At 36.2% G+C, this 121,896-nt stretch overlaps 1 protein-coding gene across 3 annotated transcripts; it reads right to left on the bottom strand.

Annotated features, from left to right (window-relative positions):
• Positions 1-449: 449 nt before the first annotated feature.
• Positions 450-116,978, bottom strand: GLCCI1 (glucocorticoid induced 1). Of its 3 annotated transcripts, none has more exons than XM_047754186.1 (8): positions 116,377-116,978; positions 88,131-88,282; positions 64,049-64,135; positions 33,759-33,875; positions 26,520-26,672; positions 21,623-21,833; positions 4,507-4,627; positions 450-3,340 (listed from the first exon to the last, which is right to left on the bottom strand). In XM_047754186.1, exons 1-8 carry the CDS (start codon positions 116,837-116,839, stop codon positions 2,995-2,997), a joined length of 1,650 nt encoding a protein of 549 aa, XP_047610142.1. In that variant the 5' UTR covers positions 116,840-116,978; the 3' UTR covers positions 450-2,994. The 3 variants fall into 3 exon arrangements, with proteins under 3 accessions (XP_047610142.1, XP_047610143.1, XP_047610144.1); XM_047754187.1 differs by having other exon boundaries at positions 33,759-33,872; XM_047754188.1 differs by lacking the exon at positions 4,507-4,627 and having other exon boundaries at positions 3,102-3,340.
• Between the last annotated feature and the right edge of the window lie 4,918 nt (positions 116,979-121,896).

Raw genomic sequence — 121,896 nt, 5'->3', positions numbered from 1 at the left:
TTTGTGGATAACTAGGTAGGACAGCTTTTTTCTGTAAAGCTCTTCTTCCTCTTCTCATAAAACATAGAGTGAAGAGTTAAAAAATTTAACTGCAATCTCCTTTGTGATGGTTTCACTGACCCTATAAAACTTACCTCCATAAATAATTCTCAGGCATAAAATAATGACAGGGGAATAATCTTTTCTCTACTTAAGGTGCTCACAGCTGGGAGTGGTGAAAAGACTTGGCACTTTGGACATCTAGCTTCTTAGCTTGTGATGGAAAATGTAAATCAAATGGCAAGAGGAATCCAGGCCATGGAAATCAGATCCAGCAAGATTACGTACAGCCCCAGAGCTGCAGGTCAGGAACTCTGTGAGTACTGAACACTGCCTTTTTCCTGGGCTGAATTTATCCCTGTCAGGTAAGAGGCTAATAGCCCAGTCTTTCCAAAAACATATGTGAACTATTCATTTTACTAATAACTTTATTTAAATAAGACACAGGAACTTCTATACTGAAAAAATACAAAACAAAAGCCACACATTTCCTTGTGTAAAGCCATATTGTATGGTAACTCAAATACTGTTTAGCGCAGTGGCTAGAATTAAACAGTACAACTATATACAAAATTTCAACAATTTCTGACAAATTTCTACAGCTGGGTGTAGGATACATTTGAGCTCAACAACTTCTGGGAAATTTACATGGCAAAGCATAAGCTTTAACACATTTGGTTCAAAACTTTAATATATGCTAAGAACAAATGTACAACACAATATTTAGTTTTCTCATGAGAAAATGAAAAGCACATGTCACTATAAATATCGTACATCAGATTTCATCAAAAAAGCATATTCGGTCCATCATTCAGAAATTGATATTGATACTATTGCATCTTATTTGGACAAAAGCAGAGCATAAGATCAACATATTATGTAATGCTAAACCAGATATCAGAAGTTAATGGAGCTCACATTTATCTTACAGAACTAATAATTTTCTCCCTTTAACCATAATCTACAAAATATAGTATTTTCATCAAGGCCTGAGATTATTAGGGTTAAAGGTGTCTGCTGCTGAAGAGATTGTTTTAAAAGGTTCCCCTGTGAAAATTGCAAAAGTAAACTGAGTCCTTTTCCATGACAGTCTCCTATAATATAACACTGACTAATTTAAAGGAGCCCGAATGCACCTTCAGGAGAGAATATTACTGCAAACTTTGGTGGAAAGAAGATAACTGGGATCATGACAAAATAATACACAAAATACATACACACAGAAACATATACACAAATACACCATTTCTAAAAAAAGAAACAAAAAAACAATGGTGTTGCTTTATCATCTCTTCCTTCTTTGACCTCCTTAGAAAATAAAGAAAAACCCAGGAATGACTGAAAGGAACTGAAACGTTCCTGTAACTGTAGGCACCTTGTTCCCCTAATTCTTAAGAAAATTGTGCCATACACTTTAGGTGCAGATGAAAAAACTCTTTTTTACTGAACTGAAATCAATGGACTGAAAATACAGAAACTTCTCTTTGCTTTTGAATATTCTCTTTGTGCTGCAGAAAACAATGTCTGCAGTTGGGCTCTTCCACAACCAATCAGGAATACCTAGGGCTCTCTTCACACTTAGAGAAGTTAGGTTGAGTCTGTAGGTTCTAGGCTATTTACTTGGGCTTATGCTCTAATTTGTGCATCCAAAATATTTACAGAACTATGCATGGTATTACTATGAGAGGCTTAAATGAGAGAGCTTCATACTACTGTGTTTGTAAGTTACCAAATACCCTGCTGACTTATGTTGAATTCTGAGACCCATGTAATGCTCTATGTAAATGCAACTGATGCACCTAAACTGCTCAAGGAAAACAATAACCAAAAGTGTGTCATTTCTTAACCTGCAAATTAAAGAATTTCCAAAGGAGAAACTAAATGTTAACATGCCTTCAGATAGAACAGTAGCATTTCATGACCCTGATGGCCAACATAAACAAAAAACCTCAACCATCCCCTGCGAAACTGTACTTGTTCTGAAATCAGATCTAGATATTCCTGTCTCAGTTCCGCACACATAATGTGGAATGTTTTTGTACACTTTAGTACTGGACATTTTATTTGCAACACTGTAACAGTCACTAACTGAGCAACACCTGAACTTGCAAAAAAAAAAAAAAAAAAGCCACATGGATACATGTTGAAACAGTGAATGCAACAGTTGTTTTACTTGTAACCACATAACAAAAGTGATGTCAGACATCACCTATTTGCTGGTTCTCCTCATGTTCACCCATGTCCAGGATTTTCGTTCTCCTAGGGTTGAATGCACTTCTAAGAATGTGGAATGTAATGAGGAAAGAGAAATGCATAAAATAAGGAAAGGCAAGAGAGTGATGTTCCCTCTTTAGCTTTTTAGCTGTGAAATGGTTAATATCCCAATATGATATACATTCCAAGTTACCTGAGTTTAGACTTCAACTGAAGTACCTGAAGCTAGGCCATAGGGTGGGCACTGTGCAACTGTTGTGGCCATTTATTTATTTATTTATTTATTTTTTGCATTGTATGTATTACAGAAGTTAGAAACAAACACCTGGATCAATTGTAAACATAATCCTGAAGTACAGTATTTTTCCATAGGACAAAACACAGCAAGACATTTTCTATTTAGACAGGCAACTTTCTGATATAGAGCTTATTTATACTGAGGAATTTGGAACAAAACACAGGACACAGTACTAATCTGTCAAACATTCTATGAAATGCATAGTCTCCACTTAAAATGCTGAATGACATACACATTTTGCAAGCATTACTGCTTTCCACAAAAACTGCTGAATAGGAGTTCCATCCCTGCCAAGATCAGTGTTAAGAGATACTTTATGATGCTGAGAAGTATTTTGTTGTTGTCGGTGGTGTCAGAAAGTTTGTCACTCCATGCAGATAGATGTCTGAGATCTAGCTCTTAATCCATGGAACACAGGGTAGAGGCCAGCTCCCCCCCTTGCGTTAGATGATGACGTAGTTCTGAGTGGAGATGTGGTCCTCGCCCTGCAGTTCCTGCAGGAGCTGCTGCTGCTGGGAGGGCTGCTGGACAGAGGCCTCTGTGGAGCCCGCTGTGCTGGTGTCATCAGAAAGAGATGTGAAGGAAACCCGGGAAGAGAGCTGCTCAACGGTCAGGGTTGCCAGAGCTGAGCTCTGGCCAGAGTTAGGGGAGTTCTTGAGCATCAGGTCAGAGGCAGGTAGGAGAGGGCCTAGAAGTTTTACAGGACAGAAAGCTGATCCGGTTGGGATGAAATTAACCTTGTTTTTGTCAGGACATGAAAAGAGAGGGGCTGAGATAGGCTGACGAGACCTAAAACCATAAAACAAAATTAGGTTTACAATCACTAACAAGTCGACCACTTTCTGAATTAGTTGAGTTCTCTAAAACAGCTAAAATGTGAATGGCAGGGAATGAGTTAAGTGTATACGGAGTGGTAAACATCTTCCATAGCACAAGTCAGCTGGCAAACTACTGATGTACACAGCACTGGGGTAGTATTTGAAGCAAAAGGATTTTCAAAAGGACTGGGCTGATAAAATATCCCAGAGATCATTAGTTTGCTTTCATTCATTTAGGAATGTGGGGAAACCTCCTACATTATAGTTGAAAATCATGCAAGGTTAAAATGACCTTTTCTCTTAAGTATACTGGGAGAGGGACTACCCAATCACAGATTTGGTTTTAAGCATTTCTCTCCTTTTTCTGCATCTCTGTACATACTTCTACTAACACAGATCAGGGAAAAAGGTTCAGTGGTTTCTTAAAGAGCCAGTCAGCCCAACAAAGCATTGTCCACAAGCCCTTCCCATCCCCAGGAACTAAACCATTCACTCCTCTAAGACCGCTCTCTGTCCCCTTCTACGTTGCAAGAGTAAAGCAGCCTCCACTAGGCACCTGCACTAGGACAAAGGGATGAGTAAGTTCAAGGGCCACACACTCTTTTTGAGCTATTCCTCAAAAGTATTTATGGCATGAACCTCTTTTTCCTTGAATTTCTAATTTATATATATTAAAATTTCAAAAAGAAAAAAATCTGCACAGTCTAAATTCAATGGCTTCACATGGCTAGATGTGCCTACAGGGAAGGAGACGAGTTAGTGAGTTCCCTCTGGCTTGTGGGGTCACTGTCGTTAGGCTAGCCACACATGGGTACTCACTTTGCTAAATGTCTATTTTCTTAGCCATCTAAGTTAATAGAGCTTTTGAAAGGAAAATTCTTAATGATTAAATAATAGACCTTTTAGGGTAGTAAGGATGAATTTCCAAGTTTCCTTGTATTAGCTTATATATTTCCAGTGTACAGGCTCAAATTCTCCTACAATAAGATCTTTTGCCTATTTAATTCTCTTTTCATAATTTGCTTCTGAAACACATTATCAGCTGGATGGAGTAGTTGATTCATCTGTAATCAACTGGTCTCAGTAAAAAGCTTCACAGCTTTGCAGATCCCAGCTGACAGAAAAGACATTACTTACGCCATTTCCTCAAAGACCTTCACTCGCTCACATCCCTCTGGGGGCTCCCGTTTGAACATGTAGCTGTTGTTTGGTTTGGGAGATGAAGCATACTTGGGTAACGGTGAGCTACTCCCACTGTCTGTAAATTTAAAGCAGTTATATTAACTAGTGATTGAAAGCTCTTTTAAATTAAATCTGATTTCCAAACAAGCAGCCTTTTGCACAACTTATCCACTCTTGACCCTTTGCTTCCACCACAGAGCTTCCTTTATTGCAAAGCTATTTCTAACATCCTCAGGTAGTACATTTCTTATACAAGTTTCAATGCAACAGTAATCTGTCATACCACAGAACATAAAAAGCAAATATTTCAGTCCAGAAACCTGTATTTTGAGTAAAGTAGAGGTGTAATTCTGAAAACAAATGCATCATGTATTTCAGAAATGTAAGTAAATGGGGTATTATGCATATAGGCCATGCAGAAGAGTTGTAAGCTTATTAGAGAGGGTTCTCTATATTTTCTCACTGTCCAACCAGTTTAGAAATTTGAAAATTTTAATGCGTGGAATAATCCTCATTTAAAAAGTTCTTAGCAAGATATTACTTTGACTAAACACCATGAATAAAATGTATGCAGGGAAAAATGGGTTTTTAACACATAATATACTTTGCCTTGGCCCACAATGAAAACAATGATGCTCAGAATTTTACCTTTAAAATGTCTAAAGAAAATTTTTAGCACTCTTTGTATTTTTGCTGCTGGAAGCATGAGGGACCTAAAAGCTTCTCTACCTAACATGGTTTCTTCGTGCTTTTGACCAAAAAGAAATGGTCTATTCATGAAAAGCCATAAAACCTATATGCAACTTCTCCTTTTCCTACCTGGCAAAGGATTTTGGAAATTCAAATTCACCAAATTGTGTCATTATCTTTGTAAGATGCCAAGTTGTAAAGTTAGTAACATACCTGTATAAATACAATAGTCCTATTTAAACAAATTCTGACTTAATGCAAACCAATCCCCATTGCTAAAATACTAAAGCACAAGATCTACTGAGATGTATTATTTTCATATATATTTTGAAAGATGGCATTAGTACCGTAATTACAGTTGTCACAATTTTGATAAGTTGCTTTAGATTAGGATATAGTACACAGTCCAACATTCAGAATCTAGGTAACTGGAAGGTTTGTTTTTTTTTTTTAAATCATCATTAATGAAGTATAATATATGCTTAGAAAGTAGACCCTTGAGGCACACGTATAGTGTATTTAGTGAATGATTCAAAGAGCAACTAGGTAAGTCTTGGGAATACAGACGTGTGCCTACATTTGAATATGGCCATATCTCTGGTTGGGAAATCATCGCCTCCTAAATAACAAGGCCCCATTATTAGGAAACCTAGAAAAGCAGTTTCTCCATCACTACTCTTGCACATGTCCATATAGATTATGTAGAGTCTCTTGGAAGAAATTAAGTTGGGTTTCTTCAGACTTGAGGATTTTCCTAAATTTAACATTTATTCTGTATTCCTTAAAAAAATGGGAGGGAGAAGAGGGAATATGAATTTTTTCTCCTAGGTAGATGCAAAACATCATTAATCTGACTGGAGTTTGAGTTTGCTGCTCTTTGAGCTAGGCTAGACCAAAAAGACGGGTCCACAGTCAAAAACTAATGAGAATGAGTCTTTCAACTCATTATAATACCAAAAATGTAGGCTGACTTTGGGTTCCTATCCAAACAACAGAAAGCCACACAAGGGCACACATGGAAAGGTAGCCAGGGCATGTGGAGCCTTCTTGGGGACGATGGCTGGTTACAACATGGCCTCACTGCATGCAGGGTCCACGCCTTTAACAAGCCTTTTTCTGCTATCAGCAAGGGTATGATATCAGCACACATCCACCCTGTTACTATGTAAGGAAAGTCACTGTGGCCACAGTTACAGTCTTCTGTGTTCTATTTCTTGCTACATCATCATGATTTCTCTTGTAACATTGTTGATGGTTTCAAGGAACATTGGCAGAAAGGAAACTTAGATGGGAACTGGATAATCTGCAAAACTAACTGTCTTCCTATTAACAATCTACAGTGAATTAAATATTAGTTTTTCTTTTTATAATTTTTCTAATTTCAGAGGCTTATATTTTTACAGACCTTTTGTGGGGGTGGGTCAGGGAGGAGGGTGATTAATGTTTAAATAAACAGACACAATATATTGCTTTCCCAGAAGGACAGTATTCAGTGCTATTATGTTTCCTTGCCTTTTCCATAAAAATTGTTTTTTGTTGAGAATATATATATATAAATGTTTGGTGGTATAGAAAGACAAAGCTTGAAAGAAAAAAATTTGGAGCCATAAACACATTTGTTCAATCTGGGGTTTTTCCTCAGGTAAATATGCAAACTGATAGAGTTCAAAGAGGAACAGGGAATGGAGACAACTACCTGAGGTTTTAGCTGTCACCAGCTGTATAGTTGCATAAACTTTAAGACAACTGCCGAAGCTTCTATGTAATAACTAAAGGAATTGCCATTCCTCACTCTAAAATTCTGTGATTTTTTTAAAAAAGTTCTAACATAAAAAGAATGAACACTGTACCAAAATATTTTCTGCTTTACAAATGGTATGCTTTAAAATCAACTCATATTAACAACCTACTTTACTTGTTCCAGACTTGGTTATCTAACTTCTACATTTAGAACTCTGCAGAATTTAATGACCACAGTTCAGGAACAGAGCATTATAAAGTGGTGAGCATGTGCCTCCTCAGAAGATTGAGGATGAAGTCTCAAGGTAATCTTAATGCAATCTCTTTGTTCACAAGCATGACAGATTTTATCATTCTGTTATCCCACAGTAGGATAATAACCAGACATGTAATCGAGAGTAAACTGAACGTAACTTATGTTCTTTTAACTTCATAACCAGTGTGAATTATGAAAGTAAATGCAATGAATATGATTATTTATCTGTCTATGTTCATAATACTCTCATCTTATTTATTTCTTTATTTAGGGCTGCACTTGTGGCATACGGAAGTTCCCAGGCTAGGGGTTGAATCAGAGCTGCAGCTGATGGCCTATGCTACAACCACAGCAATGCCAGATCCAAGCCGCATCTGCGACCTAGACTACAGCTCATGGCAATGCCAGATCCTTAACCCACAGAGTAAGGCCAGGGATTGAACCCACACCCTCATGGATATTAGTTGGGTTCATTACTGCTGAACCACAATGGCAACTCCTCATCTATATTTTATAACAGAATCACCCAGATCTGAAAATTGAGTATGAAAACCTTTTGACTATTCTATTATAAAAGATTATACTTATGCATTTGTACCATATTTACCATTAAGATATAGGTAGCTTGTTAAATACTTTGAAACACATGATAATGAATTAAAGCTTGGAAAAGTTAGATATTATAAAAATCTAAAATTCCATATAGAAACTAGATTTCATTTTCTGTGCTTTTTATAGGTTGAGGTTTTTGAATTTCTCTTTATAAATGGCCTTCATTACTTCTGGTATGTTAAGTTGTATGGCCCACAAATCTAGTATAAAAAAAATGACATATATTAATTTGCTTCATGTATGTAGGAAAGTATGTAATATCCCTCTCTTTTTTTTTTTTTTTTTGCTTTTTAGGGCTGTACCCATGGCATATGGAGGTTCCCAGGCTAGGGGTACAATAGGAGCTGTAGCTGTTGACCTACAACACAGCCATAGCAACGCAGAATCCAAGCCACGTCTGTGACCTACACCTTAGCTCATGCTGGATCCTTAACCTACTGAGTGAGATTAGAGATCGAACCTGCGTCCTCATGGATACTAGTTGGGTTTATTAACCACTGAGCCATGACAGGAACTACAGAAAGTATGTAAAATCTTTGCCATAGCTCTTATTCTAGCCATAAGTCTTTATATGTGCATTATCTCCCACTATCAGATTACTTTATCAAATTAAGTGAAATTAATTCTAAAATAAGCAATATAATTACAGAGCAGTGGTTCTTAACCCTGGTTTCACATTAGACTCATCAGAAGATGTTTTAAAAACACTAAAAAAAGGTCAATATCCAAACCTTATCCCTAAAGAGATTCTGATTTAAGTAAGTCCCTTCCCAGGCATGTGGTTTTTTTTTTTTTTTTTTTTTGTAAAGCTCCCAAATGTTTCTGAAGTACAGCCAAGTTTGAGAAACAATCATGAAAAGGTTAAAACACTGGTTTGGAGTCAGGCCACCTGACTTCTACCTAGGTCTAACTGCATGGCCTTGGAAAAGTTTGATGCCTTTGATCTCTAAAATAGGAGTAACTATTGATATAACAGCTATGAAAGATGTGTGTACCTAAAACATACTAAGCTCTCAATATTATAATACTAGAACAAATGCATCATTCATAATTTATAAATTAACAAAAGTAAACCACTCAGAAATTAAATGCCCACATTCTCTCGGCAGAAGAAAATAAAATAAATGTCACTTTTAATAGATCTGCACACTCTAACTTTATTCAGGTATATAAAGGTAAGATTTTGTGTCTGGTGTGGAAGCAGAGGAACATTTGGAGTACCAGATTCCCCATTTATGGCTGTCTAGCAGGAACTCTACCAGTTCATGATGGCATCCTTTAGCATAAAGAGAACTATCATCCTGAAATTGCAAAACCAATGCCTAAAGTATATAGACTCTAAAGATTCTTCTACAAAGAAAATATTTTTATTATATGTGCACAAGAACCAGTAGAATATAATTCTTATTCTTTCAAAGCTATAATTACAGGCTGAGAAAGAGCATAGAGTTCAACCAACACTAAACTCAGTGATACACAAAGAGCATAATTAAAAGTTTGCCAGCTTAGATCATAATTATGGACTAAATAGGACCTAAACAGAATTACTAAGTTAGCATTAAAATTACTTCTTTTTGCAGAAGATGCAGAATATATACACAATGGAATACTACTCAGCCACAAAAAAGAATGAAATTTTGCCATTTTCAGCAACATGGATGGACTTGGAGTGTATTATGCTAAGTGAAATAAGTCAGACAAAGAAAGACAAATACTGTAAGGTATCACTTACATGTGAAATTTAAAAAATACAATAAACTACTGAATATAATAGAAAAGAAGCAGATTTACAGATATTGAGAAGAAAATAGTGGTTATCAGTGGGGAGAAGGAAGTGAGGAGGGGCAAAACAGACAGGAAAATAAGGGGTACAGTACACACTAAAAGTTATAAAATAAGCTACAAGGATATACTGTACAACATGGGGAATATAATCAATATTTTGTAATAACTGTAAATGGAATATAACCTTGAACAACTGAATCATTATATTATACATCCGTGTCACATATAATATTGTATAGCAACTATGCCTGAATTAAAATCACTTCTTTTAAAAATATAGCTGAAGGAATCAGGCTTCCTGACCTCAGACTATACTAGAAAGCTACACTCTAGTGTAGTATGGTACTGGCACAAAAATAGAAATATAGATCAAATGGAACAGGATAAAAGCCCAGAGATAAGCCAAAACACCTATGGGTCAATTAATCTTTGACAAAGGAGGCAAAAATATACCATGGGAAAAAGACAGTCTCTATAATAAGTAGTGCTGGGAAACCTGGACAGCTACATTAAAGAATGAAATTAGAACATTTTCAAACATCATACACAAAAATAAACTCTAAAATGTATGAAAGACCTAAATGTAAGGCTGGACATGACAAAACTGTTGGAGGAAAACACTGGCAGAACATTCTTTGACATAAATTGCAGAAGTGTCTTTTTGGATCCCACTCCAAGAGTAATGAAAATATAAACAAAAATAAACAAATGGGACCTAATTAAACTTAAAAGATTTTGCCCAGCAAAGGAAACCATAAGCAAAATGAAGTAACAACCCACAGAATGGGAGAAAATATTTTCAAATGAAGCAACCAACAAGGGATTAGTCTCCAAAATTCACAAACAACTCATGCAGCTCAATATCAAGAAAACAAACAACCCAATCAAAAAATGGCAACTGAGTGCTTAATCTCTAGAATATACAAGCAACTTATACAACTCAACAGCAAAAAAGCCAACAACCCAATGGAAAAATGGGCAAAAGACCTGAGTAGACATTTCTCCAAGAAAGATATACAGATGGCCAACAAGCACATGAAAAAATGCTCAACACCCCTGATTATTAGAGAAATGAAAACCAAAACTACCATGAAATACAACCTCACACTAGTCAGAACAGCCATTGTTAATAAGTCCACAAATAACAAATGCTGGAGGGGGTGTGGAGAAAGGGAACCCTCCTGCACTGTTGGTGGGAATGTAAGCTGGTACAACCACTATGGAGAACAGTATGGAGGTGACTTAGAAATCTATACACAGAACTACCATATTAAAAAAGACACATGCACCCACATGTTCACTGCAGCACTATTCACGATAGCCAAGATATGGAAACAACCTACATGTCCATCAACAGATGATTGGATTAGGAAGCTGGGGTATATATATACAAAATAGAATGTGTACATGTATGGGTAACTTGGTCACCATGCTGTATAGTAGAAAAAAATTGTATTGGGTAAATAATTAAAAAATAAAATTAAGTGAAATTAATAAAATGGGCAGAAGACCTAAACAGACACTTCTATGAAGAAGACATACAGATGGTCAAAAAACACATAAAAAGATGTTCAACACTGCTAACTATTAGAGAAATGCAAATCAAAACTACAATGAGGTATCACCTAACACCAGTCGAAATGGTCATCATCAAAAATTCTAAAATCAATAAATGCTAGAAAGTGTATGGAGAAAAGAGAACCCTCCTACACCGATGGTGGGAGTGTATTTATTTGTATTGGTACAACCACTGTGTAAAACAGTGAGGAGGTTCCTCAAAAAGCTAAAAATAGAACTACTATATGATCCATCAATCCCACTCCTGGGCATATATCCAGAAAAAACACAATTCCAAAAGATAGATGCACCCCAATATTCATTGCAGCACTATTTACAGTAGCCAAAGCATGGAAGCAACTTAAATGTCTACCAACAGAGGAACAGGTAAAAAAAATATAGGACATACATATGATGGAAAACTACTCAGCCATAAAAAAGAATGAAATGCCATTTGCAGCAATATGGATGTAACTACAGATTATCACACTGAGTGAAATGAATTAGAGAAAGACAAATATCATACGATATCACTTATACGTGGAATTTTTAAAAATGATACAAACGAACTTATTTACAAAATAGAAACAGACTCACAAACTTCAAAAACAAACTTATGGTTACCAAAGAGGAAGTGGGGGAGGTATGGATTGGGGCTTTGGGATTGGCAATTGCACACTTTTGTATATGGAATGGATGATTGATGGGGATCTGCTATATAGCACAAAGAAATCTGCTCAGTGTTCTGTGATAACCTATATGGGAATGAATATATGTCTATGTACAGATGAATCACTTTGCTGTACATCAGAAATTAATACAACACTGCAAATCAACATACATCAATAACATTTCTTAAAAAATACTTCTTTTGCTTCAGGAAATGAAATTATCAGATGTAGTATGATTTGATAGCCTAATGAAAACAGGAGAAACAACTGTACAGCATTTTTTTGACAACAAACTTTTGGAGCCAGTGGACATTACTAATTATACTGAAAAGCCTGTGTTTTTTGTGAACTCCAAGACCAAACTGTGAAAGATTAAGGAGAACAATTTGCTTTTATAAATAATATCTAGGCGTTCCCATCGTGGCACAGCAGAGATGAATCTGACTAGGAACCATGAGGTTTCTGGTTCAATCCCTGGCCTTGCTTAGTGAGTTAAGGATCTGGCGTTGCTGTGAGCTGTGGTGTAGGTGGCAAACGCGGCTCAGATCCAGCGTTGTTGTGGCTCTGGCACAGGCCGGCAGCAGCAGCTCCAATTAGACCCCTACATATGCCACAAGTGCGGCCCTAAAAATACACAAAATAAAAAAAACCAAACAAACAAAAAAAAACCCAAATCTAAGGTTCCTCTATAATTTCAAAGTCAACCTTTTATGAGAGGGTTATAGAATTTTAATAAAAGAAGACATCGGCTATAGCTAAGATCTCCCTTAGACCAGCATTCAAGGTAAGGAGGGAAAAACAGCATCATAACCTTTTTTTACTTTGTGGTTTTTTTTTTTTTACTCAATGAATTTATTACACTTATAGTTGTACAATGATCATGACTATGTTTTGTATAACTGAGACTTATATTCCACATGTTATACCCATTAATTAAATATTTGCCATATGTGGAAGGTATTTTATATTTCAATCACTTATTCTGTAAGTATTCACTGATTTGAAATTGATTTACAAATTAGGCAAATTATAGTTGCTCCTTTGTTTTTGTGTACTCACAATAAGTACAATGCTTTTTCTGCAAACATGATCCTGATATGCAGAACAACACTGCTTATTATTATCTCGAAATCTGAAAATTGGCGTCATTGACATGCTGACCACTCACTTGGATTCTTAGGGGAATGTGAACCACTCACTCTGGGTCTGACCCTCTGACATGGCAGTTTAAAATGAAAGCAAATCACTCTATTGAAGACAGTCTTCAAACCAATATATAGACTAACATCAGGCCTCTTATAAATTACAATGAGAAAAATAAACTGAAAATAAATTTTGGATTACCCAGAATATTTTATATCTTAAAATGTAATGTAATTAAGGATCTCAGCGAAATCATTCTGATGAAGTCTTTGTTTTTACATTCTTGAGCTTTTTAAATGAATCAATTTCTAGGGACATCAGTTTTAAAAAAACCTGAAGTACACTGTTTATATTAAACTGCTCCTAAAGTATTCTAATGGGGGGAAAATGAAAACTTCTATTAAAAGTGTCAGTATAATTTTAAATGCTCACTTAAATATTTACTGAGCATTTATCCATGTGCGAAAAAGAAGGTAAAGCAAAATGCTATGTATTAGGTAAAACTCAGTATCCCCACCCCCATTCTTGCTAAAGGGAAATAGCATTATAACATCTTCAGGCAGATAACCAAGTGAAATCCTTTAATTTTTTTTGGCTGCACCCACAGCATTTGGAATTTCTTGGGCCAGGGATCCAACCTGTGCCACAGCAGTGACCTAAGCTACTGCAGTGACAATGCCAGATTCTTAACTCTCCAAATGCAATCTTAAACTTAGATGACAGTCACCTTAAAGCCTGTTCCTTCACTGATATTCACTAGTAATTATTTCCTACATGTCCCCACCTAGTACTTTGTTAGAACTTTGCCTTTATCCTCATCTTACTCATCCTTTACCTTATACATCTCATTAGCCACCAAATACTGTTATCTATTTACTTAATTCCTTCTTCAGTTCATTTCTTTCAATTCCTTTGCTCTTGCCAACCTCCTCATCTTAGCCCTACGCCCGTGGTTTCCCAACTGAGGTACACTAAACAAACTGCTGACATGCAGGAAGAAAACAGGAAAACATTTATACCTACTTACTCTCTATCTCTAAAAATATGAAAGTAAGCTTTATTAGGACACATATCATTTGTGGATTGAATTATGTACTTATATAACTTAGAAATATACTGTATTACATGTACAGATTAAAAATTGCTGATAAAAGTGTGTAATAAACTAAGTTTGGAAACACAGGACCAGGATATCTTGTCTTGTCCTCCTGCTGTCTCTCCATTTCTGTTTATCCTTAAAGATAAAGCTGGTCGTCTCCTTTAAGTGACAAAAGATCTCTGCTTGGCTCATTTCTTTTAGCAAGGCTATAAGGTCCTTAAGAAATAGTGGCCTTTTTACCTACATCTCCACTCTCACTGCTTTCTACTCCCTACCATTTCTCCTATGCTCCAGCCACACAGGTTTTTTTTGCTGTTCTCCACACACCAGGCTCTTTCATAGCTGAATGCTTGTATAACAGCTATTCCTCCTGCAAAGGCAGCAAGAAGTAGTATGAAGTTCCTACAGAATATCTTTGTGGGCATCTGGATTCCACAGAATTTAGGAAAGATAACCTCATTTCTCTAAGCCTTAGAGAAATGAGCCTTATTCTTAAAATACTGACCATGCTCTTATTCATACACGATAGCAAAGGCAATGTCACCTGGACACATTTAATCAGTATAACAATCCTATGAGGCAGGTACCATCTTTTCTTTAATTTGCAGGTGAGGAAACTGAAGTATAAAGAGCTTGAGTAACTTGCCCAAGGACAAAATAGTAAGTGGCAGAGCAGCAATTCAAACCAACTGTACCAGAGTCAGAGTTCATTACCATCATGCTGTCTGCCTCACTAAGTTTTGATCTATCTCCACTCTAGTGTCCTCATTAGAGATGGGAGGAGGTGACTAGATGACCAAGTTCCTTCCAATCTAACATTCATGCTTCTACCTAGTGGAGTCTTGTAGTTTAGCCAACAACTTCATTGAGCCTGACCTCTTAGTCTCACCAGGAGACACAGTGGAAAGAGTGGCTTCTATGTATCCATATTTCTTCTTAAAGGAACATAAAAGATAACAGGGAGAAAAAAATTCAACATATCCCTCTTTCCTCTAGCCAAATTGATACCCTCTTTTCCCCCAGTCATGATCAGAGAAGAGATAGGTTTTAGCGAAGTTACCTCCTTTCCCCTAATGTTAACAGGAAGTATGAACTTCATGGCTTCTTCTCACCAGAGGCCTATCATAACAAAGTTAAATCTCAGAGTGGTTACTCTTTATTGTCTTTTTTTGGGGGGATGGCTATAGCAGGGAGGATCATCATATTTTCCCAAACACTTAAAAGGCTAACACATATAACTTAACACTTTAAAGAAAAAGACACAAACGTTTTCAACACAGCTATAAAAATGCATTCTTAAAAAAGTGGATATACCGTGAAGAAGGAATACTCAAAAAATCTCCACTAAGCACTCTTTATGCTAATGTGATAGATAGTGTTGTCTATTTGCTGAGGCTAAAGCAATGAGCAAAATAAAGTTACCTATTCTTGGTGGAGCCTACATTCTTGTAAATAGATAATAGGAGATTAAGTGAAATCGTATATGCAGGTATTCTGATAAATTTTGGTTTACTTTTGCTCTTAACTCTGGGATGTAACTGCTAGAACTGAGTTGCATACTAATTAATTTTGAATTAAGAATAGTAACTCATCCACAGAAAGCTAGCACAGCAACTTCCATTAGTGCAATTATAAACATTTTCCAAAACCAGGGGCGGGGGAGATGCACTTACTGGATTTTTCTTACATGCGTTAGATAACGGTTATACATGTAACTTTAGATATTATCTTGAAAACGCAAAACAGGAAGATGATCTTAGGGACATATTTCTGAAACAGTTCAGTTTTTAACCTATGGAATAACTTCTTTGTTGGAATAATATTTCTATACTCTTCATAATTTCACACCGAGAGGTTCTTCTAGGAAAATAAGCATTCTAGAATCATGTGGGGAGAATCTTTTGATCAAGAAACAGATTCAAGCTCAACAACAGTGATTTTTAAGGTGTGACAGCTAAAAGAAGTATATTCAACATACCTATTTTCACAATATAAACCACAAAACGAAAAGCACCACAAAATCTTGCCTGATTGGGCTATCTAGAAGATGGAGGGTTAAAGTATGATAAGGGAAAAGGTCAAAGAATGTCAAGAAATAGAGCCCTACAGATAAATGCAAATAGAGTTTAAAATATTACATAGAAAGGAGTAAGACCTCAGTCAAGAAGAGTCTCATTTACAAGTCTGCCTAGGGTCAGCCCTAGACCATGAAAAGATAATACTTTTTTTTTCCCTCTCCTCTGTCTATGGGCTGTTTAGTCCTAATGCTCAAATTTAGAAATATTTATGAGTTGAATCATAATATGGGTTAAAGAGGCTTATATGAATTGGGCCTTGGAAACTCTATCCACATAATATACATTGTTCCTGTGGGAAAATCCTAAACTTAAGTTCCAAGCTCCAAGTAACCAATTTACGTATTCTTGGAATAGAACTCTTTGTAGTTGGCCTGAGTAGAGTGGTTCAGTTGACTTCATGATTAGAATAACCAATGTTTCCACAATATCTTGCAAAATTACAGAATTTTATAACAACTGCCTATGTGAACTGTGCCAAAGCTCAACTATAAGTGGCAGACTGAAGTCCAGATTTTGTGGCTTGCCCAGCACCAGTTAGCTACCATCAAGGAATACTGATCAAGCTGCTAAGAGAACTAATGCTTGACACTGCCATTTATATTATACAAATGATGGTTTTTCTCCCTTGCATTTTGGGCATGGGAATGTAAAGGAATTTAGGCTATCCTGGGTATATTCTGAAGATTTCAAGATCAGATCCCCGAATTCTCCACATAGATCAAAATACAGGACTTGATTTGTTATTAGGTTAGTTAGCCTGGCAACTTCACACATGTAATCAGATGCCTTCAGTCTTTAGGTCACTGGAAAAATCCGACAACCGCCTCCCAGGCCCCATCAAAACCAAAAAATTAAACCTGAAAACGGTCTCTTAATGGTTGGACCTTTCTCAAAAGTCAGAGTATTTTTGTCTTGGCATTGCAGTCAAAATAGCCAAAGAAAAACCAAGATGTTAATCAACATAAATTATTTTATAGATCTCAAATTATACATGCTTCACGGAGAAAAACAGATGTTAGGAATAAGTAGAAACAATAATGCCAGGAAAAAGATAAGTATATAGCAGATGAATACTAGAAAAATAATCAGCTCACTGGCACACTCCCGTCAGAGCTTACATTCCTATGGGCCACCCCCTCCCCTCCTGTGCACACCAATCCAGGCATCTAAGGAGATCTGACCTGGCTGTTCTACAACAGAAACTACAGGATATGCAGGTACTCCAAATCAATCCTAGCTGACTACAAAACTATAGTATCAATTCTGTTTTCACAGTTAATAATGCCTAGAGAAAAATATACCAAAAAAGGCAAAGTCTTAAGAAAAGGTCTACCTTATCTCAGAAATGTATAGCTTTCTTTTTTTTTTTCCTTTAATGGAAATAAATATAGAGAAACCATTAAGCTTTATTGTGGAAAAAATGTCAATTAGAAGCTAGAATTAGTATCTTAGAAAATATTGGACTGTCCCTAGAGAAGTAATGAGTTAGAGATTATTCTATAGTTTGAATGACTTAAATACCTAAGTTTCAGAAATTATAAACCTGACAACTCCCTCTTCTTTGCACTTTTAGTATTCTGAACATACTGGCATAATAGTGTACTATTTTTTTATATTACTATTACTCCCTATTAGACTATAAATTCCTTAAAGACAGCTATCTATTCATCTCTATTTCTCCACTCTCCAGTAAAGTGCCTGCCATATAGCAGAGGCTCAACAGATATTTCTTAAATACACCAGAAGCATAAACTCAGCTGAAATACATAAGCCTCCACTCCCAATCCTAAAATATATGTATCTATGTATACATACACATACATATATAAAAGATACAGGTGCTATTTGAATTTTCTCTTGACAAAGATGATAGCTGATTTAAGAACTTTCAACTGCACAGTGTAATAGGTGACACATTTTTACAGGGAGCAGTAACATAAACCTGATCTTAGTCACAAAGTAATAACTCAGAGCTATATGTGGTGTGTGTATATATATATATATATATATATTAAGAAACCTATGTCATGTCTTAATTCTTAACCTGAGGTAGTTTTGTAGAAAACAGAAAAGTATCTTACATGATTCTGTGATCTCCTTAATTTCTAAAGAAATATTCATCAAAATCAGTATCGGTCACACCTCATGCCATTTATTGTTTACTCTGTAACAAGGATTGTGCTAAGCACTTTTATCTAATACCTGATTTAATCCCAATAATGGTAGGAGATATTAAAACAAGTATTATCACCTTGTTTTACAAAGAAAAAAAACATTTAACTGTTGGGAAAAAACTCTTGGCCTTAGAGATGACCTGGACCAATGTTCACATTTTACATTAAAAAAAAAAAAAAGAGGAAAAGAAGAAAGACAAGATATTTGTGTTATGCAGGCAGCTATCTGGTATAAAAGAATAAAAGGGCATAGAGAAAAATACACCAAAAAAGGGCAAAGTCTTAGGAAAATGTCTAACTTATCTCAGAAGCAGTCAGAATTCAGATTATAGATAACTGCACTTCTAAGTTCACTGAAGTATTATTCACAACAGCCAAAATATGGAGACAAGCTAAGTGTCCATGGATGGATGAATGGATAAAGAGACTATATATACACAGACAATGGGATATTATTCAGCCACAAAAAGAAGTAAATCCTGCCATTTGCAACAACATGGTTAGACCCTGAGAGCATTGTGCTGAGTGAAATAAGTCAGAGAAAAGTGTAAACTCATTTATAAATGCAATCTTAAAAACATGGAACTCATAGAAACAGAGTGTAAGATAGTGGCCTCTAGGCTCTGAGGGGTGGGGGAAATGCGGAAGTGCTGGTCAGAGGGTGCAGACTTCTAGTTATAAGATGAGTAAGTTCTGGGGATCTAAGGTGTGGCACAATGACTATAGTTAATATTGTGTTGTATACTTGACAGCTGCTATGAGAGGAGAGCTTTAACCTGCTTACCATCATAAGAAAATGGTAATTATATAAGGTGAAGGGTCACACAACAATAACCTTATTGTGATATTTCCCAACATGCATGTGGATCAAATCAGCACCTTGTACACCTTAAAGTTACACAATGTTATCTGTCAATTATATCTTAATAAAGCTATTAAAAAAAGAATTTAGATTTTTAGGTCATCAGTAGAAATTAGGCCAGAGAGGGAGGTTTTGGTTAAGTTGCAGAGGAAAAGTAAATAGTTTGTCTTTTTCCTGAAGGCACTGGGAGCTAACAAGTAATAATAATGATGATTATTTTACAAGAGCAGCTACCACTTATTGAATCCTTTAAAATTAAAGCAAGTTTCTTGTCTAAAACTTTACGAGACTCAAATCCATTCCTGTGTCCCAATGTCAGTGCAGCTCTTAACCTACTGATGTAATGTCTCCTGCAAAATACCTTGCAGAGTGTGACATGAATATAACTTCTCATAATAAAGCAGATTCTACCTCTTTGGGAAAAAGAACAGTAAAGAACATATCCTATCCTAACCTTAGGATCTAAGTGGTACCTCTTCTGAACTTGAGAAACCACATATTATCTGCCTCATCAAATAGTGTCTTAGAATCTCTGAAGGCAATCTTACCACCAGTTTACCATAACAGAACTTATCTATCATCTTCTCAATACACCTCCCTTTCAGTTCAGCATCTCTTAATCATCCATACAGTTAAACTTAGAAGAAAACAAAGCTCCAGAATTAACTGTCTAACCTTATCATCCCTATTTTCTTTACTTTTCATTTTGACCCAACTACAAGTGTGAATAAGTAGCAAAAGTGGTCTGCACTTATCCTTTCTATTGGTGCAACAAAAAATATGGGTTTTGGAATCAATCACACAAGATCTGTTTCATCATTTACCACCTGTGAAGCCTAAAACAAGTTACGATTATTTAGCATTTCCATTTACCTTCAGGACAAATACTTCTACTAGAAGCAAGGTGTTTTCTTTGAAATATTCATAGTAAAACTATGAGGAAGTGATTAATGGTGCTTGCTGTGGTAGGATGCCTCAGTGAAATGAAAATTTCCTAGTCTGATGGTCTCCGAAATGGAGATGTTCCACTTAAAGCAGAGATGCCTAACTAAGGCTCACTTTCAATACATCCTTAATGGTCCAGGAAGAGGGTTCACCAACCTTCGAATAAGGAAAGAGTGAAAGTAAAGGGGGGAATTGTTGAGAGCTACCCACAGAAATAAAAGCAGAGGACAAAGTCCAAAGTAGCTTTCATCTAACATCTAAGCAGAGAGTTAGGCTTAATGATGAATGAAAGAAGCCAGACCAAAAGAATGCACACTGCCTCATTCTGTTTCTATGGAATCCAAGAACAGAGAAAAACTAGACTATGATGCTGGAAGTCAGAACAGAGGTTACTTCAGGTGGAGGGGAAAGGATACCATCTGGGAAGAGAGCTGAGGGAGCCTTCTAGGATGCTGAACATGTTCCATATCTTGATCCAGGAAGTGGATTCATGAGTGCATACATGTGTAAAAATACAGGGGGGCTGAGCACTTATTATCTGGGCACTTTAAATGTGTTAATACATAAAAATAAAACAAATTAAGGGGAGTGGGGTCAAATCAGGAAAAGGATCATAAAATTCCTATAAGATTCTATAAACTTTTCCTTTTTTTTTTGGCCATGCCTATAGTATGTGGAAATTCCTGGGTCAGGGATTGAACCCATCCATATTTTTTAATTTTGTTGCCTATGATCTGTTCCTCTGCAATGAGAAGCTATAAGTGCATTACAAAGGAAGTTCAGTGTTTCTTTGAAAGTAGCTAGGAAGGTGAAGGCTGGTAGTCTTTGCTGCCCTCTGTGTCTGGTTAGAAACTGAAAGAAGAGAGCGGACAGTGGTAGCCAAGTGCCTGACACGAGAACAGAAGAAAACAGGCAGATACTTTGGGCCTGACAGGCAATAAGAACTCCCAAGTGTTCGGCCTTCTTATTGGTGTTAGTTAATAATTTACCTACATAGTATAATATAATCCCTGATGTGCTACAAGTACTTGTTAAACTCTATTCTTCCAACAGAGTTTTTAGAAATTTACTTTCTCCCCAATCAGTCTGATTACAAAATCTAACCTTAGGCACAAGAAATATAAACTCTACCGTAAGCATCCTTAACTCCAGACAATACCAAGAGAAAAAAACTGTGTTATGTGAAGCTGTACCCACTCCACTTTATCCACTTTATAGCTTTCATGAGCTCTTAGAACCATGCGCTGTGCTTCTCTGACACATTTATGGAAGATGTTTGTGAACGTCACGAAGAAGGGGTATGCGAAACCAATGAACAACAAAAAAAACCTAGATCAAGCAATCTTTTACAATCCCACCATTCAACAAAAGAAAAACGGTGATGTAATGGTCTAAGACAAAGAAAGAATCATGAGCAAGGCCCTATGACAAACCCTCTAGGTGGAGAGTTCCTTCTCACCTTTATCACGATCATAGAGTAAATCTTCTGTTGAGCAAGGGCTACCATCCTGGGATTCCGGGGGGCAGAAGGGGGAGACACAGGGTGAGTGACTGCTGCAGCTGCTGCTGCGCTCCTGCACAGATGGGGTCTGTGTGTCAATGCTGCGAGTGCTGCTGCTCCGGTAGTGAGCAGGGAGTGGGGCTCTCCGACCATCAGGGATATCCAAAGGCTGGAAGAGCAACAACCATTACACATGTCAGTGACAGTTCACACACTCCATCCATATAGAGAGCACGCGGCGTTTCTTTTGATTTCATATTCCACTAATATAGCCACCATAACTGATTCTTCAGAGAATAAAGATACTGATCTTATATCTTAATTTCTGCCACTTACCATTAGGTCAACACTTCCTTAATACTCAAGGACAAGGGCTTCTGTTACCACTGTATTCCTAATGTCTAGCACTATGTCTGGCACACAGTGGGCATTTAATAAACATCTGCTGAATGAATTAATCAAAATGCTCAAGAAATCACTTTGACTTACTAGTAAGAAAAGTGAAATCTCATACTCACAGTTATGGATTTCTGTTTGTTCATTCTTATTTGAATTTTTTACAAGCGAGGAACAGATTTTGAAACTTACCCAAAATTTCTAATAAAGAGCTTCATTCTATTAGTACTCAGTCGAGGATTTTTTTTTTTTTGTCTTTTTTCTTTTCTAGGGCTGCATCCATGGCATATGGAGGTTCCCAGGCTCGGGGTCCAATTGGAGCTGTAGCCACTGGTCTAGGCCAGAGCCACAGAAACGCCAGATCCAAGCTGCATCTGCAACCTACACCACAGCTCACGGCACCACCAGATCCTTAACCCACTGAGCTAGGCCAGGGATTGAACCTGCAACCTCATGGTTCCTAGTCAGATTCATTAACCACTGAGCCATGACAGGAACTCTCCCTCAGTGGAAGATATTAACATAACTGAGAACAATTCTACAATTTGATATCCAACTGAGTAGGACTACTATGAATTTTGCTTAGTTCTAATGCATTGTTCTGAGTGGCAAAAATAAGAAGGAGAAATGAAACTATAACCATAGAATCATATATTTTGGACCTGAGGAGATGGTAGTCCAATGTCTTTACCAATAAAGGACCTAGAGTTTAGAGCTCCTGGTGACCACAGTCAATTAAATGGCGTCAGAGCTTCTGCTGCAGTGAACTCTTTACCCTGCTTCTGCTATAAGGAGAGATCTTACTCATCTGCATGCTAATGAAATATGGTCAACAAATAAAACTGGATATTAATCATTTAAAATATTTGTTTTTATACAGACAAGACTGCAATGCTGGGAAAAAGAACCAATATATTCTTAGTTCATTTACAACTTATTTTCACTATTTACTGCTCTTACTCCGAGCTTTGTCATTTCAGAGTTTTTAGAAACACAGTCAGAGGGAAAATGAAGTAAGATAAAATTAGGCAAGATTCTAAATGTATCAATTTTTTCTATAATAAACAAGGTAAGTGAAGGCCAAAACCTAAACTAAAAATTTCATTTATCTACACAAAAGCTGGTAAATCAAAACTATATAATCTTCACAACCTGACAATGACTACACTACTGTGAAGGAATATGCGGTTATGGAACATAAGTTAATCATGTCAACATATCCAAGAAGTAAAACTTTTGCAGTTCCCGTTGTGGCTCAGCAGAAATGAACCCAACTAGCATCCATGAGGATTCAGGTTCAATCCCTGGCCTCGCTCAGTGGATTAAGGATCCGGCATTGCCTTGAGCTATGGTGTAGGCCGGCAGCCTCAGCTCTGATTCAACCACTAGCCTGAGAACTTCCATATGCCATAGGTGCAGCCCTAAAAAGCCAAAAAGAAAAAAAGACCAAAAAAAAATGGGTAAAACTTCCAATTCAGGAAAGAAATATTCCCAAAGGAATTTTAATTTACTTGGTCAAATGCTAAGAAAATTATTTTATTATTAAATTTTTTACTTAGCTAAATTTAGATTTTAATAACTCTGCACTAAATCTTAGAATGAACAATTCTAAGAATGAACAAAATTATATGACAGGTTTTCAGAATAACCCATAAAGAAAGTTCATTTCAGAAAATATATGAAGGTTTCATGACAGAAGTCTTTCTTAAAACTTAGTTAATTAAGTCAAATAAAATGTTAATTTAATAGAAGTATCAACTGTGGTAATCAGTAAAAGAATAATTTGTAACTAAAGGAGTTTAAAGAATTTGAGTTATCTTTTATTCATGTCCTATTTGATATAAACACAGTCTTTCCGTATTCTCATTTCCAAATCTATAACTGGATAATATATATCAATTTCCTTAACCAACTTCCATTTTTTTGGGAGGGGGTTCAGAAGAACCAGAATAAAAATAAATAAATTTTGGAAGTTTACATATTTATACAAAATAACAATGGGAAATATAAGCGCTTAGAACATCGATATACTTATGAAGCTACTGGCAGGTTCATTGATGGTAACATTTTGATTTAAAAAAACTCTGAGGGACATTTAATCATAAATCTAAAAATTTCTAAAAAAATTACTACTTTAGTTGTGTGTGTGTGTGTGTGGGGGGGGGTTACTCCAGAGTAATTCTGAAATGGATACTATGAAATTAGAATATGACTTGTTTAAAAGCAGAACTATGCTAGTAAGTTTCACCTTCTAGTACAGTTGTGCCTGTCAGTTCTTAAAGAATCAGCAAATATGTGACTGATTATCTCATCCTCAACTGTCAGACCAATTTTACTTCCTTACATTACTGTTTTTAAATGCTACTTAATGTATCAAGGAAACATTTTAATGGTATAAACAGCTAAGCTAAGAGAAAGTACAATTTCCAAAGGATTCTTTTTTGGCCTAATGAATATAGGATCAAATTTTTTTTTTTTTTTGGTCTTTTTGTCTTTTTTAGGGCTGCATCCATGGCATATGGAGGTTTCCAAGCTAGGGGTCTAATTGGAGCTAAAGCCGCTGGCCTATGCCACAGCCACAGCAACGCCAGATCCGAGCCGCATCTGTGACCCTACATCACAGCTCACAGCAACGCTGGATTCTTAACCCACCAAGCAAGGCCAGGAATTGAACCCGCAGCCTCATGGTTCCTAGTCAGATTTGTTTCTGCTGCACAATGATGAGAACTCCATTATATGAAAATTTAACTCTGGAGAGACTAACGTGGCACAAGCTCTTAGGATGGTAATTTTAGCAATATTCAACAAAATATTAAATGTGCAAATGCTCTGACCCAACAATTTCACTGCCAGGAAACAGTTTGCAAGAGTACACTGTTTCCTAAAGCTCTGCTTGTGATGACAACTGAAAACAATCTAAATGCCCATAATTAGCAGACTTCATGGTCCATTCATACAGTGATTCAATATATATTAGCATACATACACACACATATTTAGAAGGATATACAATAAACTATGATTAATGCTCATATCTGCTAAGCAATATTGAGAGTTGGAAAAAGGATTAATTTTATAAACATAAAACTGAACTGTGTGAATTTTGAGATTAACACACAGTACATCAGTTTTAAAACTGACATGTTATTTGAAGGACTTAGACATACATTTGACATAAATTAAGTCATATTTTATTTCCAAAAAACCATCAGAGAGATAATTAAGCCAAAGGCTAACTGGTGGTTTCTTTTGCTGAGTAATACTTTAAAATGTATTAAATACAGGTTTACTTGCAGGAGTGTCCAAATCTCTTCTCTGGGACAGAGGTAATTTATAAAGTATTTTTGATAAATTCAAGTGAATTAAAGATCTAAATATATGAGAAAGCTAAAACTATAAAATCTGCAGACAAAAACACAAGAATAAATCATTATGAATTCAGATTAGGCAATTGATTCTTAGATATGACCCAAAGGAAAATGAAAAGTAAAAAGACCACCCACAGAACAGGAGATATTTTCAAATCATAAGTCTAATAAGGGACTTTTATCGAGCAAGTAAGAAAAAAGCCTTAAACAGTAAAAAGACGACCTGATTTTGAAATAGACAAAGGATCTATATTTTGAAATAGGCAAAGGATCTAAATAGAAAATTTTCCAAGGAAGGATATACAGATAGTCGACACCACTTCATACCTACTAGAATGGCTATAATCAAAAGAGAGATAATTACAAGTGCTGGTGAAGATGAAGGACTTGGAGGCTTCATATACTGTTGGTGGGGATATAAGACGGTAGAGTGCAGACACTCTGGAAAATTGTCCAGCAGTTTTTCAAAAGGTTAAACAGAGTTACCATACTAGCAATTCCACTTCTAGGTATGTATCCAAAAGAAATGAAAACATCATGTTCATATAACAACTTGTATATAAATTTCACAGCACCATTACTCATAATAGCAAAAAGCAGAAACAATACAAATGTCCACCAATTAATGATTAGATAATAAAATCCATGTGATTATTATTTGGCAATAAAAAGAAATGAAGTACTAATATGTGTCATGCCATAGGTGAAACTTAAAAACATGCTAAGTGAAAGAAGTCTATAACAAAGGCCACATATTGCATGACTGCATTTATATAAAATGTCTGGAACTATCCAATCCATAGAAAGAGAAAGTGGATTAGTGGCTGATGCACTGGAAAAAAATAAGAGACGACTGCTAAAGGGTAGAGTTTCCTTTTAGGGTGATGAAAAAGCTGTAAAGTTGATTGTGGTAATGGTTACACAACTCTGTGAATATGTTAAAAACCACTGACTTGTACACTTTAAGTAGGTAAATCATATGTTCAGTATGTGAATCTTATCTAATAAAGTTTTAACCAAAAACAAAAGACTCTTGAGATAGTTAACAATATTAAAGAAAAAAGGGATTCAAACATCCCATGTGATCTTACCTTGGACACTTCCTCCTTTCCATTATTTTCTTTAATGAATACCTTTTCTAATTCAGGACTTATTCCTTCTACATTGCAGGGCACACGGGAAATAGATGATTTTGGCACTGAGACATTTGACAGTGGCATAGGGACTGATCTTGATCCAGTAGCCTACGAAACAGAAGATAAGGTGGTGTCAAAAGAAAACAAGAACTAAAGAGTTTGGTAAATCTTAAAAAAAGAAACTCAATGAGCAGAGTTATTTTGACATTTAAAATTCAATATAAATTCAGAACACACAGAACAATTTAGGTTTCAAAGTAAGGAAGGTAAAAGGTAAAGAGTCAAAATAATCCTTTATGTAAACGTAAAGGCATAACTGTATAACATATATACTTTAACAAATTTCTTTTAAAATTTTTATTAAAGTATAGTTGTTTTACAATGTTCCTTCAATGTTCCTTCTTCTGTACAGCAAAGGGACCCAGCCACCCATACACGCCCATTTTTTTTCAGGTTCCTAATTACTCAAGAGACTAGATTCAGTTCCCTGTGCTGTACAACAGGACCCCATCACCAATTCATTCTAAATGAAAGAGTCTGCATTTACCAACCCCAAACTTCCCATCCATCTCTTTCTCTCTCTCCTCCCCCCTGGCAACACAAATCTGCCAAGTCCATGATCTGTTTCTGTTTTATAGATAGGTCATTTGTGCCATATTTTAGACTCCACATATAAGTGATATCATATGATATTTGTCTTTCTGTTTCTGACTTCACTTAGTATGAGAGTCTCTCGTTCCATCCATGTTGCAAATGGCATTATTTTGTTCTTTTTTATGGATGAGTAGTATTCCATTGTGTATATATACCACATCTTAATCCCATTCATCTATCAATGGATATTTAGGTTGTTTCCATGTCTTAGTTATTGTGAATAGTGCTGCAGAGAACATACAGGCACATGTGTCTTTTTAAAGGAAATTTTTGTCTGGATATATGCCCAGGAGTGGGATTGCTGGGTCATATGGCAATTGTATATTTAGTTTTCTGAGGTACCTCCATCCTATTCTCCATAGTGGCTGTGCCAATTTACATTCCCACCAACAATGTAAGAAGGTTCCCTTTTCTCCACACCCTCCTCCAGCATTTATTTGTTGACTTGTTAATCATGGCCATTCTGACTGGTTTGAGGCGGTACCTCATTGTAGTTTTGAGTTGCATTTCTCTAATAATTAGAGCTTTTGAGCATTGTTTCATATGCCTGCTGGCCATCTGCATGTCTTTGGAGAAATATCTATTTAGGTTTTCTGCCCATTTTTCTATTGGGTTGTTGAGTTGTATGAGTTATTTTGCATAGTAAACCTTTGTCTGTTGAATCATTTGCAAAGCTTTCCTCCCATTCTGTGGGTTGTCTTTTTGTTTGTTTTAATGGTTTCCTTTGCTGTGCAGAAGTTTTTGAGTTTACTTAGGTCCTACTGGTTTATTTTTTTCTTTATTGTCTTTATTCTAAGAGGTGGATCAAAAAAGATGATGCTATGATTTATGCAAAGAGCGTTTTTCCTATGTTTTCCTCTAGGAGTTTTACAGTATCTGGCTTTACATTTAGGCCTTTAATCGGTTTTGAGTTTATTTTTGTGTATGGTGTTAGACATTTTCTTACATGTGGCTGTCCAGTTTTCCCAGCACCATTTACTGAAGAGACTATCTTTCTTTCACTGTATGTTCTTGCTTCCTTTGTCACAGATTAGTTGACCATAGGTGTTCGAGTTTATTTCTGGGCTTTCTATCCTGTTCCATTGATCTATATTTCTGTTTTTGTGCCAGCACTACACTGTTTTATTGACTGTAGCTTTGTAGTATAGTCTGAAGCCAGGGAGCCTGATTCCTCCAGTTCCATTTTTTTGTTTTCCAATATTGCTTTGGCTGTTTGAGGTCCTTTGTATTTCCACACATATTTAAAAATATTTCGTTTTAATTCTGTAAAGAGTGTCATCGGTAATTTGACAGGAATTGCACTGAATCTGTAGATTGCCTTAGGTAGCATTATCATTTTGACTATATTGATTCTTCTGATCCAAGAGGATGGTGTATTTTTCCATCTGTGTCATTTCTGATTTCTTTCTGCAGTATCTTATAGTTTTCAGAGTATAGGTCTTTTGTCTCTTTAGGTAGGTTTATTCCTAGATATTTTACTATTTTTGATGCAATGGTAAATGGTATGGTTTCCTTAATTTCTCTTTCTGCTCTTTAGTTGTTAGTATATAGAAATGCAATTGACTTCTGTGTATTGATTTTGTATCCTAAAACTTTACCAAACTCACTGATGAGCTCTAACAGCTTAGTTAATGTATATATATATATATATATATACTTTTTCAGTAGAATGGCAGACAGAATCCTCTGCTCTATTTACATTTTTTCCCTTTTCAGTTTCTATTGAAAAAGTATAGTTGAAATCATGTAAGCTGAGTGTATAATGTGATTCTTCAGCTCTGCTGTGTATGTGTGTTTAAAAGATTTGTTCCCTCCACTGTGGACAATTATCTTCTAATATTTTTCATTTCCATTTTATCCACCATTTAAGAAAGCTCTTTCATTTATTAATATGGCAACAATATTGTGTTAAGGTCAGTAACACTCACTTAACAGCTTTAACGTTGTTTTCAAAAGTCTTTTGGAGGAGTTGTCAAAAATTAACCACCTCTCATAGCTGTCCTGTGGGAGATACTACAAAGTATTAGACAAAATTTTTGATGCTTAAGGAACTTAAACAGCAGAAAGGAAATAAGAAAAAGATGAACAAGGTAAAAATAAAAACAGTATGTGATATGATCTCTACTCTGAATGATTAAAGTTGATATGTATTATTCATAATGAAGCAGACAGCTAATCACGGATTAAATATTTCCCACACTCAGTGCTATGCTCCTGCTGTCTGTGAACTGCTGCCTGCCCACTAATGTCCTTAGTCTCATATGAACTTTTTTTCATATTAAAGTTTTAGCTCTTTGTCATACATTTGCTATTTACTTTAGTATGAAATATCTTTCTTTTAGTACTTTTCTGGCTTTTCATATTTAAATATTTAACCCATTATGTTTTATTTTTGCATACATTATGAAGCAGTATTTTTTCCCATATAGTAATCAAACTGCCCCAGCATTTCTTTTTTTTTTAATTATTTATTATTATTTTTTCCCACTGTACAGCAAGGGGGTCAGGTTATCCCAGCATTTCTTATGGATTCTATATTTGATTTCCTTGAATTGTCAGCTGATAATCGCTATATAGAGCTCCACTTTAACTGCTATAGTTTTATAGTACATTTTGGTATCTTGTAGGGAAAGCCTTTTCAAATTTTCTTTTTTATTAATAGGCATTACTTTTCCATATGACCTTTGAAAATAACTTTTCAAGTAATAAAACAATTTTAAGTTTCTACTGGTACTCAATTTGTTCATTAATTTTGGGCAAACTACTCTTTGAAAAATATTGAATCTTCCTATGCATGAATGATTTCCCATTTATGTCTATTTTATATTCATAGCCACAATACAGTGTTATAATTTGCATATTTCTTTTAAGTGTAATTCTAGGCATTTTATATACTAACATGTTATTGCTAAATGTGATATAATAAGAAAAATATACCTGGTTTCTTTTTTTTTTTTTTGGTCTTTTTGTCTTATTGGGGCCACACCCACAGCATGTGAAGGTTCCCAGGCTAGGGGTCTAATTGGAGCTACAGCCGCCGGCCTACACACAGCCACAGCAACGCGGGATCTGAGCTGCCTCTGCAACCTACACCACAGCTCACAGCCACGCCAGATTCTTAACCCACTGAGCGAGGCCAGGGATCGAACCCACAACCTCATGGTTCCTAGTCGGATTCATTTCTGCTGCACACCACGACGGAAACTCCTATGTTTGGTTTCTGCCCCTGGCTCCTGACAAAAAGTTCCCCAAATTCTTTTAATTTCCTCAGGGATAGGAGTGCTAGGAGCATCTTTTGTTCCAGCATTTGGTTTTTGATATAGATCCTGACACAGCTACTAAATCCCTTAAATTTTTCTGGGTGACAGGATGAAGAGTCTTTTTTTCTAACAAGATGACTCTTGATAGGTTCCTGGATAGGTTCAGAATGGGGGCTGGTCACTGGGAAGAAGCCATGATTAGAAGCTTGGAACTTCCAGTCCCACTCACTCGCATCCTCTGGTGAGGGGAGAGGGACTGGTGATTGAGTCAATAATTGATCATGCCTAGGTGATAAGGCCTGCAAAAAATCCCAGGTTGGTGAACACATATCCATATCCACGTGCCAGGAGGGTGGCACACCCCCAACTTCATCTGGGTAGAAGCTCTTACACTTGAGATACTTCAAGACCTTGCCCTGTGTAGCTCCTTCATCTTGCTGTTCATCTGTATGTGTCCTTTATTATAGCCTTTGTAATAAACATGTAAATGTGGTTCCCTGAGATCTTTGAGCTGTTACAGTAAATTACTGAACCTGGAGAAGGGGTTGTGGGAATCTCTTCTTTATAGCCAGGAGATCAGAAGTACACATGACAAGCTGGAACTTTAAACTGGCATCTGAAGTTTTGTGGGGTTGAGTCTTTAATCTGTGGGATTTGTGCTAACTCTGGGTACTTAGTACTATAACTGAAATGTAGGACGCTTGCTTGGTATCTGGAAAGTAAGAAAACTGGTTGGTTGGGGGAAAAATTCTCACCTATTTGGGGTCAGAAATGTTGTTAGAAGAAAGAGTAGTTTACCTTTACTAGTATAGGAGAAAACCAGATTTTTATGTTTATAGTTTATCTAATTATTTCATTAAGTTCTTAGTTTTTTTATTGTGAAAAATTATAATCATAAGCATAATTAAACAGAATACATAATGAACACTCAGGTGCACATCATCTAGCTCCAAAAATTATCAGCATTTTCTAATCTTGTTTCATCTTGATTAAATGATGTTCATCTAAACATCCACTTGATTTTGTTCTTAAAGTATTTTAAAGCACATTCTAGACTTCATAGTTCATCTACAAATATTTCATATACATAGCAAAAGATAATTATTTTTAAACATAACTGCAATGCCAAAAATTTCAATATAAATTGTGAACAACTGTGTAAGTCTTTTTTGTTAAATCAGCAGGCCAGTAGACATACTATAATTCATTGGGCTTTTACAGAAAAAGGTGCTTGAAATAAATGGAGTATGAATAATATATTAATTCCACAAGATTAAGAAGACAAAAGAAGGCATATGCAAATTTTCTCTTGAAATGTCTGAGGCTTGCTTGTGCTATAACTGCATATTTGTTTTACAGTCTGATGAGGAATATAATTGTATACAATAAAATCCTCCAGTTTTAAGTATGTAGTTCACTGAGCTTTGTAAATATATATATAGTCACCAAGTTATCAGTGTAATCACATTTTATTTTTGTATGTTTATTTTTTTGACCACATCCACGGCATGCAGCAGTTCTAGGGCTAGGGAGAGAACCTCCACCACAGCAGTAACAAGAGCCACAGCAGTGACAATGCTGGATCCTTAATCCACAGCCACCACGGAACTCCTGTACAATCACATTTTAGAAACTTTAATCATTCAAAAAATTTCTCTAGGGCTTCTCTATAGTCAATTCCCACCTCTAATATTTTCTGCCTGTATATAGCCTTGTGCTTTGACTTCTTTCATTTGGCATGATATTTCTGAGAGTCAACCAGGCTCTTATAAGTATCAGTAGTTCCTTCCTTTTTACTGCTGAATAATTACACTGTATGGATGTATGAAATGTTGTTTATCCATTCACCAGTTCATTCATTATTCATTGGTTTCCATTTGTTTACTCTTATAAATATTGTTGTCGTGAACACTGATATACAGGTCTCTGTGTGGGCATGTTATTATTTCTCGTGGACAGATACCAAAGAGTGGAATTCCCAGGCTATATGGTCAGTCTATGTTTAAGCTTTTTAGGAAAAAGCCAAACTGGAGTTCCTGCCGTGGCCCAGCGGGTTAAGGATCCAATGCTGTCTCTGCAGTGGCTCAAGTCACTTCTGAGGCACAGGTTTGATCTCTGGCCTAGCACAAATGGGTTAAAGATCTGGTGTTGCTACAGCTGTGGCATAGATTGCAGCTGTGGCTCGCATTCGATCCCTGGCCTGGGAACTTCCATATGCTGTGGTTGCAGCCAAAAAAAACCCAAAACAAACAAACAAAAACCTGCCAAACTATTTTCCAAAGTAGCAACAGCATATCATGTCCCTAGCAGTAATGTGTGGCTGTTCTAGTTACTTCAGTTCTTCATCAACACTTGGTCTTGTTGGTACCTCCATTTTAGCTACCCTAGTGTTAGTTTTAATAGTTGAATTCATTCACTTTGATTTTCCAAATATACAATATCATATGCAAAAAGTGATAACAATTACTCATTTTTTTCTTTCTGCTCTGTGTAAAGCCTCTAAACTAATAGCAAATAATATCAATAATTACAGACATCTATGCTTTAGTTTTTTAACAGAAATACTTCTGGTATTGTGTTGTTAGGATCTCACTACATTTGTAGTTAGTCACATTAGGAAGTATCCTGTATTTAAATAAGTTTTCATCACATATGGATACTGAGTTCTTACGAAGTGTTAGTCAGCACCTACTTTCTGATGCAGTGAACTAAACTAACACATTTCCTAATACTGAACCATCCTTACATTTGTGAAACTAGCTCTAATTAGATTCTTTGCATACACTACTTGGGTTTCTTCTGCTATACTACTATATTTGACTTACTAAAATATACAGTTACAGTAACATTTGGCATTCAATGGCATTTCCCAAATTTTGTTCCACAGAATATGTTAGTACATGTTAATGATGGGGAAAAAAAAACCCTCTAATTCTCAATTTCTTCATAAATAAAATAGGGGTAAAATATATAAAGATATATAGAGATAGATAGATTAAGGTACTATTAGGAAGATTAAATAAGACAATGTCCATAGTTGCTTAGTAAGTGAATGAGCTCGGATTTCAGCCCAGGCCAGTATCAGTCATTCTTGAGACCACTACACTCTGTTATATGTTATTAAAAGATTACACATAGGGCTAAAACAAAAACTTTCATAACAAACAAAAACTACAATTTAATAGAGCTAAGGAATAACATCAATTTTTTAAGCATAAAATGATAGATTCTCTTTACAATGAACCCTTTCAAAGGAATATTGGCAAGAAGTTCAGCCTACCTGAGTGTGATTGATTGCTATATGGTTGCCATGGAGAGGTGACTGACGATCTTTCTCCTTACTGTGCCGGCTACTCTGTTTACTACGTTGTAGCTGCTGCCTCAGTTTGGCAATCTGCTTTGGGGACAGGGGAGGAGAAGTGAGAAGAGGACAAAAGTGAATACCAATCTTTATTTCTTTAATTTGGGATATTAGAGATAAATTTTTATCAAAGACTTCAAGAACAGAAAATATTTCACTACAATGACTTATTCTCCAAGTTGCAATAATTAAAACTATTGAAAATAAGAATAAATCAATGAAAATTCTTCACTTATACAATTTAAATCGTGTTGTTGGTACATATATAGACCAAATACCCAAAATACCCCAGATTATTTCATATTTTACCTCTTTTTACATCTTTCTCTTTAAATACTTTTGGTAAGGTGTTTTAAGTGCTTACTGTTTGGAGTCAAACCCAATCTCTTAAGGGACCACATTAGTTTCTAAGTTCCTCTCATACAAACAAAATTGGTCTGGAGTTCCCATTGTTGCGCAGCTGAAACAAATCCAACTAGGAACCATAAGGTTGCGGGTTCGATCCTTGGCCTCGCTCAGTGGGTTAAGGAACTGGTGTTGCCATGAGCTGTGGTGTAGGTCACAGATGCAGCTCGGATCCTGAGTTGCTGTGGCTGTGGCGTAGGCCTGCAGCTGGTAGCTCCAATCCGACCCCTAGCCTGTGAACATCTGTATGCTGAGGGTGTGGCCCTAAAAAGCACAACAAACAAACAAACAAAAACAAACCCCAAAACCCCCCAAAATCAGTCTGGTGCATCAACAGCTAAACACTTTAAAATTGTAAATCCCATGGTGTAAACCCCATGGCATTTAGCATTGGTAACTTGGTATTCATTTAATACCATACTGTATATTATAATTATACAATGTCTATTTTCCAGCTTTATTGAGATACAAGTGACATGTAACATCGTGTAAGTTTTAGGTGTACAACATGTTGATTTGATATTTTACATATTGCAAAGTGACATCACCAGTAGCATTAATTAATACCTCCATCCCATTACATAATTACCATTTCTTTTTTTTTGATGAGAACATTTGAGATTTACTCTTAGCAACTTTCAAGTATGTAATACAGTATTATTAACTATAATCAAAATGTTGTGCATTAGATCCTGGGAATGTATTGATCTTATAACAAAATGTATACCCTTGATGACTCCCCATTTCCACTACCCTTCAGGCACTAGCAACTACCACTCTACTGTTTCTATGAGTTTGGCTTTTCTTAGATCCCACAAACAAGTGATATCCTACAGTGTTTGTCTTTCACTGACTTATTTCACCTAGTACAATGTCCTCAGGGTTCGCACACATTGTTGTGAATGGTGAGATCTCCTTTTCCTCATAGCTGAATAATATTCCATTGTATATACACACCCATACACACCCACACACCCACCATCTTTATCCATTTATTCATTGACAGACACTTGGCTATAGTCATACAACTTTTAAAAACAAATATAACTTATGCACATGTTCTCCTAAATGAAATGGTAACATTCTCAGGCTTAAAAGAAAAGTCATTTTTTTAAATACGGCTTGGAATTCATTAAACAACTAATATATTTTAGTTGGCATATGATAATCTGCTTAAAGTGTGGTGGACCAAGAGTAAAATATTTCTGAGCATTTTTAAAGGGAATCATTACCAATTTAGGGGAAGTTACTTAGTATTGTTTTCCTTGTAAAAAAGGTGGCATCAATCAAATTGATGATGTTTTCTGTCACCTACTAGGCAAAGTGAAAATACAAAATAAAGTCTGTAAAATATATTGATTTCCTCAAAGAGATATTTTCAAAATGCTTACCTTGAACAACCATGGCACTAAAAAGCAAAATAGACAGTTGCTATTTATATAAATAAAGTCTATAAATGCTCAAGAGAAAAAGTATATAGGATGCTTGGGAAAACTTATTTTTACCTCTGGCAAACAGAAGAGATGCAGCATGGAAGAAAACAAAGCATCTAAAAGAATAATCTACATATCCTTTTTAAAAAGTAAGACCCTTAGATCCCTCTAGTTTTTTAAAATGCTTTGGAGCTTATGGATGTCTCATACAATGTCCTCGAAAAGATACACAAGTAGAATTATATATGTTAATATTTATGCTGCTTGGTCTCTGTTGAAATGATTGTTTTCTTCTAGAGAACATTTATTTTCATGAGAAAAAGAATCAAAATTAATAGGTAATCATTATAAATCAAGAGAATTATACTCTATGATAAAAATAGAATTTCAAATTGTACAGGTTATTTAATTAGGAGTATAAAATTAAATGTTTTCTGAATATTAATGATGTTTTAGTGATGTTTCAAAACTGACAAGGAGTTCCCTGGTGGCCTAGCAGCTAAGGATTTAGCATTGTCACTTCTGTAGCCTGGGTTGGAGCCGTGGCTGGGAGACTTCTGCATGCCGTGGCAAGAAAGAAGGAAAGAAAGAAAGAAAGAAAAAGAAAGAGAGAAAAAGAAAGAATGAATGAACGAACGAACGAACGAACGAACGAACGAACTGGCAAGAGCTTGTAGAGAAGAGCCCATAATGCCTAGACATTAATCAAGGCAATTATTACTTTTTCATTTTAAAAATGATCTTCAAAAATAAACAAAAATAATCTGAAAATCAATACTAATCACTCTCTTTTTAAAGGTCTGGGAGATCTTAAACCAGAAAAATTTTTGTTCTAAACAGCTTTAAAAATTTCCTGAAAACAAAAAGCATACCTAATGGTACATACCTTACTTTGCTTGAAACACCAGCTTAAACTATGCAACCTTAAAGTTTCCTAACAGTACTATTCATCTTTGGATTATAACATGGTTATAGTTTTGTTTATAATTCAGTAGAGATTAGAAGAAAAGGGAATAAATATATATACCAAAAATATATACTCTCTTTATATACTCAAAACATTACAAATCTTTCTGAAGAACCATATAAAATGAAAGAAAGATGTAATAAACCGTTCTTTGCTTCAGAATGCAGGAGGTTCCTGTGTTATTTATACCACACTCAGAAAAGGGACAGATCAATATAACAATTGCAAATATTCTCACCTTCCATAGCTTTTACTTAGAATTTCTCCTCTAAACCTATGGTCATCTGAAGCCTAATCCCAGTACCAGCAGAGAGTAGACACAAAGGTATCTCTAGGAGGAAGGGGCAAAGAGAATTGTAATTTCCACCCTACATATATACATACATACACACACACACTACGCCACTCATAAATAGTTCCAAGCCTCTGTTTAAGACAGCCTCCCTAACCAATCTCATGTTTCAAAGCCTCATACAAAGCTCCTGGGTCCTCACTTCAGTGGGCCTACCCAACCTAGTTACTATGATGAAATCTCACACAACCTTCCTTTATAAAGGGAACACTAAGACTTCTTAAACTAAACTATAGATGAAATCTTACTTGTGTTTCTAAATATTCATTAGCTATGCTGTGGCCTTAAGGAAAAAAATTAAGAATGAACCTTGACGGTATTACACTAAGTGAAATAAGTCAGACAAAGAAGCCAAATACTGTTATGCTCTCATTCTTGCATGGAATCTGAAAAAAGAAAACAACAACAACAACTCATAGAAACAGACCAGACTGCTAGTTGCCAGGGATCTGGCAGGGGACAGAAAAGGGTGAGGGTGGTCAAATGGGTACAAGCTTTCAGTTACAGGATGAGTAAGTTCTGGGGATGTAACATAACAGCATGCGGACTACAGTTAATAACACTCTACCGCATATTTGAAAGTTGCTAAGAGAATATATCTTCCAAGTTCTCAATCCACACAAACACAAATTATAAAAACGTGAGATGATGCATGTGTTAACTAACATTGTGATAATCACCTTGTAATATATGCATATATCAAAACATTATGTTTTACATACCTTAAACTTACATAAAGTTATTTGTCAATTATATCTCAGTAAAACTTAAAGAAAAAAATTAAGAGGGAAGGAGAGAGTAACCTTCTTTAAATATGAAAGTGGTCCTAAACATATCAGCTCCAAAGCTTAAAAAATTTAGAGAATAAGTAACCTGGGGCCACAAAGAAGAAATACTTGTAGAGAGAGGAACTGGCATAAATACAAAGAAATGACTAAAATGCCTGTGGAATTAGATGAAGAAAAATCAGGGACTGGCCCCACCTAAAATCTAAGAACTAGGAACAACATTTTAATTTGGAAACCAGTATTATTTGCTATTTTTGTCCTGTTAGTTTCCCCCACTCTTTAGTTAACATTTAAAAACAAAACTAAACTCTTATCCTCAAAACACTGGTTGAGTACTTTTGCCTCAGCTACTAAAAGGAAGGGAAATAATTCTCAGAATGACCTCTGTTCCAAAGTTGGTGGAATAGATAAGAAATCTTAGACTAAGTAGGAAGGGAAGCAAAATCCTGGGACTGTTGGAAGAGAAGAAAAAAACAGAAAAGTACTTGATTAAAACCAGGAAAATGGCACTTTGCTCCTCACATTTCTATGAATTCTCTTTCATTTTTCAGTAAAAAACACATGCGATAGATACTATTATTGGAGTTCCCGTCGTGGCGCAGTGGTTAATGAATCCAACTAGGAACCATGAGGTTGCGGGTTCGGTCCCTGCCCTTGCTCAGTGGGTTGAGGATCCGGCGTTGCTGTGAGCTGTGGTGTAGGTTGCAGACGCGGCTTGGATCCCGTGTTGCTGTGGCTCTGATGTAGGCTGGTGGCTACAGCTCCAATTAGACCCCTAGCCTGGGGACCTCCATATGCCGCGGAAGCGGCCCAAAGAAATAGCAAAAAGACAAAAAAAAAAAAAAGATACTATTATTATCCCCATTTTATAGATGAGGAAACTGAGGGGGTAGAAAGGTTAGTTTTTGAACAGGGCCCAAGAGTGATTGAAGTGGTGAAACAAGTGAATTTAGGAAGTGGAATTCCAGAGTTTACATTCTTAATCACTATTCCACTTAAAGAATCAAGTTAAAAACTCACAGGGAGGAGTTCCCGTCGTGGCGCAGTGGTTAACGAATCCGACTAGGAACCATGAGGTTGCGGGTTCGGTCCCTGCCCTTGCTCAGTGGGTTGGCGATCCGGCGTTGCTGTGAGCTGTGGTGTAGGTTGCAGACTCGGCTTGGATCCCGCGTTGCTGTGGTTCTGGTGTGGGCCGGTGGCTACAGCTCTGATTGGACCCCTAGCCTGGGAATCTCCATATGCCGCGGGAGTGGCCCAAGACCAAGAAATAGCAAAAAGACCAAAAAAAAAAAAAAAAAAACTCACAGGGAAAAAAATCTTAGAAGTGAAAACAGACATACAAACAGGAATGAAAATTTTGACAAGAGCTAAACTCTTAAGGAAAAAAAAAATCCAAAACAATTACTAAAGATATTAGCCCAACAAATTTTTCTGAAAATAGTTTGAGAAGTTTATCAATCTCAAGCTGTTACTCCCTTTTATATGAAAAAAAGAGAATATGTAACATATTTTTGTGCTTGTGAAGATTAATGTCTCAAGAAAAGATCTGCAGTCTAAAAAACAAATTTTACATATTATATCCCTTGACAGTGTTCAAAGGAATTTAAAATGCAACAGTACCTACTCTGACACTAAAAATAAAAATTTTAAACTTTTTGCTGAATAAAAATATGAACCATCTGTACTGTTTTCCTGTTTTTCTTTAACATTCCAATAGGCAAACCCTAATGAAATAACTGCTATTCATTCAGCCCACGATATCCAAATGCATGTAGGCATATGTACACACAAAAGATGTGTAAGCACATACATATGCATAGGGAGCTCTCATCTGCACTCATATAATCTTTATATGTCCATGGACACAAATGCTGGCCCACGTGCAATCTCCCAAAAACCCTGCCCAGGAACAGAGACAGAAATACATCCACATATAGATTTATTCTCACAGATAGAGCTAGTTTTGGGTCAATTTTTATACATATGAAAGTTTTCAATATAGAAGTGTATCTACCAATAAGGCATAATTTTCAACAAAGGCATGTTGATAACAATACCAGACTAACATTTAAAAAACAATTCACAGGAGTTCCCATTGTGGCTCAGTGGTAGCGAACATGACTAGTAACCATGAGGATGTGGGTTCGACCCCTGGCCTTGCTCACTGGGTTAAGGATCTGGCATTGCTATGAGCTATGGTATAAGTCGCAGACGTGGCTTGGGTCCCACATTGTTGTGGCTGTGGTATAGGCCGGCAACTTCAGCTCTGATTCGATCCATAGCCTGGGAGCTTCCATGTGCCATATGTGCAGCCCTAAAAAAAAGAAAAGTTCACAAACCCCTAGATTCTATGGCTATACCTATTTTACAGATGAGAAAACACTTTCAAAAATAGAGTACCTTTCCTGTCATAAGAGCTAAAAATGGCAAACCCAGTTTTTTAGATTTTAGTTTGTAACCTCTTCCTATTACCTACCACTGCTCCTGAAAGTAATACTAAGATAATGTTCATAATTAACTACCAGTCACTATGTATTGGCTCATAACCTCAACCACTACGCAAAGTAACTTCCTTTCTTAATGTTAGAGATATTGCAAGATGTGAAACTGCAATAAAGATGAACAAAAATTTGATGAAGCAATTAACTGACTACACATTAACTTACTATTTCTTTTTCGTAAGCAATTAATGACCCAAATCTTATTTGCTGGTTACATTTACTTCATGTGTTAAATACATAAAACATTATTAATACAAGTGCTAACCTCTGTGTATGTAACTATCCAGGACCCCAATCCTACCCTGAACTCACCATAAGAAAACTGCTTTCATGAATTTGCTGTAAGTCATATTTATCTATTTTTTTTAAGAATTTTACTAAATATTTATGAAGTCATATATATCTATTCTTTTAAATGTTTAAAAATGGATCCTATTTGATCCAATTTTAAACAAAAATAAAAATATCTTTACCATTCAATTTCTATATTAAAAAACTTACTGCAGTATAGTTGATTTATAATGTTATATTAGCCTTAGGTATATAGCAAAGTAAGTCATATATATAAAGATATCCAATCCTTTTTCCCATATAGGTTATTACAAACTATTGAGTAAGTTGTCCCGAGCTATACAGTAGGTTCGTGTTAATCATCTATTTTATACAGTAGTGTGTATATGTCATTCCCACCCTCCCAAATCTTCTTTCTCCAATGGTTTCACCTATGGTAACTATAAGATTGATTTTGAAATCTGAGTTTGTTTCTGTTTGACAAATAAGTTCTTTTGTATCACTTTTATTAGATTCCACATATAAGTAATATTGTATTTGTCTCTCTCTGTCTGACTTACTTCACTCAACATGATAACTCTAGGTTCATCCATGAAGCGGCAAATGGCATTATTTCATTCTTTTTTATGGCTGAATTGTATATATGTACCTCATCTTCTTTATCCATTCCTCTGTTGATGGACATTTAGGTTGCTCCCATACCTTGGCTATTGTAAATAGTGCATCAATGAACACTGGGCTGTATGTATTTTCTCTGGATAGATGCCAGGGATTAGGATTGCTAGATTATATGGTAGTAAAAACTATTTTTAGTTTTTAAAGGAACATCCATACTGTCCTTCATGGTGGTTGTACCAATTTACATTCACACAAGCAGTGCAGGAGGGTTCCCTTTTCTTCTCACTCTTTCCAACATTTATTGTTTATAGACTTTTTTGATGGTGGCCATTCTGACTGGTGTGAGGTGATACTTCAATGTAGTTTTGACTTGCCTTTCTGTAATAATTAGTGATGTTGAACATCCTTTCTTTCTTTTTTTTTTTTTTTTTGCCATCTTGTCTTTGGAGAAATGTCTATTTAGATCTTCTGTCCATTTTCTTTTCTTCCACCTGCAGCATATGGAAGTTTCTAGGCCAGAAGTCAAATCAGAGCTACAGATGCCATCTACTCTACAGCCACAGCAACACCAGATCCCAGCCACATCTGCAAGCTACTCCGCAACTTCGGGCAATGCTGGATCCTTAACCCACAGAGCTAAGTCAGGGACTGAACCTATATCCTCACGGACACTATGTTCGGTTTTTAACCGCTGAGCCGCAATGGGAACTCCTTCTGTCCATTTTTTTTTATTGGGTTGTTTTTTTGCTATAAAGCTCCATGAGATTTTAGTATATTTTGGAGATAAATTCCTTGTCAACTATTCCATTTGCAAAGGTTTTCCTCCCATTCTGTGGGTTGTCTTTTTGTTGTTTTTGTGTTATGTTGTTGTTGTTGTCATTGTTTATGATTTCCTTTGCTATGCAAAAAGCTTTTAAGTTTAACTAGGTCCCATTAGTTTATTTTTGTTTTTATTTTCATTACTCTAGGAGGTAGACCAAACAAGATATTGCTGCAGTTGCTGAGAGTGGTCTGCTTGTTTTCCTCTGCAATTTTATAGTATCCGGCCTTATGTCTAGGTCCTTAATCCAATTTGAGTTTATTTATGTGTATGATATTAGAGAATGTTCTAATTTCATTCTTTTCCATGTGGCTGTCCAGTTTTCCCAGCAACACTTATTGAAGAGACTGTCTTTTCTCCATTTTATGTTCTTACTTCCTTTGACATAGGTTAGTTGACCATAGGTGCTTGGGTTTATTTCTGGGCTTTCTGTCCTGTTCCACTGATTTATATTTCTGTTTTTGTGTCAGTACCACACTGTTTTGATGACTCCTTTCATTTCTTTTTCTTCTCCAATTACTATGGCTAGGACTTCGAATAACAGTGTTAAGAGTGGACATCCTTGTCTTGTTCCTAATCTTAGCAGAAACACTTTTGGCTTTTCACCAATGAGAATGATGCTAGCTGTGGATTTGTCATATATGGCTTTTATTATGTTGAGGTAGGTTTCCTCTATATCCACTTTCTAGAGTTTTTTTTTTTGTTGTTGTTGTTGTTTTGTCTTTTTAGGGCCACACCTGCGGCATATGGAAGTTCCCAGGCTAGGTGTCAAATTGGAGCTGCAGCTGCTGGCCTACATCACAGCCACAGAAACACAGGATCTGAGCTGCATCTGCACCACACTCACAGTAATGCCAGATCCCTGACCCACTGAGTGAGGCCAGGGATCATACCCAGAACCTCATGGATAGTAGTTGGAGTCGTTTCCACTGCACCACAATGGGAACTCCATTCTGGAGAGTCTTTTTTATCATTAATGGGTGTTCAATTTACAATACAATTTAATATGGACTCAGAGAATTTATTGGATGAATATTTGTATTTTTAAAAGGTTTTATCACATAATTAAATAAAAACCCTTCAGACTGTTATCTTTTAAGTCCAGAGAAAATATTATTGCAATTATTTTCCCCTAGTACAATATGATAAAACAATTTTTAATAGCAAAAGTTAATAGAACATTAGGGCAGAAGGTATAATAGAGGTAAAACTAAAAGTATACTTTTATTTGTTTACTTAAAAAAGGAAGACCACAACAATATCTATTAATCATTATTTAATCAGAAGCAAGAAACATCCCTAATCATTTCACTTAAAGAAAAACTATCCCAGTAATGAGAGGACGGCTTACTGGTAAGATAAAGAAGCAACCCATGATTTCTCCTTATAGCTACTGAAGGACTTAAGAATGGTAAACTCACCTTTTCCAACTTATCTTTATCAAAATTAGAAACAGAAAAAAAAAAGAAATACTAAGAAAAATCAAAACAACAATACAATAATATTTATATTCTTTCTGGGAACGCACCCTCTGAGATAAAGAGTAAGTTTACTTTCTATAAAAACAATGGATTCTGGGAGTTCCCGTCGTGGTGCAGTGGTTAACGAATCAGACTAGGAACCATGAGGTTGCGGGTTCAGTCCCTGCCCTTGCTCAGTGGGTTAACGATCCGGCGTTGCCGTGAGCTGTGGTGTAGGTTGCAGACACGGCTCGGATCCTGTGTTGCTGTGGCTCTGGCGTAGGCCAGTGGCTACAGCTCCGATTCAACCCCTAGCCTGGGAACCTCCATATGCTGCGGGAGCAAAAAGACAAACAAAACAAAACAAACAAACAAACAAAAACCATTGGATTCTCCAAGCTCTGTACTTCTCTCCTGTAATGTGATCTACTCTATGTACAGGCTTCCATTTAGGCCCTCCCCATCACCCCCATGGGACTTGGGGTTCAGGAGAGAACTAATGAAAACTCAACAGTCTTGATATTTGATGTGCTGTGAATAATACAGTCCACTGTCTCTAAACTATGAGCCTCATGGATTCTGCCAGAAAGTAGTAAACTGCTAACTTATTAGGCTATAAGCAGGGAAAAAAAAAATCAAATCTGAGACATGAGGTGTACTTCTTCTTTTCCTCAAATGAAGAGAGAGGGGTTTTAATGGAATAACTTGGAAAGACTGATTGTTCCTCCCAGGTAAGAAAACATGATGGACTGGAATCTGGCTTCCATTCCAGATACTGATAATGTTGAGCTAAGATAATAGAGATTTATTGCATTAGAATCAGCCTAAACTCCTAGATATTAACCAGATTTTAAAAATGTGTGAGTTTCCCAGTAACCATTTGGGAAATTTGAAAGTGAGAGTCACAGCTGAGGACTGTCTTAGGCCCTACCTAAGAGGGCCACATGAAAGGGTAAACAGAGCTCAGCAGCTGAGAAACTGAGTATTTCAAGAATTCTGGAGTAAGATAGAACTGTAGGTAAGAGATGTATAGCAACAAAGGGTGTCCAAAGAACCCATGATATTACTCAATAGAAGACGGCCAGTTTTAAAACCTGTCAAGCCCAGGTAATGGAAAGGCATCTTAAAACTGCACCAGTTGAGTAGGAATATTTCTATTCCGCTAACTTTTTCCTCTCTACTCCAAGCTCCAACTCCAGAGGGGTCAGAAATCATAGCTATGGAGTTAGGAAAGAGGTAAGCAAGAAAAAGAAAAGGAGCCTTCATCCATGAAGAGGAACAGCTGTAATCATGAAAGAAGTTGGAGGTTTTAGCTGTTATAAGAGATCAGAAAGCCTGCTCACTTAAAGGAATCACAGAAGTGTAAGAGCTTCTAGTTCTGTGCCATAGGCAGGAGACAAACTTCTCTCACCGAATAAGGATAGTGGGAGTTGACAGAAAGTGTTAAGTATTACTTAAATCCTTATTTGCTTAGCAGATTTCTTAAACTGTAGTTGTTTTATAAATTGATTTTTTTAATTTATTTGTTACTTCCCCCAATACAAATTTTTTTCTACTGTACAGAATGGTGACCCACTTACATATACATGTACACATTCTATTTTCTCACATTATCATGCTCCATCATAAGTGACTAGACATAGTTCTCAGTGCTGCACAGCAGAATCTCATTGCTAATCCATTCCAAAGGCAATAGTCTGCATCTATTAATCCCAAACTCCCAATCCACCCCACTCCCTCCCCCTCGGCAACCACAAGTCTATTCTCCAAGCCCATGATTTTCTCTTCTGTGGAAAGGTACATTTGTGCTGTATATTAGATTCCAGATGTAAGTATAAATAGATTTTAGATTATGTTATATAAACAAGGAACCATAGATATAACCAACGGAAAAGTACACTGGTTGGTACAGTTTATAAAATATAAGTAAAGGTTGGGTTAAACCTTCAGTAAACCTAATTCAAAGGAGGAAAAATTATCTTTTCATAAAAGAAAATGATGTCTCACTTGGATTCATTTCCTTAACATGGAAATATAACCTCATTGTATATTGTTATCAATTATCATTTCTGATAAATGTGCTGATAATGATTCCCACTTTTTGGTAGGTAATGTGCTTTTTTTCTCATTCCAAGAGTGAGTGAGTGAGTGAATGAGTGTGTGTATGTGTGTGTGTATGCATGCGTGCTTGATCTACAATTCACTACAGTTAAAGGTGGAAATTTTTTCTTTGTCCTGCTTATCTTCCATGAAATTATTGGGCTTTTTCAGTTTGAAGACACATCACTCTCCAAATCCAGCACATTTTCAACCTTTAAGAAATATCTCTTCTGAGATGTCTACCATTCTTATTTTCTGGAACTCCTTACTTAGTCTATTTTCCATTTTTCTTAACATCTGTTTCCTGTTTTCAACCTCTTTTTTAAAAAATTATTTAATTTTTTATTGAAGTACAGTTGATTTACAGTGTTGTGTTAGTTTCAGGTGTACAGCAAAGTGATTCAGTTATACACATATATATTATTTTTCATGTTCTTTTTCAATACGGTTCATTACAGGACACTGAATATACTTCCTTGGCTATATAGTAGGACCTTGTTGTTTATCTATTTTATATATAGTAGTTTGCATATGCTAATCCCAAACTCCTAACTTATTCTCTCCTCCACCCCTTCCCCCTTTAATAACCATAAGTTTGTTTTCTATGTCTGTGAGTCTATTTCTGTGTTGTAAATAAGTTCATATGTATATATTTTAGATTCCACTTACAAGTGATTTTGTATGGTATTTGCCTTTCTCTGGCTTACTTCACTTAGTATAATCTCTAGGTCCATCCATGTTGCTGTAAATGGAATTATTTCCTTCTTTTTAATGACTGAGTAGTATTCCATTGTATATATACACACCACATCTTCTTTATCCATTCATCTTCTGATGGACATTTAGGTTGCTTTCATGTCTTAACTATTATAAACATTGCATGTGCACTGTACCTTTTTGAATTAGAGGGTTTTCCCCCCTCTGGATATATGCCCAGGAGTGGGATTGCTGGAGCATATGGCAACTCTATTTTTAGTTTTTTGAGGAACCTCCATTCTGTTTTCTATATGGCTGTACCAATTTACATTCCCACCAACAGTGAAGGAGGGTTCCCTGTTCTCCATACCCTCACCAGTGTTTGTTATTTGTAGATAGATTTTTTTAATGATGGTCATTCTGACCATCATCTTCTATCTTTTTATTCTATATTCTAGATGATTTGCTCATTCAGACTTTTCAGTTCTCACCAAGACTTTTGATTCACTCACTAATTCTGTCTTCTTCTGTGTCAATTTAATCAACCAAAGACTTTTAAAATATTTTTAATCTTACCTTTATTATTTACAATACTTGCAAAGGGTCCTGTACCATTTTGCCTGTTCTTATTTACTACAGTTCTCACTGCAAGTTATGATTTTGTTTGAAATTCTTAAACATTCCTAAGTTTTTTTGGAATTGTGTTCTTATACCTATTTTCTTAGATGTGATCCTATTTAATAAATATATCTGCTGCCTCTTATGTCAATAGATTTCCTTACATACCCTAAAATACTTCCTTGCAAGTTCTCTGTACGTGGGAGTTTTATCCTTTGTTAGCTCTTTACTGCCATATTGTTTCAAGATTGCTCAGAATAGTGCTCTGGAATTACACAGCTTCGGAGCAAGCCTTGAATTAGGAAGATTGGGGCTTTTGTCCCACGTGAGTTGAGCTCTACTCCAGATGCCAAATCCACACACAACATGTGGTTACTATTTCTGTTTTTGCATAGATGCCTCTCTGGGCCACACGAATACCAACAGTGTCAGGTGGAGTTATTTCAGGTCTAGTTTTACTGCCTAAAAACATGGTCCTAGTTCCCTGCTTTATGCAAACAGCCCAGTTCCAATCTCCTACCATTTGCAAGACACATCTGTCTCTCCTAAAATGTGTAGGAAGCTACAATCTCTTAAATTTGGCTTACCTCACAGACCCTGGCCAACATGATCCAGGATTCTGTGAGCCAGAGAGCATGAACATCCACATCACTAAGGATTTCCCTTTGATACCCAGTCTGTAGAGGATTCCCCTGTCTTAAATATTGCTAAAATATACTTACATATTTCTTTGAAAAATTTTCACATTGCAGTCTTATAAGTTGGGAGCAAAGTGGAAGCAGACTATACAGGTGCTCTCACTGACATTTAAATCAGAAATCCAGATGCATATTATCTGAGAGGGAGAGCATGTATATGACTCAGGAATAATGGATATGACACAGCTGAATTTAATCCCATGACATGGACACAGGTCAAAAGCCTTCTTTTTAAACTCTGAATTTTGTAGTATATAACTTTAAAAAACATTATTATTTCAACAATAGTTTTGGCTTTCATAATTTCCTCAAATTCCAATTCAGTCATCTATTATAGCTATTCTTATTTTCACAAAAGTACTCAACTTTATGAAAAGTCTTTATTCATGTACTCATCGTTTTTCCAGCTTCAGTTATATATAATATTTAATATCTACCATGAACATATCATGGAAAATCTAGTAATCTTTTATGTCTACTCCTTTTTTTCATCTTTACTGAAATATAATTTACATTCCCTTAACTTCATTCATTGTAAAGGTACAGTTCAATAAGTTGTAACCACTTTGTAGAATTGTACAAAATAATCTCAATTCACTTTTAGGACTTTTTCATTATGCCCCAAATTTGCTTCAAATCTCCTTGTAGCCTATCACCACTCCTCTCACCCCACTCCTAGCTACATGCAACCACTAACAGACTTTTATTTCCCTCTACAGATTTGCCTTTTCTAGTATTTCAATATCAAAGAAACCATAATATGTAGTCTTTTTTCACCTTTCTTCCACTTAGAATAAATTGGGAAGCTACCATCTGCAGGCCAAATCTAGCACACCACATGTTTTTGTAAATAAAATTTATTGAAACATAACCATGTCCATTCCCACTAAGACTATGACCACTTTCATACAACAATGGAGTTGATTAGTTCCAACAGAGGCCATGTGACACACAAACCATAAAACATTTATTCTCTGGCTTTTTACAGAAAAAAATTTGCTGACCCTGACTTAGGAAAATGTTTTTGAAGTTCATTCATACTGTGTTATCAGTATTCAGCAGTGTTCCTTTTTATTGCTGAATAGTATGCTATTGCATGAATAGTATTCTATTGCATGAATACACCTCATTTTGTTTATCCATTTACCAAACAATGGGTATGTCGATATTACGATATTTTAAGTTTTTATTATGAATAAATCTGCTATAAATTTTTGTATAAATGTTTCAATGCACACATGTGTTTTCATTTTCTTATACAGAGCCCTAGGAATAGAACTGCTAATAACTTATATGCTAAATTTCTGATTTTTAAATAATTGTCAAACTGTTTTACAAATTGACCATATCATTTTATATTCCCAACAATGTTTGAGGGTACAAGATTCTCTTCATTCATGCCAACACTCAGCATTATCTGTCATTTAAATTACAGTCACTATACTAGATATGTAGCTGTGTCCTTTGATGCAAATTTGCACTTCCCTAATGTCTAATGACATCAAACATCTTTACATGTAGTCATCTGCCAACCATACATTTTTTTAAATTACTTAATGAATTTTATTACATTTATAGGTGTACAACAACCACCACAACCAAGTTTTTACAGCATTTCCATCCCAAACCCTCAGTGCATCCACCTACCCCTCAACTTGTCTCATTTGGAAACCATAAGTTTTTCAAAGTTCGTGAGTCAGTATCTGTTCTGCAAAGAAGTTCATTGTGTCCTTTTTTTAGATTCCACATGTAAGTGATAGCATTTGATGTTGGTGTCTTATTGTCTGACTTCACTTAGCATGTGTGATAGGGTGATAGGGTTCCTTTTGCTCCACACCCTCTCCAGGACTTATTGTTTGTAGACTTTTGGATGATGGCCATTCTGGCTGGTGTAAGGTGGTACCTCAGAGTGGTTTTGACTTGCATTTCTCTAATGATGAGTGATGCTGAACATCTTTTCATGTGTTTTTTGGCCATCTGTATGTCGTCTTTGGAGAACTGTCTGTTTAGATCTTCTGCCCATTTTTTGATGGGGTTGTTTATAAATTTTGGAGATCAATCCCTTGTCAGTTGATTGACTTCCAAATATTTTCTCCCATTCTGTGGGTTGTCTTTTCATTTTGTTTAGAGTTTCCTTTGCTGAGCAGAAACTTTGAAGTTTAATTAAGCCCCATTTGTTTATTTTTGTTTTTATTGTCAATACTCTAAGAGGTGGATCTGAGAAGATGTTGCTATCGTTTATGTCAGAGAGTGTTTGGCCCATGTTTTCCTCTAAGAGTTTTATAGTGCCTGGTCTTATATTTAGGTCTTTAATCCATTTTGAGTTTATTTTGTGTATGGTGTTAGGGTGTGTTCTAATTTCATTCTTTTCCATGTGGCTGTCCAGTTTTCCCAGCACCACTTACTGAACAAGCTGTCCTTTCTCCATTGTATATTCTTGCCTCCTTTGTCATAGATGAGTTGGCTGTAGGTGCATGGGTTTAATTCTGGGCTTTCTATCCTGTTCCATTGATCTATATTTCTGTCTTTGTGCCAGTACCATGTGGTTTTGATGACCGTTGCTTTGTAGTATAGTCTGAAGTCAGGGAGCCTGATTCCTCCAGCTCCATTTTTCTTTTTCAGGATATCTTTGGCTATTCTAGGTCTTTTGTGCTTCTAACCAAACTTTAAAGTATTTTGTTCGAGTTCTGTAAAAAATGTCCTTGGTAATTTGACAGGGATTGCATTGAATCTATAGATTGCCTTGGGTAGTATAGTCATTTTGATAATATTAATAACTCTTCCAATCCATGAGCATGGTATATCTTTCCATCTATTTGTGTCATCTTTGATTTCTTTCATCAGTGTCTTATAGTTTTCAGAGTACAGGTCTTTTGTCTCTTTAGGTAGGTTTACTCCTAGGTATTTTATTCTTTTGGATGCAATGGTAAACGGGATTACTTCCCTAATTTCTTTTTCTGCTCTTTCATTGTTAGTGTATAGAAATGCCGTTGATTTCTGTGTGTTAGTTTTGTATCCTGCGACTTTGCCAAATTCATTGATGAGCCATCCATACATTCTTGATGAAATAGTTCTATCAAAGTGTCCTACTCTTTTTTAGGTGGGTTGTCATCTTCTCATTGATTTTTAAGAGTTCTTCATATATTCTGGTAGTACTGGCTAATATATATCAGATATAATTGGCTAATATTTCTTCAATTCTGTGGCTTGTCTTTTCATTCTTTTAGTGCTGTAGTGTAAATGTTCATTTAAATGAAGTTCATTTTTTCTTCTTTTATGGCCTTACCCCTGGTTTTGTATCTAAGAAGGCCTTCCCTAAATCCAAGATCTAGAACTCCTATAATTTTAGAGCTTATATGTAGGACTGTGATCCATTTTGAATTTTTTTCTATGGTGAACATCAAAGGACCTTTTTCCCCCTTCCATGTGGATAGATAATTATTCCAGCACCACTTGTTGGATACACTGTCCTTTTCTTTTCTTTTCTTTTTGGGCCACACTAATGGTTTATGGAAGCTCCCAGGCTAGGGGTCAAATTGGAGCTGCAGCTGCCTGCCTATACCACAGCCAGAGCCAACACCAGATATGAGCCACGTCTGCAACCTACACCACAGCTCATGTCAATGCTAGATCCTTAACCCACCGAGTGGGGCCAGGGATTGAACCCACATCCTCATGGATACTAGTCGGATTCCTTACTGCTGAGCCATAATGGGAATTCCACATTGTCTTTTTCAACTGAATTGTGTTGGCAACTTTGTAAAAAATCAACTGACAATAAAATATAAGGGTTTATTCTTGAATTCATAATTTTGATCCATTTATCTATATATTTTCTTTGTGATAATATTTGACCAACTTTATTAACTTAGATTTTTAAGTATTGAAATGGTATTAAGTTCTCCAAAGTTGTCCTTGTTCTCAAAATTATTTTTGGTCATTCTAGGTCCTCTGCATTTCAACATAAATTTTAGGATTAGTCTGTCAATTTCTAACAAAAACAAAAATCCTGAGAAAAACAAGAATTACACTGAAACAACTTGGGGAGAGTTATCATCTTAATAATAATAGTGAGCCATCCAATCCGTGAACAAAATAAGTCTTTTCATTTATTTAAATCTTCTTTAATTTTTTCCAGCAATGTTTTATTGTTTTCACTGTACAAATCTTGAATGGCTTTTGTTAGATTTATTCCTAAATATTTTCATATATTTGATGCAACTGTAATAAACTGTTTTCTTATTTTAGGGTCTGTTCATATCTAATATCTAGACAAACACTTGATTTCTGTATGTTGATCTTTTTTCCTGCAAACTTGCTGAACTTGTATTAGTTCTAATAACCTAATATTTATAAGTTCCCTAGGAATTTCTACATATAGGATCATGTCTCTAGTTTTGCTACTTCCTTTACAATCTGGATATCTTTTATTCATTTTTCTTACCTGACTGCCCTGACTAGGACCTCCTCTGAAATACTGAATAGAAGTGTTGACAAAGTGACAGTGGATATCACTGCTTTATTCCTGATCATAGGAGGAAATCGTTCTGGCTTTTATAATTGAATATGATGTTATCTGTAGATTCTTCACAAATGCTCTTTATCAGGCAGAGAGAATCCTCTGCTATTCCTGGTTTGTTTAGAAATTTTTATTATGAATGGGTCTAGAGTCTGGCAAATGCTTTCTCTTACTCTACTAATTATGTGGTTTGTTCTTCATTTTATTAATATAGTGTATTACCATTAATTAAATTTTGGATCTTAAAAAACTTTGCATTTTTGGAACAAATCCCACTTGTTCTTGGTGTATAATCCTATTTATAAGTTGCTGGATTTGGTTTGCTAGTATTTTGTTAAGGATTTTTGCATCTATGTTCAAGAGATGCTGATACGAAATGTTATTTTCTTAAGACGTCTGCCTCCCCTTGAAATCAGATAACTATGGACTAATATAATGAAGTGGGAAGTGCTGCCTTCTCTTCTATTTTCTGAAAGAGTTTGTGAAAGATAAATATTGTTTCTTCTCTAAATATTTGACAGAATTCACCAACTCCAATCCTGGGAATCTCTTCATAGGAAAATTAATTCCTCATTCACTTTCTTTACTTGTTTAAAGTCTACTCATATTTTCTATTTGTTCTTAAATCAGTTTTAGTAATTTGTTTCTTTCTAGTAATTTGTGTTTTTCTAGGATTTTATTATCCATTTCACCTTATTTTCTAAATTTTTATAACATATATTTGATCAGAATATTCTTTTATAACAAGTTTAAGTTCTATAAGGTTGGTAGTAATGTCATCCCTTTCATCACTGATTTTGGTAATCTGTGTCCTTGGAGGGGGTGGGTCAGTCTACCAAAAGTTTGTCAACTTTATCTTTTCATAAGTTGGTTCCTTGAAAAGATAAAGTTGTGTTGAGTTTTCCATTGATTAGCTCCACTGACTTTTCTCTAGTATTTCTCTATTTCATTGGTTTCTGCCAGACACATCATTTCCTTCCTCTGCCCATTTTTGGTTTGATTTGCTCTTCTCTGTCTAGTTTCTTAAGATGGAAACTTAGATGTTGATTTGAGATTTTTTTTTTTTTTTTTGGTCTTTTTGCCATTTTCTTGGGCCACTCTTGCAGCATATGGAGGTTCCCAGGCTAGGGGTCTAATCAGAGCTGTAGCCACCGGCCTACGCCAGAGCCACAGCAATGCCAGATCCAAGTCGCATCTGCAACCTACACCACAGCTCACAGCAACGCCAGATCTTTAACCCACTGAGTGAGGCCAGGGATCGAACCCACAACCTCATGGTTCCTAGTCGGATTTGTTAACCACTGCACCATGACAGGAACTCCAATTTGAGATTCTTATATACACACTAAAGATAAATTTTCCTTGAAGCACTGCTTTAACTATAAACATAAATTCTAAGTTGTCTTTTTGTTTTCATTCATTTAAATATTAAAATTTCCCTTGTTTCATCAGGTAAGTGTTCCTTAATGGACAAATATTTGGGTTTTTAAAATACTTCTTTCTGTTATATGATTTCAATCTTTCATAACCTATCAAGACTTGTTTTACAGCCTAGAAATGGTCTAACCCAGAAAATGTTTCACACGTTTTTGAAAATAATGTGTATTCTGTAGTCAATGGGTGGAGTTTTCTATGCATGTCAGATCAGGTTGACTGATGGTACTGTTAAATTCTTCTACCCCCTTGATTTTTGAATAACTAATTAGTTGTTCTACCAAGTATTGAGAATAGGGTACTGAAATCTCCAATTAGAGAAACTGAATTTCTCCTTCCACAGTTTTGCTTCATGCATTTTGAGAATATTGTTAGATGTGTATACAATTTTAGACTGTGATAACTTTCTGCTGTATTGATCTTTTAATCATTATGAAAATTCTCTGTCTTCATTAATACTTCTTAAAAGTCTCTCTTCTCTGATAGGTTTTTTATTGTCATTGTTTTCATTGTGTATCTTCTCTAATCTCTTCAATTTCAACCTATTTGTATCTTTGAAGCAAAGATGCGTTTCTTATCCATAGCATGTAGCTGAGTGTTGCTTTTTTATGCACCTTGAGAATCTCTTATCTTTTGAGTAGAACATTCAGTCCATTCACACTTAATGTAATTATTACTTTTGTTTGTTGGGAATTTTTTTAATGATTTTTCTTTTTTCCATTATAGTTAATTTACAGTGTTCTGTCAATTTTCTACTGTACAGAAAAGTGACCCAGCCACACATACATATACACATTATTTTTCTCACATTATCCTCCATCATGCTCCATCATAAGTGACTAGATATAGTTCCCAGTGCTATACAGCTGGATCTCATTGCTTATCCATTCCAAAGGCAATAGTTTGCATCTATTAACCCCAGATTCCCAGTCCACCCCACTTCCTCTCCCTCTCCCTCCCCCTTGACAACCAGGAGTCTGTTCTCCAAGTTCATGAATTTCTTTTCTGTGGAAAGGTCCATTTGTGCTGGATACTGGATTCCATATATAAGTGATATCATATGGTATTTGTCTTTCTCTTTCTGACTTACTTCACTTAGTATGAGTCTCTAATTCCATCCATGTTGCTGCAAATAGCATTATTTTGTTCTTTTTTATGGCTGAGTAGTATTCCATTGTGTGTATGTACCACACCTTCTTCTTCTTTTTAATGATTTTTAATTTTTTCCATTATAGCTGGTTTACAGCACTGTACCACGTCTTCTTAATCCATTCATCTGTTGATGGACATTTAGGTTGTTTCCATGTCTTGGCTATTGCAAATGTGCTGCAATGAACATTTGGGTTCATGTGTCTTTTTTAAGGAAAGTTTCATCTGGATATACACCCAAGAGTAGGTTTGCTGGGTCATATGGTAGTTCTATACTTAGTTTTCTGAGTTACCTCCATACTGTTTTCCATAGTGGTTGTACCGATTTACATTCCCACCAACAGTGCAGGAGGGTTCCCTTTCTCCACACCCTCTCCAGCATTTGCTATTTAAGGACTTATTAATGATGGCCGTTTTGACAGGTGTGAGGTGGTACCTCAGTAGTTGTTATTTGCATTTCTCTAATAATCAGCGATGTTGAGCATTTTTTTTTCATGTGCTTGTTAGCCATCTGTATATCCTCTTTGGAGAAATGTCTATTTAGGTCTTTTGCCCATTTTTCAACTGGGTTATTGGTTTTTTTGCTGTTGAGTTGTATAGGTTGTTTGTATATTTTAGAGATTAAACCCTTGTCAGTTGCATCATTTGGAACTATTTTCTCCCATTCTGTAGGTTGTCTTTTTTTTTTTTTTATGGTTTCCTTTGCTGTCTGTGCCAAAGCATATCAGTTTGATTAGGTCCCATTGGTTTATTTTTGCTTTTATTTCTGTTGCCTTGGAAGACTTACCTAAGAAAACATTTGTAAGGATGATGTCAGAGAATGTTTTGCCTATGTTCTCTTCTAGGAGTTTGATGGTGTCATGTCTTATGTTTAAGTCTTTAAGCCATTTTGAGTTTATTTTTGTGCATGGTATGAGGGTGTGTTCCAGTTTCACTGATTTACAAGCATGTTGGGAATTTTTAAATCACAGATTCAATTTCACTACTTGCAGTTGATCTGTTCATATTTTCTATTTCTTCCTGGTGCAGTCTTGGGAGACTGTACCTTTCTAACAGTCCATTTCTTCTAGGTTGTCCCATTTTATTGGCATATAGTTGCTTATAGTAATCTCTCATGATCCTTTGTATTTCTGTGGTATCTATTGTAATTTGTAATATTTCATTTCTGATTTTATTGATTTGGTCCTCTCTCTTTTTTTTCTTTTATATCAATTTTGTTTATCTTTTCAAAGAACCAGCTTTAAGTTTCATTGATCTTTTTTTAAAAAATGTTTTCTTCATTTCTATTTCATTTATTTCTGCTCTGATCTTTGATTTCTTTCCTTCTACTAGTTTTGGGTTTTGTTTTTTCTTTCTCTAGTTGCACTTTAGGCATAAGATTAGGATGATTGAGATTTTTCTTGTTTCCTGAGGTAAGCAGAATCATTATATACTTCATTTTTAGAACTACTTTTGTTTTTGTTTTCATTTGTCTCTAGGTATTCTTTGATTTCCTCCTTGATTTCTTCAGTGATCCACTGGTTGTTCAGCAGCATATTGTTTAGCCTCCTCATGTTTGAATTTTTTTCAGGTTTTTTTCCCCTTGTAGTTAGCTGATTCTAATCTCATCACCTTGTGTTCACAAAAGATGCTTGATGTAATTTCAATTTTCTTAAATGTACTGAGGTTTGCTTTGTGGATCAGTATGTGATCTGTCCTAGAGAATGTTCCATGTGTATTTGAAAACAATGTGTATTTTGCTTTTGGATGGAATGCTTTATAAATATCACTTAATTCCATCCAGTATAATGTGTCATTTAAGGACTGTGTTTCCCTATTGATTTTCTGCCTGGATGATCTTTTGTTAGTTGATGTTAAAGTCCTCCACTATTATTGTGGTACTGTCAATTTCTCCTTTTATGTTCATTAACATTTATTTGCCTTATATATTGAGGTGTTCCTATGTTGGGTTCATATATATTTACAATTGTTACATCTTCTTGGATTGATCCCTTGATCATTATATAGTGTCCTTCCTTGTGTCTTATAACACTTTTTAAAGTCTATTTTATTTTGTTTGATATAAGTATTGTTACTCTTGCTTTCTTTTGATTTCCATTTGCATGGAATACCTTCTACCATCTGCCCACTTTTAGTCTGTATGTGTCTCTACATCTGAAGTGGGTGTCTTATAGACAGAATATATACAGGTTTTGTTTTTATCTTTATTCATTCAGAACTTAGCTTTTGCTTGTCTGGAAAATCTTTTGATTTCTCTGTCTAATATGAATAAGAACCTTGCTGGGTAGAGTATTCTTACTTACAGATTTTTCCCTTTCATCACTTTAAATATATCATGGCACTACTTTTTGGCCTGTCTGTAGAGTTTTTCTGCTGAAAAATAAGCTGCTGGTTTTCTAGGAATTCCCTTATATATTATTTGTTGCTTTCCCTTTTTTGCCTTTAATATTTTTGTCTTTAATTTTTGCCAGCTTGATTCCTGCTTGTCTTGGTATGTTCCTCCATGGGTTAATCCTGTATGGGACTCTGTACTTCCTGGACTTGGGTGACTGCTTCCTTTCCCATGTTAGGAACGTTTTAACCTATTATCTCTCCAAGTATTTTCTCAGGCCTTTTCTCACTCTCTTCTCCTTCTGGGACCCCTATAGTGTGAATGCTGGTGTTTGATGTTGCCCCAGAGGTCTCTTAAAATGTTGTTTATTTTCATTCTTTTTTTAAAATTCTGTTCTGTAGCAGTGAATTCCACCACTCCAGCTCACTGATCCATTCTTCTGCCTCATTTATGCTGCTATTGATTCCTTCTAGTGTATTTATCACTTCATTTATTGTATTCTTCAATACAATATGTTTTGTTGTTCTTTACATTTTCTAATTCTTTGTTAAAAACTTCTTGTAACTTCTCACTGTATGCATCCATTCTATTTCTGAGTTCTTGGATCATCTTTACCATTATACTCAGAACTCTTTTTTGGGTAGACTGCCTATCTCCACCTCACTTAGTTGTCCTTTTGGTGTTTACTTTTTTCCTTTGTCTAGAATATGCTCCTTTGCTGTCTCATTTGTTTATGTTTCTATCTTTTATTCCCCCCTGCTTTTTAGGGCCACACCTATGGCATATGGAGGTTCCCAGGCTAAAGGTCCAATCAGAACTATAGGTGCTGGCCCACACCACAGCCAGAGTGATGCCAGATCTGAGTCATGTTTGCGACCTACACCACAGCTCATAGCCATTCCAGATCCTCAACCCACTGAGCAAGGCCAGGGATCAAAACTGCACCCTAATGGTTCCTAGTTGGATTCGTTTCTGCTGAGCCATGAAGAGAATGCCTGTATTTTTATGTATATAATATTTTTTGTTTGTTTGTTTTTGTCTTTTTGTCTTTTCTAGGGCTGCTCCCGTGGCATATGGAGGTTCCCAGGCTAGAGGTCTAATCGGAGCTATAGCCACCAGCCTACACCAGGGCCATAGCAATGCCAGATCTGAGCCACGTCTGTGACCTACACCACAGCTCAGGGCAATGCTGGATATTTAACCCACTGAGAAAGGCCAGGGATTGAACCCACAACCTCATGGTTCCTAGTCGTTTTTGTTAACCACTGCACCACAGTGGGAACTCCCTGTATATAGTATGTTAATGACACTTCTTGACCCTGCAAAAGTGGCCCTCTACAGGGGATGAACTATGTGTCCCCCCAGTACACTCTCCTCTCCTCACCCAAAGGCTAGTGACCAGCTTGTTCCAAGGTAGGTTCTGACCTATGCTTGTAGACTCAGTTCCACAGGATGTAGGATCATATTTTTCTTGCTTCTGGTGTCTGCCCCCTGGTGGGTGATACTGGTCTAGAGGCTTGTGCAGGCTTGGAGAGGGGCCAGTGCCTGCTCACTTATGGGTGGAGCTGGGTCTTGATCCTCTTGTGGGCCAAGCCATGTCAAGGGGTATGTTGAGAAGTGGCTGTGGGCTCAGGAAATCTTTAGGCAGCCTGTCTTGCTGATGGGTGGGGTTGTTTTCCCATCCCATTGGTTATTTTTCCTAAAGCATCCCAGCACTAGAGCCTATAGGGCCTGTAGAATGGGGCCAGGTCTTGTTGCTAACTACCCAAGCAAGACGTCTGCCTCCAGCAAGAGTTCAAGTATATGAGCACTCCCTGATGTAACCATCACCAGCTTTTATGACCCCAGAGAAATATACAACCACCCCTGCCTCCCTAGGAGACCTTCCAAGACCAGCAGGTAGGTCTGGCCCACGCTCCTAAGAAGTAACTGTTTTTGCACACACAAGATCTTGTATACACCTTCTAAGAGTGGAGTCCCCATTTCCCAGTCCTGTGGAACTTCTGTAATTAAGACTTTGTTGGCCTTCAAAGCCACATGCTCTGGGGCTCCTCTTTCTGATGCCAAACACCTAGGCTATGGAGGCTGAAGTGGGATCAGAGCTCTCTCTCCTGTGGGAGAATTTCTGCAATATATTTCTTCTCCAGTTTACAGGTCGCCAACCCAGTTTATAGCATGGGATTTTATTATATCACAAGTGCACCCCTTGGAGTTCCCGTCGTGGCTCAGTGTTTAACAAATCCAACTAGAAACCATGAGGTTGTGGGTTTGATCCCTGGCCTTGCTCAGTGGGTTAAACATCCGGTGTTGCTGAGAGCTGGGTGGTGTAGGTTGCAGACACAGCTTGGATCTGGTGTTGCTGTGGCTCTGGCATAGGCCGGCGGCTACAGCTCCAATTAGATCCCTAGCCTGGGAACCTCCAAATGCCGTGGGTGTGGCCCTAGAAAAGGCAAAAAGACAAAAAAAAAAAGTGCACCCTTTATACTATCTTGTTGTGGTTTCTTCCTTATATCTTTGGATGTGGAACATCTCTTTTTGGTAGGTTCCTGTCTTTTTTTTTTGTCAATTGTTGTCGTGATTTTGGTGTGCTTGTGAGAGGAGGTTAAGCTCAAGGTCCTTCTACTCTACCTTCTTTTCTCTCATTTCCTTTACTACTTTCTTTTGTGATAATTTTTTTTAGTATACCATTTTAATCCCTTTCTTATATTTTTTCTATTTTTTAGAGTTTTTAGCAACTGCTCTAGATATTATAACCTGAATTTTAAATCTTCACAATCTACTTCAATATTTAATTCCAGTAAAACAGAAACAATCCTCCAAAATACCTTTTCCCTTGCCCTCTTTTGTTATTATCATATATATTTCATGTATATGTTATAAACCCAACATAACAGTGTTATCAATACTGTTTTATCTAATCCTGTGTTTTAAACATGTAGAAAAATGTATCTAAGACTGTTTTAAATTTACCTACATATCTGCCATACCCAAAACTCTTCAGTTCTTCCTATTGATTTGAATTAAACTGGAGTCTGGCTGGCTGGCTGGCTTTCTTTCTTTCTTTATTTTTGCTTTTAGGGCTGCACTTGTGGCATATGGAGGTTCCCAGACTAGGGTTTGAATGGGAATTTCACCTGCCAGCCTACACCACAGCTACTGCAATGCAGGATCCAAGCCGTAACCGCAACCTACTCCACAGGTCACGGCAACACTGTATCCTTAAACTATTGACTGAGGCCAGGGATTGAACCTGCACCCTCATGGATACTACCAGGTTTGTAACCTGCTGAGCCACAACAGGAACTGAATTAAACTGGAGTATTTCTTATAAGACAGTCTAGCAACAGGATATCCTCTCAATCTTTGTTTACCTAGGAATATTTTATCTCACCTTTATTTTAAAAGACTAGTTTTTCTGAATATAGAATACTTGCTTGGTATTTTTTCTTTTAACACTTTAAATATGTCATGTTTTGTGGTTTCTATTATTTCTAATGAAGAAGCAACCATTAAAGGTATGATTGGTCCCATGTGTCTAATGAGTCATTTTCTCCATCCAGCTTTAAAACTTCCTATTTTTCTTTGGCTTTCAACAGTTTAACTATGATGTGTCTCTATGTGCAGGTCTCTGTGTTTTCCTACTTGGGGCTTGTTGAGGTTAAATTCATAGCTTTTTTTTTTTTTTTTTTTTAATCAGATCTAGAAAGTTTTCTGCCATTATTTCTTCAAATATTTTTTTTTTTTGCCTTTTCTAGGGCCGCTCCCGTGGCATATGGAGGTTCCCAGGCTAGGGGTTGAATCGAGCTGTAGCCACTAGCCTACGCCAGAGCCACAGCAACGCGGGATCCGAGCCGTGTCTGCAACCTATACCACAGCTCACGGAAACGCCGGATCGCCAACCCACTGAGCAAGGGCAGGGACCAAACCCGCAACCTCATGGTTCCTAGTCGGATTCGTTAACCACTGCGCCGCAAAGGGAACTCCTCTTCAAATATTTTTTTAACTCCTTTCTCTTTCCCTCTCTTCTCCTTGGTGCTCCATTATGTATATATGTATGAACATAATGTCTCCTCACAAGCCTCTGAGGCTCTTTTGCCTATTCTTCTTTTTCTCTCTGCTCTTTCAGAGTATATATAAATTTCATGACCTATATTCAAATTCACCAATTTTTTGCCATCTCAAATCTTCTATTAAGCTCATCTAGTGAATTTTTAACTTTAGTTACTTCCCTTTTTAAGTTTAGAGTTTTTGTCTATATTTTTTTATAATAATTATATCTCTGTGGTAATTCTTTATTCACTGAGTCATTGTTGTCCTACTTCCCTTTAATGCTTTAAATATGGTTTCCTTTAGTTCTTTGAATATACTTATAATAGCTGCTTTGATGTTTTAGCTTACTAAATCCAACATATGGAGACACTTAGATTCAGTTTCTATTGACCAGTTTTTTCCTTAAATACGGGTCATCCTTTCCTGTTTCTTTGCATATATCTAAAATTTTTATTAGATGTTGGACATTTTAAGATAATATATTAGAGCAACTGCAGACTGTGATTTTCTCTAAGGGTGGTTGATGGACTAAAAGTCTGTTAGTGTGGCCACTGATATCTCTACTCCATTTTTTCCCTCTCAGTTTTCTTTCCAATTTGGCTTTTTTAAGATTTTATTAAGCTGGTTTCCAGCATCACTTTAGCACTCAGCCAAAAACTATTCAGAGATTTTATTCAAACATCTCAATCTAGTAAAGCTCCCAGTCCCAAAATGTGTGTGTGTGGAATGAGGATTTGTATGTGGAATTTGTTCATGGAATGAGGAATGCATGCAAAGTTCAAGCCTTTTACAAGTTGGCCACAGATTTTATTACCACTAGGCCTGGTTGAATCTCCTTTCCAGATATTCTTAGGTTCCACTGACCAGTGATATGTGGGTTAATTGGGCCCATTTGATTTTCTGCTGTGCCTGTTTATAGCCTCCAGTCAACCTAGAATACGTGGTAAACTTATCAAGCCCCCAAGATTGTCTTACGTCTTAGAAATCTCTATAAAAATCCCACCACTCCATGAATCTGTTGCTTGCCACACATTAGACTAAAACTTCATATTAGTAGAGCCACTGGCACTCCCTATTACTTTGAAACTAAGACCACTATTTTAATCTATAATACTCCCTTATCAAGTGTTCTCTATTCAGTTTTCAAGATCGGTCCCATCCTGTCTGAAATGCTACAACAGAGTTGAGGATGAGGAACAGGAAAAGAGAGGTAGACTAGATAAGAAACCGCAAACTTGTGTTATTTTTAATCCTAAATTCAGTATTTTTCATGAATAAAGCTTCTCCATTTGTTTGGTTGATTCTATAATGCTGTACTAGTTTGACAGTTTTGCTTAGCTTTATGACTGCTTTGTGGGGAGGGCAATTAAATCTCTTAGTCATGTCAGCCATTCCCTTTTTTTTTTTTTTTTTTGCTTTTAAAGGACCCACCCATGGCATATGGAAGTTCCCAGGTTAGGAGCTGAATCAGAGCTGCAGCTGCCAGCCTACACCACAGCCACAATACCACCACCAGATCCAAAGCGCATCTGTGACCTTCACTGTAGCTTGTGGCAATGCCAGTCCTTAACCCACTGAACGAGGCCAGGAATTGAACCCACATCCTCATGGTCACCAGCTGGTTCTTAGCCCAGTGAGCCACAAAAGGAACTCCAGCCACTCCTTTTTTTAAATAGTGTATATCATGTGTTCCTGTAGTCCAAAGTTCAACTGCACCAAATCTTGGCTATAACTTTGAGACTGTATTTACCTCTGAGATAAGAGTGCAGATTTACTCTGTTATTATTCAATATACCATGCATAGGTATGTACCTATTTTAGATGAGCTATATTAGACAGAGATTCTTTTCTTTTTTGTTCCTGCTGGGAAAAACTGATTTTGTGCCTATTTCTTTGTGTGTATGGTAGATAGGAATTGATGATTCCTCTACATTAGTAATACAAAGAAAGCTACTGAAAAAGTAATAGAGTTGTAGGCAAATTCCCTGCTAATAGCCTATTATATCTATTCAGTCCAGATACCATAATATATGAGAGATACCAATAACCACTAGTATGTGAAATTGATACTAAGAGGGAAGGAAACTATGGCAATATGAAATGTATTTGAGAGAAATTTCGGTGTTTACCCTGGAGGAACATGATATATTGCAAGCCTTTCAAGTATTTAAAGTAGACTTAATAATGATACAGAGGGCAGCGTTAAAACTTAGGGATATAATTTTGAGTTAAATATGCAAAATAAACTATTTAACAGCTTAGGTTGAAACAAATGAACTTGTTTGGTTCTCTTGCGAAATGATGGACTTTTCTCATTGAGAATGACTATAATAGACTAGGTGACCATTTTTCTAAGGAATGTTTATATAGGAGATGGACTAGATGACCTTTCAACTCTTAAGTTTCTATAATTTTATAAAAACAAATAAAGGAGAATTTAGATGGGTAAAAGATAACACTATTGGAAAAATCCAAAATATACACAAAAGTATCAGAATTTGGGTTATTTATAATAAATAACAAGATGGGTTATAAAAACTATTTCTGAAAGACATGGATTCCACTGTACTACTGAGTCACAGAGGCAGAAATACACTGGATATTATAAAAAATTACTAGAAGCAGAAAACACTATCCTACCATTGTAAAAGCTGTGATCTACTGTTGTAGTTGCTGTAACTCAAAAATAAGAAAGCTGAAGAGAGAAGAAAAAATAACTCGAACAAGACAAAATTACAAAAAGTCAGACATCATTCTAGAAAGGCAAAATCGAGTGGGTACATAACAAGTATTTATAAAGAACATGAAGGACAAATAATGTACACTCAGAATTGTTCACCAAAACATGGAAGGCAATCCTTAATACTCTAAAAGAGGCAAGTTTATCACAAATACACAAGTAGCATTATATTCAGGAAACTGTTAAGACAATTTAACAGGACCAAGCAGGTTACAGACTGAAAACAGGAGTAACTTACCTCTTTTAGTTGATCAGCACTCCCCCATGATGCAGAACGCTGATGTGACCGCTTTTCTGCTCCTTCCTCTGCCCAACAGCTAGGTGTCTTTAAAGAAAATAAGTAAATGAAATGAAAAATAAGGACTTTTCCCTCTACTCCTTAATTTCACACAACTCAAATGGATTTCAAAATCCTAGCACATACCAATAAAGGGCTATACGAAATATTAAAATCCCTTAAACACTAAGACTTTCATGACCCTGTGAAATGTATATTCTTCTAGATCAGATATGATCAATCTAAGATGTCTGAGTAATGTTACTCAAAACATTTAGTTTTTCACATCAACACTAATAACTAAAAGTTGGCAAATTTAAAGAGAACTGTGAAATATGCATATTTCTGCTTTTAAAGAGAATAGCCAAACTAAATTATGAAATAGTAGTTTTACTGAATAAAACATCCACCAGATTAACAGAACAAGCTCAGACGCAGTGGGATTACAGATGACCTACACGTCAAATATCTAACTAGACAGAGGGCTGAATGTACTCCTCTTACTATACTCAGTAAAGAGTGTTAGCAATACTACTGTTTTTTGAAAAACATCAAACATCTTTTCATAAAAATATAGTTAATATAAAAAATATTAAGCTAAACTGACTACAATTTAAAGCAATGCATCTTTTGAAAAACTCAAGTGAGCTATATGTCAGAAAATAGAATTGTTTCTACTTAAAACCTCATTTTCAATGATTTAACACATAATAGACACTACATTCGAACATACCACAAAACACTAAATGTCAAAGAGTAAGATCATTTAGTAGCTGTATTAAAAAAAAATCATCCTTATATGAGAAGACTCTTGGTATAAAACTTTGAGGAAAGTTAAAACCACTAAAGACAAAGGATAATAATTATCGTATATAAATATACATGGCTCTAAAAAATATTTTTTATTACATACTTAAAAATTCATCATTACATTTGTTGAGGCTGCACCTGACTAAATAATACACATGTTCTTATGATACACCATTCATAATGCTTGTGGACAACTTTTAAAATAATCATCACCTCTTAAAAGTAATGATGCTCCAAAATAAAACCAGTAACAGTTGAATGCTAGCTGAAGAGAGACACAAATAAACTGCTTTAACAGTTCAAATACTAAAGTGAAGCTATATGGTCATAATATTGAGAGTAAAATATTTTATTCAATTGGCAGCTGCCAAGATAAGAGGTATCAATAAATTAAATAAACTGCTTGCAAAGAACTATTTATTTATTAAAACTTCTTAATTTCAGTCCTAATTTTTTCCAAAGAAAAACTACTCTGAAAATAACCCCCCAAGTAGTCATATCTTTAACAATCAATTCACTCCAGAATTATTAAATTATGATAGTTTTAGTCCAGCTTTTATTTTGAGAATTTATACGCTTCAACACTTTTACCTTTCTACTAAGCAAAGGCAATACTCTTATCAAAAATCAAATGATTAAGGATACACAGGGTTTAAAACTCAAACACGCATTCACAGAAAATGAGTCAAATTTCTGGCGTGTTCCATAATTATTTACAATAACATTAATAACACTAATTATTTACATTTTGCATAGCTCTAACTTTTTCAAAATACATTTGCATAAACTGTGTCTCCAACTTAGAGATAAATCAGTAGCCACAAAAATTTTGTAAATGAGAGTTGCTGTCGCGACTCAGCAGTTAACCTGACTAGTATCCATGAGGACGCAGGTTCGATCCCTGGCCCTGCTTAGTGGGTTAAGGATCTGGCACTGCCATGGGCTGTGGTATAGGTTGCAGACATAGCTCAGATCCTGTGTTGCTGTGGCTGTGGCACAGGGTGGCAGCTACAGCTCTGATTTGACTCCTAGCCTGGGAATCTCCATGTGCCATGGGCGTGGCCCTTAAAAATAACTGTAAATTACTTAATACTGCCATGCACACCAACGGCAAAGAAAACTAAATCTTTTATTTCGCAGAGTACCTCCTTTCTTTTCTTAAAAGTGAATGTGAAATCTATTTGATTATTTCAGAGTGTAGCACTGGTTATACAAAAGAAATACATTAAAATTAATTATAAAACTATCACCATGGCAATCAGAGAATTAAAAGAAATACAAATTAGAAAAGAAGAACTCAAACTATCACTGTTTGCATTTGACATGATACTACACGTAGAAAATGCTAAAGATGCTACAAGAAAACTGTTGGAGCTCATCAATGAATCTGGTAAAGTTACAAGATACAAAATTAATGCACAAAAATCCATTTCACTTCTATATACTAACAATGAAATATCAAAAAGAGAAATCAGGAAAACGATTCCATTTACCATTATGTCAAAAAGAATAAAATACCTAGGAATGAACCTACCTGAAGAGACAAAAGACCTGTACACTGAAAACTATAAGATGCTGATGAAAGAAATCAAAGATGATACAAACAGATGGAAAGATATACCATGCTCTTGGAATGGAATCATCAAAATTGTCAAAACAATTACACTTCCCAAGGCAATCTACAAATTAACTGCAATCCCTATCAAATTACCAATGGTATTTTTCACAGAACTAGAACAAAAAATTTTAAACTTGTATGAAAGCACAAAAGACGCCAAATAGCCAAAGCAATCCTGAGAAAGAAAAATAGAGCTGGAGAAATCAGGTTCTCTGGTGTCAGACTATACTACAAAGCTGCAGTTGTCAAAACAATATGGTACTTGCACAAAAACAGAAATATAGGTCAAAAGAATAGGACAGAAAGCCCAGAAATAAACCCAAGCAGCTATGGTCAACTAATCTACAACAAAGGAGGCAAGAATATATAATGGAGAAAAAAAATATCTCTTCAACAAGTGGTGCTGGGAAAACTGGACAGCTACATGTAAAAGAATGAAATCAGAACACTCTCTAACACCATACACAAAAATAAACTCAAGATGGATTCAAAGACCCAAATTTAAGACCAATTTCTATAAAACTCTTAAAGGAAAACATAGGCTGAACATTGTCTGACATAAACCACAGCAGCGTCTTCTCAGATCCACCTCCTAGAGAAATGAAAATAGAAAGGAAAATAAACTAATGGGACCTAATTAAACTTAAAAGCTTCTGCACAGCAAAGGAAACCATAAACAAAATTAAAAGAATACCCAACCCACAAAATGGGACAAAATATTTGCAAGTGAAACAATTGACAAGGATTAGTCTCCAAAATATATAAACAACTCTGACAGCTCAATATCAAAAAACATGTTAACAACCCAATCAAAAAATGGGCAGAAGATCTAAATAGGCATTTCTCCAAAGAGAGAATATATCCAAATAGACATACAAATGGCCAAAAAACACAAGGAAAGTTGCTCAACATTGCTAATTATTAGATAAATGCAAATCACAACTACCCTGAGATACCACCTTCCACCAGCCTGAATGACCACCATCTAAGAGTCTACAAACAACAAATTTTGGAGCTGGTACGGAGAAAAAGGAACTCTCTTACACTGTTGGTGGGAATGTAAATTGGTACAACCACTATGGAAAATAGCACGGAGATTCCTCAAAAATCTAAAAATAGAACTACTATATAATACAGCAATCTCAACTCCTGGGCATCTATCTGGAAAAAAACATAATTTGAAAAGATCCACATACCCCAAAATTCATTGTAACACTTTAAAATATCCAAGATATGGAAGCAAACTAAATGTCTGCCACAAAGGAACAGATAAAGAAGATGTGGTACATATACACACATGAATATTACTCAATGATCAAAAAAATGAAATAATGCCATCTGCAGCAACATAGATGGAGATAGAGATTATCATAATAAGTCAGACAGAGAAAGACAAATATCATGTCTCACTTATATATATGTGGAATCTAAGAAAAGATAGACATGAACTTATTTGCAGAATAAAAACAGACTCATAGGCTTTGGAAACAAACCTATGGTTACCAAAGGGGATAGATGGTGGGGCAGGGATAGACTGGGGTTCAGGATTGGCATATGCACACTGTTGTATATGGAAAGACTGGCCAACAGTGACCTGCTGTATAGCACAGGGAACTTTACCCAATATTCTGTGATAATCTATAAGGAAAAGAATCTGAAAAAGAATGGATATGTGTACATGCATAATTGAATCACTTTGTTGTACTGCAGAAATTATCATCGACTATATTCCAATAAAACTTTAAAAAATGAAAAAAAAAACTACAAAAGAATATTTAGGTTCTTGAAATCCATCCAGTAAAATATGTAGATTTTTGGTTGTTTCTTTGCTTTTTTTTAAGGCCGCACTTGCGGCATATGGAAGTTCTCAGGCTAGGGGTTGAATTGGAGCTGTAGCTGCCAGCCTACATCACAGCCACAGCCATTCAGGATCCAAGCCATATCTGCAACCTATACCACAGCTCATTGCAGTACCAGATCCTTAACTCCCTGAGCAAAGCCAGGGTTCGAACCCACATCCTCATGGATACTAGTCAGGTACGTAATCCACTGAGCCACAATAAGTAATCCTAAAATATGTAGTTTTTTAAAAGTACAAACACACCAGAAGAATCCTCAATCATGCAGCTATAGAATTACAGGCATATAAATTGTTATTCATCATAATTTCAATTTTTTTCAAAAAATACTCCACAGAGAATAATTTCATTTTAATTGCATCAATTTAAAATAAAATAGGATGGAATTCCCGTCATGGCTCAGTGGTTAATGAATCTGACTAGGAACCATGAGGTTGCGGGTTCGATCCCTGGCCTTGCTCAGTGGGATAAGGATTCTGCATGGCTGCTAGCTGTGGTGTAGGTTGCAGATGCGGCTCGGATCCTGCATTGCTGTGGCTGTGATATAGGCCAGCAGTGTAGCTCCAATTTGACCCTTAGTCTAGGAACCTCCATATGCCGCAGAAGCGGCCCTAGAAAGGGCAAAAAGACAAAAATAATAATAATAATAATAATATAAAATAGGATGGAAAATGCCCTACTCTACAAATATATTCTATAGACTGCACTGTCTAAAACAAAAGCTACTAGCCACATGTAATAATTTAAATTAATGAAAAAACAAAACAAAAGTTCCTTAGTCTCATTAGCATCCTTCAAATACTCAATAACCACATGTGGCTAGTGGCTACTGGCTGCCATACAGAAGAGCACAGATAAAGCAGATTGCTACCACTGCAGCAAGTCCTATTGAGAACAATGTTTCATACATTTAATTACTGACTTTCAACAAGTTATTTTAGTCAAAGCAAAACCAAACATGGCTACTTGGTCTTTAAGTCTATTTAAAGCTCATGCTTGTTAAGTCACAGAGGATGAATTAAATTTGTATCCAATTTGTTAAATCTGAGTATTTGAGAAATATTTTAGCATTTAAATTAGGAAAACAACAACACAAAGTAGCAAAAGTTCACCCCTTTCATATCAGCAAGTGACTCCTTCCAACTGACCTGTTACTGCAACCATTAATCTGGAGTAGAATTTTACGAACTGTGCTACTTATAACATTATGGCTCCTGGATGTTAGTAAAGAATATATGACAAAAGGGGTCCATGGTCAAATAAATTTGGGAAACATTACATATTATATTCCTTTACTCAAGGTACAACACTATTAACACTTCAAAATTCAAACACACACACTTTTTTAAAAACCTGCTTTATTTTCATGTCTCCAGAAGACTTATTTCGTAAGTACACTTATTAACATTTTCCAAAGACAGCTTAGAAATAAATATAATCATCAGTAATTGGTATTATATTGCTCTTTAGCCATCATAACTTAGGGGAGGCTTCCTCTCTAGCTGCCTCCACCTAAACTACCAGGGAAGAGAAAATGAACCTTTCATACACTTGAGCAATGCAGAACCAAAGCCAGTCTCTAAGACTTGACAAAAAGGTGGTTGGCTAAGCAAACTCAACAAAAAACTTCTGTACATGGAAAGGACACCTATAGGTGGAAAAGGCCATTTTTATTTTCACCTCTCAGAACCATCTAAAGCCTAGCCCATGAAGCTTTCTCTCCATCCCCCAGGTCCATTCTCCTATCTCTGATTTCCTGTGCAACAACCACCTTCTCTGAGTGAAGTACACAGAAAATAGCCTACTGCACAGGATTGCACATTTAAGACTTTTAAAAGAGCAGTTGGTTTTACATTCACAACAAAGCTGGAAGGATGTTACATAGATTTACCATAAACCCCTCACCACCACACATGGAGAGCCATCCAAATGTACCAAAGAGGTATACTTGTTACAATTGATGAACTTGATACATCATTATCACCCAGAGTTCATAGTGTATATTAGAGTTTACTTTTGATGTTGTGCATTCAAGGGGTATGGACAAATGGAAAACGACATATATCCATCATCATATACTATTCAGAAAATTTTCACTGCCCTAAAAATCTCCTGTACTCTGCCTATTCATTCCTTCCCATCTCCAAACCCTTAAAAACCACTGATCTTTTTTGCTCTTTCCATAGTTTTGCTTTTTCTAGAATGTCAGGTAGTTGGGATTGTATAGTAGACTGCCTTTTCATTGTCACTTGTTTCATTTAGTAATATATATTTAAGGTTCCTCCATGTCTTTTCATGGCTTGACAGCTCATTTCTTTTTAATGCTGAATAATACTGGTGTCTGGATGTACCACACTTTATTCATTGATTCACCTACTGAGGGACATCTTGGTTGCTTCCAAATTCAGTAATTATGAATAAAGCTGCTATAAACATCTGTGTACAGGTTTTTGTGTGAACATAAATTTACAACTCTTTTGAGTAAGTGCCAAGGAACATGATTGCTGGATTGTAAGGTAAGAGTATATTTACTTTTTATAAGAAACTGCCAAGGAGTTCCAGTCATGGCTCAGCGGGTTAATGAATCTGACTAGCACCCATGAAGATGCAGCTTCGATCCTCGGCCTTGCTCAGTGGGTTAAGGATCTGGCATTGCCATGAGCTGTGGTGTAGGTTGCAGATGCGGCTTTGATCTGACATTGCTGTGCTGTGGCGTAGCCTGGAAGCTACAGCTCTGATTCAACCCCTAGCCTTGGAATCTCCATATGCCATAGGTGTGGCCCTAAAATGCAAAAAAGAAAAGAAGAGAAAGAAGGAAGGAAGGAAAGAAGGAAAAAAAGAAGGAAGGAAAGTAAGAAAGAAAAGAAAGAAAGAAACTGCCAAAGTGGCTGTACCATATCCTATTCCCACAGCAATGTATATCAGTTTCCACTGCTTTGCATTCTGGTCAGTATGTGGTGTTGTCAGTGTACTGGATTTTGGCCATTCTAATAGATGTGTATAGTGGTATCTTGTTTTTATTGGCATTTCCTTGATGACACATAATGTGGAATATCTTTTCATATGCTTGTTCGCATTGTGTGTTATCCTCTTTTGTGAGGTGTCTACTAAGGCCTATGTTTAATAACCAAGTTGTTTATTTTCTTACTGTTGAGTTTTAAGAGTTATTTGTACATTTTGGATAAGAGTCCTTTATCAGATGTGAATAATGGGAACTTTTGTTATTTACATCTTTATTTATAAACTAGAAAGGGCAAATATGCTTCTCTACTTTATTAATTTCAAAGAGGTCAAATGCCAGAGCCTAAAGTCACATCCAAAAAAAAAACTACAAAAACAAAAAAAACACAAAAACAAAAAAAAACCCTAATCACTTCACTAAATTATTTTAATCTTATTTGATACGTACTTAAATCCTATGTAAAACTTTTATTTTTTATTTTATTATTATTATTTTGTCTTTTTGCCATTTCTGGGCCGCTCTCAAGGCACATGGAGGTTCCCAGGCTAGGGGTCAAATCGGAGCTATAGCAACCGGCCTATGCCAGAACCACAGTAATGTGGGATTCGAGCCGCATCTGCAACCTACACCACAGCTCACGGCGGATCCTTAATCCACTGAGCAAGGCCAGGGATCGAACCAGCAGGATTCATTAACTACTGAGCCACGACGGGAACTCCAACTATTTTAAATTTATTTTTGTACTGTTCGCCTTCAGTCTTGAAGTTTATTATTGTTTATAATATGTAAATATGATTATTGACTACTCATTATTTTATTGTGCTTAAATAGATGATCATTTATAGTAAGGTACTGATGAACTTGGCAAGAAATGAAATGGAATTACTTGAAAATCAATGATATTTAAATTAATAATTATGATTATAGACTAATATTAAGTTACAGAAAAGTTTTAAAATAGCTAATGACAAACCCTTATTTAGAAAATATCCTTTAGAGATCTGGCTTTCTTTTCATGAATAAAATTTTTTAAACTTTTTAAAAACTTTAAACTTAAAATATCATTTTGAAAAGATTATCCTGATGACACATGAAGGAGCACAAAAAGACTGATTCTAACATTATGCATTGCTTTTCTGGTAACAGTATGTAAGTATACATAGTTTTATAACCAGATATAAACACAAATAGCCTCTTCACTAGTTAGCAAGGAGTGTAGAAAAGGCAAAGTTCAGCTCAAAAAAGCTTTAGGAATTCAGTGATAGCAGTTAACACACTCAAGTTTTCTCATCATGCTCCAGCTATATACCAAGTTATGTGCTCATTCTGTTAGGTCACTTTCAAATTGTAGTTCCTGGATGGATAACACCAGCCTCATCTGGGAACACGTTAGAAATGCAAACTGTCAGGCTCAATGGCAAAATTACTAAATCTGAAATTCTTTATTTTTTAAATTTTTACGGCTGTAGATGTGGCATAAGGAAGTTTCAGGCTAGGGGTTGAATCAGAGCTACACCTGAGGCCTATGCCACAGCCATAGCCACAGAAACACCAGATCTGAGCCGCAACTGTGAGCTATGCCATAACTTACGGCAACACCAGATTTTTAACCCACTGAGCAAGGCCAGGGATCAAACCTGAACCTCCCTAAGAGACTATTTTGGGTCCTTAACCCACTAAGCCACAATGGGAACTCCTAAATCTGAAATTCTTTGATAAGGCCCAGTAATCAGTGTTTTAAGAAGCTGCCCATATATGCATTATTTTTTCTTACAGGCTAATATCCATTAACAAGCATAATATTAATTTGCACATATCTTTAGAAATAAACATTAAGTTAGTGTGAATATTATTTGGAGCCATGTAGAAAGTTATATTGTTAGGGATAAATTTTTCTTTACCAAGGGACATTAAACAGTAGTCTCCAGCAAGGACTAATATGCCTGATTATTTAAGTAAAATGTATATAATCCATAGCTATTTAGGCTTCAAAAGTGTTTAACACACAACTGAATGAAATTCTATGAAGTAATGGTTTATAATTTTCTAGATTACCAACTAGGAAAATTAGAAGAGTTAAGAAGCTATTTTTCCGTTTCCAGATCTCAAGGTGAGGGGGTGGGGGGATGATGGTGGTAAACTGCTTGATCACATTTTTTTTAATTATAATCAATTGTTATTTCCCCAATACATTTTTTTCCCTGCTGTACAGCATGGTGACCCAGTTACACATACACGTATACATTCTTTTTTCTCACATTATCATGCTCCATCATAAGTGACCAGACATAATTCCCAGTGATACACAGCAGGATCTCATTGCTAATCCAGTCCAAAGGCAATAGTTTGCATCTATTAATCCCACACTCCCAGTTCATACCACTCCCTCCCCCTCCCCTTTGCAACCACAATTCTATTCTCCAAGTCCATGATTTTCTTTTCTGTGGAAAGGTTCATCTGTGCCATAAATTAGATTCTAGTTATAAGTGATATCATACGGTATTTGTCTTTCTCTTTCTGACTTACGTCACTCAGTATGAGAGTCTCTAGTTCCATCCATGCAGCTGAAAATGGCATTATGCTGTTCTTTTCAATGGCCGAGTAGTATTCCATTGTGTATATATACCACATCTTCACAATCTAATCATCTGTCGATGGACATTTGGGTTTTTTCCATGTCTTGGCTATTGTGAATAGTGCTGCAATGAACATGCGGGTGGCATGTATCTTTTTCAAGGAAAGTCTCATCCAGATATATGCCCAAGAGTGGGATTGCTGGGTCATATGGGAGTTCTACGCATTGTTTTCTAAGTTACCTCCATACTGTTCTCCATAGTGGTTGTACCAGCGTACATCCCCACCAGCAGTGCAGGAGGGTTCCCCTTTCTCCACACCCCCTCCAGCATTTGTTATTTGTAGACTTATTAATGATGGCCATTCTGACTGGTGTGAGGTAGTACCTCATAAGTAGTCTTGATTTGCATTTCTCAAATAATCAGGGATGTTGAGCATTTTTTGATGTGCCTCTATATCTTCCTCAGAGAAGTCTATTCAGGTCTTTTGCCTGTTTTTCAGTTGGGCTGTTGAGTTGTGTAAGCTGTTTGTATATTTTAGAGATTAAGCCCTTGTCAGTTGCATCAATGGAAACTATTTTCTCCCATTCTGTAAGTTGTCTTTTTGTTTTCTTTTTGGTTTCCTTTACTGTGCAAAAGCTTGTCAGTTTGACTAGGTCTCACTAGTTTATTTTTGCTTTTATTTCTGTTGCCTTAGAAGACTGATCTAAGAAAACATTTGTAAGGTTGATGTCAGAGAATGTTTTGCCTATGTTCTCTTCCAGGAGTTTGATGGTGTCTTGTCTTACATTTAAGTCTTTCAGCCATTTTGAATTCATTTTTTTGCATGGTGTGAGGGTGTGTTCTAGTTTTTTTTTTTTTTAACTAGGAAATACCACAGATATTAACTACTGCATCTGTGATAGACATGATAAAATTATTTGCCTTACTCTGTAAGAAATATTAATTTAAGTAAAAGCAATAATAAATTTGCCCCAACCCTTAAGACTATTCATAGTAATTCTAGTTCTAAGAATTAACCTGAGATGTGCACCAAGAGAAGCATTGGAAATAAATTAAAAGTTTATCAATAGAGGAAAGAAATGTTGTGGCACATTCTTATAATACAAAAAACCACCTACACAGACTACAATTCCACTTTTGTAAGCAAACACATACAAAGATAGACTTTAAAGAGATATTGCAAAATATCTCTTTAAAGTGAGAATTCTAGATAATTCTAAGTAAATCCTTTTTTTTCCCAGGTGAATCCAAAAAAATATTGTTTTAAAAAATACTTAAAATGGAGAGCCAATCATGGCTCAACAGAAACAAATCTGACTAGTATCCATGAGGACGCAGGTTCAATCCCTAGCCTCGCTCAGTGAGTGAAGGATCTGGTTTTGCTCTGAGCTATGGTGTAGATCACAGACACAGCTTGGATCTGGCATTGCTGTGGCTGTGGCTCAGGCCAGCAGCTATAGCTCCGATTTGCCCCCTAGCCTGGGAAACTCTATGTGCCATGGGTGAGGCCCTAAAAAGCCACAAAAAAAAGAAAGAGAGCTTAAAATCTTGTTGAGGAACACTTAATGACATGAGAAAATGTTATGATTTATTAAAAAGGTTACAAAACACTACCTGCAGTATCATCTGAACTCTTATTTTTAAAACAGTTTTTAATTTTAAAATTTTTATTATTTTAAAATGTAAATGATCAAACTATAAGGGGATATCTATATCTATAACATATATGTTATATATTGTAATATCTAGGTAGCTGATTTATATGTTTATATATACTATATATGTAATATGTGTGTCTATATAATACATATTTATATTATATATTTTCTATTTATATATTTTCTAAATATTTATGCATTTATATATTACATATCTATTTACATATTATATATTACTATACTTATATATATTTTATAAACATGTGTGTGTGTATATGTATATATATAAATCAGTTGTCTGGATATCAGTGTTCTAAGCAACTTATTTTGTGATTTTTGGTATTTTCCAAATCTTCTGCAATGACTACTAGTTTGAAATTAGAAGCAGTACTCTTTCAAAAATATACAATGTAGCCATTAGAGAATTGGTAAGTGTGGATGTATATCTACTCTGAGAAAAGCCCAATAGAGAATTATAGAAATCCCAACTTTAGATGCAAATCTCAAATCTACCTTGGAAGACAGGTTATATGTAAATTAGGATCTCAGTGTGTATCATATAAAATATTTCTCACCTGAAATGGTTTCCTTTGACTAGGATATTGGAGTTCTCTCACAACTACAAGTGTCTATATGTAGATAATCTACTGCTAGCTATGGGAATGGAGTTGGGAGACTTGAGGAAAATTGAAATATTTAATTATTTAAACTAATGGAAAACTGAAGGTAACAAATATAAGACACCCAGAAATATTAGTGGAAAGTTATTGATGAGAATGCTGACAGGAAATTATAATTCAGTTTGGATATGTCTTTCATGTTGCTTTTTAATTATATGGAAGAAACAACATATCTATAAAAATATTTTCCTGACAAAGTTAAACATAGAGTTGTGGTATGATCCAACAATTCCTAGAGAGATGAAAACACAAAAACTTGTATGCAAATGTTCAGAGTAGTTCATCAACTCATGAATATATAAATAAATTGTAGTATATCCATACCATGGAATATTATTTGGCAATACAAAGGAATGAAGTACTGATACCTGCTAACACATGGATAAAACTTAAAAATACTACAGTAAGTGAAAAAAGCCAGAAACCAAAGGTTTTTGGAAATATTCAGAATATGCTAATATATAGAGGCAGAAAGTGCCTATGGCTGATGGAAAGAAGAGTGGGAAAATAGTGAGAGACTGCTAGTGGGAAAAGTGGTTTCTTTTGCAGTGATAATGTGTTCTAAAATTGATTATGGCAATAGCTGTAAAACTGAGTATATTAAAAATTGTACTCTCTAAATAGATGAGCTGTATGGTGTAAAAATTACATCTCAATAGTTATTAAAAATATTTATATCAAAGACAAGATGGCTTCACAGACGAATTCTATCAAACATTTAGAGAAGAGCTAACACCTATCCTTCTGAAACTATTTCAAAAAATTGCAGAGGAAGGGATACTCCCAAACTCATTCTAGGAGGCCACCATCACCCTGATACCAAAACCAGACAAAGATACCACAAAAAAAGAAAACTATAGGCCAATTTCACTAATGAACATCGATGCAAAAATCCTCAACAAAATACTAGCAAACCGCATCCAACAATGCATTAAAAGGATTGTACATCATGATCAAGTGGGATTCATCCCAGGGACACAAGGGTTCTTCAATATCCACAAATCCATCAGTGTGATACACCACATTAACAAACTGAAGAATAAAAACCACATGATCCTCTCATTAGATGCAGAAAAAGCCTTTGACAAAATCCAACACCCATTTCTGATAAAAACTTCAGAAAGTGGGCAGAGCGGGAACCTACCTCCACATAATAAAGGCCATATATGACAAACCCACAGCAAACATCATTCTCAATGGTGAAAAGCTGAAGGAATTCCTGCTGAGATCAGGAACAAGACAAGGATGTCCACTCTCGCCACTACACTTCAACATAGTTCTGGAAGTTCTAGCCACAGCAATCAGAGAAGTAAAAGAAATAAAAGGAATCCAAATGGGAAAGGTAGAAGTAAAACTATACGTATTTGCAGATGACATGATACTATACCTAGAGAACCCTAAAGACTCTACCAGAAAACTGCTAGAGCTCATCCACGAATTTGGCAAAGTCGCAGGATACAAAACTAACACACAGAAATCAACGGCATTTCTATACACTAACAATGAAAGAGCAGAAAAAGAAATTAGGGAAGTAATCCCGTTTACCATTGCATCCAAAAGAATAAAATACCTAGGAGTAAACCTACCTAAAGAGACAAAAGACCTGTACTCTGAAAACTATAAGACACTGATGAAAGAAATCAAAGATGACACAAATAGATGGAAAGATATACCATGCTCATGGATTGGAAGAGTTATTAATATTATCAAAATGACTATACTACCCAAGGCAATCTATAGATTCAATGCAATCCCTGTCAAATTACCAAGGACATTTTTTACAGAACTCGAACAAAATACTTTAAAGTTTGGTTAGAAGCACAAAAGACCTAGAATAGCCAAAGATATCCTGAAAAAGAAAAATGGAGCTGGAGGAATCAGGCTCCCTGACTTCAGACTATACTACAAAGCAACGGTCATCAAAACCACATGGTACTGGCACAAAGACAGAAATATAGATCAATGGAACAGGATAGAAAGCCCAGAATTAAACCCATGCACCTACAGCCAACTCATCTATGACAAAGGAGGCAAGAATATACAATGGGAAAACTGGACAGCCACATGGAAAAGAATGAAATTAGAACACACCCTAACACCATACATAAAAACAAACTCAAAATGGATTAAAGACCTAGATATAAGACCAGGCACTATAAAACTCTTAGAGGAAAACATGGGCCAAACACTCTCTGACATAAACGATAGCAACATCTTCTCAGATCCACCTCTTAGAGTATTGACAATAAAAACAAAAATAAACAAATGGGGCTTAATTAAACTTCAAAGTTTCTGCTCAGCAAAGGAAACTCTAAACAAAATGAAAAGACAACCCACAGAATGGGAGAAAATATTTGGAAGTCAATCAACTGACAAGGGATTGATCTCCAAAATTTATAAACAACCCCATCAAAAAATGGGCAGAAGATCTAAACAGACAGTTCTCCAAAGACGACATACAGATGGCCAAAAAACACATGAAAAGATGTTCAGCATCACTCATCATTAGAGAAATGCAAGTCAAAACCACTCTGAGGTACCACCTTACACCAGCCAGAATGGCCATCATCCAAAAGTCTACAAACAATAAGTCCTGGAGAGGGTGTGGAGCAAAAGGAACCCTATCACACTGTTGGTGGGATTGTAAATTGGTGCAACCACTGTGGAAAGCAGTATGGAGATTCCTCAGAAAACTAAAAATAGAATTACCATTTGATCCAGCAATCCCATTCCTGGGCATCTATCCAGAGAAAACCATGACTCGCAAAGACACGTACCCCAGTGTTCATTGTAGAACTCTTTTCAATAGCCAAGACCTGGAAACAATCTAAATGTCCATCGACAAGGAGTGGATCAAGAAGAAGTGGTACATATACACAATGGAATACTACTCAGCCATTAAAAGGAAACAAATACTGGCATTCTTAGCAACATGGATGGACCTAGAGATTATCATGCTAAGTGAAGTCAGCCATACAATGAGACACCAACATCAAATGCTTTCATGACATGTGGAATCTGAAAAAAGGACAGACTGAACTTCTTTGCAGAATAGATGCTGACTCACAGACATTGAAAAACTTATGGTCTCCAGAGGAGACAGTTTGGGAGGTGGGGGGATGTGCTTGGGCTGTGGGATGGAAATCCTGTGAAATCAGATTGTTATGATCATTATACAACTACAGATGTGCTAAACTCATTTGAGTAATAAAAAAAAAGTGAAGAAAAAATAAATAAAAGAAAAGTGGTTCTTTTGCAGTGATAATGTGTTCTAAAATTGATTATGGCAATGGCTGTAAAACTGAGTATATCAAAAACTGTACCCTCTAAATAGATGAGCTGTATGGTATAAAAATTACATCTCAGTAGTTACTAAAAATATTTATATCAAAGAGTCAATTAAAAATCAATCTCATTTTTCAATTAAAACGGCATGCGTTGTTGAACCTGAAAGTTTCAGACATTGTATTTTCTCAAAAATAACTCATATTTTCTGTCATGTTTTTCTTAAGTTCCAAATGACAGAGGCACTAGTCAAGTAACTAGAAAAGGTTAGGAGGCACTGCACATTGATAATCTATCTGGTCAGGTTTCTCAAGTCATTGTGAGAACATTTAACAAAGGAACTAAAGATGTAACATAAAATAAGCTGTATATGAGAAGTACTATTCTCTGGCTTCTTACAGGAACAGTTATTAAACAGAGCCTTAACAAAAAACCAGTGTCTGCTTTAACCAAAAGGAGATGGTCATATGAGGAATTAAAAGTATAAACAATAGTTCAATTCATTATTTCATATTAACACTTCATAGCATATATTCTGACAAGTTCTTTCACTATTACTGGGGATAACTTTCAGGTTTTAGAGGGCATTAAAATATATTCATTCTTTAGTGTTACAGTTTTTAAAATTACAATGAGCTTTGGTTGCTGGGTTTAAAAATATTTATTCCATATGTAAAAAAATAAGAGCAATTTTAATATTTCAGTAATATTTCCAAACACTTTAAATAATACATTTAACAACTGCACTGGATTATAGCCATCTCTGTACCATCTAAGAGATAATTTAGCTTTATTGTTCCTTAATAGCTTTTAATGTTTTTTAAATCTCTCATACTTGACAGAAAATCAGCAACATAGGTGCTGATATCTGCTAAAAATATCCCTACATCATTCTAAGTCATAAAAACTAATAGTGCTCAACTGATGATGACATGAGTATCATCAATGGGACACCTGAGTAATGAGAAAGAGAGTACGAGTTTCCACAGCAATATGTCTATTCTCCAATACTTGGATCTATAAATCTGAAGTACCATTTCTTATTTTTAAGACTGCATTGTGGAAAACAATAGCTATTTTTGACTGAATGAATCCTGACCTGCCAGAAAATGTCTGAGTTTCAGAGCCAGGTCATGCCCTAGAGTTAGTTGCATCATTTCTATGCCATTTCCTACTAATCCAGACTTAATGTTTGTAATTGCATAATCAATTACTGATACTAGTAATACTGTCCACCAAGTATTATTATATTTGAACCTGCTGACAGTAAAATACTTATAGCTTCTGCAGCTAACATTTATTAACATCTACTATGTCCTATTTACTGTGCTAGAAGCTTAACAGGGATTATATTATATAACCCTCATTGTAAAGGTACTAGTGTTATCCTCCAAAAGCTTTAAGAATTTCAACAGCACAAAAAACTGTTTCACTTGATTTATACTTAATGTTTCCTTACCAATATGATATATCCTATTCCAATAACTCATTTATTCAAAAATTTAAACAAAGTAATTAATAACTTGCTTTCTCATACAATACCCTTAACTATGATCTAATTTGTAAATTCTTAAAGCTTAATGTCTCTAATAAATGTCTTTCTAAGTAAATGTTAACTGTCTATTATTGTCACATGATTTGATAGAAAATTCACGAGTTTTTAAGAAATAAAAGAATAAAAACCATTGTACCAGACAACAAAGGTCAAGACGACAGAGTAAAGGGGGTGTTGCAGATAAATGCAACCTTTTTCACAATTTTACTCAGAGCTAGGTTAGGGGTAAAACTGCAAGGAGGAGATAAAGGAAAACAGGTTAATTTTGTTACCTATTAAATATTTCTGGTAATGGGGCAAAACTGTGTGAATGAGCAACAGGAGTATGGAGAAGGCTCTCTGCTATACCTTCTACTTTTGATTTAAACACATTACCTATTAAAAATTAATAAGTAGAATTTTGAGTATGTGATAATTTTAGAAATCATATTTGAAACTATCAAATAAAACAGTAAATATTTTAGCTATGGATTTAAATTTTTCATCAGTACCGTTGAGTATACTCCTTTGGCAACCAAAAAAAAAAAAAATTACTCCCTAAACTAGGAACATGACTATTATTACCATGCGGACAGTTAAACTCTAGGATTATACAATCCTCTTTTAGTCAGCTAAATGGCTAAAAGCAAGAGTAAAGGCGATCCTGCATAAGAAAGAATCTTTATAAATTTATTCAAGAGCCAGTTGGGAGCCAGCTCCATAATTTAGGTCCCTGGAATATAATCTAAGAGGCCCAAGTGGCCAAACCTTTAGACTTGCCTCCATTTCAAGAAAAGCTTCCCACAACCACCCAAAATTGTTCCAGCAACTACTACTTCTTAAACTTCTACACCAAGCTCTTCAACAAGGGCACAGGAAAACCAAACAAGTATATCAAGTATGACTTCTGGTCAAGAAATGAGTTTCTGGAGTGGTAAAACTGAAAGTTCTCTTTTATATGTATTACTACTTGAGGTATATAATCATCCACTCCCTTGATTAAAGTCCTCCCCAATCAAACTCCTTTTACAAAGGGGGCAAAAGGATAGATGGTTTTTGTTTTTTGTTTTTTAGGGCTAAACTGATAGCATATGGAAGTTCCCGGGCTGAACTGGAGCTGCAGCTGCAGGTCTACACCACAGTCATGGCAATGCCAGATCCGAGCCATGTCTGTGACCTACACCACAGCTCAAGGCAACGCTGGATCCTTAACCTACTGCAGGAGTCCAGGAATTGAACCTCATCTTCATGGATACTAGTCGGGGTTCATTACTGCTGAGCCACGATGGGACCTCCTAGGATAAGAGTATTTTAAATGTAATTTCAAGATCAAACAATTTATATATTTATATATTTCAGTTGAGAGTTGTTGACTTTATTCAATGTTGGCTAAAGTCAAATGCTAAGTGCTTATTCCAGATCTGTTTCTTAAAAAAATCAAGAGCCATGGAATAAATTTAGACTTACTAAAGAACTATAATCCAAAAACATACTAGTCAGCTTCATAGGGAAAATTCTTTCCGACCAAGTAACAGATAATAGAGATAATATTTACACCATGCCAGAGCACAGAGGAAGGAAATCTTGCAAAATCTTTTTATGAAGCAAGTATAACACAGAAATCTAAGGATTACATTATAAGAAAAAAAATCAGACCTCATTTCTGAATATTGAAACAAATATAATAAATATTAAACTCTCCAATAGCCACCGTATGTTTATCAAAAGAATTCCATAAACTACTAATATTCTCCTGGAAATATAATCATGACCAATTATTAAATAATCTATTAAAGAAATTCACCAGGAGTTCCCATCGTGGCGCAGTGGTTAACGAATCCGACTAGGAACCATGAGGTTGCGGGTTCGGTCCCTGCCCTTGCTCAGTGGGTTAACGATCCGGCGTTGCCGTGAGCTGTGGTGTAGGTTGCAGACGCGGCTCGGATCCCGCGTTGCTGTGGCTCTGGTGTAGGCCAGTAGCTACAGCTCCGATTCGACCCCTAGCCTGGGAACCTCCATATGCCGCGGGAGCGGCCCAAAGAAATAGCAAAAAGACAAAAAAAAAAAAAGAAATTCACCAAATTATAGGTTATGAGTCAAAATAACACTCATTTCAAAGATGAAATAGCATTTCACACATAATCACTCGATTTAAAAAAAAGAAAAGCAATTAGTAAAATATGCATGTGTGCTTGACGTTATCTTTGTCAAGAGTGAATGCGCTAGCTTTTTTTAATTGAGGTATAACTGATATACATTATATTAGTTTTGAGTGTACAACATAATTCATTTATTATCGACTGATCTTACTTTTATTCATTTCAAAGTTCCAAATATTTCCAAATAGCAGTACACTTCACCCCCAAACATTTTACTAGATATCAGTATTTAAGTTCTATATCTTTAAAGCTTAGTTATATATTAAAATGCATGACTGTTTACTTGTACAGACTCTAATAAACACATCACCATGTAACCAAAATTTCTATCAAGATATGCAACAATTCCATTATTCCATAAAGTTCCCTCACATTGGGCCTTGATTTGAACACAATATTTGTCTCCAGAGTCCATAGTCTTTTTCACAACACTATGTTACTTCTTTTTAAAAGGCCCAAAGTATAAAATATATTAGAAAATAAAAATTTTATTTCTAACAACCCTCAGCAATTAAGGTAGCTAAAAAATGGAAATATGAAAGGTAGAAAATATCAGAGATTCCTACCAGGAAAGCCAGATAGCCTAGGCACTAAATTCCAACTAAATAAATAAAAATATCTACGTCCTTCCTTCAAGAGTTAAAGAATTAATCAAAAAGAGACAAATGTCACAATAAAAACCACCTCATATATTCATTTCTTGCACCTTCAAGTAAACTAATAATGCTTGGGGGCAAGACCATTTCTTATCCTTGTGAGGCAAGCATTAGGTTAGGTGCTATATACTTTAGTGATTACTACAAGAATAAGTGAGGAACTGGAGAAAACACAAAGCTTTGGAATCAGCCAAATTTGGACCTAAATATCTTCATATGTATCAGCTATATAACCATATACAAGTTACTGACCTTCTCTAAGCCTCAGTTTATCTTATGAGGCCTATATTGTGCTTTCCTTTCACTATCAGCTTTCTCAATAGGTAATCTACCTGCAGACCCAGGCAAGAGAAGATCCTTCCCTGGACCTCAAGCTTTTGGGGGAATTACTCTGGCCCTCTTCCCACCACACCTCTCCCCACAGGGTGAGAAGACTTTGAGGTCAAAAGGACACACACACCATGAGCCCATACCTCTGCCATCAACTTTTTGCTCTTGGCAATCTAAACTCCTTGCTCAGAGAGCAGCAGATCTGGCTTTCAAAGTCTGCAAGGACCTATTCCTGGGGTCTCATGTCCTGAGGAATTATGGACAGAGTATGAATGTGAGAACTGGGGGTTTGAAACATATGTGTAAATGGTTTGAGTGCTAAGAAGAGATACAGGTTTAAGCTCAGAAAGCAAGGTGGGCTGATTCTGGCATGTAACTTTGAAGAATCCAGGAATTTTTTATTCAAATCTGAACTCAAGGTCTATGTGAAAGTTTATTTATCAAAGTGAAAGGATAAAATATATTTTATGCTACAGTATGTTAATTTAACTTACATGTATATGATATGTAGGTCTACATTTATATTTGCTCTAGACCCTGCAAATGTTACAAATAGGTCTATCTATATCTACCACTAATAACCTTACATGTATATTGCCATTCACTTTCAAATATTATCATATTTAGTCATACATTATCATAAGTTATGTTTCATTAACCCCATTGCACACATTAAGAAACATGGTTAAGAAATCTGCCCAGAGCGCTTTTCTTCTATCTCACCATCACTCTCTTAACTCCCACATATCTGAGCTTCTTCCTGTAACACAGTATCAATACTATACTCTCCAAAACAATGTGCCCCTAATCCCTAAATCCAATCCTTATTTTCCATGACCCTTCTTTAGCACCCGATACTGTTAACACATTTTTCTTTCTTTTTTCTTTTTTTGTCTTTTTGCCATTTCTAGGGCCACTCCCACGGCATATGGAGGTTCCCAGGCTAGAGGTCTAATCGGAGCTGTAGCCACGGGCCTACGCCAGAGCCACAGCAATGCGAGATCCGAGCTGCATCTGCGACTTACACCACAGCTCACGGCAATGCCGGATCCTTAACCCACTGAGCAAGGGCAGGGACCGAACCCGCAACCTCATGGTTCCTAGTTGGATTCGTTAACCACTGCACCACAACGGGAACTCCACATTTTTCTTTCTTAAGAACGACTTTCCCTTTGGTTTCCAAGGTTAGAGTTTTCATTTCTTCTCTTAGTTTTTGTTCTTTCTCTGATTCTTCTTCTTTCTCAGAGTTTTTGGGAAGAATGAATAAGACAATGTTTTCAGATAGTGTCAGCATAAAACATATTCAGGGAGTTCCCATCGTGGCTCGGTGGTTAATGAACGCGACTAGCATCCATGGGGTCATAGGTTTAATCTCTGGCCTCGCTTAGTGGGTTAGGGATCTGGCATTGCTGTGAGTTGTGGTGTAGGTTGCAGATGTGGCTCAGATTCCACGTTGCTGTGGCTGTGGAACAGGGTGGCAGCTACAGCTCCCACTGGACCCCTAGCCTGGGAACCTCCGTATGCTGCGGGTGTGGTCCTAAAAAGACAAAAAAAAAATATATATATATATACATATATATATTCAATAAAAGATATGGTTTCTTTTTAATCTAAAAGGAATAGCTATCATTTTAAAGTACGGTACCAATTACTCTACTAAATGATACATAACGCACACATGCACACACACTCTTCCATTTATCCTGAAAGCACCATAAAACTGATTTTCAGATTGACTGACAAATTAACCTGTATTAAAAACCTGGCTCCAACACTCTCTAGCTTTATGAGCCTGAGTAAGTCACTTAACTTCCCTGAGCTTCTGCTTCCCCATCTGTGTAATCTTACAATGTTCTTACAAGAATTAAATGAAACACAAGACATAAAAACACAAAGTAAATGGTATATGGTCAATAAATGTTAACTCCTTTCTCTTCTTATTTCTACCAGTTGAATACCTTAGTTTTTTGTCTTTCCCTTGTGTGGGTTTCTAAAAACTACATCCTTGATCTTTTGCCCTTCCTTCTTTATACTCTATACCTGCACTTTATCATACTTGTGAGCTCAACTCCTCCATAAAGGTAGTTTTGAATTGTCTGTGACCATGTCTAAGTGTTTAGGCCCATATAACTAAGTTTTGCTGGTTCTTTCTACTCAAGAATCCCAGTGCCTGGAGTTCCCGTCGTGGCGCAGTGGTTAACGAATCCAACTAGGAACCATGAGGTTGCGGGTTCGGTCCCTGCCCTTGCTCAGTGGGTTAACGATCCGGCGTTGCCGTGAGCTGTGGTGTAGGTTGCAGACGCGGCTCGGATCCCGCGTTGCTGTGGCTCTGGTGTAGGCCGGTGGCTACAGCTCCGATTAGACCCCTAGCCTGGGAACCTCCATATGCCGCGGAAGCGGCCCAAGAAATAACAAATAGACAAAAAAAAAAAAAAAAAAAGAATCCTAGTGCCTACCATATCAAACTGCTCCTTTCCCTCATAAAATAAAGACTGGGGGTAGGGTGACATAAAATATCACAAAGACAAAAATTGATAGGATGGATGATAAAGAATCTAATTTCATGGTTTCAAGCTGGCCTTAGAAAATTACAAAATTGGAGAAGATTCTCAGAGATCATTTCGAAAATTTGTCCCCTTTTTTCTCTTCCCTCATTATTCAGACATGAAATTCTAATCCTTCTATTTTCCTAACCTACAAAGTCCCAAATGTTCCTATTCCTTTGAATTCCCTCACATTTAAATGCCCATTCATCTAACATTCAATTATACTTTATCTTCTATTAGCAATTTTCTTAAATTTACATCTCCCTATGCTGTAAGTTGTTTAAGTCCATTAACCATCTCTTACACTTTTCATCTTCTTTATAATGCTGCCTGACTACTATTTTAAAGATGCAGTCAACAACTCAGACATCATAAATTAAGATGTTTTCAGATTTTTTTCTGATGTGGAAGGAAAAGCTTTTCAATCAAAAGCTTGGTGAACCTTCCACAAACAGGGAAAATGTGACAAATAAGTAAATTTTCTATTTCTATCCCAAGGATTTTAGTTTTGGCTGTAAACAGAAAAAAAAATCTTTTAACAACTTTCCTTAGCCATGTGTTAATACTTTATAAACTATTTCCAAAAACTGCAAATTTTTCTTCAAAAATTACTTAAACCAGCATTAGCTTGGAGATATTGCAAGTTCAGTTCCAGACCACCACAATAAAGCATATATTGAAATAAAATGAGTTGCACAAAATGTTTGGTTTCCCAGTGCATATAAAATTTATGCATATACTATTATTATAGTTTTTAAGTGTTTAATAGCATTATATTTTAAAAATGTGCATACCTTAAAAATATTTTATTGCTAAAAAATACTAACCATCATCTGAGCCTTCAGTAAGTCCTAATCTTTTTACAATAAAACAAAAAGCACTGATGACAGATTACCATAACAAATACGACAACAATGAATAAGTTTGAAATGCTGAAAGAACTGCCAAAATGTGAGAGAGATGAAGTGGGCAAATGCTGTTGGTAAAAAAGTGCTGATATACATGCTTGATGCAAGACTGCCAAAAATCCTCAATTTGTAAAGAAACCCAGTATCTGAGAAGTGCAATAAAACAAGATATGGCTGCATTTTCTAATACACTTACTAGCTACTAATTTCTGTAGGAAAGTAATTGTTAAAACTCTAAGTCTCAAAAATCACAGACTGATGTGCTGTTTGCTAAATATTAAATAATTTTAAAACCCAGATGATAAAAATAATTAGTCTAAAGTTTATACAAAGAAATAGCTGCTTCTTTGGTTGAATATATCATATTTAAAAATTGGGAGAATTTGATTACATTTTCTTTACTATGACTGAAATAGAAAAACTACAAGGGTAATAAAACTGATTTTGATTTGCTTATTTTACCTGAGTAGCTTTATCTTTCATGCATGAAGGGTAATGAACATGAGGATCCCGTGGCCACTGTCCTGTGAGATAGGGTCCTGTTATTGTATCCAAAGAAGAGGTTCGTCTTATTGTACTAGAAGTTCGAACTTGCTGAGATTTTGGCCTGTCCACTATAAAAAGTGAAAAAAAATTAGATTAGTCACTAATGAATAAAGTAAAATTTAAAACTATTTAAACACCACAGTTTGTTGAATATCACCCTATCAATTTTCCCTACAATATATATTTACCCTTAATAACCCTCTTGTATGACCTAAGGAAATTTATAGACTCTCTCCAAAAAAAAAATACATTCACATATTAAATTTTGCATACAAATCCAGGGCTGTCATTCCTATGCAGCCCATCCACTTTAGAGACCTATTCTAAAATCTGTCATCTCCACTGCCATTACTGTAATTAAGATTTCATGTCTCCACTGGACTGCCAATTTCCTAACCGCTATCTCTGCATCCATCTTTACTAAATCTTAGTGCCACTTCCCTCCGCTGCTAAAAAGAATTTCCATGATTATTCATTGTCTTTAACTTAAAACCATTATTTTTTCACAATTCAGCTCCCATATACTTCAACACTCAATGTCTTACTACTCTTCCATAAGCCCATGCTAACTACTAAATGCCATCCAAACTCATTGCAGTTTCCCAAATGTAAAACACTTACTTCTCTGCCTCTATACCTTTTATTATTTCCTGCATCTAAAATGTTCTTCTTCCTTGTTCACTTGACAAGCTCTTATTGACCAGCTCAGATATCACACTACCTCTGTGAAACCTTCCACAAAGTCTTTTCTCCATCTCTGTCCTTGAAGATATACACACTCTCTTCTGATTGTATGGAACACTAAATTTGTCTTTCTTCCCCACCGGAGCAAAAGTTTGGTCCCTACAGACTGAAAAAGAGTTGATGCTCAATACCTATTTTAATGAATTTATCTACAACTCTACAAAAATAATATGTATAAAGAATCTTATATTTTAATTCAGTTTCCTCATTTATGGATGAAGAATTTGAAGCCCAGTGGGATAAAATTAAATTGTCCAATGGAAGAACTGCTAACAGGTGACAGAGATTAAAAGGAACCATGATCTCTAGACATTCTACATGGTTCAATCATTCTACTATAATAATCTACTTTTCCTCTCCATACAGGTACCATAGGTATCTCTGTTGAAAATTAAAATGATCATACTGAAAAGAAACTATAAAGGACTTTTCATTATGCATCTTAAAACAATTTACTAAAATTCAGTGGATTAAAAGCTTCAAGGACCAGCCTTATTCAGAGGTGTATCTCACATCGAACAAAATACTTTGCGCGTTACAAAGGGTCAAGAACACTTGTTACCGAATGCTGTCCTTTAACCATCCTTCTGAAACCAGAATACTTAATTACTTTTTTTTTTGTCTTTTTGTTGTTGTTGTTGCTATTTCTTGGGCCGCTCCCGCGGCATATGGAGGTTCCCAGGCTAGGGGTTGAATCGGAGCTATAGCCGCCGGCCCACGCCAGAGCCACAGCAACGCGGGATCCGAGCCGCGTCTGCAACCTACACCACAGCTCACGGCAACGCCGGATCGTTAACCCACTGAGCAAGGGCAGGGACCGAACCGCAACCTCATAGTTCCTAGTCGGATTCGTTAACCACTGCGCCACGACGGGAACTCCCCGAAATTACTTTTTTAAATCAGAAAACAAAAGAAAATGCAGCATACTATGAAGTACCATATTACTTATATAGTTATACAGTTACATAAATTAACTAAACTTAGTTCCTCAGGGGACTGGTTCTAGGATCTTATATATCAAAATCCAAGAATGTCCAAGTGCCTTATGGTTGGCCCTCCACCTCCGGGATTTCCACATTCAAGGATACAGAGGGCTGGAAGGCCGACTGCATCTTACAACTAGCAGTTGTGATTTCTTCTTTGACCTAAGAATATTAGCAAAGATCTGAAAATTACCAAATCTTCTCCCTATCTTTATTACTTAGCTCTAGCTTTATTTTGCCATATAGGCAGAGATTCTAGGATAATCTATTTCTACTCTTTTTCTTTGGCTGCGCCCACAGCACAAAGAAGTTCCTGGGCTATAGATAAAACCCGTGCCAAGGCAGTGACATCACCAGATCCTTAAAGCACTAGGCTACCAGAGAGCTCCTATTTCTACTCTTTCAAATACCTGAATTTTTGTGACCAAAAACATGGTTGATTTTTATAAGTATTTAATGAGTCACAGAGAAGATATGTTTTCTGTTTTCAGACTACATAGTTCTTTGCCTTGTGCATTAACTGAAAATTTTAAAAATATGATAATGAAATTATTATTGAGATAAAACAGTTCTCTTTACTTCCTGCAATTTTTACCTTTTATATTTAGTTCTGTATAATTTGGCTACATATTGATCCATGACATTATAATGGTGAAGCATATAAGCCATAATGATAATCTGTTCCATTTATTACTTTATACTTTTAAACTCTGTCGAATTGAACATTATGACCCCTTTATGCTTTAGATGTATGTAATCTACTTATACTTAATAAAACTTCTTTAAAATTGGTTAATATGGATCATTTTTGTTTTATGATAAGTATATGAAGATTCTATAAACAACCCCTTAATCCAAAGAATATGATATTCTAATCTACACTTGCTAACTTTTACTATAATTTTAATCAGTGGCTTTTTGCTTATCACATTCAAAAGATCCCAACTTCTCCCCTTAGCGTTTACTGTCTATGATTAGCTCTCTGTCCGAAAGTGGTCTACAAGTTATTTTAACTGAGTCCTCCTACTAGTAAATATTTAAGTATGCAGCAACATGTGCATACTTACAGGTGAGGTATTCACTTACAGGTGAGGTCTGTATTATATTAGTATTATATATAAGCATAAACCAGACAAAGCAGAAATGTGTATGTATGGTATAAAAATAAAAATGTATACATGTGAAAAAAAATGGATGTTTTCTTCCTGTACCTCAATGGGTGGCCTCACCCACTTCAATGTGAAGAACACTGGGATGAGGGGCTTGAAATTTGGTGCTAAATTCAATCTATGCATTGGCCAGTTAGCTCTGCCTAATTCTATGATATAACCCTATTTATTAAAAGGCCTCCTCATTATATCCATCTACAGGTTGTATTTTCCCTTTCCTCTTCCTCCCTGGCTAGGGAACAGTGGTAGATAGGCCTGGGGCTCCTCTGGGGTACCTTACTGAGGACTATACAAAATAATTCTTGCTTTCTAATGCCAAGTGGAAATTTAACTTTAAAGTGATAATAGTACAACAGGTTTAAAAACAAGAAGCTATATTATAAGAGAACTCCAAATCTGAGTAGCATAGCAGGGATTGTTCTAAAAAGGCAGAAGATGCTGGATATATCTAACCACCAGAGCACTGTAATATGATGCTAAATTAATTAATTTGTTAATTAATAATTCATTAGCAGATACTCTTCTAGAATTTATTAAATTTAATCATCTAGTCATCTCCTCAAAAGGTCACTTTTTAAACTGCCAGCCACAACAATAAGTACCTTCAAACCTAAATACAGAACACTGTAGGCAGAATGCTTAGGGACACTAGAAAAATGAGACAACAGACAAAAAGTTCCATATAGCTTCTTTGGAAAGACATCTTCCCACCCAAGCAAGGTATTTTGAACACAAATAAAAGTTAACTACAATAAAATTTACTTCCTAAAAATTATAAGAAATTCTGAAAAAAAATATATTCAGTAGGTTCCCTTTTACAAAATGAAAGTGCCAAAGAAAAATGAAATCAAATACATAAGCAAATGAAATTTAGATTTTAATAATTAATTTGATTAAAGAATTTAGGCCTGTTTCCAAATTTTACAGTATTTTATAGCAACTTTATTTAAAATCTTTAAGAGAAAAGCAACGAGTTTTTCATGATGTTTATAACTTAGCTCATTCATATTATAATCTCAATCTTCATCACTGAAATCAAACTAACAAATTCATGGAGCACAGACTGAATACAAGACATTATGCTGCTTCTCTTCAACTTCAAAATAGCCTGAAATGATAAAGTTCCTAATTTAGCGATCAAGAATAACCAAAAGTAAATTCAAGTAGGGAATATTCCTGCTATTGGTTCACTGAGATTAAGCATAAATTTGCTAAAGATCTATTTCATTAATAGAGATTTGCTTCGCTATTTCTGTAACAAGAGCTACTTCCTTGAAAGTTAGTTTTAAGTTTATTATCACTGATGAAGAGTCTCTCCTGACCAAACTTTAGTCCGGCTCCTCTGAACTTCCCAATTAGGCCCTAACTTTTGGACTTCTGTGTTCATCTCTGCATCATCCAATTTTAACAAGAATCCTACTAAGACAGGTTAACCAGAATTCCCTACCCTCAATATCTATATCTGATCACCCTCCATATCTGATCAAGTTCCTCATCTACCACCATCCTCCATGTAATATCTTGACTACCTTGGCCGGCCTTCAGCAACAACCCTGCTTAGGTCTGTTAAACCAGAATCCCCCTTATCTGATGTTTCTTTCCTTTCAGTAATTTTTTATTTATTCACACCCACCCTTCTACTTGGCTATAAATTCCCACTTTTCCTAGTTGCATTCTGAGCTTGAACCCAATCTCTCTCCCCCACTGCAAAAGTGTATCACAGTGGTCCCTACACTTAATGCGACAGTTCCCCTTTGAATAAAGTCCGCTTTACCATTCTTTAATACATGTGTCATGAACATTTTGTTCTTAAACATCACTACCAACATAATGAGAAATATTCTCCTTCCTTTCCTCACAGTTATAGAGAACAATTTTCAAAATAAATTTCAAAAAAAAATTTAAGAACTATACAACTAAGAATAAAAAATGTAGAAAGGAGTAGACTGGTATACCTCTCTAGCCAATCTAATGTACATTAATACTGATCATCTAGAAGAATTCTGATTCCAAAATCAGCAGCATCTAGGCACTTCACCAATGGCCTTTAAGGGTCTTTTTTCCTTTACATGTAAGAAGATGAAAAGTTAGCCAAATACATGGGCCACTTAAAATAAAATCATCAAAATCAAATGAATTTCAGATAAGAGACAGGAAGGACACCAGATCCGAATATGCTGAAATAAAACTAAAGGGCAAACACTAAAGCCCTCTCAGTATGAGTAGATTCTGAAACACTAATCAACCAGACTTGGAATCCTGCCATAGAAGCAATCTAGAAAACATGTAGAAATGACCATATGGCTACCCTGCAGAAATCTGGAAAGGAACCAGTCAAGAAGCTGACAAGAGAAACAAACATGCTGCTGACCAAATGAAGCCTGACACAGCCTGTAACCTGAGGTCTGTCAAGAAAAACAAACAAACAAAAAATGTAGTCAAGCAGCCATTTAGGAATGATTCTCTAGGTTACAGCTCACTCAAATCTGTGTCAAATGACACGTACACTGAGATGAGAACAGTTGGAGGAAGGCCTTCAGTCTGTTTTCAAAGAAAACCCTAGAGAGTATCTATGTGTATCAAGGTTGTAAAAGAAAAATTCACCGAGATGGCCATGAAGGCTGGTGATAAGAACTGGAGGAATACAAAACAAATTAAGACAGAGTTCCAATATTTGGAATACATCTACAGAGGAATTACATAGATGGAAGCTGAGATGCTAAAGATTTTCAAGTTCTTTTTTCTTTCTAGTGGCAAAATGACATTTCTTTAAGGGAACTTGGCAAAGTCGTGATTAACAGAAGAGCATTCTGTAAACTTAAAGAACTTTCCATATATTCAATTAAGAGATGCCAAACATTTAAAATCCCATAGGAATAACAGGCTCAAATATTAAATAATCACAAAGTAACAGCAACTAAAAAACAACCAAAATAAGAATGACAATGGAAATTAATATTGTTAATGAAAGGTAAGCAGATATTCCCTAAACAGAAGATGAAATGTTTCACAAAATTTTGTTTCAAAGCACTTAATTTCCAGTTAAAGCACTGGTAGAGCTTGGAAAAATTTTAACCAAGTGCAACAGATCTACTCTTATACCCCAATTTAAAAAGAAAAAACTAACAAGAAAGACTACAATAAAGGCTATAGAGTGGGCTATATCTTGACAACAAATATTAATGATGAAACTCATTGATATTTTTTTCTTTTTTGGCCATTCCATGGCATATGGAGTTCCCAAGTCAGGGACCAGATCCAAGCTGCAGCTGCAACCTAAGCTGTAACTGCAGCAATGCTGGATCCTTCATCCAATATTCTGGACCAGGGAGCAAACCTGCATCCCAGCACTCCCAAAACTGTGCCAATCCAGTTGCGCCACAATGGGAATCCCTCCTTGATTTTACAGTAGGGAAAACTGTAATAGTTCAAAACAAGCTAAAAATCTTTTTTTGATGATAGAAGCAATTAAAAAATCCCAGAAATAGAAAACTCAGAAATGATGTGTTTGAAGGCGAGGAAGATATGAAAAGAGAGGTGATCAAACTCAGAAAAGATTTAGAATAAAAGAAAAACTTACTTCAGGAATGAAGACTAAGTTACAAGAAACACAACGGGTAATGCCTTAATGGAATAAACACAATAGATAATGTCTTACCAAAAATAGAAAATGGAACATAAAATAAATCTTAGAATGTTTTTTACTAAGTAACCTAGTAAAAAAACCAGCTCCTGCCCAATCTGGAGGGGAAACTGAAAAAAAAAGTGATGAAAAGATTTTAAGAGAAAATAATTAGTATTTAACATAAGGCTGTACAACATTTTTAGCAGAAGTCCCTGAAGACCAAAGCAACAAGACCAAAAGTACCAAAAACTATAATTAAATAAAACTCTCCTAAAATAAAAGATCACTTCCCACTGCATATTGAAAGACCATACATATATCTGAGGAAGTTGATACAGTCTATATCAAACACATTTTAATGAAGCTAAAGTGACCTTCAAGTATAAAAAACCAGAGATAAAAACTATTTCTGAATTCTTGCTACGTAATTTATGCAGAACTCAAGGCACATTGTTCACTTGAGTCTTTCCTGAAGAATTTACCAGAGGATAAGCTTCATACAACCAATAGCTTGGAAAGGAACTCACATAGGGACTGCTGGAATGTGTAGGCTATCAAAGTAGTTACTTTGAAAGGAAAAAGGACTAGGAGATGCTCAATATCTCTAAGGCAAGCCTTTCATCATTACATGAGAAAAAGGACCAGAGAAGGATCAGAAATTCATATAATTATTCTCTTAGCACATCTGAATTTAAGACTAACAATTTCCAGAGTATATGATAGCCAAATGCAGTTATTAAATTTATTCTAGAACCAGATTTAGTTTTTAATTTTTAATATTCCTCCAATATCTTTATAGTACAGACTCTGAGAAAAATTAACTCTAGTTTTAGAGAGAGATACTTTTTTCCTAAGTAACCTAGTAAAAAAACCAGCTCCTGCCCAATCTGGAGGGGAAACTGAAATGGAACATCCACAGTCACTCCATTAATAAAATTTTTGCCCATCCTTTTCCTCTAGAGTTGGCAATTATAAAGTTTCAAGCTGCATCCTATGGAAGCCTGCTGCAAGAACCAGGAAGAAATCAAGGGACAGGAATTCCTTTTATAGGGAAAGGTGGGGTTTACTATGGGAAACAGTAGAATAATGGACTGACAGGCTTGAAGAGAAAGTCATCTGGAAAAGACAAAATGGCAAAGAAGGCTTGAAGAGGACTTTACTTCTACTTCACAAGGGACTAAATTAAAAGGAACTCCTTTTTAAAGGAAAAAAAGTAACCAGACTCTTTCCACATCATTCCACCATTGATGGGATGTGTAAATAAAGAAGAAAAATCTCCTAAAATATTTTAAGGCCAAGAAAGAACTGATTAACTATTAACATTAGAGAAAATCAGAGTCTTACCACTACCACAAAAGAACAATCAACATAATAGAATGTAAAATGAAATCTTTAGAAATCTGTATGATAACTAAGGTTCCTCTCATTCTGAAGAAGAATCTGAAAACTATAAGCTTTTACATTTCCTATTTGAATAAAGAATAACATAACACAGCACTCAGAGCACAACAATCTCCTAGACAAATATCTCTTCTCAAATTTATACTGAACATTTGCAGAATTCTAAACCCAAGAATATTTTAAAAACATACAATTTATAAATGAAATAATATTCAAGCATTTAAGTCTAAGTTATGAACATTTTGTTCAGGTAATAATAACTACATATTAGCTTATAATAGCATAATAACAGGGTAAAGAATTAACTCCATGGTTAAATGTAGAAAAGATTAAGGAGAAAGGCTCAGGAAAAGAGTTAACTGCTTAACCTCAATAAGATACGACTGCTAGTCAAGCTAATTTACCGATGGTAGGCAAATGATAAACGGAAATCTGTACTGAAAATATGGCTGGATACCACTGATTTGCTTGATGCAAAAGAATCTAGTTAATTAAATCTAGCCTACTAGCTGTACTTTCCCGCACACTGTGTCCACAAATCCAGCAATAGCGAATATGTTGTTGACTGGGAAATATACAACTAACTATACTTCTGTAGAATAAACCTAGAATAAAGAGGCTCAACAGAATGAGGCTGCAGTAATAACCCTATACGGCACAGGGAATTCTTTCCTTATTTCTGAAGCTTTATTCTGTTGAGCCGATTGATTCTGGGTTTTAATAAAAAAGTTTAAAAAAAGAAATAAGGAAACACATGTTTATTCTAGCATTTACTTTCATAAATATTGACACTAAAGAATCAAATATGTAGCTGTAAAGGAGTAGTTTTTCCAAAATTGGATGTTTCATTAAAGCTGGAAATGGCCAAAAGCTGCTGGAAACATCCTGAAGGAAAATGTCTTATATAAATGATACCTTTGTAGAGGCCATAGAGTAAAACAGAACATGGTAAAACCAGTTCTGTTTGCACACACAGAATGCCTTCCACCTCAACAATTCTGCAAATATTGTACATAAAAGGCTGCCAGAAACATTGCCAAGGACTGGGAGCAACTTCAGAAAAAATAATATAAAACTACTAGTGGCATGACTAAGTGTAGGGGAAAAGTGTCATAAAATATTTTAGAAGAGCATCATACTTTATTCCTCTAGAATAAGCATAGAACTGGCCATTATAATCTTAGTCAAAAACAGTCTACTAATATTACTGATTGAACTGTACTTCAGTCAAAATGGCTCTGCCCAGGAGCTAAAAACGGACTAAAGACACAAAGTTCCAGACTTTGTTATCAGCATCTAAGTTAATTCTTTCCCTTAGATGATGAAAGAACATTGTTCAATCAAGTGCCTAAGTAAGTGAACAAATATCAGACTCCACTTTTGGATACAACTTGAATCTATACCTAGAACAGTTGGGCATTTGTAATAAAAACCTGAACAACACTTCCAGATATACTGGAAAGACTCATCATGTGGGAAGAAAACAAAAGCACATGAAACCAATTATATAAAAGTAATGGGTCACCTGAATCTTCGCCCCTTTTTCTCCATTCTCCATCTCTTCACTTCTGACCACAATCTTTAAAATCCATTCTATGTATCATGTTTGAGACAGGACAAGTATTGAACAATATATGTTCAAACACTATGAAGAATTTACTTTTTCATGAATTTGTCAAATCACTCACTAACCTGTGTCTTCCCACCCTACCCCCCATATTTTATCCATTTTACTTAAGAATGACATAGGAAAGTAAAACCTAATCTAATTTGTACTTAAATGACAAATGTAAAACTCATCTACCAGAGGGTGGGCTCCTTCTACAAGTAAGGACTGTGTCCTTTTTGTTTTGTTTTTTTTTTTTTTGCTTGCTCCTCTAATACCTAGCACAATGACTTAAGTTTTGTTGAAACTGTTATCACTTATCCATCCTTTCCTTAGCATTTATGAAATAAATATTCAAAAACTAGAAACCACCTGACATATATTATCGAACTCCTTACCAAAGGAGACTTTTTCAAACTGCCTCACATAGAATGGCTCCTTATTTCTTTTTAATGTTCTGTGTGTGAGGCTTAAACTTGAATTCAGATCTTATAATCACCCTATTTTCCACATTTACATAAAAGGCTATGATGTTCCTGCTTAGATATTTCACAAACAGGTAATTAGGATACATTTGTATAATATAGAACTCTTCATATAGTGCATATCCAAGAAAAATAACATATTTATAAAAAATAACAAGACCATTTAACAAATACTCTCTAATTCATGTCCTGCCCTGCACTCTAGATCATGGATTTATTTCCACAAGGCTATCATTGCTTAAAATATCCCTGAACTTTTCAAAAAAAATATGGTGTCTTAAATTTTTAATCAAAGAGTAGTCATAGGACCCTCAGTTAGTGAAATAAATACCAAATCATATAAAAATACATTCCACCAAGATCACAATTGAACTTGATGAAGTGTCTCTTGAATACTGACAGAAGCATAGACAACAATCAATCACACTGGCCAAAATGATGGATCACAGGAGGTAGGAGTGAGACTCCCAAGGTGAGTTTTCAAAGCTCTACCTTTCTTTAAACTGTGAGGTACAATAAATTTGTGATGCTAATGGTTACATTTTTTTTAATTAGTGGCTTATCAAAATAAAAGCCAATGTGTATCTTCACAGCTGATATAGAGCCTTCTGCATGATCATTCAGGGATTCAAACTTCCTTCATCTTATGCCTTCATCTAATAGTTGGCGTTCTCTGCTAGATTCCCTGCATCCAGATGGCAGATGAGGGAAGACAAAGAATTAGGAGGCTCAGACTACTGCTTTTCATTGAACACACCTGAAAGTATTGTAGACTACACAGCCTTATATAATTGCAAGGATTAGAAAAAACAGTCTAGATGTGGGCTCAATAGGGAAACAAAACAGGATTTGGTGAATACTTAGAAATCTGTACTAGAGAAGGTCTTAGCCCCATCTGTCTGAATTACCACTGGAGATAGTTTAAGTCAAATTTTTGAACAAGTGCCACTGAATTATTACAATTGTCATCTCAAATAGGATAATCTAACTTAAGGTAATCAACAGATTACCTTACCCTGACAACAAACAAAGTATGGAGCTATTAAAGGATAAAAGCATTTTTAATAAAGTGAAGTCAGTTTGCAAAGAACTAGAAGTACACAATGAAGGATGCTTAGATGAGTCTTTTATGTCAAGGTAAAGACTTTAAACTTCAGGAATCTTTTTTTTTTTTTATTTTTTAAAGAAGGACTGTGTAAGCAATGCAATATGTAAATTAAAGATGGGAGACTAATGGCAGTGGAACCATTTAAGAGGCAGCAGTTCTAACAAACCAAACAATTAAGTTAATAATAAAGACATGAGGGGATGGAAAGAAGTTACCAGATTTAGGATATAATTCTGAGGAGATGGAATAAGATATGGTGATCAGTATAAAGGGAGAAATGAGGGAGCAGGAAAAATCAATCATGCTGTAAGGAAGTTAAGGAGCCAATCCAGTGATGCTCTAAGTCTGAAAGTCTTTACCAAGGGTGTGTTTCATAGCAGCAATAAACACATAAACTATTCAACTCCAATTCTGTACCAAGTCTCTGAATTTAAACCTAAATTATTCAATACTCTTATACTGATTAACTATATTTCTAATAATATCTTATCACATATAAGTAAAGCACATAACCCCAATTTGGCAGCACAGAAAAATACACTAAGCACCTTTTTCCAAAGTATGTTATCTAACAGAGTATGATGTATTTTACTATGTGAAACACAGAAGAAATATACTCTAAATTAAAATTTTGTAGGAGTTCCTGTTGTGGCTCAGCAGAAATGAATCCAACTAGTATCCAAGACGATGTGGGTTTGATCCCCAGCCTTGCTTGGTGGGTTAAGGATCCAGCAATTGCTATGGCTGTGTGTAGGCCAGCAGCTGCAAATCTAATTTGATCCCCAGCCAGTTAACTTCCACACGCCGCAGGTGCTGCCCTAAAAAGCAAAAAAATAAAAAATAGGAGTCCCCATCATGGCACAGCAGAAACGAATCTGACTAGAAACCATGAGGTTGTGGGTTCGATCCCTGGCCCTGCTCAGTGGGTTAAGGATCCGGCATTGCTGTGGCTCTGGCATAGGTCAGCAGCTGTAGCTCTGATTATATCCCTAGCCTGGGAACCTCCATATGCTGCAGATGCAGTCCTAAAAAGACAAAAAGATAAAATAAAATTTAAAAAAATAAAAAATTTTATACAGATGGTAACAAGATCAGCAAGAAGGTAAAGAGCATGAGCAGAACATCCAAAGACAGTTATTTTAAAATATTCAGAAATACAAACTTAGTATGTAAGCATCATGTCTGTTTTAATTTGCTATACACAGTTACCACCTGTAAGAATACCCTCTCTAGGAGTTCCTGTCATGGCTCAGTGGTTAGCAAACCCGACTAGTAACTATGAGGATGTGGGTTCAATCCCTGGCCTTGCTCAGTGGGTTAAGGATCCAGCATTGCCATGAGCTGTGGTGTAGATCGCAGACACAGCTCAGATCCTGTGCTGCTGTGGCCCTGGTGCAGGCCAGAGGCTGCAGCTCTGATTCACCCCCTAACCTGGGAACTTCCATATGCGGGTGTGGCCCTAATAAATAAAATAGATTAATAAATTAATTAATTAAAAAAACATGCTGCCAGAAAGAAATAGCCGATTTCCCCATAACCACAAGGAAAATCTTCAGGATTCTCATCTAGTTAGATGTTCACTGGTTTTATCTTAATTGAGGTAAGTCAAGTCCCTAAGTCACTACTACTCAGTATATTAAAATTAATTACAGCATTATGAAAAAATGAGCATGAATTTCTATTCTGTATGAAGAAAGTATCAGGAGCTAGTGATTACCCAGTGATTGCTGAGAAAGGAATGCAAACTTTACAGTATTCTCTCTCCTATACAAATACATACATACCACACCACGGAGGGTATAGCTCGGGGGTATAGCTCAGTGGTAGAGCATTTGAAGGCATACGTAACACACACACAGATACTGTGTACACATTAGGTATAATCAGATAGGTTGACTCATTTCTTAGTCCTTAAATATATACATAAATTTTAAGTTAAAATAAAACTGTAGGAATATACAGGTATCAATAAAATCATAATTCACAATACTAATCATATTCCTAGTCTAATTAGGCTTAGTTATAGCTTTGTCCTCCTGACATTAATAACAGTAGGTTTGGTGAAAGTTTTTCACGAAGGAAGAAATACTTCCTCCATGAAGCTGGTTAGGGACAGTTTGGTAGGAAATTATAAGTCAAATATAACTACTTTTTTTTTTTTTTAAGGCCGCACCCACAGCACATGGAAGTGCCCAGGCCAGGAACTGAATCTGAGCCGCAACTGCGGCAATGCTAGATCCTTTAGCCCACTGCACCAGGCCTGGGATCGATCCTGCACATCAGCAACGGCAGGATCTGCTGCATTCAGATTCTTAATCCAATGTGCCATAGTGGGAACTCCAATAACCACTTCTAATAAAGACAAAATAATCCAGAAAAAAATCTTGGGATAGTTATCTAATTTTAAAGCACACTGTTCCACAGAAAAATATGAGAAATAAAGTCATTATTAAGAATGAATTCTCTCCCTTTTGGGAATAATTTGAATACAAAATTTCTTAGAATTTTTAAACTCAGATTAGAAAGGGAATGGAAAATATCTATTCATGTTCATTTATAACAACTTCTCAGGATATTAGTTAATTCTGCTAAATGTCAGTAGAACATTTTATGTAGCAATGAGAAATTACACTATTCAGTAATATATTTTTACAACCTCAGATGAACCTCAACCTTGTGAAACTGACTTCCTAAAAAGTTTGTGTAAATAACACTTTGGTAAATTGAATAATTTTACTTGCACATAAATTAGATATTCTCTAAAGCAAATAACCACCCCAAAATCTGCTCTGTAATTAAAAAAATTTTACATTATAATAAAACACAACATATAATTTTGTAATTTCCTTACTTGCTGTAATCAAGATCTTTATGATGGATCTAAAAACTTGCATAGTTTTAATTGAAACTGCCCAACAAATTTTTAAGTTTCTCCAAATATAACGACTTCAGAAACTGATTCCATACACTATAAACCAACTGTATTTTAATTAAAAATTTAAAAAAATTGATTCCATGGAAACTTACTAGACCAAAATACACTTAAAAACTCTAAATGTAACTTAGAAAGTTACTGTTTAAGTGTATTTTTCATCTTTCAAAATTGGACTAGCCATGGAGTTCCCTGGTGGCTCAGTGGGTTAAGGATCCAGTGCTGTCACTGCTGTGGCACAGGTTCAATCCCTGGCCCAGGAACTTCCACATGCCGCAGGTGTGGCCAAAAAAAAAAAAAAAAAAAAAAAACCTCAAGACTGTCCTTATATCACATACCTTTGTCCCACCTATTTCTTCCAGCAAGAGCACCCACCTCCTATTTTATGTGAAGGTCTAAATCAGTGCTTTTCCAAGTTTACACACCACTTGTGAATGATAGGCCCTAAATGAAGATAAAAGCCATCAGTTATCTAAATCATCAGACGATTTAGAAAAAAAGGCAACACAAGTATAATCTATTAATTTTCATCTGTCAGACAGTTATAGAACTGCATGATATAGTAACCACTGTTGAGTGATTAGAACCCAGCTACATAGAGAGCTAAAAGAGAAATCTCTACGTAAATCCTATGTGAGGATTTAACAAATAATTATTGCACTAGACACCATGCTGGATGTTAGAACGCTAAAAATAACAAGGTGCTATTTGGTGAAGCATACACATGCACCAAAATTACCTTCAATAACTAAACTGTCAAAGCCTCTAGAACTGCTGTATTAACTCTGGGAATAATATAGTGAGTAAATCAAAGATTAAGCTACCTTACTACGTATTTCCTTTCTTTTACATTTTGAGGCGTTTAATTTCAAAAATGATATAATATTTTTAAATGAACAAAACAAATACTAACAGCAATTTATTTCACAATTTTTCCTATGCCTTTCTATTTCCAAAATTGTTACAAGCAACTTTAGATGATTAAATGATTATACTCAACTGTTCAATGTGCAACATAAAAAATATCAACCTAGAAAATATGATTCACCTAACATCTATTTTACCAGTAAATAAGTATAATACTTATTCCATTACATAGGAATATCTGCATAAAAATGTTATTTTTTGACAACATGGCTTAGTACAAAGTAGACTAGAGCAACTGTCCTAAAGATTAACATATCTTAATTGTAATAAAACTAAAGGCTATAAAGCCAGTAATTCTTGAAAGTAAAAACTACAAATAGATAAAAAATTGAAAACAAATACATTCGGAGTATAATAAAGATAAAAAGTCATTGTGCATTCAATCAAGATGTCAAGTAAATGGTAAAAAACATACTAAAAGCTTATTTGCCATTCTAGCTCAGTAATAACACTGAAAAGTTACTGATCTCAATAGCCTCACATGGCACCACTAGCCAAGTATTACATACAACATTACTACATTTCTGCATCAGAAGTCACATCCAACAATAAAGTTCAGAATTCTGAAAGGAAGTGTGTATATCTATGTGTAGAGAGAGAAAGTTTCAACACCACCATCCTAGGCCAAAGTTTAGCAGAATATTATAATATGTCCAGATAGTAGTAAATCTTAGACCTATATGTATAATAGAAGCCACAAGATGAAACTAGCTCTCCTAAGCTTCATTTAATAAGGGAAAAATACAGAAAACAAGTATTTAGCATCAACCTAATCTTGAAAAATGAGCATAGGAACATAATAATTCATATATGAAGGCCAAAGCTCAGAGAAAAGAGTGGTTCAAATTCTTGGCCAATTTTAAATGACTTGACCTTGTTGAGAAATATGAATGTGAGCACCCCAACTGCACCTAGAATATGTATTCTGTAACTTTATTTTTTATTTTATTTTTATTTTTTGGTCTTTTTTTTTTTGCCATTTCTTGGGCCGCTCCCACAGCATATGGAGGTTCCCAGGCTAGGGGTCCAATCGGAGCTGTAGCCACCAGCCTACGCCAGAGCCACAGCAACGTGAGATCCGAGCCGCGTCTGCAACCTACACCACAGCTCACGGCAACGCCGGATCATTAACCCACTGAGCAAGGCCAGGGACCGAACCTGCAACCTCATGGTTCCTAGTTGGATTCGTTAACCACTGTGCCACGACGGGAACTCCTGTATTCTGTAACTTTAAACTGAGCTCCTCAGACATAATAGGGACTCTATAAATATTTATTTTGTAAAAGATGGAGAAAACCCATTAGTTTTATTCATCAACATACTTCCAACAACTACAAATTTCTTGAATTTATGAACAATTATCACTAAAATTACATTAAAGCTACACTCATCTTTGGCCATATGTTAACCAAAAAAGACAAAGAGTAAAAGCAAACACAATCAACTGACCAGGTGTTTTTTAATAATGGGTCACTTAGGTATGTAAAGAATGAATAGGATTTTTAAAATAGGTTTTTTTAAAGCTATCTGATAAAAATACTGCACAACATTGTCGTTTTTTCCAAAACCTTATTCCCGAGTGTAGCCTAACTCCCCAATTTTACAATGCTAATAAAACTGCATTTAGCAATGTCTGCTAATCCCTGTTTAGAAAGCATTAGACACTTAAAATGAAATAATCTGACTTTAAGCAGGAAAAGGACAGTTCATTCTTTTCAGGGTGATGCACCAGAGTACCTCCAAAAATACTTTAGAAGAAAGAAAATGACATTGTCACAAAACTTTTAAAGATATTATAATCTTTTTATAGACTACCAGTTAATATATAAACATACATATATATTTTTATGGCCACACATGTGGCATTTGGAAGTTCCCAGGCCAGGGATTGAATTGTACACTGCAGCTACAGCAATGATGGATTCTTTTAAGCCACTGCGCATGGCTGGGGATGGAGCCCGCACCTCCACAGAAACACCTGCTGTTGCAGTTGGGTTCTTAACCCATTGTGCCATGGCGAAAACTCCCAACAAATCTACATTTTAGTATGATCTTTTTGTACCTTATAGAAAGATTACTTCACAGGTTTACATAAGAACAGCAGGGTGTTCCTGTTGTGGCTCAGTGTTAACGAACCTGACTAGTATCCATGAGGATGCAGGTTCCATCCTTGGCCTCAGTCAGTGGGTAAAAGATCTGGTGTTGCCATGAACTGTGGTGTAGGTCACAGATGTGGCTCAGATCCCACGATCCTCGATTGCTGTGGCTATGGTGTAGGCCGGCAGCTACAGCTCCGATTTGACTCCTAGCCTGGGAACTTCCATATGCTGAGGGTGCGGCCCTAAAAAGACCACAAAAAAAAAAAAACAGCTAAGTTTTTTAAGGTAACTAAGCAACTGAGCCCTAGTAGTTTTCATTATCTTCTAAAATATAAATATTAGCACACTAATCCGACTTATAAATTTATATATTTTACTAGAAAAGTAAATATAATCACAGAATAAATGTCATGAGAAACTTCATCCATCATACTCTCTATATATAACACTTTCAATAACATAACAATAACAATAAAAATACCATTTCTAAAGTTACTTATGAAAAGATCCATGTTTCACATGGCTGTCAAAAAGGACTTTCAGTAAGCACAAGTGACAATGAAAAATGCCAAAACATCTGAAATAAACTGTTATAATGGAGATTGAAATATCTTTTCTACACCATATCAGCAGAGCTAGAAAAAGGAAGAGTCCAAGCAGGCACAAAGTGAGAAGATGGTATAACTTGTTGCTTTGTCCTGAGTGTGAAATATATAAAGATACTATTTTGAATGCTGCTAAAATATCAAAGCATGGTAAAAGAATCACAATGTTATGTTTGAACGGAGGCTTATGATGTTTGTTATAAATGTAATGTTTACATTGTGAAATACGAAAATACAAAAGACCTCATTTTACCCAGACTTTGAGATTTCATGTAAAAGCAACTTTTAAAAATTAAATCCAGGCTCTGTCTTAACAAAGTGGTAGGTACTTTAAGGACCAAGGGAAAGACCTACTAATGGCATAATAAGGCTTTCAAGTGCTACGCCATTCTCATGTACATACCTGAGGTCTGAATCACTGGGATAACTTGCAGCTTAAATTTTGTGCACCCTAGAGGTTAGTCCCACTTAGCTTTCTCTTTACCCAATCCCCAAAGCTTTTTTTTTGCCTTTCTATGACTTAACTGTATAACCTATTGTGTATATTTCCCTGCCCCATAATTAATTGTGTTCCAAAACAACTTTCAGCTAACTTGAGGTCAGGACTTAGAGAATTACCCTTTGGGCCTTCTACACATGCCCCCTGACCTTGGGCAGAATACCTAACTTTTCAAGACACCACTTCCTCATCTCTGAAGAGATCATAAAAGTATTCTATATTGGGCTCCAGTGAAGACCAGTTGCTGACATAAAAGCTCAGTAAATAATTCAGTAAATAACTAATTTTATTAAGAATCAATTAGTCTACACACTATAGTAACCAAAACAATATGGTACTGGTATAAAAACAGACACTTAGACCAATGGAACAGAAAGATCACAAATAAATCCACATATATAGAGTCAACTAATCTTTGACAAGGGTGCCAAGAATACAAAATGGGAAAAGAACAGTTTCCTCTATACACGGTGCTGGGAAAGCTGGATATCCACATTCAGAAGAAAGAAGATGGACTCTTATCTTACAGCATGCAGAAAATTATCTTGGAATGGATTAAAGACTCAATTATAAGATCTGGAGCTATAAAACTCCTAGAAGAAAATATAGGGGAAAAGCTCTTTGACATCAGTCTTGGCAATGACATTTTGGATATGATACCAAAAGCACAAGCAATAAAGGCAAAAATAAATAAGCAAGACTACATTAAACTAAAAAGGTTCTGCAGAGCAAAGGAAACAATCAACAAAATGAAAAGGCAAGTTAGAGAATGGTAGAAAATATCTGCAAACCATACATCTGATAAGGGTATGGTTTATTGGACACATTGGCTGTGTCCAAAATATATATGGAATTCATACAATGCAAAAGCAAAACCCACAAATAACTATATTAAAAAATGGGCCAATGATCTGAATAGACATTTTCTACGGAAGATATATAAATGGGAAATTAGAGTACAGGAAAATGTGCTAAATATCACTGATCATCAGAGAAATGCTAATTAAAACCAAAATAAGGCGTTCCCTTTGTGGCTCAGCAGTTAATGAACCCAACAAGGATCCATGAGGATGCAGGTTTCATCCCTGGCCCTGCTCAGTGGGTTAAGGATCCAGCCAAGGTCTGTGGTGTAGGTTGCAGACACAGCTCAGATCCTGCATAGCTGTCACTGCGGGATAGGCTGGCAGCTGCAGCTCTGATTTGACCCCTAGTCTGGGAATCTCCATATGCCATGCGTATGGCCTTCAAAAGCAAAAAAAAAAACAAACAAACAAACAAAAACCCCCAGAAAGATAGATTACCTCATATGTGTTAGAATGGCTATTATGAAAGAGGCAAGAAAATAACAACTTTGAGGAGGATAGGGAGAAAAGAGAACCCTTGTATGCTGCTGGTGGGAATGTAAATTGGTGGAAACAGAAAAAAGTATGTGGGTTCCCCAAAAACTTAAAAATAGAACTATCATATGCTCCAGTGATCTCACTTATGGGTATACATACAAAAGAAGTCAAGTCCATGTTCATTGCAGCATTATCTACAATAGCTAAGTTCTCAGTGGAGAACCTAAGTGTCCAGTCATGGAGGAATGGATAAAGAAAACATGGTACATATACACACAAAGGAACATTATACGACCTTTTAAAAAGGGAAATCCTGCCACTGGCAACAACATAGATGAACCCGGAAGGTACTTTGCTAAATGAAAAAAGCCAGACACAGATAAATACACAGGGGGGAAAACAAAACAAAAACAAATATGACCTCATGTATGTGTGGAATCTTAAAAAGTCTAAGCCATAGAGGTAGAGAGTAGATAAGTCCCCATACAGGGACTGTCAGGTGGGAAAAGTAAGAAGGTGTTGGTCAAAGAGAACAAAATTTCAGTTATAAGATGAATAAATTCTGGGAATCTAATGTACAAATGGTGGTTATAATCAATAATATTGTCTTATACACTTAAAATTTGTAAGGGTAGATCTTTAAGTGTTCTCATCACACGCAGGTAACTATGTAAGGTGATGGGTATGTTAATTAGCTTGATTGCGGCCATCATTTCACACTCTGTGTGTGTGTGTGTGTGTGTGTACATATACCACCAAGTTATCATATTATTCACTTTATATATATACAATTTTTATCTGTCAGTTATACTGAATTTATTTCCTTTGGATATATACCCAGTAAAACTAGGAGAAAAAAATGTCAAAAGATTTGATAAATATACACAATGGAATACTACTTATCCATAAAAAGAATGAAATAATGAAATCAGAGATTCTCATACTAAGCGAAATAAGTCAGAAGGAGAAAGACAAACATCATATGATATGACTTAAACGTGGAATTTAAAATATGGCACAAATGAACCTATTTACATAACAGAAACAGACGCACAGACATAGAGAACAGACTTCTTGTTGCCAAGTGAGAGAGAGGAGGGAATGGGATGGACTGGGAGCATGGGGTTAGTAGACACAAACTCATATTTAGAATGGATAAGCAACAAGATCCTATTGCAAAGCACATGGAATTATATTCAATCTCTTGAGACAGAACATGATGGAAGATATATGAGGAAAAAATGCATATATATGTATGACTGGATCACTTTGTTATATAGCAGAAACTGGCACCACACTGTAAATCAAGTATACTTTAACAAAAAAATGTTTAAATAGCACATAAGCAAAATATGCTAATACTTAAATCAGGAAACTAAAAATGTCAGACCTTTAATGTCTACTTCTTAAGCAAATAAATGCTCTAGTAAATATAAAAAATAAAACAAAATTGGAGGGATAATTTTCCCATAAAAAAAGTCAAAAAAGAATTATCTGGTTTTACAAACTTACTTTTCCTTTCCAAAACAGAATCTTTTCCCTACCCAAACAAATTTTTAAAAATCCGACCCATGTCATTTTAAAGATAGAGAAAATAAGATGCAAAGAGTTAGGGACTTACTATAAGTCAAATGTTAGACTTGGAGTCAAGTCTCTTGACTCCAAATCTAGTATTTTTCAGTATACCTTTTTGTTTCCAAGGCTCTTTTATGGAACCGTTTAGAAAAGAATTTCTTTGGTCTTTAACTTGACAATTTTAGAGGAAAATGCTAGGTTATTTTATGAAGGAATAATGTAGCCACATACTGCTTCATTCCATCTTCATCAGAAAAAAAGACAATCCCCAAAGCAAATTTATAGAATCAGTTATAGGGCAAGTCTAGTTATCAGTCAATGCTCATTCAATCTTTTTTTAATACTATCTATAGCAATCATTTTATTAGGTATATCATAGGTATTAACAAAGGTAACTAGGCCGCAAAGAGTTCATATCTATGTGTTCTGCTTAAGAAAACAATTAATAATAATTTTAGAAAATGTTTCAACAAAAGAGTTAATATTTTAGTAACGTAAAAGTTAAAATTAACTATATGGACCATTTCTAAATGTTCTCCCTGTGGCATACCACCTAAATAAGGGGCTATTACTGTCAGTAATTGATCATTATTTTAACTTTAGTGACACTAGGCAGTAAGCTGTAGCAATTTTTGCCTTCTTATTATAAAACATACCCAGAATTTTAGTGGATTTTTCACTTCTAGTAAGGTGAAAGACAATTTTGGACAATGACCTGCCCCACAATAATGGGTTCCACTAGTTTCTTTAACTCATCCTTATTATTGGTGAGCCATCCATCATTAAGGTGTGCCACAGTGTCACCTCAGTAAGTTACAAACATTCAGAATTCAAACCCACAAAATTGTAATTACAATTGTTAGCTCTTGGGAGGGCTGAATTAACCTAGTACCAGTTGCTGGGACAATCAATTGAGACCAGTCTCTGCTTAGTGATTCCCAGAAGAATTTACCAGTTTACCACCACATATAACTAACTTTCAATAATCATGGAGAAAAGCACTTCTGCCCACTATACTATGATTCAAGAACAGCACAGACTCTAAAAGTACACAGGGCCAGATGTAACCAGGTTCACATCCTTGACCCCTCCGGAATAAGAATTTCTTTCTTAGTCATTTTCTCTCTCCCTCTCTCTCTCTCTCAACCACTTTTATGTTGAGAAACAAAGAAATGTGACTAATCCATCCATATTCCATTTGCTACATTTACCATTCTAGGTCTTGCCTCTTTAGACATTCTGAAAATGTCAGTGGATGGCAGCACAGTGTAATAGTGCCGTGGACCAACAGCAAACTTAATCTTTAGAAATTCTCACAGCTCAGAAATCATGGCTGATCACCAGTATCAGAGTCTTTTTGAACTGGGAGCAACAGAATAGTCCTACGGAATGAACGTTGGATCTGGGTTCAGATTTGACTTCAAATCCACTTTCTTCATGAATGAAAGTACATACTGCCTTTTACATAGCAAAGCACTCAAATGTTTTCCTTTCAACCTACAACTAGAGACACAGTATAATATAGGGGAGGTTACTGAGGTACTCATGAACTTGCTTCCTGCAATTTGCCACAATAACACTCACCTGAGATAAACGGCATTTTTCAAAGCTATCTAATAAAATGAAATACTAGCACAGTATTTTCCCACAAATTCTGTAATTAATTACAATCCCACTTTTTTCAGAATTACTACTAATCCATTAAAATTTGTTTTGCAAAATAAAAATCTTACTCTTTTAGAATCAACTGAATGATGGGTAGAATCAGTCAGTTCTAAGGGTTTCAGATGAAGATTAAAAAGGGAAAGAGAGATGGCTTCTGGCTCTTCCATCAGCTCCTCAGACTTTTCACATCAACTGATTAGTAGCTTTCTCCTCCCTTTCCTCCACTTCTGGCAAACCCTTAAAGACCATCATCAGAAAAGCTCACCCTCTTGTTAAAATAAACAGAATGTAGGCTAGAAACAGCATCAGTGGTAGTTTCTTTGACATCTAATAAGAGAATAAAATTATAAATTACAGACAAAAGACAATAATGCCAGGCACAGACCCAGGACAGGTGTTTTGGGAAAGCCTATCATGGTGGTTTGGTGTTTGGGGATTTTTAAACTCTGGAGAAAATACTAAACTAAAATTAAGAACAGCAAAGCCATTAGTAGGTATTTCTTGGCAGATTATTAGCTATATGAGAAAGCTTTGATAAAAACAAGCTTTGAGCAATGTTTTAAATTTCAGATTTAAGAAAAATCCTCTCCTATTAGCCATTTATTGAACATTGCCATCTATTTCCATTTTAAGTCATTGCCGTGGAGCCAAATTGCTCCTTTGTTTTCTTATTCACATTTAGTCCACATTATCACAAATAAAATAAAATCACAAGGATGCAATTACCCTTCAACATTTCCCCAATGTACAAATCCTAATTTGCATCAAATTCCTGAATAAACACTTCAACTGAACACTTTAGTGAATGAAATGTCCTTCTGTAAAAAGTACTGTAAAAAATTTTTAGCACTCCTTCTCTCTGTGTGTGTGTGTATATATATGTATATAAATGACACACACAACTTTACAATACTGTCAAACTGACTAAGGTGCTTTTACACATGCTGGGCATACAATACTCAATATTCAATATGCTTAGAATAAGAGTTATTTAAGATGAATATAATCTTTGAACATAAAACAGTTTAAGAATTTAAAAAAGACTTCTATAAATTCAGTTATTTACTTTGCTATTCACCCAGTGATCTAGAAACTTTATGTACCTTAACAGATGGGAAAAATTAGATAAATAATGAACATTGCTCATACTTAGTGCAGTTCTCAAAGGCTGAAAACCTTTCCCAAAAAATCAGTATTTGAACTTGTCACTTCAGGAAAAAAAAGCCAAAACTTTCATTTCAGTCTCATATAAGAAAGCTCTGAAGCAAGTAACTCTATGCACTCTAGGAAAATTAATTTTAAAAGGGGGGGGGGACAGGAGGAAGACCTTATATTTAAGAATTTCAGCCTGAGCAGTGACTTTATAATAAGAGATTGAGTATCTTTAAAAAGAGAAAAGATGTGATTTAAAATGTTGGCATTTTACAAATTGAGTACAGCATGAAATTGATTCAAAAGGGATAATTTAATGAAAAAATAAACTGAAAGCAAATTAACTGATTACAACATAGACACACACACAAAACACAACACACACCACATACAGTCATTCAGCATTATATAAGCTAGTTGGCTTTGTTTTAAAATATAATCATGGTTTCTTAATGTATCAAACAATAAGGCTCTCAAGATACTCATGAAAAATTCTAGTCAAATTTCACTGGAGTTAATAATCTGTTAAGTTTTAAGCTTAAATAAACCTATTATGTTAAATCAGGAATCAACATGCTATTTTCCATAGCAGGAGCAATATAAATTATAAGCTCTTCCATGTTTTTGTTACTAGATTTGATACACTTAAAAATGAGTGGTATCCTCTATCCAGAGTACTCTCCTACAACTGTTTTTATATCTTTTAGAATTTATAATTCATCCCATTGCTCAATCTTTACAAAAAAAGAACCACAAAAGGATCTGCAATTGCTACTTACTGTCTTGTACAGTAAAACTCTGAGTATTTTTTAATTCATAGGTTTTGCTTTATGAAGTTTCAAAAAGAAGAAACCATTATATTTTCTTTGTTACTCATGATTTTAGCTTAAAGATCATTAATTTTAACATTAACATCCTCCTGTATTCTCATTTGGGTTGCTCTATTTATCTCAAAGGTAGACTTATGTATTACCATCACAAAAATAACTATTTGCATAATACTTTATGATTTTACATCTATTACAAACACATCACAGGGAGCCTGAGGATGCATTCAGTAGCTTGTCATTCACCACTTCAAGACCCTTCAGAACTAAACAAGGGGGAGGATGACATTTTGCCAATAGTAGAAGTAAAGAAATGAATATAAATAACAAACCTTGAAGTTTTAAAAATACAAAAGAAAAAAATTTAAATGCAAACAAAAATAGGATCCATTTGTATAAAAAGATAGTTTTAATCATGTTGTCTATATAGAGCAAGGTGTTTGAAAATTTATGTATCTTCTACTATGACACCTATTTAAATTTCCTAAAACTGTGCTACAAAAATAAAGGCAATCATAATCTTCTTGCTGGATTTTATAAATTAGTATCATATTAAAATTAGGTGTGCCTATTTACAGAATTCAGCTCTTCCTCAGTCTTGTGAAATAATCAATTATTTCTTTATTACTCTAGACTTAACCCTCTAAATGTGCACATTAAGAATGTTCCAGGAGATAATAGTAATCTAACATATTTAGAAATTACGTTGTTCCATAACTTCTTCTTGGCAAAACAATTACAAAGAAAATTGTTTACAGCTTCTGTATTTTCTTCCTAATCACCAGTCCATACAAAAAATAATAAATGCTCAGTTATGTCACCTCCAGTCCAAATGCTCACAGACTTGAAGCTTTTTGTAAACAATATGCCTCTATACTAAACACGCATCCCTGAGCCACCACCTACTTAACATTTTAAAATGTAGTTTCAAATGCAGCCTAACACCATCTTCAACACACAGACACACACAAACACACAGAGACACAGAGAGGAGTGTGCAGAAAAGGGAGGAGGTGGAGAGCAAGAAATGGAGCACGTTGTTGTTTTTCATTCATGCAGTATAGTGATGTCAGTGTCTGCAGCTGCAGCAGTAGCGGCAGGAGCCTTGACCTGTGGAGGCTAAAATCCACTGAAGTCAGAACCTTGCAGAATTCAAAAGAAACTGAATAATCATTTGAAAAATTGTTCAACTGTTCATAGTATGAATTTCAATGGCTATGTAAACAGAATATAGTTTACCAGTTTTAACTTAGGTAGAGAGGAGAGAGGTGCGATGTGGAGAAGTAACATAAAGGTAGTGTCATCAGGGAAGGGGGGGTTACAAAAGCCTAGATTCAAAATCACTTCAACATTAGAAACTAACAAAACCACCTGGTTTAAAAACAGCAGAAAGGCCTCTTCTATTCCCTATGCAAGCTCTCTGATGATGCAAATCTGTCTCCTGCACAACCAGACTCAGAGAAGTGTTTGCATCATGAGTATATTAAAATTGCGTTAAACTTGGATGTGCCATACTACAACAAAGGGGACAATTTCAGCCTGATCACAAATTTTATTAATATATGATGATGGACCTTGTAATTCCTAAGCAATTAAGACTTTTGAAGATGAAGAAAAACAAGTTGTACTATAATCTGTTTTAAGTTGTTAGTGTTTATCAGCAAAAGGGGAGGAGGTACTAGATGGCCATTACACTGAGCGAGCCATTGCTAAAACTACTCTTACTCTGCCCACAAAACCCTTTGTACACAATCTGTCTGCAGTGCTTACTTTATGGCCCTTACATTAGTCCCTAAAAGAAAACCCCAAAACTCAGTCTATGTACTGTTGAAGCTAAATCACTCAAAAATTTATGTAACTGCTGGCTTCTTTTCATTCTGGTACCTCTTATTTCATACAGTTGTAGGAAATGTGCAAGGGAGGTGCATATGGCATCAATCTGTTAGAAAATGGTGGCCTTTTCTATAAAATACAGCCAAAGATGTGTGTTCAGTTGTGGTCATTATTAGGGCGATCACGTTGTTTTCATTCATTCATTCAGGATTTGCTGGAGGATGTCAGTTTCTGCAGCAGCTGGCTTGACCTGGGGGAGGAGTGGGGGAGCAAATTCCTTCTGGTGCATACAGATTACAGGATGTATTTCTTGGTGCTCCTGTACACATACCACTGCACTACATCCTACTCTGCCTCACTACCAAGCGGTCTGAAAACAAGGGCCTTAGTAACATGCTAAATTACAGGTCAGAAATATTAAAACAAAAACACCAAAACTGCCATCTATCATAACACAATCACTTTCTCCAAGTCTAAGACCTTCATCAAGAAAACGCCATTAAAAAAATTCCACATACCACATAAACATTATACAGAGCTCTACAGTGTTTCCCTTCCAAGCAGAGATTTTTCCACTCAGTATGATGGGTTCTCTCCACAATGCAGCAGCAGCAGCGGCAGCATCTGTAGCCCTAGCCTGGTATCTATTACTATGAGTTACTCCTTCCTCCCCTATGAGCTTTACATCCCTGTTGTGGCTAATCTTCCTTTTCTCCCCCAGGACACAACTAGAGCATGCACTGAGTCCCTAGACATAAGCCAACCACACCAAAACACAAAACATTAAGGAAAGCCAATAGCATCCACCAGATTCACCATTACCTTTGACACCTAACAAAAAAGAAACTTGAGATCCTTTAACAGCACAACTGAACTGTTAAGCATACTTAAAAATAGGAGGAAAAAACAGCACACTCCACGAACAGGTCCTTAGAAATTTACCATGAAAGTCTCGAATTGGGCACAAACTGTTTCTAGTGCAATACTGCTCTGATGCATATGACTATATAAAGTAGAGAAAAGAGACCGGAACACACACACACACACTACACTACTTCAACTGCACATCCAAAAACTGTTCCCTCTACACACCCAACAGGATATCCTTACATCATAACTAATGCCACCTCCAAAAAACAAAAACAAAAAATTATCCCGTTAGGCACAGACACGTTATGGGAACTTTGTAGGAAAGCACAAAGAGGCTGTAGAGATTACAACCACCACCTTATCGGCTGCCGGAGAGTTTGTGTGCGTGTTTTTTTAAGTGCTTCGCCCAGCTCCTCCTTCCCCCGCTACAAACAGCAAACACATGAGCGAGCTAATCAGCTCTAAAACTGAAAAACCTTCGATGCAGGAGAGTGACGGAAGATAAAATGTGAGGGGCGGCAGGAGGGTCAGATAAAAGTTGCTTTGCAGTTCGCTCCTCCAAGCCCCGCAGCGACCGCAGGGAGGTGAGATTCCCAAAGCCACTTTCACACCTTCGATAATGCACTAGCAAAGAGAAGCCCGGAGAGGCTGAAGTTTCCACGGAGGGCACGGTCGGGAAGACGCAGCCCGGGAGGACGGAAGGGTTGGGCTCGCTACCTCTGCACACGGGCGAGCCGGGGCTCCGTCTCTCAGGTGAGTTGCTCCTCCGGTGGCTCTCGGGGGACCGTCTCGGGCGGCCCTTGGCCCGCGGCGCCTGCTCAGTCGGGGCCGCTGCTGGCGGCGGCGTCGGGCTGGGCGGGCTGGGGCCGCGGGCCGCGCCGGGCCCCGGGAGGCTGCCCAGCGAGGCGGCGGCTGCTGCGGCGGCGGCTGCGGCGGGCGGGCGCGTGGGACTGTGCTGGCTGCCCCGCAGGAGCTGGTAGGGCACCGTGGCGCGAATGGGTTGCAGCAGCCGCCCGGCTCCCGAAGCCGGGGCACAGCCCACGCCGCCGCTGCCCGCACCGTTCCCGCTCCCGGCGGCGGGGGCGGCGGGCGGGGACCCCGCGGCGCTGCGCCGCATCCTCTGCGGCGGGGGATGAGGGGTCTGAGAGGAACTGGAGGAGGAGGAGGAGGCAGTGGACATGGTGGCTCCGCGGGCCCTGGACGACGCCGGCCGACACGGAGGCACGGAGCGGGAGGCGCGCGAGCGTGTAGGAGCCGGCGCGATAGTGCGTGCGAGTGTGTAAGGGGGAGGGGCGGGGGTATCGGGGAGGGGGAGGAGTCTCTCGGCTCCCCCTTCCCAACGCGCACCCCCGCCGCCTCGGCGAGGGGGGAGGGGAAGGCTGCGAAAACAAACGTCCAACGGCCCCAACCGCTCGGCCGGGCACGATGTGGCGGTCGCGGCCGGGGCCGCTAGGAGCCCGGAGCCGCCGCCGGCGCCCGGGGCATCGCGCTGACAGGAGAGCGGGGCAATCCCCCGGACCACGCAGCCTTGCGGGGCTGCACGCGCGGGAGAGCCCGGCAGCTACAGGGAGGCCCGGGACCCCTGCTTCTAGGGGCCAGGGTAGGGAAAAAGGTCTGGAGGTCCCTGGCTCTCGGCGGAGTCCGCGCCGCCGCCTCCGACTCAGCCCCTGCCCCTGCCAGATCCTCACCCCAAATGGCAACTAATCCCGCAACCGGTACCCCGCCTCCGGCACCGCCTCCCGGCGCCCCGGACCTGCCGGAGCGAGCGTTCCCATTGGCTCCCCCGTTTTCCACAAGCACTGGTGTGATTGGTTTTAGGATCGGAGTGAAAGGAGCACCTACCAATGAAAGTGGCCTTCGTACTTTAGAGGCGGGATTTGAGGGGTGGAAGAGTGAGAAGGAGGCAGTTCTTGCAAGGAGGAGCGTGAGAGCCTTTGACAGCCTTTGAGGTGAGAGAGAGACTTTGATTGGGCTGCCCTAGGAAAGTGGATCCTTCTACGTCCTGCTCGTGTTCTGACACCTACAGACACGCGCACACCCGAGAAAACAGGTTGCGAGGGCTCCACCCTCCAGGGCCGATTTTACCATTTGAGAAAGAAGATACTTCAGGCGAACTTTATTTTGCAAGTACACTTGTTCCTGGGGTGGGATGTTTTAGAGTTGACACTTATATCCCTTACCCTCTAATGTTAGATTCTGAGGTTTCGTGGCAAGTATACTAATCGAAAGATCTTCTGGCCATCAGAAGCAATGTTCAGGAGCTGGACTGAGCAACGGGTGGATACTGTGCTGTGAAAAGAAACATTCAGATCTCATGTGCCAAGAAAATTGCAGGAGTCAACAAAGAATTATACATCATAACACCATCAGTTAGATATATTAATGGAGGGCACCCTGTTGACTTGCCCCAGAAGTAGATGGCCTCTTGGGAGAAATAAGTAACATTGAATAAGTTACTTGGGAGAAATAAGTACTGTTGATGTAATGTTAAATCCTCTGTGGTAAATTTAAATTTTGTTCTGCAATGAAATTGAAAAGATGCAGAAATTTTGGATGACCATCAGGAACCTGTTTACCCTACAGTAAACCAAGGTTTGAAACCTTAAGCAGGAAAAATTAATGGAAGAGTCTACATCAGATACTCTCCATTAGTTTCCATGAGATTGAAAAAAGAGAAGTGGGAGGTCAGATTGGTCTACTCTTCGTGTCTACCTACACTGACAATTTTACTCTGATTACAGGCACTAAATGCAGGGGTCAGTTTCACTTAGAGGAAGTATCCATCTCTGCTTCCTTGTGCCCTCAGACCAGAAGGCATACTAGATTTTGTAAAAGATTCTGTTAAAAGTGGATGTCCACCTTTTCCATAAAAATGCAAGAATTGCATCCAGTACCTCACTCCATTAAGACTAGTGTAGTTCCTCACTTTATCATATACTAGAATTACAGTTAAAAATTGTTGGACATTTCATGTGCCCGCCACTGTTCTAAGAACAGTTTATGTGTTAACTCATTCAATCCTCCTATAATCCACAAGGTAGATACTATTATTATTCTCATTGTATTCACATATATTTGCTTTCCTGAATAATATATTTTAAGTATAAATATAATAAAAACTTTACTTTTTAAAATTTGATGTAATTGACCTATTTAAATATTTTTCCATCTAAAGTGAAAGCTTTTCTCATTCGTTAGGAAATTGTCACAAAAAAAGATGGTAAATGGCTTATTTCAGGTGACTTTCTCAGATTATGAAGAATATAAATTGACAGATTAAAATAAGTAAAGTTGTTTAAAATGCTGCTAAATTTCTAAGTTGATTAAATTACATCACGGTTTCATTATAGAAACATTATCTCTGGCTATCCCTAAACTTAAGTATAGAACAATCTCAACACTATAGATTACAGTGATTCTAAATTTATACCAAGCCACAGTCATAATGATCAATACTCTATTTGGATCTAAAACAACATACCTAGCCATATTTTAAAGGCTTTCTCTGTTTTTTCAAATATACCATAGCCAAGTTAAATCAGATATCCAATTTACTTACAAGTCATCATGAACTATTTGGATGTTCAGTTCCCTTCTGTTTGCTAAAGATACCTTGGTCATCTCTGAAATAAAATCTCTTCTCATGAAATAAATATTGATCTTCATGTATAAGGAATTCAGCCTCCAAACAAATCAAAGTTGGGATAAAATAAAACTCGACCCAGTGTCTGCTTTCAAACGTTCATTTGTTGAGTTCTTAATAATATTTTATTCTTAGGATGGGAGTGGGCTCCAATGGTGTAAACAGAAGCTTTAGGAAAACATACTCCTTGGTAAATTGGAAATCCCTTAGAAGGAAGTGTGGCTTTCTGGGCTAGGAGAGCATTGTACACAGCAATGCTAGCTATGGGATGGATAGGCCTTATATCTCTATTTGTTGAATATAAGTGTAACAATCCTGGAAATCCTATATATGTTAATCTTGGTAATGACCTCTTCACTCTGTTGTCCTGCCTAGAAGAAGACAACATTGAAAGCACAGTTTGTTGGCATGGGAGGTACCTTTGTTCTCAGTAGCCCTGTGTCTTTCCTGTTTGTTGTAGAAGAGTCCACCATTAGCCAATCTGAGGTAGAACTCTGTTACACTTACTTCTTAGTTCATATGTGGTAGTGGACTATATGTAGGTTAAATTAAAACTTGGAATATGATTAATATGCAGCCCCATGCAGAGAGAAAATGAGATAAAAGATCCATTGGGCCTACAGAGCTACCCAAACCTCCCTCTTCCAGTCTCATCAATGTTTGCCAGGCTGTGCATCCTAGGCCCATCCAAGTCTAGTAGTCAGTCCAGGCTGTCAGTGTTAGCAATGAGGTCATGGCTGAGAGAGAACACTAAACAGATCTTCACTGATGTTCATCTTAAGCTGATTAAACTCTCTTGTAGGTGGATTCTTTATAGCAACAACAAAAAAAGCCTTGCCTGAATTTTTGTCCCTGGCAGATGCTTACAGTAAAACTCCTTACTGCTTGTGACAGCCTACGTGCGCCTTTGCACTAGGTGTTCCCTCTGCCTGAGAAGTTCTTGCCCCAGATTCCCACATGGCTTGCTTCCTCATTTCCTCCAGGTCTTTACTCAGATGTCATCACCTTCACGATGAAAGTGTTTCTGAAAACTCTTTTTAAAATTGTAAGCACCCCCTAGGTGTTCCTTACCCTCTATCCTACTTTCTGCCCCCCAGCACCTCTCACCAGTCCCCTATTGTATGTTGTAATTATATTTTGTTCTGTCCATGTAGAATATAAGAGCCATAAAGACAAGACTTTTGATCTGTTTTATTACTTCTGATTCTCCACAACAGTGCTTGGTACGTGATGGACAATATTTGCTCAATGTTGTTGAAATATTAGCAAATTTTAATCAGTGTTGGTCCCATGAACTAAACTGTATGTGTACTCAGGAAAGAAAAAAAAAAAAGATAGTAGCAGGTATATCACTCCTGCAAAGTCAGAGCCGCATAATAGAAAAATATTCGATGTGACTATTGTAAACCATACAGACATTTGCATTGGGACTGGCATTCAAAAGGAAAGTGTATCTTGCATCTTGATCTTTATACAGGCAAAATGAAAAGTATTAGTTCTTTTGGCCCTCAGAGGTTCATCAGAGGGTGAAAATGAAATTGGTGATAGAGAAAAGGCAGTTGAAATGTGCAGAAAAAAAAAAATAACCAACTGAAATTGATAGAGAAGGACTGTTGAGAGGGATCAGTTAGAGAATGACATCTGCTGATGTGTAGTTAGTTCTGTCTCTCTGTTAGGAACAGCTATTCTCAAGAGGCCTTTGTAAAGGAACTGAAAAATATATATATTTAAGTAGAAAGGAACATGTCATGTAAATAATGAGCATTTTAATTTGTTTCCCCCCCCCCCAGCTTTGTTGAGATATAATTGACATATAGGATTGTGTATGTTTAAGGTGTGCAATGTAATGATTTGTTACAAGTATTAAGAGCAAAATGATTAACATGGTAAGGTTACTCAACGTAGCCTTCATCTCACATAGTTACAAATTTTTTTTATGAGGAGAACTTTTAAAATCTATTCTCTTGGAGTTCCCGTTGTAGCTCAGTGGTAATGAAATTGGCTAGTATCCATGAGGATGTGGGTTCGATCCGTGGCCCTAATTACTGAGTTAAGGATCCGGTGTTGCTATGAGCTGTGATATAGATACACAGCTTGGATCTGGCATTGCTGTGACTGTGATGTAGGCTGGCAGCTGCAGCTCTGATTCTACCCCTAGCCTGGGAACTTCTATATGACACACGTGCAGCCCTAAAAAGAAAAAAAAATCCTAGCAATTTTCTAATATGCTAAGAAAGTTATATTCTTGTTATAGTACTGTTAACTATAGTCATAACATTAATATAGTTATAGTATTATTAACTATAGTCACTATGCTCTACATTATATCCTCAGAACTTAGTCATCACTGAAAATTTGTACCTTTGACCACCTTCACACTTTTCCTCTGTTTCCCAGCCTCCTGCCCCTGTTCTCTGTTTGGATATTTTTTAGATTCTTATATAAGTAAGATCATATAGTGTTTGTCTTTCTCCATCTGAAATATTGCACTTATAATGGCCTCAAGTTTCATCCATTCCATGTTATCACAAATGGCAGGATTTCATTTGTTCTTAGGGCTGAATAATATTACGTTGTGTATATACACCACATTT

Source organism: Phacochoerus africanus, chromosome 11 (assembly GCF_016906955.1).
Source record: "Phacochoerus africanus isolate WHEZ1 chromosome 11, ROS_Pafr_v1, whole genome shotgun sequence".
NCBI classification, from domain to species: domain Eukaryota; kingdom Metazoa; phylum Chordata; class Mammalia; order Artiodactyla; family Suidae; genus Phacochoerus; species Phacochoerus africanus.
The sequence above is the reverse complement of the archived record's forward strand: the minus strand, read 5'-3'. Positions and strand labels throughout refer to the sequence as shown.

What these genes read in the sequence shown, in the direction of transcription:
- GLCCI1 (XM_047754186.1), bottom strand. Translation starts at nt 116,839, where the DNA reads ATGTCCACTGCCTCCTCCTCCTCCTCCAGTTCCTCTCAGACCCCTCAT. An exon ending in ACTCTATGATCGTGATAAAG is followed by an intron (nt 4,628 to 21,622) that starts GTGAGAAGGAAC and finishes TTAAATTTACAG; the next exon opens with ACAGTGGGAGTAGCTCACCG. An exon ending in AAGGTCTTTGAGGAAATGGC is followed by an intron (nt 3,341 to 4,506) that starts GTAAGTAATGTC and finishes TTATGGTTTTAG; the next exon opens with GTCTCGTCAGCCTATCTCAG.